A 144,179-nucleotide genomic window follows, 5' to 3' on the forward strand; every position below is an offset into this window, starting at 1 on the left:
ATGATATTTCTGCATTTCCAACAAAAATGATATGCTACTAAGTGTCTGGATTTCGAATCATGACGTTATCCGAAATCGCATACAAACTTTCAAATAATCGCACTTCGGATTATCGCAACTTTGTATAATCGATGCTTTGGATAATCGAGTCTGGACGTATTTTCAATTTTAATTTAGCGTCTCTGCAATATTAGAATGTTAAATTTGATAAATAATTGGATGTTTTAAGAAAAGACATTCTTTCGACCACACAGAAAAAATGATGGTTATACTCATCAGGAAATGGTGGCAGATTTTGTGTGATTTTTTTGTGTGTGAATATTCATCAGTTTTTGATGAATTTGTATCAGGTTCACAAGGTTTTTACACTTTTTTAAGTAAAATTAACCAAAAAAGAGATAATATTTAACCAACAAAAATCCCGACCTATCAAAATTAATCTTTTTTTTTCTGTGTATGTCTGCAGACGCGAGTGTGTTTTCGACACGAATTTGTTCTAGATTTGTCCGGCAGTCATTCACAAACGCCGAATCAAAAATATTTGCATTCGAGGTCCCACTTTTCAGCATCCATTTCAGTGCTGAAAAGCAGAAATTTTTAGCATTTGTTTTGAAAAGTGTTTCTATTTGATTCTGTTATTTTTGGTAAATAAAAGTAGGCTGTTTCGTCGTTCCAAATGACAGGAAAAGTAAGTAGTTTCACGACGGAATTGCAGAATAAATAACGTCATGATTCGTATTCCCGGACGCTTCGAAACCCGGACACTTCATCTTGTTTTATCAATTATTTGGATATATGTTCGCATTATCAATTTCAAATCTGTGTTATATGATGAATTCCAACATCAACATTCATTTAAAGTTTGTTTGAACGCTGTAGTTAATGCTAAAACATTTAAATACAATAAAATTTTAAGTTTACCAAAAATGCGAAACATTTCACATGAAATATTTCATAGGTTTTCGAAGCACCGGGAAGGCAAAGCAGAAATTTATGGTTTCGATTTCCTTAAATTCTAGCAAATTTTTATATAAACTATCGATTGTTTTGATGTTAATAGCTTATTTGAGACCTAAAGAATGCCATTCACTAACATTTCAGCACTAGCGTGCCCAGGTCCTCAAGGAAGGTGGGGCAAAAATATTAGAGTTTTGAAAATTTCGTCGTTTATGGACACCCCCTGCCCAATTTTAGAACAAATTTCCGAGGATGGTGGGGCAACTGCCCCATGTTGCCCCACCCTGGGCACGCTAGTGCATTTCAGTCCAAATTTGTGCGATTCATAAGTAAAATCGAGTGTCCGGAATTCGAAGAAAAAGTGTCCGGATTTCGAATCAGCTTTTATCAGTGTCCGGGATTCGAAGTACAACGAGGCATTTTAATTTTCAAATTCTGATGAAAAATTGTTAGAAAAGACATATTTTGCATGCATTTTCTTGAAACTGACTGTTTATACTACATCCTGATGATATTTCTACATTTCCAACTTATTACATGATTTTTTGCCAGCTATAACAAAAATGATATGCTACTAAGTGTCCGGATTTCGAATCATGACGTTATTTTTTTCGTTGTCTTCAGGCTTCACTGAACACCAAGATCTGGTGCGCCGTGGTGCGGTTTTCGTGTCACTCTAGGACCCAAACCGAGCTGTTTATTGTCACACCATAGGGGGATGACGTCGCTATTTTTAGACCACATTTTCCACTTTTTCTCATCGAAACCGACTACTTTATCGACTTCATTTTGCTGGGCGAGATAGGACGCCGTCTATTTTTAGACGATGACTCAGCACTTTTACACTCTTGCGCTTAAAAAAACCAGGTGGCAGCACGATGTAACGCCACGTCCCTATAGCAACTGTACCGAAAGCACCTTGGTACACCACCGGTGCACCCAACTGTATACCCGAGCATGGGTAAATAACAAGGGAAATGCGTAATAATACCTTTCTCTAGTATCAATACCAAATTTTGGTATTCCTGGACCCTTTAAAATTTGTCTTGAGGATTATGCAAGAGTAAAATGTGGTATCATACCAATTTAAGGTATTGTTTTGATATTGCAAATTGCAAAATTTGTCAATGGTCGAACACCACATTTTGGTATTCTTTTGGTATTACAGTGTTTTATCAAATTCCTCTGAAACTATGGGAAAATTTTGACCAATTTTGACAAAATAATTAATTTTGCACTAAAATGATGTCTCAAAGCGAATGCTTTCATTGAAAACCGGAAATTTCAAACTTGATTTTAAACATTTTTGATATACCCCCTAAAGAAATGACTTGAAATTGTGGAAAATTTTCTAAGTCAGGATGGCACATTTTGGTATTATTTTGGTATTAACGGTACACATCAACCATCGCTTTTGCACCCAGATTTCTGTTACAGACATTTTAGTATCTTCAAAAATACGGGAACTATCGATATAATTTTTTATTCATCCCCTAAATTACAGTCCTCAAAGTTATTTACAATAAAGTTTGACCATTTTGACAATCAGATTCTTTCAGGATTGGGTCCGTAAGTTTGACAAATTTGGAATAAGAAGACAACAACTTCTTCGGTTGCTGTGCACCCTTAAAGTGTTTTATCAAATTCCTCTGAAACTATGGGAAAATTTTGACCAATTTTGACAAAATAATTAATTTTGCACTAAAATGATGTCTCAAAGCGAATGCTTTCATTGAAAACCGGAAATTTCAAACTTGATTTTAAACATTTTTGATATACCCCCTACAGAAATGACTTGAAATTGTGGAAAATTTTCTAAGTCAGGATGGCACATTTTGGTATTATTTTGGTATTGAAAGGTTTCATCAATTTTCTCTGAAACTTTGGGATTTTTATTTACCAATTTGGACAAGATAATAAATTTTGCGCTAAAATGACTTGAAAAAAAAACCAAATACTTTGAAAAACGAGTCAATCGAAAGATTATTGAATTTTGGTGAATTTCAATCCAGTTTTATTTTAATAACACTTATTTTTCAATCTTGTTATTTTTCAGAATCTTCAAGAACTTCATGCACAGGCCGTTCATCAATGACAAATGCATTCGGTGTGGTGAAGAATATCACTAAGAACAACATGGAATCATCAGGTGAGTAGATTTGGCTGTTGCATATGGATCATTTCCGTTTTTTCACAAACTGCAACTGCTGCACTAAAAATGGTAAGAAAATACCAAATTTTGGTATTACTTGTGCAAATACCAGCGACCAAAATGTGCTCTTGGTTGCCCAGTAATAGATGGTAAAATACCATGAAATCATACCAAAATCATGTATGTGCAAGACTACAGGAATACCAAAATCTGATTTTCAAGGGCGCGGGAATACCTAAAAATAAAACCGTGGTAATACCATGTTCAGGTATTCGAGCAATGTTCAAAAATCCAGAAGACCTCAACTTGGTATTGAAATGGTTTTATGTTGTGGTATTATTTTACCTTTGGAATATCATGGTTTGGTATTGTTGTGCCCTTCCACATACTAGACTTTGGTATGATTTCATGGTATTTTACCATCTATTACTGGGCAACCAATGGCACATTTTGGTCGCTGTTATTTGCCCAAGTAATACCAAAATTTGGTATTCCCGTGTTATTTACCCCTGCTCGGGTACCAAGATGCAACTCAACAGAATGGTTGATCCAAGTAATCCGGAGGCGACATTGTTTTGATTGAGGTTTGTCAGCCATCATTCACATTTTCGGGGTGGCCTGGCGGTTGTCATCTCCGTCTTTTAATCACGAGGTTCCTGGTTCAATCCTGACTTAATTATTTTTGAGGCTTTTTTTCAGTTTTTATTATCAAAATTAGTGATTATATATATTAAAAAAAAACTTCTTCGAACCTGCGACGCTCTAGTCAAAGGGTTAAAAAATTGAGTGATTTTTTGTAGTGGAATAGAGAAAACGTTCTGTATTATGCAGACAGGTAAGGGACCATCCATAAACCACGTGGACACTTTAGGGGGTATGGCGATTGTCCACGCTCCATACAAAAAGATTTTTGTATGGACAATTGTCCACGAGGGGGTTCGAGATTTCCAAAAAAGTGTCCACGTGGTTTATGGATGGTCCCTAAATGAAAATGCCTATTTCAGGATTATATGCACTAGAATTTAGAGTTTATATTTCATGACACTACGAAATTCTATTCCTAAAGAATTATTCTGAACAAATAAAAAACATTCAAAAAAATAAAATAATAACTGTCGAGATTCGAACCAAGAAACTTTAAAATACTAATGCAGTGACTTTGACAACCACACCATTAAGAACTATTGGCTTCAGCTGGCTTGCTAGGCATCAAGAGTTCTAAACTTCTCCTGTGTGGTAGGCGCAGAAACCATGTCAGTTTTGTGTACCCGATCCACACCGCCGTCACACCAAACTTTGGTTTCGGTGCACCGATCAAGCTACCGAGCTGTGTCGGGTTTTTTTTCGTGACGAGAAATGGTGCGCATAGAAAAACCGGTATCATAGCAACCGTTGTCGCACTCGTCAAAAGGTAAGTCTGGTTGTCTTCTTTTGGATTGATGTGCTTTCAAGTATGACCTAAAAACTACTCTAAAGTGATTAAGAATTTTTAAATCCAAGATGGCGGCCAAAATCTCGGTAATGAATCATTGAGAAAATGCATTTGACCGATTCTTCGGCTCCTTTTAAAAAAAATCCAAGTTTTTTTCAGCGTTTTGGCTGTAGTGGCAAAGTAAAAGAAGAAACCCCCCAATGTTATTTCATATTTAGAAAGATAATTGATTTTCTTACAAAGAAAAATCATGCAGAATGAACCATATAGTACCTGTGCTTCCCCTGAAATAAAAATGTAGCGTGACGGGACAACATCGTAAAACTGGACTTTTAAAAGGCACACTACAAAAATCGCTACAGTTTTGCCAGTTTGATTTTTAGAAACTTTTGCTCTTCTACACATTATCACAAATTAAAAAACGAATCTTTTGCTCCTTGAACTGAACGAATTGGTTGAAATTTGAATTTTTGCCAGCCATTTCTTTTCGTGACGGGACAACGAAAGGAGCAGATTTATGAAAAAAACTCCTTTCCCGTTCAATGGCTTGCAGACCACATTTGGTCAATATTCATGGCTTTTAAGGTAAGAAAACGCATTTAAAGCACATCGCAATTATTGCATCATAATAAAAATGATTTTTTTTTTCATATTAAAAATCACATTGAAAATTGAAAAATGTGACATTTTGGTGTAGCTTCGCTAAGAATCGGTCATTTGGTAATTTTTAGGCAATCAACCATTTGACTAAAACTGGGTCGCTGAATTCAAATTAAAAGCAAGAAAATAAAAAAAATACGAAAAAACATTTTTTGTTAATGATTCGATTATCCGAACTCCCATACAAACCTTCGGATAATCAAACTTCGGATAATCGACACTTCGGATAATCGAGGCTTCGGTTGATCGAGTCTGGACAGTATGTTATATTCAAGAGCTTTCTACATACTATTTTATCTGAGCATATGTTTTTATGAAACATAAAACATGGATATGTTTGCTTGGAAAACCAATAAAATCCGAAACATCCTTCAAAGCTTCACCCCTGAAGCACCCCCAACACAGGCACACCCTCAATCCACCCTCCACAGCCCAACACAATCACGCGAGAACAAGCAAACACACAGGCAAAAAACGGAAAATCGAGAGAAAAACTCCCTCCCTTGCTCTCTCTGGTTATCGTTTCATAGTGCATGGCAAAGGGAAAACCATACTGCACACGCACACACCCGCACGCGTCGTCGTCGTCGTCGCCATCAGGAGGAAAATCCACTGCCTGCTACTGCTACTGACTGTGACGTTGAAAGTTTTATTTTCCATCAATTTCGGGGCGAAAAAAGAAAGAAACTCGAAGCGATCCTCGCAAAAGCAATAGCAGGCCACCGGAAGCCCCGGAACGAGTGAAGGACGGATTCGCGAATTCGGGAAAAAAAACTGTGAGCGTGTACAAAAGTGCGAACTTTAGAATGGCGTGAAAATCGCGAGCCCTGCAAAGGAATCCCTCTTTTCGGGGCAAGTTTTTCACCATCACCCCCTCCCCCACTGTGTTGGGATTCCGCAAAGGGATATGGGGTTTCTTTCTTCTTCGTGGTGAAGGGAATCTGTTCCGGAGTTCCAGACGGCCGGAAGCGGACATTGTGCTGGCGAGTGAGTTTACACGAGGTGCAGGATTCAGTGGAAAGTCCGATCTTTTTTCGGAGGGGGGCTTTTCCGAGTAATTGACACCATCACAAGGATAGGGGAGTAATGAGAAAATATTTTCACCTCGAAAGGATTGGGAAAATCCGCACCTCTTGAGAGGCCGTCATATGGTTGGGAAGACCCAGGAAGAATCTTTCGTGTAAGAAGCAATAGAGTGGTGTTTGGTTCCCGATGGAGCAAAGGATTGAAGCATATTGTGAACGGTGGCAGTGGCGGCCGTAACGGTGGGATATATCACGAAGGGTATGTGGAGTTAGCAGAAGTGGCAAGTCCTTTCTTTAGGCGCCTGAAAAAGGACGAGTGTGTTACAACAACGACAACAACTTCAAGAAAAAAAAGTGTGTGCGTGAGTGAAAATTGGCCAAGGGCAGTCGAAGGGGTCTAACCAATTTTTTTTAAATACACAATTTTTGTTCGCCTTTGATCGATTTTTTTCTAATCTTCGGAAGGGGCAAAGGCGACGACGCGCAGTGTTATTGTTGTTGTCGCCCTCTCAGTAGTGTCGGATTCCTGCTGGAGCACGGAGTCAGTGTGCCAGCAATGTGCTGTAACACATATTAAGGTGTTGTTGTGGCACATACCGTCACAGTCGCCAGCAGATATGTGGGCGTTGAAGGTGGTGGTGACACGGCGACTTTCGGTTCTCTAGACAATAAGGATATGTCTTCTATGGAGGATTGCTCCGACTACGGCAATCCCCATCACCATCCGCAGCAGCAGCAACAGCAGCCACAGCATCAGCAACACCACCGCCATGGACACCAGCAACAGCAATATCACCAACCCAAGCACTCATCAACCTCCGGCGGAACGCTAAGCCGCGGCAGTCGCCGCTCCTCGTACGGCCACAGTCACTACGCCCAGCAGCTAATTCCGCAGCCCATCAACTACCACGATGGTCTGTCTGCGGGGTTGGACAACATCTCCGTCGGAAGCGTCGGCAGCATCATCAGCAATCACTCCGGTCAACGGTACGTGCCGGACCTGCAGCAACCTCCGACAAACTATGGAACTCTCGGCCATCACCAGCAGCAGCAGCAGCAGCATCAGCGGATGTCGGTGCACAATGAGCGGTATGTCATCGAGGACAGCAGCTGTCTGCAGCCGCCGTCGCCGGCACCCAGCAATGACCACTACAACGTCATGGGGATGCCGTCGCCGGGGCCGACTTCGGCGTCGTCCTCGTCGGCCAGTGGCTACGGCACGATGGATCGTGGTCGCCACTACGGCACGCTGCAGCAGCGAACGATGAGTCCGTCGAACAGCAGGTACAGGTGAATAGATGTTTTGCTTTGTTAACTGTTTGCTTGAAATTAGCTTAGGGGCCATCTATAAACCACGTGAACACCTTAGAGAGGGGAGGGGGTCTGAGATTTCAAAAAAAAAAAGTCCACGTGGTTTATGGAGGTTTCCTTAAGTCTAGTGAGATAATTGAGATCAAACAACCGTGCGTCTCCATCACCGGAAGCCAGGATAACAGTGAAATTCCGATGATCGGAAAATACCCCGTACTCTCGACCAAATCTAACATCAAATCAGTGAGTGAAAATTAACGCTGGATGGTAATAATTAATGTTTGAACATTTAAAGTTTATTTTACGCGAACATAAGGTTACCTACGCATAGCTCTACAAAAAAGAAAAAAAAAATGATTAGGGCTTTTTTGCGATTTCACGGAAGCTGCGAAATCCGTGAAATTTGCTCTTGGCCGTGAAATCTGGTCAATACCGTGAAATACCGCGAAATTCGAAAAATCAATTGAAAAATTGTTCCTCAGTGTTTGAAAATTTGATTAAAGAATTCAAACAAACCACAAGACGAGCATTTTGGAAGCAGTTGTTGAAATAAATTAAAAAATATTCTATGGTTAATTTAGATCTCAAATTTGAAGATATTGATCATAAAATATCTCTATCGAAATGCTTATTTTCACCTGTAAATAACGTCAAGTTTCGAAATCCGGACTCTTGGTAGCGTATCATTGTTATAGCTGGTAAAAAAAAACCTGTAATAAGTTAGAAATGTGTAAATGTCATCAGGATGTATTATATACAGTCAATTTTAAAGCTAAATATGTTTTTTCTAACAATTTTGCATCTCAATTTTAAAATTAAAATGACTTGTTGAAATTCGTATCCCGGACAATGATAAAAGCTGATTCGTGATCGTAATTCGTGACACTTTTGCTAAATTTTACTAAAATGTTAGTGAATGGCATTCTTTAGGTCTCGAACATGCTGTTAACATAAAAACAATCGATATTTTGTATAAAAATTTGCCAGGATTCAAGGAAACCATAACCACAAATTTCTGCTTTGCATCCCCGTTGCTAAGGATGCCTATGAAATGTTTCAGTTAAATATTTCATATTTTTGGTAAACTCTTATTTTATTTTTATTAAATTGTTTTAGCATTGACTATACACCCTTCAAATTAATTTGAAATGAAATGTGACGTAGAAATTCATCAAATAATTCAGTTTGACTGTTATTATGCGAATTTACATTCGAATCTATATACAGTTAAACCTCGCATATGCAACTCATATGGGGGTTTCTTATGCGAAGCACGCATATGCGAGGTACAGGGCTTATGGGATTTTGGCTATATGGGAGACATGGCCTATATTTTTGTAAAAAATCATCTTAACTATACAAATTTATAGTGTTTTGGAATCGTTATGAAGTCAGCTATACAGCTACACCAAATTTACAAGGTTTACGATGTTCTAGGTCATCCGAAACTTCCTCAAGTTAAGGCCTATGTGTTAACCGCCGTACAAGTATGAGGTAGGCGATTGTGACTTTGGTTTTTGACCTCAGATCATATCCAGATAGCCTCAGGGAGGTTCAGGGACTAGTCTACCGATATGTGGTGATGTTCTAGGTCTTCTGTAGAGTCCCGGGAGTTACGGCTAGTGGATCTACCGCCGTAACAAGACAGAGGTCAGTGGTTTTTGACCTCAGATCTTATCCGGATAGCCTCAGGGAGGTCCGGGGACTAGTCTACCGATATGTGGTGATGTTCTAGGTCTTGTGTAGAGTCCCGGGAGTTACAGCCGGTGGGTCTACCGCCGTAACAAAATAGAGGTCAGAGGTTTTTGACCTCAGATCATATCCAGATAGCCTCAGGGAGGTCCGGGAACTAGTCTACCGATATGTGGTGATGTTCTAGGTCCTCTGTAATGTCCCGGGAGTTACGGCTGGTGAATCTACCGCTGTAACAAGATAGAGGTCGGAGGTTTTTGACCTCAGATCATGTCCAGATAGACTCAGGGAGGTTCAGAGGCTAGTTTACCGATGTGTGGTGATGTTCTGGGTCTTGTGTAGAGTCCCGGGAGTTACGGCCGATGGGTCTACCGCCGAAACAAGATAGAGGTCGATGGTTTTTGACCCCAGATCATATCCAGATAGTCTCAGGGAGGTTCAGGGACTAGTCTACCGATATGTGGTGATGTTCAAGGTCTTCTGTAGAGTCCCGGGAGTTACGGCTGGTGGGTCTACCACCGTAACAAGATTGAGGTCAGTGGTTTTTGATCACAGATCATATCCAGATAGCCTCAGGGAGGTTCAGGGACTAGTCTACCGATATGTGGTGATGTTCTAGGTCTTCTGTAGAGTCCCGGGAGTTACGGCTGGTGGATCTACCGCCGTAACAAGACAGAGGTCAGTGGTTTTTGACCTCAGATCATATCCGGATAGCCTCAGGGTGGTCCGGGGACTAGTCTACCGATATGTGGTGATGTTCTGGGTCTTTTATAAGATCCCGGGAGATACGTCCGATGGGTTTACCGCCGTAACAAGATAGAGGTCGGTGATTTTGACCTCGGATCATATCCGGATAGCCTCAGGGAGATCCGGGGACCCTACTCCCGGGACTCTACAGGTAGACTAGTTCCCGAACTTCCCTGAGGCTATCCGGATATGATCTGAGGTCAAAAACCTCCGACCTCACTTTTGACGGCGGTAGATCCATCGGCCTTAACTCCCGGGACTCTACAGAATACCCAGAACATCACCACACATCGGTAGACTAGCCCCTGAACCTCCCTGAGACTATCTGGATATGATCTGAGGTCAAAAACCATCGACCACTATCTTGTTACGGCGGTAGACCCATCGATCGTTACTCCCGGGACTCTACAGAATAGCCAGAACATCACCACATTGGTAGACTAGTCCCCGGACCTCCCTGAGGCTATCCGGATATGATCTGGGGTCAAAAACCACTGACCTCTATCTTGTTACGGCGGTAGATCCATCGGCCTTAACTACCGGGACTCTACAGAATACCCAGAACATCACCACACATCGGTAGACTAGCCCCTGAACCTCCCTGAGACTATCTGGATATGATCTGAGGTCAAAAACTATCTTGTTACGGCAGTAGATCCATCGGCCTTAACTCCCGGGACTCTACAGAATACCCAGAACATCACCACACATCGGTAGACTAGCCTCTGAACCTCCCTGAGACTATCTGGATATGATCTGGGGTCAAAAACCATCGACCTCTATCTTGTTACGGTGGTAGACCTACCGGCCGTAACTCCCGTGACTCTACAGAAGACCTAAAACATCACCACATATCGGTAGACTAGCCCCTGAACCTCCCTGAGGCTATCTGGATATGATCTGAGGTCAAAAATCACTGACCTCTATCTTGTTTCGGCGGTAGACCCATCGGTCGTAACTCCCGGGACTCTACAGAATACCCAGAACATCACCACATTGGTAGACTAGTCCCCGGACTTCCCTGAGGCTATCCGGATATGATCTGGGGTCAAAAACCTCCGACCTCTATCTTGTTACGGCAGTAGATCCATCGGCCTTAACTCCCGGGCTCTACAGAATACCCAGAACATCACCACACATCGGTAAACTAGCCCCTGAACCTCCCTGAGACTATCTGGATATGATCTGAGGTCAAAAACCACTGACCTCTATCTTGTTACGGCGGTAGACTCACCGGCCGTAACTCCCGGGACTCTACAGAAGACCTATAACATCACCACATAACGGTAAACTAGTCCCTGAACCTCCCTGAGGCTATCTGGATATGATCTGAGGTCAAAAACCACCGACCTCTGTCCTGTTACGGCGGTAGACCCATCGGCCGTAACTCCCGGGACTCTACAGAAGACCCAGAACATCACCACATATCGGTAGACTAGTCCCCGGACCTCCCTGAGGCTATCCGGATAAGATCTGAGGTCAAAAACCACTGACCTCTGTCTTGTTACGGCGGTAGATCCACCAGCCGTAACTCCCGGGACTCTACAGAAGACCTAGAACATCACCACATATCGGTAGACTTGTACCTGAACCTCCCTGAGGCTATCTGGATATGATCTGGGGTCAAAAACCACTGACCTCTATCTTGTTACGGCGGTAGACCCACCAGCCGTAACTCCCGGGACTCTACAGAAGACCTAGAACATCACCACATATCGGTAGGCTAGTCCCTGAACCTCCCTGAGGCTATCCGGATATGATCTGAGGTCAAAAACCAAAGTCACAATCGCCTACCTCATACTTGTACGGTGGTGAACACATAGGCCTTAACTTGAGGAAGTTTCGGATGATCTAGAACATCGTAAACTTTGTAAATTTGGTGTAGCTGTATAGCTGACTTCATAACGATTCCAAAACACTATAAATTTGTATAGTTAAGATGATTTTTTACAAAAATATAGGCCATGTATCCCATATAGCCAAAATCCCATAAGCCCTGTACCTCGCATATGCAACTCTTGCGACAAAACCGAATCAGGTGGAATGATTCGTATATGCAAAGTTGCATATGCGAGGCGCTCTTATGCGAGGTTTGACTGTATATAAAAAATTTCGACGGTTTTGTTCGAACGCGAATCAGTGCAATACGGAGCGTCGGATCGAGGTGCTCTTTGTTGCGTTGGGTTCATATAAGCCCAAGGAAGGTTTATACGCCAACTGATTGACACTTTGGCCACTCTGTAACCGATTCCGGAGCATCGGCAAATTGTATGGAGGAAGTTACGTAAAATCATATTTTGATCACAGGAGGCTGAATAAGCAAAAAATCAAAAAACGTCAACAAACGAAAAAAAGGCAGAACGAAGTTTGTCGGGTAAGGCTTGTAATTGATAAAACAAGATGAGGTGTCCGGGTTTCGAAGCGTCCGGGAATTCGAAGCATGACGTTATACAGCGAAATGGCATGGATAACACAATGTGAAATTCAGTGAAAGAAAACGCAAATCAATTTTATTTATTTTATTTTTAAATCTCTGTTAAATTTAGTAAAATAACAATAAACCAGCTGCATTGCATAACGTGAGGAAAAATGAAAATGATTTTGATATTTTAGGTAGAAATTAAGTTATATTCAACAAGCCTTACCCGAAAAACTTCGTCTTTTCCTTTTTTCGTTTGTTGACGTTTTTATTTTTTTTTCCTTATTCAGCCTCCTGTGATCGAAATTTGATTTTACGCAACTTTTCCCATACAATCTGCAGATTTTCCGGAATCGGTTCCAGAGTGGCCAAAATTGTCATTCTTTAGCGTAAGAACCTTCCTTGGGCTTATACGAACCCAACGCAGCAAAGAGCGCTCCGATCCGACTTTCCGTTATCAACTGATGCGCGTTCGAACAAAACCGTCGAAATATTTTATATATATAGATAGATTAGGATGTAACAAAAATGAATTTTTGGCGGGCATTCAGGGGTTTGTTCCGGTGGGCATACTGAGTCCAAATCCCAAATATGAGCTTGATTGGACGTAACTCGTAACAGGAGCTGGCGCTCCGCCCTTCAATTTTAAATGGGATTTAACCCGTACTATTTGTACGTTATTTTTTCTTTGAAGGTTGATCTTTTTCAAGAATTGTTGCGTTTACGGAGTCAATTCTGAAAAAAATAATGATTGTAATAATACTCCAACTTTGTTGTTAATTCTTCTGTGGACATAAGTCTCTAAAAGTATGAAAATGGTATTTATTATATCCATCATTTTGAAGATACTTTAAAATGCAATTTTTATCAACATGTATTATGTATATTTTAATATCTATATTAGAGTGTAACAAGAATGACTTTTTGGCGGGCATTCAGGTGTTTGTTCCGGTGGGCATACTGAGCCCAAATCCCAAATATGAGCTTGATTGGACGTAACAGGAGCTGGCGCTCCGCCCTTCAATTTTAAATGGGATTTAACCCGTAAAAAAAGATTTTTTCAAAAATGACAATTTTTGAGGCATTTTGGTCACTGAAGCGTTTACCAAAAACATCACTGGCGTGTAGGCCAGATCCTTGCGCATCTTTTAGTATATATAACATTGAAGTTTGGAGCACCCTGGAGCTCGGTACAGTCCTTCAAAGTTTGGCATTTTTTCGAAAAATTGGCCCCGGCAAAAAAGATATGCGTCGCACCTCGCGACGCCCGAGACGCCATTTGATTTTGCTGGGACCGATTTTTCGAAAAAATGCCAAACTTTGATGGTCTGTACCGAGCTCCAGGGTGCTCCAAACTTCAATGTTATATATACTAAAAGATGCGCAAGGATCTGGCTCAAAAATTGTAATTTTTGAAAAAATCTTTTTTTTACGGGTTAAATCCCATTTAAAATTGAAGGGCGGAGCGCCAGCTCCTGTTACGTCCAATCAAGCTCATATTTGGGATTTGGGCTCAGTATGCCCACCGGAACAAACACCTGAATGCCCGCCAAAAAGTCATTTTTGTTACACTCTAATATAGATATTAAAATAAACATAATACATGTGGATAAAAATTGCATTTTAAAGTATCTTCAAAATGATGGATATAATAAATACCATTTTCATACTTTTAGAGACTTATGTCCACAGAAGAATTAACAACAAAGTTGGAGTATTATTACAATCATTATTTTTTTCAGAATTGACTCCGTAAACGCAACAATTCTTGAAAAAGATCAACCTTCAAAGAAAAAATAACGCACGTTGACGCAATTGAGAATTTTTTGAGAAAAAAAACGCATGAAAAACAATCATCAGTTTATTCAAAGTTTGATACGACGGTTGTGTTTAGATAATTTTAGGTGGGATGAAAAATAGGTCGTCCTAAAATAAAGCTATGATGCTCAAATTGGTATAACAAACACGTAAATGGAAGTGATGCGGACAAAAATAAAAGTCCTTTCACGCAAACTTATCGCAAGACTATCAGTATTTCAATTAAGAAATTCGGTCGAAAATAAACACAGCAGGATAAATTGCAAAGGGAATTGACACGCTAGCTGTTGCAAGGAAGCCAAAGATAGACATAACGTATTCTGGCATATATGTTTCTAAGTATAACTATGGATTCACTCGTGGTGATAACACTAAATTTCGCTTTTTTTTTTGCGACTGTACAAGTAGGGGAACTGTACCCTTTCTCAGCCTATTTCTATTATCGGCCTATCAGCACTTTGATCATGAATTACAGCTTTCATAAAGTGTTTTTGACTGTTCCAAAGTAATAAATAGCTCAAATAAAAGTGAGCAAGCAACTCACCATTGTTGATACATCTGAAAATGTTGATTTAATAGCGGAAAACGGAAAAAGTGATGAGAATTGGTCGAACCGCTTAGTGTGATTAAAATGAATATATTTCCCCTATAGTTTAAAACTCCTGAAAAAAGAAAAAAAATCGTTGTAAACATACGGGAAAGTACACATTCAAGTTGAATGACATTTCCGACGAGACGATACGGATAAAAATAAATCATCCTTCATGCAACCTTATTCTAATTTCAAGAAAAAAGCCCCACAAATTTATCGTGCAAATAAATATTTCATTATCAGTTTAAAATTGAAACACATACACATATCCTTTGTGTGGGCCGACATAACAATAATAAATACACAGCTCAACACTTTGTAAGTAAATGTCAATAATTCGTCAGCTGTGTGCTATCTTGTGACAACGACCATTTAGTACTATTCGAGAAAATCGATTTTTAAAGTTTGATTATAAATGATTTCAAAACTATGAATGGTACAGCCAAACCTTTGGAAGCAATCGGTTCGTATACTGTCGCTTAACAAACGCTCCAAGTTTCAACTAATTTGGTTACACCAGTTAAAAGATACAGTAAATTATGTAAACAAAAATCTGAAAAGCACGTGTCACAAGTGTGTTTCGAAAGTTTTTTTTTTTTTTTTTTTTTTTTAATTTATATTTATTTTGATTTTCTCTTCCATGTACATTCATTCAGTTAAAATATTATTGAGTGTCCAATCACAATCGATGACTTTTCACCTCAATTTTAAATACTAGCAACTTTAATTTATTCATGAAATATTGTAGCTTTCGCTATTCAGTGATTTCAAATGTAGGAGGTCCTACATGTACAAGGGAAAAGGGATTTCTTAAAACTAACTTATAAACTATATAAAGAGCGGATCAATGCAGCTGAAGACTGCAATGATTTTTGTCGAAATGCATCAATTATCTTATTGGACATAACATCCAAAGTGTCAACTTCGGCTAATTGATGAAGTTCACTGGTGCTGAACCAGGGAGGAAGTTTCAGAATCATTTTCAGAATTTTGTTCTGAATCCTCTGAAGTTTTTTCTTCCTGGTTAAGCAACAGCTTGTCCAGATCGGCACAGCATAAAGCATGGCAGGTCTGAAAATTTGTTTATAAATTAACAGTTTATTCTTGAGACAAAGTCTAGAATTCCTGTTTATAAGTGGATACAAACATTTAATATATTTGTTACATTTAACCTGGATACTTTCAATGTGATCCTTGTAAGTAAGGTTTTTGTCAAAAGCAAGTCCAAGATATTTCACTTGATCCTCCCACTTTAAATTTACCTCATTCATCTTTATAATGTGATGACTTTTGGTTTAAGAAAATCAGCCCTTGGTTTGTGAGGGAAAATAATAAGTTGAGTTTTGCAGCATTTGGAGTAATTTTCCATTCTTTCAAATAAGAATTGAAAATATCCAAGCTTTTGTAATCTTCTTGTGATGACACGAAGGCTTCTACCTTTGGCAGAGATGCTTGTATCATCAGCAAAAGTGATTTCTGACATCCTGGGGCAAATCAGGCAAGTCAGAAGTAAAAATATTGTATAAAATTGGACCCAAAATGCTTCCTTGAGGGACGCCGGCACGTACAGGTAGTTGATCAGATTTGCTGTTCTGATAACATACCTGCAGAGTACGATCCGTCAAATAATTTTGAATAATTTTCACGATATAAATCGGAAAATTAAACCTTTTTAATTTCGCAATCAAACATTTATGCCAAACACTGTCAAATGCCTTTTCTATGTCTAGAAGAGCAGCGCCAGTAGAATAACCATCAGATTTGTTGCTTCGAATTAAATTTGAAACTCTCAACAACTGATGAGTAGTTGAATGCCCAAGGCGAAATCCAAACTGCTCATCAGCGAAAATTGAATTTTCATTAATGTGCGTCATCATTCTATTAAGAATTATTCTTTCGAATAATTTACTAATAGATGAAAGCAAACTAATGGGCCGATAGCTTGAGGCTTCAGCAGGATTTTTATCCGGTTTCAAAATCGGAACTACTTTGGCATTTTTCCAACTACTGGGAAAATATGCCAAATCAAAACATTTGTTGCAAATTTTGACCAAGCTACTTAAAGTTGCTTCAGGTAATTTTTTAATTAAAATGTAAAAAATGCCATCCTCACCAGGGGCTTTCATATTTTTAAACTTTTTGATAATAGATTTTATTTCATTCAGATCCGTATTAAAAACATCATCTGATGAAAACTGTTGTTCAACAATATTCTGAAATTCTATTGAAATTTGATTTTCAATAGGACTCAGAACATTTAAGTTGAAATTATGAGCACTCTCAAACTGCTGAGCAAGTTTTTGAGCTTTCTCCCATTAGTTAATAAAATATTATCACCATCTTTTAAAGGAGGGATTGGTTTTGAGGTTTCTTAAGAACCTTTGAAAGTTTCCAAAAGGTTTGGAATAAGGTTTAATTTGTTCGACATCTCTTGCGAACTTTTCATTTCGCAGGAGAGTGAATCTGTGGTCAATAACCTTTTGCAAATCTTTTGAATTCGCTTCAGTGCAGGATCACGAGAACGTTGATACTGTCTTCGGCGAACATTTTTCAGACGAATCAGAAGCTGAAGATCGTCATCAATAATGGGAGAATCAAATTTGACTTGGACTTTAGGAATAGCAATATTCCTAGCATCCAAAATTGCATTAGTTAAAGATTCCAAAGCTGAATCAATATCAGCTTTGGTTTCTAAAACAAAATCATGATTTAAATTATTCTCAATATGATGCTGATACCTGTCCCAATTAGCTTTGTGGTAATTAAACACAGAACTATTGGGTCTGGTAACTGCTTCATGAGAAAGTGAAAAAGTTACTGGAAGGTGATCAGAATCAAAATCAGCATGAGTCACTAAAGGACCACAATACTGACTTTGATTTGTCAAAACCAAATCAATTGTTGATGGATTTCTAACAGAAGAAAAGCAAGTTGGCCCATTCGGATATAAAACCGAATAAAGACCAGAAGTGCAATCTCTGAATAGAATTTTACCATTGGAATTTACTTTTGAATTATTCCAAGATTGGTGTTTGGCATTAAAATCACCGATGATCAAAAATCGAGATCTATGCCGAGTAAGTTTGTTCAAATCCCCTTTGAAATAATTTTTATTTTCCCCAGTGCATTGGAATGGCAAATATGCAGCTGCAATCATAATTTTCCCAAAAGAAGTTTCAAGTTCAATGCCCAAACTTTCAATAACTTTTAACTTAAAGTCACGTAACGTACTATAAGTCATACTACGGTGGATAACTATTGCAACTCCACCGCCATTTCGATTCATTCGGTTATTGGTTATAACTTTATAATCTGGATCACTTTTCAAATAAGTGCCAGTTTTTAAAAATGTTTCGGTTATAACAGCAACATGCACGTTATGAACTCGTAAAAAGTTGAAAAATTCATTTTCTTTCGCTTTTAAAGAGCGAGCATTAAAATTCATAATATTGATGGAATTACTTAGATCCATGATATTTCGAAAGTAAAATTGTACTACGTGTCACAAGTGTGCACAGAATTCCCATACAAACTAAAATAGACATAAATCAATAGTTGAACCGACTTAATCAGTATGTTTTCAAAAACAAAAGATTGCATTGCTTTTAAAAAGTGTTATCAACATAAATTTGTGAAAAACAAGACAAATTTTCCACATTTTCCAACAACATGTATGACGTGTCACAAGTGTGCCCGATCATTTTGTATGTATGTATGTATGTATAAGTACCCCCGTCTTGGCAGGACTTGGCCATGACCCCTTAGTACAAGTGTGCCCGATCATTTTGATGATAAATTGGTCTATGTCACAAGTGTGTATTGCGATATCCGGGAAACGGAAGCGAGTTTCCAAAATCGGGTTAACCCTCTAACGCCCATGGTTGCACCAGAGCACCACTAATTTTTCACTTCAAATTGACATTTCTCGAAAACTATTGAGTGAAATGAACTCATTCTTCTTGCACATTGTTTATTAGGATGTTTACTGCATCCAATGCAAATTTCATCCAATTTGGTCAAGGTCTGTATAAAATGGCCAGGAAAAAGGTAAAAAAAATCGATTTTGCTCTGGGCGAGAAGGGGTTAAAGCATCTTGTAGCGTTTGTTAAGTATAGCAAAACGTCATCATCAACTCATTTTCGACCAAAATGGTCTATGTCACAAGATAGCACACAGCTGACGAATTGATGATTTTTAGACATGCTCTGTAAAATTGGGCTCCCCGAAGCTGTCCCATGCAATTTAGTTTATTTATGGTCAAAAAATAGCTTAAATTTCTAGTACGATTGATACTGAACTGAACCGTTCTAAGACGTGACCAACTTTTCGGTCATAAAATCACCTTAACCCTCTACAACCCGACCCCGCCTTTAGACGGGCTTCGATTTAAAAAAAAATCGCCAAAAATCAATTTTCAACCAATTTTGATCTTTAAAAAGCATTGGAAAGGAGAACCCTTAAAACTTTAGGAAAATTTCAGGGTTGGAAGTTTACTTGTTTTAGATGACTTTGCCAATGTTTTTAAAAATGTAATTTTTTTAGGGGTCAACTTTGGCTGTGTTTTTTACTAACATCTTCTTCTATACATATAAAAAATTTCGACGGTTTTGTTCGAACGCGAATCAGTCCAATACGGAGCGTCGGATCGAGGTGCGCTTTGTTGCGTTGGATTCGTATAAACCCAAGGAAGGTTCTTACGCCAAAAAGTTACAACTTTGGCCACGCTGGGACCGATTCCGGAAAATCTGCAGATTGTACGGGAAAAGTTATGTAAAATCAAATTTTGATCAAAGGAGGCTGAATAAGCAAAAAATTTAAAAACGTCAACAAACGAAAAAAGGCAGAACGAAGTTTGTCGGGTAAGGCTTGTTTCCTATATTTTAAGTAAAAAGAAGTATGTAGTAATTTTTCTAGTGCCCCAGACTAGGCCTCTACGCATTTATTTACAATTTAAATGATAATGGTTCCATTTTATAGCAGAAAATGTGGAAAACATGCAAAAAATTTAAAAAGTTACTGTACAAACATGAAAAAATTAGATTGACAAAATGTAATGATAGGAGGTGGTAGAGTAGGCCAAATACTACCAAAAACAAACATTAAACTAAACAAGATAAATGCAAATTAAAATACTAAAAATGAAAAAATGAAAACATAAAACAAGAGAAGTAAAGGGAAAAATAAAAATTTTCGAAAAAAATATTTGGGCAGTAGAGGGTTAACCCTCTACAACCCGACCCCGCCTTTAGACGGGCTTCGATTTAAAAAAATCGCCAAATAGTAGTTTATGCAACAAGTTGCAAAAAGAGGATTTTTTCAGCACGAGTCGTACATTTATCCAACGAGGTTCACCGAGTTGGATAAATACGAAGAGTGCTGAAAAAATCAAGCTTTGCAACGAGTTCCATACAACATTTTTTGCAATTCCCAAAAACACCCATTGAGTGAAATTTTAAGTCAAATTATCATGTATTTTGTCAATTAATCGTTTAAATAAAAAAAATGTTGAAAAGTGTTACTTTTCGAAACAAGTGCTGAAAAGTTCAACTTTTCAGCACCCATTTCAGTGTTGAAAAGTAGAACTTTTCAGCATTTATTTTGAAAAGTGTTGCTATTCGATTCTGTTATTTTTGGTACAGAAAAGTAGGCTATTTCGTCGTTCAAGAATGGCAGGAAAAGTAAGTAGTTTCACGACGGAATTGCAAAAAATCAATTTTCAACCAATTTTGATCTTTAAAAAGCATTGGAAAAAAGAACTCTTAAAATTTTAGAAAACTTTAGGGTTGGAAGTTTCACTTGTTTTATGTGACTTTGCCAACGTTTTTACCACCATTACCTATATTTTAAGTAAAAAGTAGTATGAAGTAATTTTTCTAGTGTCCTAGACTATGCCTCTACGCATTTTTTTTACAATTTATATGAAAATGGTGCCATTTAATAGCAGAAAATGTTAAATACAAGCAAAAAGTTGAAAAAGTGACTTTAAAAACATTTTAAAAAATAGATAGGCAAAATGTAATGATAGGTGTTGGAAGAATTGGTAAAAAAAAATGGGCAGTAGAGGGTTAATCCGATAAACTCAAACAACATTCTAAGAAACCAAGCGTCTCCATTAATTTCCCTTTCGTAGAATGATTCCGTGGAGGCGCTTGGATTCTTAGAATTATTCCATAGAACTTTTATCTGAATTTTAGCAATAAGCAGACAAAGTTTAGTCAGGCTACAAAAAATATATTTGTGCATAGAATCTTAATATTTTATTCCATTAAATCGTTACAGATATCGACACAGCTTGACTGACAACTACCGCGACATCTCACCCCAATGCGACCGTTACATCCCTCCCCCGGCGCACTTCCTCAACACCACGAATCCCCTGGCCGCGACCGACAGCTACGGTTACTTGAACTCCAACGTGCACACCCCAGTCAAAAGGTATGTCCCCACGCCACCACCCCAAGAGCCGACCTACCAGCCGCAGACTCAGCTCATGACGGCACTGCTGACGCAATCGGCGGTCGCCGCGGCTTCCCAGCAAAGGAACAGTCACCTGACCAGCACCCTGCCGTACCGGTTCCGGGTCAAGTCCTGTCCGAACGAGCAAACCATTTCGCCGCCCCAGGGCTTCGATACTTCCGATCATTATGCCACACCGCCACGTGTTCGTCCTCCAAAATGTCCGTCTTCCCTTACCGCCAGCAATTCCGTGCCCAACTCGGCACTCTCCTCCCAGACCATGAGCTCGGGTCGACAGTCCCGCCAGAGTACGGAATATCTGATTGCACGAACTCCGAGCGCCGAATTCCTGGACCAGCCAACTTCATGTCGAGTGTCAACGCCGGTCAGCGTGATGAGCGAACCCAACGGCAGTGCCTCGTGCCTGCACTGTAGTACACTGCGCAGGACGACCGGCGTCCACCAGACGACTCAAACCAGTGGCCCGATAAGTCCACAGCCGCTATCGATCTCGTCGGCTACCGAGTCTACCGGACGGCAGTCCCCGATGAGTCCGGCGTCCATGTTGTCACCGATGACCACAGCACAATCATCCAATAGTTTGCAACATCCGCAAAACAATAGCCATCATCACCAGCAGCAGCAGCAGCAACAGCAATTACCACCGCAAGCTTCATCCAATATGTTGACCGCAGCACAATCACAGCCACAAATAGCACTAGAGAACTACGGTAGCATGGAGCCACGTGACATCTCCACGATTCCGAGAAATCACGCCAAACAGTCAACGCAACAGCTCCAGCAACCATCGGCGAACTCTTCCGAGCAGAGCATCCTCAGCACCAGCAATAGCCGCGCGATACTGTTCCAATATCAGCAGCAGAACATTCATCAGCAGCCACCACAAATCATGCCACCCCAACAAGCACAAGTACAACCACCTGTACCACCGCAGCAACAAGGACCTCAACTCCAGCAACCTCCCCAGCCACAGCAACAGCAACCCGTCGTAGCAGCACCAGGACCGTCTATGCAACAACAACCGCAGCAGCCGCAGCAACATTCACCACCCGTGAGCGATTCACCGGCGTCCACGCTGCAGCGGAATGCCCAACAGATTCTGCGTCCTTTTGGGCCGCACTTGTCCCGCAAGCAACGCATCAAAGAGTACATGAGGCACGAAACGGCCAAGTTCTTCGGGGTGGATAACCTGAACGAGGAGTACGAACGACACAAGTGGGACGATCGTCAGAAGCGGTTCGCCATTCGGCGGTTCGGTCAGCTCAAGGACGAGTATGACTTTTCATATCGCAACAACAACGCCGCGAGCAACGCTCCGGAGGAGAACGCACCACCGGTGGACCGGCCGGATGTGCTGCCGGCGCAGAGTCAGGACGAGCGGGACACCGAACAAAACCGGCGACAGCGAGCTAACCCGCACTACGCGTACGACAACGACACGGACAATTTTATGGTGAAGGTAGAGCGCAAACCGTCGGTGCCGACCGTCATTTGGAACGGAGTGTCGTTTGTTGTCCAGAGTATAACGAGAAAACGAATACGCAAACAGAAGCAGTGGTCTCGCAGCTTCGCTCCGGCACATGTCGAGCTGACCTCCGAAGACGGTGACCTGTGCGATGGTCTGGCACCCATCCAGGACGAGGAAACATTTTTCGACACGCCGGCAGCGGCTCCGCCGGTTCCACAACCAGCCAACCCCGGCCAAATAGTGGACAATTCGCGCCAACTGTTCGTGTCCGATGGTGATCGCGGTCTTGGCGGACCCGCCGGCAGTGGCATTATCAACGGCTGGCGCACCAAATCTTCCGAGCTGCAGCTGCAAGCCCGGGACGGCGCCGCCAGCGGATCCACGCTCGGACAGCGAATATCCTCGCACATCCTGGACGGTGTGCTGGACAACTCGATGCGACCCATTGGAAACAAAATAAAGCTGCTGAGGCCAAACCTGCTGGACGACCGGTACGACTACCGGCCATTCTTCACCTACTGGATCAACACGGTGCAGGTGCTGGTGCTCGTCATTTCGCTGATTTGCTACGGCGTTGCACCGATCGGGTTCGGCAGTGACTACCGGACGGCACAGGTGCTGGTCACCAGCTTGAACCTGCAACAGGTAGGTTCTTAACGTGGTTCTGTTGTTAAAACACATTAAATTTGATGTTTGCCCCGTGACAGGTTCACCACCAGGAGACGCGCAACATTTGGATCGGACTGAAAAACATCGACATCGTCCATTTGGGCGCCAAGTACGGCGCGTGCATGCGTCGCGACGCCCGCGTCAACGAGGTAATCATGAAAACGCGCAAACAGGAACGCGAAACGGCCTGCTGCATCCGGAACGACGACTCCGGCTGCGTGCAGAGCTCCCAGGCGGACTGCTCAATGCGCGGGCTTTGGCCAACGGTGAGTTCTGTTTTGAGCTGCGTGTAACATAGAACGTTAAATATCACCGCTTCATCTTACAGAAGACGATCGCCACGTGGAAGAAGTGGTCCCCGGGCGAGTCCGGGCCCGGTGGGCGCATCTCGGGCAGCGTGTGCGGCCTCGATCCCAAGTACTGTGACGCGCCGGCCTCGATAGCGCCGCACGAGTGGCCCGACGACATCACCAAGTGGCCAATCTGCCGCAAGAACAACCAGTTCTCGCAACGGTTCCGCTTCAAGGATCACACGGCCGAGCACATGGTGTGCGAGGTGATTGGCCACCCGTGCTGCATCGGCGTCTACGGCGAGTGTCGCATCACCACCCGGGAGTACTGTGACTTCGTCAACGGGTACTTCCACGAGGAGGCGTCGCTCTGTTCGCAGGTATGACGGTCGCTCTACCATATTGCACTGCTGCAGTTGCTAACGTACTTTCTTTTTGCTTCCAGGTTTCCTGCCTGAACGACGTGTGCGGAATGTTTCCGTTCATCGTCGCCGACTACCCGGATCAGTTTTATCGTCTCTTCACGTCGCTTTGTCTACACGCAGGCATCATACACTTAGCAATCACAGTTGCCTTTCAGCATGTGCTGATGTCGGATCTGGAGCGGCTGATCGGGCCCCTGCGCATGGCCATTCTCTACATTGGGTCCGGGATCGCTGGGAACCTCACCAGTGCGATCTTCGTGCCGTACAAGGCCGAGGTGCGGTGTAACAACCACAAACGCATGACCATCAACGGCATCATCTTTTTTTATTCTTTTTTGCAGATCGGTCCGCTGCCGTCGCTGGCTGGCGTTCTATCATCACTGATGATACAGCTCGTGCTGTGTCACTGGAAGAGCTTGAAGAAACCGCACGTAGCTATGATCAAATTACTAGTTATCGGGTGTACATTATTCGGGTTGGGCACGCTGCCCTGGCAGCAGAACTTTACCGGGCTGATAGCGGGCCTGCTGTTCGGCATGGCGCTCACGATGGCGTTCGTGCCGTTCGTGAACGTGACGGCGGAGCCCGGCAGGAAGAGCAAGGTAATGTTGTTCTTATATTGTCCAATGCACAGTGGTCCAAGAGCACTGGCGGCACCATGGGAGATCGTAGAGAGCACGGGTTCCTTACATTTGTTAGAATTTTTTTTCTAAATTCTCTTGTTTTTTTTATTTTTCTTGTTTTAGTTCTAGTATTTTTATTTGCATTTATCATGTTTAGTTATGTTTGTTTAAAGTTTTTGTTTTTGAAGGGCTATTTCTCGGCAATGGTTTAGTTTAGTTTGGGGGGACATGATGGTGATCAAATAAAATTAATATAAAATTGATAAAATTAAGGAATGGGTGAAAATCACGTTTTAAACCATAAACTGCACAGAAACAATATTGGAAGACATTTGAGGGTTGGTATTTTATGTTTAATGAATTTCTTGGACATTTCTGATAAAATGCAACCAGAAAAAAGTCTCTAATAATTGGTAAGTTACGAGTAAAAGAATAACAAGTTTTTTTTAGAAAAATCGTCAAAAAAGAGGGCGAAGCTAAAGAAAGAGAGATGGTCCAATCAGCACCAAACTTGGGATATTTGTGTACTATCGATAGATGAACGTTCCCTCCAAGTTTTATACAAATCGGTGAAGGTCGAGTACTTTTGAGCGGGTTGTCAAATTATCATTTTTGCAATTCCGTTGTTAAACAACTTACTTTTCCTGTCATTCTCGAATGATGAAAAGGCCTACTTTTCTCTACCAAAAATAACAGAATGGAAAATTAATACCTTTCAGCGCTAGCATCGAAAAAAAAACATTTTTCAATATTTTTTTGATTTGAACGGTGAGTTCACTTAACACATGGATGTTTGACATAAAATTCCATTCAAACAGCGTTTTTAGGGATTGCAAAAAATGTTGTAAGCAACTCGTTGCACTCGTCGTATTTATCAAACTCGGTGAACCTCATTGAATAAATGTACGACTCGTGCTGAAAAAATCTTCTGAGCAATTCTCTGAGATTTCGGTCATTCGATTTTTTTTTGTATTTTTTAAATCCGGCTGAAACTTTGTTGGTGCCTTCGGTATGCCCAAAGAAGCCATTTTGCATCATAAGTGATATATGAAATGATATATGAAAATTCAAAAATCTGTATCTTTTGAAGGATATTTTTGATCGATTTGGTGTCTTGGGCAAAGTTGTAGGTATGGATAAGGACTACACTGAAAAAAATGATACACGGTATAAAAACTTTGGTTATTTTTAATTTTACTTTTTGTCACTAAAACTTGATTTGCAAAAAATACTATTTTTATTTTTTTTAATTTTGTGATATGTTTTAGGGTAGTTACATCACATCTTCTCAGAAATTTACAGAACGGGCAAAAAATATTTGACCGAGTTATGAATTTTTGAATCAATACTGATTTAAAAAAAAATATATTTCGGTCGCAAATCGAAATTGCAATAAAAAAATACTTATGTGAAATTTTGATAAAAAGCACCGTTTACAAGTTATAGCCATTTTTAGGTAACTTTTTTTTAAATAGTCGCAGTTATTTTTTTTTTTTTAATTAGTGCCCATGTTTGCCCACTTTTGAAAAAATAGAAAATTCTCTATATTTTGCTTTTTTGAACTTTGTTGATACAAGCCTTAGTTGCTGAGATATTGCCATGCAAAGATTTAAAAACAGGAAAATTAATGTTTTCTAAGTCTCACCCAAACAACCCGCTATTTGCCTATGTCGATTCTCAGCAACTAATAGTCCGATTTTCAATGTTAATGTATGAAACATTCCTGAAATAAAGACTAATATTTCAAAAGAGCCCAATATTCAATATTTTTTTTTTTTTTTTACTGTGAACAGACACGGACCACTGCGACACTTGCGTATCTATTGTAGTATGATCTGTTCTCAGGTTTTCTGTTTTGCTGCTATACACAGCCTGCCGAACGATCGTCTTCCGTAGCGCTATTGTTTGAGCGAGACAGTATTTGACGAATTATTCGAGCAGTTGCCCCCTCTCATTCCCCAGACCAATTCCCCAAATGCCATGCCACACGAGCACGAGAGACCGATCCGAGGACGTGGAGATGAGCGAGATTGAGGGGAAATCTCGTTTATTTTTGACCCATCTAGAGATCGTTACCGATCATATAGCCCAATCTTCAGCTCGAATTTTGCCTGAGAGCATGTGACCGAGTCGAAAGTAGCATTTGAAGCTCTTCTCTGCGTATTGTTACAGAGTTCTTCAACGCTCAGACTCAGTCGCCAACAGATCGTCCGAGAGATTGGATGGGATGGGTTTTGGGGAGGCTTGGGACTTGACAAAGTCAATTCCCGCAGCAGCCGATATCCCCTCTCGACCGCCACCTACCCCTTTTGCCTCGCCAGATGGGTTTCAAGCCATCGACCTTCCGCTTACAAAGCGAAACCCGTACCACTACACCACGGGAGCTCGGCAATATTCAATATTACGCCCTTTTGAAATATTAGTCTTGATTTAAAAAAAATGAAAAAAATTGTTTCGAAAGGATCGAAAAATTTCACGAATGTTTCATAATTTAACAATAAAAACCGGACCATTAGTTGTTGAGATATCGACATTAGAAAATGGTGGGTTGTTTTGGTGAGATGTAGAAAACATCAATTTGAATAACAAATATTTAAGGGGTTAGATATAAGCTTTCCCTACCTCTATCCCCTTTCCTTTGCAATTTCTGTATGTTTTTTTAATATTTTTTCTTACTCTTGCTAGTGCCTTAGTTAAAGAAATAATTGTTCCAAAATGGATTATGATGCAACACACAGCTGAAAGGAACTCCAAAACTCTGTTATGCACTTCAAAATAACTCATTGTATCTTGATTATTCACCAATAAAACCGAATTGAAAATTGAATAATTAAGGGTTTAAGGCGTGGAATGTCATAAAATTTTATATTATTTATTAAATCCACTAAATTGATGATTTCAATAATTCCTGAAAGTTTAATGAAGATATATCATGATTAAACAAAGAAACCGACGATTTAAGCTCAACATTTTTGCCATGCGCCAAGCGAACTGTCAAACTTTGAGAGCATTTTTCTCTAAAGACCGAGTTGATTTACGAGTGGTGCCACGATGCCTCGATGGGATGAACCAATTTGGCTGAAATTTAGAGTGAAGACTCTCAAGATCCCGTGCGTATGACGACGCCCGATTTCGAAATTTTGCTTTTTCAAAAATACATAAATCTAAAAACTGACGATTTTTTATATGAACAACAAAACATATTTTTATCTTTTCATAAAATAAACCTATTTGAAAATCGATCTTTGTCATGCACACGGAACCAGTTTAACGAGTCTTCCCAAAAATTTTGAGCCGATTTGGCTAAAGCAGTGTATGTATACATGTAACACCTTAACCCCCAATCTTATTCCATAAGATTTGTTTTAAAGTTTTACGTCTGTGGTCCAAATTTCCATAAAAATTTAAAGCTTGATTTTTATGCCATGTCATTTTTAACGATAATATGTTTTTTTTATTACTTTACATTTTTCTTCATGATAAACACAACCAATCTAATAGGGTAGAGTAGTCATCAATGAGACACGGGGAACAATGATCTCTCACAAGACGTAGTTTCAACCAATCAGGCTCATATTTGGGGGAAAGTTGTGTCTACTAGATACACTTCTGCCATAATAGTGGCTTTGGTTATGGACGCTCCCTTGCAAAGTTATTCATAAATGTTAGATTCTGGGGTGTAAAAGTAAATTATGACTAAAAATTACATTTTCGCTCATAGGCTGCCATTAACACAAAAACTAATGTTTCTCCAAATTTCTTTCGTCATTTCACAGGGCCTGAGTTGGGCTACAATGTCCTTTTATTAGGTTTGACCAAAATTTAGAATATACCCAGAATCCAGGGCTGTCTCATTGTTCCCCACTCTTTTCAGCCCATGGGTAAAATGAGACACTTTGATTTTTCTTCATTAAACTTTTCAAAATCTAGGGAAATCCTTCAAACATGAATTGGAAGTGATTTTTTGCATATTCATTTAACCAGAAATATAAAGTAATTTGGTAAAATATATGGATTTTACAAAATTTAGATACTTTTAAGTATAACTTTTGTCAATTGAAGTTATAAGTTGACAAAATTGCTTGAAAATGTTCGAAGCAAGTCGCCTGAAATGAAACAATATAAAAACATGATGTTTTACTAGAAAAGAATTGATTTTCGTAGAGTGTCTCATTGTTCCCCAGCTGTCTCATTGTTCCTGCCAAGTGCCTCTACAATGAGACAGTTGAATAACTCTGGCTGTAGACGTCAGATCGATCTCATATTTTGGGCAATGTTAGAACACATTAAAAGAAATAAAATACAACAAAAAACTAATTAAAACATGCTGATGAAAAAAATACAAAAATCGTTGAAAGTTAAAAACCAAAAGTGTCTCATTGATGACTACCTTACCCTACTTTGTTTGGACACTTATTAAAACACCATCATATTGATTTGTCCTATCATCATATTTCTACGCATTATTATCCAATTTTATTTTAACGGTATCTTCACAGAAAAAATAATGTAAATTTGGAAGCTTTAATTTTGGAAGGTTGAATATTACCTCTTTTATGATGTAATTTTACCTCAATTTAGACTGAAAAAGTGGCATTACACCAGAAAAGTGGTAAAATTACACATTTCCAGAGGTAAAATTACACCTTTTTTCTGACATAAAAGATGTACCCCAGATGTAATATTACCATGATTTTTTTTTCTGTGTTCATTTCATACACGGTGTATTTTTCCGAGAACATTAAGATAAAAAATACCGCAAGTCTGATATTTGGCACCATGAAAGAAGGGCTCTTTCCCGACATTTTGCGGGGTCCGGCGAAATATTTTGTCGGGGGTCTAGAGCAACTTTTTTTAAGATTATTTTTCGATTCTAGAGGATTTTCATTCCGAAAAGTCGGTGATAATCGATGGGTTCATATTCATATTTATCAAATTTCTGAAGAATATGCCTTAAGAGACTGTCGATTCAATAATTCACCAATATTTGACCACCAAAAAATGTTTCTGGTACCAAATTTACCAGATTTCTAGTTTTCTTTCAAAAAACCCAAAAATCCAAGCTGGAAACGTCAATGCGACCGAATAAAAATCTTTTATTTATACAATTTGTCATGAAAATACAGCAACAGATTGCCCAGAGACAAGTTCGAGCATAAAACACTGCTAAAGTTACAGTATTTCATTTAAAAGCTATGTATTACCAAAAAGGTTCCCAACATTATTTTTTTTACCCCCTTGCCATATAAATTTATGAAAATTATTTTATTAAAATCATAAAAAAAATCTCAGTATGCGGTGTTGATCGATTGAGCAAGTACAAGAGAGCACCCTCCGATGGTGTCTTGATGAAAAATTCAATAAAATCACAATTTCAAGTCGAAATTTGGCAACAAATCTTTTATTTGGCATATTCAGCATCATTCAACACAATGTTGACTGACATTTACAGGGTGGTTAAAAATCTTCGTGAAAAAAAAAAGATTTTTTTAATTCTGTTTATATTAAAAATACGTCAACTCTCACTTCTATCTAACAGGTCAATCTGATATGGACGTGCATGGTGGTGCAGTTCGTCGTTTGCGCCGCCATGTTTATCATTTTCTACGTATTCCCGACGCTCTTTTCCTCGTTGAGCTTCATCGACGGGAACCAGCTGGACCAGAACACGGTCCACAACTACCATGACCACTACAACCTGTACGAGGGGGGCGGCGGCGGCGGTGGATACCAAAACTTCAACCCGGGCCACAACCACGGCGGCGGGGGTATCATCAACGGGGGAAACCACATCGTAACGACGTACAACGTAAACAACAACTACAAATCTCCGACGAGCGGCCACGGCGGCGGGATTCTGCACAATCATCACGAGTACGGCGGGGGTGGAGGTGGCGGCGGCATCAGCATGTCGGGCGGTATCAATAGAATTAGTAGTAGTAGCAACAATAATAAGAATAATAATCTGATAAAAGGTATGAGCATGTGTGAGAAGGGTCAATGTGTCCAGCGTCAGCCGCGCAGTGCCGACACGAATGCATGACGTCGATGTTTCCTGCTGTTCACCTCGTTGGAGTTACTTTACGTCTTGTTTGTCCTTTTGGCCCTGTACGATGTCGATGATTTCCAAGTCATTTATCAGTTCATCATGTGATACAACAAACCAACCAAAAAGTAAACAAACAAACCGAAACAAAACAACGTAGTACCAAAGTAAACACAATTTTTTATAACGCTATTTCCATCGAAAATGTGATTTTGAGTCGTATCTTAGTTAATGTCACCTAGTTTAATCATGGCGTGTAATACAAAAACATGTTTATATACATACAAACAGCCGTCAAAAATCAAAAAACGAATTATGAAAACGATATGATATTTAGCCCTATTAACAAGCAAAACACACAACCCACACAAAATCCGTTACGTTTACGTTTCCTTACTCTTTAAGTCACCCTTTGTCCCCTAACTTTACTCGAGTTAAATGAAATACATAGCATAATTAAGCATAACAAAAAAATGACACGCTAAAAAAACAAGAAAAAAAACCAGCGTAAATGAAGAATGTGAGTAAACAACAAGGCAAAAAAAAAACAAAAAACACAACAATTCTTAGAATTGCCCTCAGTTAGTTCGAAATAGCTATCCTTCTATGAGATTGATTGAAAAGAAAAGAATATCTAGTATGAGAGAAAAAAAAAAACCCTTTCACGAAACAAACAAAGCAAACAAAAGAAAAAGAAAAGAGAAGGCAAATATTGAAAACATTTAAAAAAAAATCTTATTTGTAAAATGATAACAAACACACTCACACACACACACAACAATTAATAACAACAGCAGATCGAGTCACACGGAGAAAGTGTAAGCAAATTCTAATAAAAACCTCTATTTCAATTTATTGGTGTGCGTTTTATTAGCCAATTTGAAGAAAAAAATAATTGAAGCAAAACAAAATACCCACGCAATTTTCAGCCATTTAAAACAAACTTTTTTTTTCAGTTTGATTTGAATCATTTGTTTCTTCGCTTGAATATAATCTTCAAAACAGCATCGAAAAGTAAAACTTTTCAGCACTACATTTTTGCTAAACCTGGATTTCGCTACGGTTAAGAGTTCCAATCACGACGAAGCGGTTAATGTTTGTCGTGTACCTATTCCAAACACAGAAAGTAATCACAACGTGTTTGCTATACCTTTCTACGATCAGCTACAAAACACATCATCGCAAAGTTCATCCGACACGAAGTGCTGATAAGTGCGACTTACTCGCAATGTCTCAAACAGTTTAGTTGATTTTCGGCAGCAGCCAGGATGAAGTGCAGAACAGTTGTCGTAGTTCTACTCGCGACGGCCGCAATGGTCCAGGCCGACTTTATAACCGGAATGTCCGGAATGTACCAAACGGCCAAAGATGTCGTCAAGGCCAAGGCGCGCATCGGAGAGCGGCTCATCTCGAACGTGCCACTGCTGCTGCCAAGCTTCGAAGAAATTGGCGAATTTGGCAAGCAAACCCTGCTGGGTTATCCGCTGGAAGCGATTGCCGCCGGGATTCACAGCTTCTGCTCGGCCGCCGTCGCCACCAACGGAACGGAGCCGTTTTTCGAGCCCGATCTTACGCGCATGAACTACGTGCTCATGACGGACCTCGGCAACTATTCGTACCCGCTGGCCCAAGCCGGTCTGCTGTGGAGCAGTCCACTGTTCTACAAGCATCTGGACACGGTGATCCTGGTGACCGGATGGTTGACCACCATCGAGGAACCAAACGAGGCGGCAGGTGCCCTGTATCGAGCGTACCGCGCCCGTGGCGAGTTCAACTTTGTGGTGATCGACACCGTTTCTCTGCTCAACACCCTGTACACGTGGTCATCGTTCAACACGAACAATCTCGGATCGGCCCTGGGCGATGGGTTGGTTGAACTGGTCGAGTACGTCCCGGTGTAGTCGATTCACCTGATTGGCCACAGCTTGGGAGCGCACATCAGTGGAGCCGCAGGGCGACGATTCCAGGAGGTGAAGGGATTCAATTTGCCACGAATCACCGGCTTGGATCCGGCCAATCCGTGCTTCAACGAGGGCGAAAACCTGTCTGGGTTGAGTCGAGGAGACGCAGATTTGGTGGATGTGATCCATAGCAACGTGCGCGTCCTGGGGAAGCGGGACCCGATCGGGGACATTGACTTTTATCCCAATGGGTAAGCAAAAGGGTGACAAATATCCATTAACAGTATTATGAGATTTTAAAATATCGGATTTCGGTTTATCAATTGAACTAAAAGTACCATGCTTCCCCACAGAAATGAGTTCCCAGTACATTTTGCATGATGCTTTTGTATTGACGAAAACTAATTTGAAAAAAAAAAAACAAAAATCGACGTCGTCGTGCTATCTTGTCGCACCCGCCATTTCGACGTTCCGAGAAAAACGCGTAGGGGCAGGGGGGGCAGAATGGACCAGGGGGGCAGAATGGGCCACCCTTGGTTTTGGGCTTTAGAATGGATTTAGACCAACTGTAAGGCAAGGGTCTTATAAAGGACGTCAAATAACATCACCATACCGAAAACGACGTTTGAATTCATTGTATTTTTCGAATTATGAGCAAAAATGTAAATAATTGACAAAACCACGCAAATGTTGTTTATTTCGAGGTTTCTAAATAAGCTTTCTGAAAAGTATGATTGTTTGTAAAAGTTTGTTCAATTCTTATAATGTTACTAGAGGTTACTACCAAGGTAAACAAACAACAACGGAACCTTCAAATCATTTAGAGGCTTGGTGGTGGAAGTGTTAAATTAAATTCCACTTGGGGGCAGAATGGACCACCCTTTTCCTGCCTTATAAAAACAATCAAAAGTCACGAAATTTGAGCTAAATGGATTGTTTCACTGCTTGTAGCTTCACAAATCACGTTTAATGCAACATTAGTTGATTTTTTACTTGTTTTGATGCTTATTTGTAAAAATAGTGTCTTATTTCAACATTTTAACACTATTTTCAAAAATGTTTGTTTTGTTAAGTGACTATTATTATAAAAGTTGTCTAACTTCATGGAAACTATGTTAGAAAGGTCCCTTAAGTCATTTCTTATCTCCCTATAACGTTGTATTAGACGAAATGGCTTGTTTTCTAAGGTGGCCCATTCTGCCCCACAGGCTGGTCCATTCTGCCCCGCACCCTGGAAAAGTAGTCGAAAAAACTTTTTTTTAAAGTGGCTCAAAAATAGTTCTAAGCTCAAATTTTTCATCAACCAAGTAAACAACATTGAAGGGAACATCCCAAAGCATAAGCCTACTACACTGAATTCATATTTTTTATGTTTTTCTATGGTTTTTTGCGCATTTTACTTAGGCGGACCATTCTGCCCCCCCTGCCCCTATTAATGTTTGACCTTGAATAAACAAAAACTAGAGCACGCAATGTAAACAATAGAGCAATTCCAGCTCAAATCAGGAATTTTTCTGGTACTTTTGTACTCGACCCTCTCCAATTTCAATGAAATTTTTTAGACATGTTATCCTAGGCCTATATAAGCCATTTTTGTGTATATGGAGCCAATAGTACTCGAAAATAACATTTGAGAAGGGCGTAATGTATTTAAATATTTTTGTATTTTACAATTTAAAAATTACTGTGTCTCGAAGCCTTTGCGTCGTATCAAAAAATGGTCAAAGACAAACTTGTAGGAAATTGGACGGGCTTTCTGAAAAAAATACACTGAAACAAAAAGAAACACGCCACTTCTATGAGATTGTTTGATTTTTAAGCCTAAAACTTAAATTTAAAGGTGTTGTCACGATTTTTTTTCGTTCAAAATTTTTGAGGAAATAGCCTAAGATGTTACCAAAATACTGACGAAAAATGCAGGATGGTATGTCTCTCCTAAAAAATACAAAAATGTTATTTTCGAGTACTATTGGCTCCATATACACAAAAATGGCTTATATAGGCCTAGGATAACATGTCTAAAAAGTTTCATTGAAATTGGAGAGGGTCGGGTACAAAAGTACCAGAAAAATTCCTGATTTGAGCTGGAATTGCTCAATAACAAACACGTTTTGTTAGGCTGACCATTCTGTGCTTTGTCCCGAAGTTTGGTTGAAGTTGGTTGCTGGAGTCCCGTGTTATAATTACAAATGTTTACGGAAGACTAACTTGTACGTGCAACAAACGCGTTCTGACCTGAAATCCCTTTGGCCAATTGTCGCACTTACAGTATGTAAAAAAAGTATTTACACCCCTTGGGCACTATGCACATATTGTGATGAAACATATAAACAATTTAATGTTGACAGAAACCTACGTACTACGTTTTGTTCAGAAACTCATGCCAGACATTTTGCTACAAAAAGCTCATGAAAAGATGATTTCTATAAAAAGTTATATAACAAATACTATTACGAAAATAAAAAAGGTGCAAAAAAAGTTTGTACACCTTTCGAAAAATTAACATAAATAATGTTATTTGTCGACAAATCACCATAAATCCAGTCTCCCAACTCCAAATAGGCATCCTTGACTGATTAAAAAAATAATTTGGATTGAATATAAAGTTTACTAACTACTTAGTATAAAAGTTTATATAACTCTGGAAATTCTATATAAAACTTATCTAAACTTAATTTTGCAAACTTTTAATTCAACTGAATGACAATATATTACCATAGAATTGCTAAATAAACATTTTGGAGTGGGTATAACACCGTTTTGGGGGTATTTGTATCGATAGAATAGATTTTTCGTTGGAATTTCGTACCAACCCGGAATTACGTCGTCGGAAAATCCGCCGGCATCTGAACCGAATTTCCGATCTTTTGATGCCCATACATCCAGGTTTTCTATGAAACCCACGTTTTTAAATTCCTAGGCAAAAACGTTGTTATGGTTTCGTTTGAGCAATCTGCCAAAAATGCATGGAATTTCTTAATTTTTGTTCTCGTGGATCAAACTTACTTTTTGCCCAGGTATTTAAAAACGTGGGTTTTAAAGAAAACCTAGATGTATGGGTATCAAAAGATCGGAAATGTTATGCCCTTTCCGATGCCACATAGGTTGACTTATTAATTGTGGACCGGTTCGGATGCCGGCGGATTTTCCGACGACGTAATTCCGGGTTGGTACGAAATTCCAACGAAAAATCTATTCTAGCGATACAAAGACCCCTAAAACGGTGTTATACCCACTCCAGAATGTATATTTAGCAATTCTATGGTAATATATTGACATTTAGTTAAATTGAAAGTTTGCAAAATAAAGTTTAGATATGTTTTATATAGAATTTCCAGAGTTATATAAACTTTTATACTAAGTAGTTAGTAAACTTTATATTCAATCCAAATTATTTTTTTAATCAGTCAAGGATGCCTATTTGGAGTTGGGAGACTGGATTTATGGTGATTTGTCAACAAATAACTTTATTTATGTTAATTTTTCAAAAGGTGTACAAACTTTTTTTGCACCTTTTTTATTTTTGTAATAGTATTTGTTTTATAACTTTTTATAGAAAACATCTTTTCATGAACTTTTTGCAGCAAAATGTTCGGCATGAGTTTCTGAACAAAACGTAGTACTAGGTTTATGTCAACATTAAATTGTTTATATGTTTCATCACAAAATGTGCATAGTGTCCAAGGGGTGTAAATACTTTTTTTACATACTGTACATCAATTTTCAGGGATTGACAAGATAGCACGACATGATTGAAACTACTTCCATATGAAAAGTGACAAAAAATTTCGAAGCTTTTTTGGTTTTCATTGAATATCTCAGGATTGAAATCGAATTTTGGGGATCTGTAAAGGTCAAAAGATGAGGCATTGTGAGTTGCACAAAATGGCGTTCTTAAGAACGAGTTTTTCACCAATGTGTAACAGGTTGTATCGAGGTGCTCCGATTTGGATGAAACTTTCAGCGTTTGTTTGTCTATACATAAGATGAACTCACGCCAAATATGAGCCCTCTACGACGAAGGGAAGTGGGGTAAAACGGGCTTTGAAGTTTGAGGTCGAAAAAACATTATTTTTTTTATTGCTCGCATTGCCGTAAAACTGCATCAATTCCAACTCTCTTTGATGCATTCGAAAGGTCTTTTGAAGCCCTTCAAAATGTGCTCCAACACCCATACTCCCATAGGTCAAAAGATAGGTAATTTCATGGACTATACTGCCGTTCTACGCATAATTGTCCCATGTCATTTTTTGACGATTCTGACTTTTTAGCATTTTTAAGTTTAGTTTGACGTATACTTTCCGAAAAACCCATAGAATTTAGTACTTTGTTCGTAAACTCTTCAAAAACAACACCAAGTCTGTTTGTCCCATCGTTGAACTTCTACGCATAATTGTCCCACCAAGTATTTTCTATCACGAAATCATGAGTTTTACGAAGTATTTCTTCGTTTTTATCTGTTAACCTGCAAGAAGATTACGAATAAGGGTGATAAAATGTTAACCGGGGTGATTAGGGACATATAGGGCGAATAGGGACCCACGGGACAATTATGCGTAGAAACACGGAAATCGATCGAAAAATTTCAATCGCGTTTTTCTCAGTTGCACTTTTTTGAACATGGGACAATTATGCGTAGAACGGCAGTATAAGCCTACGGTATTAACTTTTTGGTCAATCGCAGTTTTTCTCATAGTTTTTCGATTTTTCTATAACAAACATTTTACAACGTTAGTTTTTGCCTTATAGGCCGTCATAGCGGCACTTTTTGGTCTCAATTTTGTCAATTCCATTTGGCATGAGTTCATCTCATGTATAGACAAACAAACGCTGAAAATTTCATCCAAATCGGAGAACCTCGATACGAACTCTAGAACAAACCGAGCAATATTTACAAATACCGCCTCTTAACTCAATTTGGCCCAAAATGCACGTGCGACAAGTTAGCACGACGGCGACGAAATGTTGAATGTTCATGAATATAACAAAATTTAATAATTTCTTTGAAAACAGGATTTTTTTTTGTAAATCTCAAATCGCGAGCACTAAACGATTTTTTGGAATTGTCGATGTATGAAATCTTTCATTATGTCCAGTTTGGAGTCCTATAAATCCCTATCGAACATTATTTTGTTTGTAAAATTGTCAGTTGGAAACCCGAGGTGTGTAAAGTTTTATGTCGTGTTTTTCCCGATCTGTGATGTCAAAGTTCAAAATTTCCAATAAGCCGAAAAGAGTACTGTTCGATTAAAAATACAAAAATAAACGTTTTTTTCGGAATATACTTTCAACTCTATTTTGAAACATGCCAGAAAAAAGTTTGCAATCAATTTTACTAGGATTATCAATGCAAATTTAAATTTTCAGTAATATTTTATTTTGCCCCCGATCTTTTGGATGATTTTTGAAGTTGAAGATGTTGGCTACAAATGTACATAAGAATATTAAATTTAAATTTTTAAAGGTATTTGCTGCATTTACTTGAAAAAAGAAGTGAATGATTTTTAAGGAATATCTATAAAGCTTATATTTTTAAGGAACTAGTATTAATGGTTGCCATAAAAAAGTTCCAGGAATAAATATGACTGGAAAAAAATGATTTCAAATGTCGGTTTGTTGTTTGAAAGTGCCCGACGTTTCGGTTCGGAGTTTGAGCCTTTTTCAAGTGGACTATAATTTATTGGAAAGAAACATACATTAAAAATGCACATCAAAACAAATCAAAAATAGACATACTTAAACTTATAGTCTAATCGTTTTTGTTAAAAACTTTTGTTGGAAACGGAACGACGTGGAAATACGTTTGAACATCATTGCCGAGATATATCAATTTGAAGTTAACAGTTTCAAAAAACGGGTGCCACGATATCTCAACACTGCTCTGACCATATCGGCTCAGAATATTGGTGAATAATCGTTAAACTGGTTCCGTGTGCATGACGAAAATCGATTTTCAAAAAGCTTATTTTTAAAAAAAGATAAAAATATTGTTTTTCTTTTCTTATAAAAATAGTCAGTTTTTGATTTTTGTATTTTTTCAAATAGAAATAAAAATTCCGGCTACGTCATGCAGACGGGATATGTCTTGAGAGTGTCCACCTTAAATTTCAGCCAATTTGGTCCATTACTTTTATGAGATTTTTTGTTTTTTAAGTTTAAAAATCAAACTTGAAGGTGAGCCCAAATAGCCTAAGATGTTACAAAAAGACTCACGAAAAATGCCGCATAGGTGGATTAAGTTAGTTTTTTGTTAATATTTTCTTTACATTATTCAAATTAATTTGATAGTTTTGCATTTTTTTAAATATCGAATTAGTTTGAACATATTAAACAGAATACCTGTACCCCCCCCCCCCCCCCTTTCCCGCAGCCTAAACTCGATCCAGCCGGGCTGCTACACCATCACCTGCTCGCACAGCCGCGCCTGGGAGTACTACGCGGAAAGTGTCTTGCCCGGCAACGAGCGCAACTTTGTCGCCGTCAAGTGCAACGGGCTGGGGGCGCTCATCAGCGGTCTGTGCCGCAAGCGGACCGCCGTGATGGGCTTCGCGGTCGGCACAAACTCCAGCAGCAGCATCACCAAGGGCAACTTTTTCCTGCGCGTCAACTCGGCACCGCCGTACGGCCGGGGAGAAAATTACTAGAATTTGAGGGCTTTCTTTTTGTTCCGGTTCTGGAGGTAGCGAGCGCGGACTTGGTTGATTGCGCAATTTAAAGAATTTGTTTTATTTTCGATTTTAGGGTAAACTTAGTATTTAAGAACGTGATCTAAAGTGTGCAGTTTCTCAACTATAAATCTTCACATCTAAACTGCAAATCGATGATGGGATTTCATTAATAACCTTTGTTACGCTTCATTGCGATCACGTCAAAATTGAAACAGAAAAAAAACACATAAACCGCTAAACGCTAATAAAATTCATAACAATTTTGGATCAACTTACAATAAAATACAAAAGAAAACTCCTTCAACCATACTGTACAATGCCACCCGATCAATGACCATCTTAATACGCGAGAAAGAAAACAAAACCCCGAACGAAGAGCTGCAAGAGTGTGGCGCGTCCATTACCTACCTGCTACTACATACTACTTACGCATAGTACGAGGGCGGAATCGTCAGGTCGCTCAGCACCGCCAGCTGATCCTCGGTGAACTTGAGCTGGTGCACCTCCCAGTTGTCGTGGTGGGTGCGCTTAAAGTCTCCCATCGTCTTGCGGATCGTTGCCTGAAAGGGGAATTTGAGGTTTCATCTCAACAAGAACAACCAATTTTAAGGCTTACCGGAATCGGCTGCGGATCGTTGAGGTGAGCGCCCAGGTGTTCAAACACGTTCGGGACAAACTCAGGCACTTCGTACGGGTACGCGGAAATAAAGGCACATAGTCCTAGGACGCCCGAGTGGCGGGCGCGAACGGCGTTGCCCTCAACACTGCAAAGAAAAACTCATTCAACGACAAAGTCAAACCAGACTCCTCCCACGACATACCCTTCGCTTCGCTGGACCTCGCTGGAACAGTTGGACGTGGCCGCCACCTGCAGCCGTCTGTTGGCCTTGATCATCTTGGTGCGGCACTTTTTCTTAAACAGCTCCAGCAGCTCGTCGGTGGCCGTCAGGAACGAGCAGTGCAGCAGTCCGCACAGCACCTCGGCGGCCTTCTCGCGCACCTCGACGACACTGTCCTCGAGCAGCCGCAGCACGATCTCCAGCACGCGCGCCTTCCAGCGCTCGTTGCTCAAGATTATGGTCATGTTGTAGAACACCAGCACCTGCAGGACGTCGATGACGGAGCGGCGGGCGGACCAGGACGCCATTTTGGAAATGTCGTCAATTTTGGCTAGTGCGGCGTCCATGCAGGGCACCAGCGTCAGCGCTTGCGAAATCATCGCCAGCAGCGAGGTGCAGATTTCCGCCAGCTCCTGGTCCTGCTCGGAACGCTCCAGCCGGCACGCGATCGGCAGCAGCTCAAAGTACTCGATCTCGTTGCCGTTCGAGCAGCGGTTGATGGCGCAGGTCAACCATTGGGCCACTACAAAAAAAACAGATTAACAAAACTTCGCCACACAAAACACTTCCCAGCCAAACTCACCCGTCTTGAACAACCGCACCGCGATCTCGTACTCGCTCTCCTCCTTCTTGGACGACCCCTCCGCCTCCACAACTTCCATCTTCTCCGCCGCTGCCACCGGTTGGTCCTCCCGGAGCAGTACCGCCAGCTTGGGCGTCACGTACGCCACCATCTCGCTTATCTTGGGCGAGAGATCGTGGCCGCGGTACCCGACAAAGCGCAGGTCCGCTTCGAAGATGTTGATGAGCGTACTGCCGAGCCGTTCGCGCACGTTCTGGAACGAATGGTTCAGGTACGGTCGCAGGTACTCGAGCAGTCGCTTCGCTACGCTGGTCATTCGCCAGACGTGCTGGTTGAAGGCCCCTTGCAGGCAGTACAGCCGGTTGCAATCGATAAAGCTGGTCGTTTCCTGCAGTGGATCTTCGAGCAGGGCTTCGTGGAGCCAGTATTGTTTGAACGGGTCCATGTACTCGGCGGCAGTGGCGAAACAGGTGCCCCAGTACACGTCGGTGTCCACCGTGACGTTGTTCAGGGCAAGCCGAATGAGCGGCACCAGATCGGCGTACATTTTATCCGTCTTGTCGTACGGCCAGTGCTTGGCCCCGCGCATGATCCCGGCCATCAATTCAGCCGCACAGCGATGGTTACTCTCGGATGTTTTGTCGTCGATCAACGGTCGCAAATGGCGCACCAACTTGTCCAGGAACAGATCCCCGAACGTGTTCATCAGCCCCTTGATCAGGCAGAACCGACTCCGGTTAAACTTGTCCCGACCCTTCTTTTCCTCCAGCGACCAGTACTTGATCAGCTTGTCCACGTTTTCCTGCTGCGTGAAAAACACGTACATAATCCTCTCACACTCGTTCATCTCCTCCGCGGTCCGGTCCAGCTTGGGTTGATCGCTGCTTGGCGCGTACACGGCAAAGTCGCTGCTCCACCCGAAGAACCCGTCCGTTTTGTACATGTACCGCGGCTCGTCCCAGTCCTGCTGACTTTTCGGCACCTTTTCCACATCGTACTGCAGCCAGAGGTTGTCTTCCCGATAGCCCGGCTGCACAACGGAACCGTGCGCCGGTGTCTTCCCGGCGATCCCCGCAATCTCGTACGGATTGATCGCGATCTTGACGTGTTCGCGCTTTTGCTGCCGCAGGATATGGTTCAGCAGGTTGATGGCCATCTTGCGCTCGTCTAGCGAATCGTGGATCAAGTTGTTCACCGCAAACTGCGTCACCGACGCGGGGAACTTGCTCAACGGGTGGACCAGATTGAACAGCATCGTCGAGGCCATATAGTGGTACCGCCAGTGCAGCTTGTCGTTCTCCACCGTGGACAGGATTTGCGCAATCAGGTCGTAGTACAGCTCTACGTTACGTTTGTTCTTCGCTAGTCGCGCCTGCAGACCGGCTTCCAAATCGAGCGCGTCTTCCCGAGTGCGCAGCGCCAACCCGCAGCTCACACACGCCTCGTGGATCTCGATTTCGGTCGTGGTCGTGGGAAACTCGTTGTTAATCACGTCCGTCACCGCGTCGAGCAGTTTCACAACCGATGGCTTTTCCGAGAGTTTGGACTGCAGCAGCGTCACCCAGATGCGGTTGAGAAAATCCCAGTCGTGCTTGATGATCAGCCGGGAGCGCCGGTTCGACACCAGGATGTACAGGATGCCCTTGAACTGCTCGTGATGCTCGTTCGAGTCCAGCCGGAGGTTTTCGATGATCTTGTCCGCGAGGAATTTGTAGCTGTACGAAAAGGTAGCCAGCATGGTGAAAAGTTTGGCCTGAGCCGTGGCTCGAACGCTGCTGTAGTGGGAGGTGGACAGCTCCAGCAGGTTCATCATCACCTCCAGATGGGTGGCAGAGAACAACGGCTGATCGATCTCGTCCCGACAGTCCTGCTGCATGATGACGCGCGTCGCAACCACAGCCCGTACGTCGCGCTTGTACCGCGTCAGCTTGTACGTCTGGAACTTTTTCGTGTTGTTAAAGTTCTTCGCCTGATTGTCGAACGCGCTGTTCGAGTGCTTCCGGAAGAAGATCTTCTCGTACAGCATCAGGATCGACTTGAGCGATTTGATGTCGTCTTCGCACTTTGCCAGAATCGCTCGCTGCAGCCCGCTGATGCTGCGGATGATCGCCTTGCGGACGTTTCCGCCGTCGGGCATTTTGATCTCCATGCCGTCGAAGCCTCGCGTCACGTTCCACTTCATCTCGGCCCGAACCAGGCACGAATCGAACAACTTCAGCGGCTCTTCGTCGTCCCAGTTGGGCAGAAAGTTTGAGCATCGAATCAGCGACTGCACGACCGTCACGTCCCGGTTGATGTCATCCCGGCTGAGTTCCAACTCTCCGGCGCTAAACTTGTCAAAGTTGGTCAGTATCGGCACCAGGTAGCGATGCATCAGCTTCTCGCACACCTGGAGCGAGCGCTCGCCCGGGAAGCACCAGTCAATCTTCCCGTCTGGGCCCATTTTTTCACCCCAGCTTCGGACGGGGAGAAACTCCGACAGCGGTTTGTCGAAGCTGTCGGGACTGTTTTTCACGTCCAGCGTTTGCATCGTGGAAAGATTGCTCATCAGGTTCGCCACCAGGGTGGAGCCAAATTTGTTCGTTTGTTTGCACTTGAATTTGAGCATCTTGTCCACAATGGGCAGCACATCGTCGACGTATTTCACGACCTCCGCGGGTTCGCCTCGCATGAGGTTGGTCAGCAGCAGGAAATAGTAGAGCATTTCGTCGCTTTGCTTCTCCAGCTCGGCCGTATCGTCGTGATCTTCCATGTAGCGTTCGATGGTCTGCACTACGTACGGGAGCAACGCCCTCATGACCTCCTTGCCGTGGATTCTGGAAAAGACTCGCACCAAACATCCGACCAGCTGGCCGGCGACCTTCGGCTCGAGCAATCGCGTTTTGACAAAGTCAACCAGCTTTTTGGACGCCGCGTTGAGAATGTCCTTCGAGCACTGGCCGAGAATGCCATGCGTACACGCCTGGACCAACGCTTCCGAAATCGACTCCAGCTTGGACCGCATCGAGTCGGAATCGGACTGTTCCATGCGTACGTTATCCACCGAACTGCTCTCAATCAGCAGGAATATCCGGTCCATGTACTGCACCACGAAGCTCTCAAAGTCCGCCGTCTGCTCGCACAGCAACCGCTCGTCCTCGGTCAGCTCGTGAAACTGGCCGGCCTTCGAGCAGTCGATGATCGGAATGAGGAACGAAATCGACGTCAGAAAGTGGAATGTAATCGAAGTCTTTTTAAAGTCGTTCGGATCGATTCCGGGCAGTGTCGCAAAGAAGATCGGTATCACGTGGTTCCGACCCTCGGTGTACCCGTTGTGGCCGGATACGAGCGCCCGCGACACGCTGATCAAGCTCTGCAGCGCGGCGGTCATTTTGTGCGGCTCCGTGAGCGAATCCAAACTCGCGTACACTCGATCGATGATGGTTGGAATGATCAGTTCCGGTCGCAGGTCCGCCAGATGCTGGAATATCTTGCCCACGTCCTGCGGGTTGATGCGCGAGTACATCGCCTGGAACGCGACCGGCTTCATGCTCTCCACGAACGCCGTTACGCACTCATCCGTCAGCTTATACGCCTCCGGGATCGGCTTCCGGTACGGATGCTTCCGGTAGCGCTCCAACACCAACCGGTCGAAGAAGTACTTCGGCAGCTGGATCAATATCTCCCCGATCATCGACACCCACTTGCCCATGTTGGCTGGATGCAGGTACGACTCAACCGTCGCCATGAACTTGTTCAAGTACTGCTGGGCGGAACTCTTCGGTCCGAGCACCGCCACGATCCAAATCGCGATCGCTTGCGGCGTCAAACTCTGCAACTTGGAGCTCTTCGTGCTCTTGTAACTCACAGGGAAATCGATCGAACGCAAAATCCGCGCAAACATCGTCGGTATGTGCTCCTCCCAATCGATGTACCCGATGTTCTTGAACCCGACCGTCGCGTACAACGTCATCATGTCGATGCTCCACGGCGGGTTGTGGTACGCGTTCCAGATTGACATGAACTTGTCGAACCACAGCTCGTAGTCGTGCTCACAGCTCAGAAACGTGCACAGCATGCCGAACGTATCGAAACTCTTGCCCGTGTCCAGCGGCTGCAGCTTCGGCAGCAACTCATCCAGAATCTCCTGCGTCGAGCATCGCGGAAAGTATCTGCGCCAGAGAGGACAAATTCATTACATTCTCCCAACCAACAGTCGATTGAAATTACTCACGGAGCGCAGTATTGGATCACAAACTGTAGATTCGTCTCCAGGGAGCTGCAAAACATTAAGCCTTCATTAAAATCAACACCCCCTGAATCAAATGTTTCCCAGCGATGGCCACACCACACAGTCATGAGAGTCCCAAACAAAAAAAAAACAACCCTCAACCGTTTCTAAACACTCTAGCATACGGTATCTCCGGGTCCATCGTCGTGCCGGCCAGAAACGAGGACACATCGTAACCCAGTTCACGCGCCTGGTCCAGCAGTTTGACCAGCGGAGACTGCTGCCCGGGACCGGTAGCACTGCTCTTCCTACTATGAAGAGTGTGGGGAATAATCGTTGCGGTGTCGCCGAAAAGGAGGAAGATACTCACGCGAAATATCGGTACAGATCGCCCTTGCTGCTGTTTTTGTTCAGAATCAAGTTGCACAGCTTGTACAGCGGGCGCCACTCGATCTGGATGTCGTCCGGGCTAAGCCATTCGGGTTTTCTGAAAAATGTGATAATGTTTTTAACATTTCATTCAATTAAATAAAGATTTTCAAACCATGGTACCAACCTCAACAACGTAGTGATCGCGTAACAAAACTTGTTCACCTTGTCCGGTTCCAGGTTGGGAATGTTGATCAGCTCCAGCAGTAGCTTGACGAACTTGATGTGGTCCTCCTTGGAGAACTTCATCCCGTACAGTTTGATGTATCTGATGGGAAGAGGAAGGGGGAACAATTTTCATGTCAGCGGACTTTATAACTGCAATGATAGACAAAGCACGGCGTGTTTTCTGGGCATCCTTTAGAAGAACCAATAGTCATCGCTACTTTTAAATGTGTCTAGGAAATTTTCTCAGCTTTCCGAATTTTTTGGATATCTGTTTTAAAAGTTTTTTTTTTGTTTTAGATTCCTTAATCATTTATTGGAAACCTTTTAATAACAGTTCAGCAAATTTGTCAAATGGTGTGTTTTATGTGTGTTTTACTGATCAAAGTGTACAAAATAAGACAAGAAACAACTTTGTAAAAAGATCCAAATTGCTAAACATTTTGGAAATTTAGTTTTAACTGAGTTTTTGATTATTTGGTATTTATTGCGAAATTACAACCATAAAACCTGATTAAAACATAATTTTAACAAGAATAATTTGTACATGTTTTGTGTACAAATAACACTTTTGTGCTATGATTTAGCTGATTAAATCGAAATTTTAGCAGGTTTGAGATTGTTAAGGGCATTGTTGGATTTCCATATTTTTTTTTTCTTAACCAAACATTTAACAGTTTCATGGATACAAAACATATTTTCATATCGAAATCGAAATTTGAAAACGATCGATCAATTAAAAAAATCGTTTCCAAAAACAAACAGTTTGGTTAAGGAATTATGAACTGCGAAAATTTCGATTGTATCAGCTAAATCAGAGCAAAAAGACGATATTTGTGAACAAAACATATGTAGAATATTAGTTATTCTTGTAAAAATCATGTTTTGAAAAGGTTTTCTTACAAAAAACCACCCTTTTTACAATGTTACGGAATTAAGCCAAAATCTTTTTTTAAGCATAACTTTTGAAGTAGCTAACTAAGCTTGTTGATTTTGAATAGAGACCAAAGGGAACCCAATATCAAAACGGACCAAATCCGTCCAGGAAGGCCAGAGATAACTGAGTGACATTTGTTTAATTGCCATCCCCTCCCTATTCAATTGAGAATTACTCATTTACATGGGCTCTTAAACCGAGTCGAATGCGACCGGTTTGGTTTAAATCGGTACAGCCAGTGCTGAGAAAACTGAGTGACTTTATTGGTAATCACAAATAAATACACACAGACAGACAGATATTTGTTCAATTTTCAATTCTGAGTCGAGATAAACGTGAATGTGGGTCTACGATCATTCTGTGCAAAGTGCATTTTAGGAGCAGGTTTATAGCCTAACACCTAAGTAAGGAAGGCAAAATGGTACCGTCAGTGGGGGTGACATTGGGTCTGGGGGTGAGATTGGGTCAAAGTGATTTTTTACGGATTTTACCATTTCTCAGGTTCTTCTCAATGGAACTGAATTCTGTTTAAAGGGTTGTGTAGGGGACATCTTAAGATGACTTCGCTGAAAAAATCTTGTTCCTAGAACTAATCCTGTTATTTTTTAGCTGTCTAAAGTTGGATGTACGTATTTGGCCAAAAATGACCTCTCGAAAAATCATTTTTCTAATATTTTTGTTGGAATTGCTCGAAAACTACCCAAATGTTTGAAAATCTCCACTTTAAACATTGTAGCATGTCAATACGATTCCTTCGAACAAGAAACACTGTTGGATGACTTGTTTTAACCATATCGTTGTATTTGAACATCATTTTAGTTTCATTTGACCCATTGTTACCCCCTCTAAGGGGTGAGATTGGGTCAATTTTCAAACTATTGGTATTTAAGGTAGTCATCAAAATCCACCATATTTTGGGAAAATGTTAGTAAACTATCTAAGAACAAATCTAAGTTGAAAGATTGTCGATGTTATTTAAATTGTTTTTGTTATTAAGAAATTATGGTGTACCCCCACTGACGGTACGTAAATTTTCGAAAAACTGTATCTTTTGAATGAATTTTCGATCGATTTGGTGTCTTCGACAAAGTTGTGGGTATTGATGAGGACTATTCAGTAAAAAAAAGTTACTTAATCCACCTTTGGGTGTTTGGTGCCTTCCTCACATTTATATAGTGAATATCTTCATTCAGAATTGCATCATTCCCCCTTAACACGTTTAACAAATCAAGCTGCATTACTCATTTCTTTCGATAGGGTTTTCAGATCTTCAATCTTTTTGGCTCATCGGTAAGGTATTTTGGTAACCTATCCAACGATTGTTCGCATGATAGATCCGGACAAAATATCTGAGATCCAGCCTCTGATAAGTGTTAAATGTACACTTAAGTGCTTATAACTTTTGCTATGTTTGTCAGATCTTCAATTTTTAGGACGCATTGGAAAGGTCTTTTGGTTACCCATCTATCGATGGGTCGCAAGATAGATCCGGACAACGTTTTTATCAAAATATCTGAGATCCGGCCTCTAAAAGGTGCATAAATAACGATTAAGTGCTTATAACTCTTGCTATGTTTGTCAGATCTTCAATTTTTAGGACTCGTTAGAAAGGTCTTTCAAATGCCTTTCTAAAAATGTATAACAGACGGGTTTTCTTTCAAAAACCATCCTTTTTACAATCTTCTGAAGTTTAGCCAAAACCGTTATTTTAGCATAACTTTTGAAGTGCTTTTCTAAACTTCATAATATTACCTAGGGTCTTATGGGACCCCAAAACCGATCGAATGAGAACAAAACGGTCCAAATCGGTTCAGCCAGACCGGTGATAATCGTGTGCATATTTTTCGGTGTACGGACTTACAGACATACGCACGCACAGACATTTGTTCAGAATTTGATTCTGAGTCGATGGGTATACGTAAGGCTACCAACTGTACGGATTTTTTCCTTATCATACGGATTTTCGACTCTCTTCGCAGATTTTTAACGGGCCGGAATTTTTGTAGGGATTTTTTAGCATTATACGGATTTATACGGAATTTTAACAACTTTTTAAACATTGAATTGCATTTTTTTTATTTGATCAAAGCTTTTGTTAACTAGACATTTTTATTTTTATTTAACTGTGAGTTTGATTTAAAAAGGGAGTTTTCCGGGTTTTCCTCAATTCAAACTTGATTATCAATAAGGCTAGAGTTTTTTTTAAAAGGTCCTATAAACTATTGATTTTCATATCAACATATATAACCTTTTAAAAAAATCTCGAATTGTTCTTTTAGAAATTCCTTACTAAATATATTTATCCATTAAAAGATCCAAAGGCCATCTAAAACTTGTGAAAACCTTTGAACATTTGAATTAACAAATCTAGAGTATTTTTTAAAGGTCCTATAAACTGTTGTGTATTACATGTTGTAGGACCTTTTCAATATTTTTTTTTTGGAAATGTGTTCGTGAAAACACTGAGAATGTTTTTATTCGTTAAAGCAAACTAGACATTTCGTAATCTTTTAAACTTTTAACAAAAAAATTAAGAACATAATGTTTTGATTCAAATCACGGTTTATTTTATGAATACTTTCAAACGTGCAAGTCATAAGCACTCTGATAGCATTTTGTGAAATTTGATAGCTATAAAAATGACACAGTTTTATATTTTTAATTCTCAAATTTACTTAAGTTCATTTATATAAATAATTTCTTGACAGTTTTTGTTATACCATGCTGTCATTTCGGCAAAGTGTACGGATTTTTGCTCAGCAAGAGTTGGTAGCCTTAGGTATACGTGAAAGTGGGTCTACGAGGACGAATAAAGAAGTTTATTTTTCGAGTGATTTTATAGCCTTTCCTCAGTAAGGTGAAGAAGGCAAAAAGGTACAGAGAGATTTTTAATTTTTAATTCAATTAGTGTTTATTAAATTTAACAGTTCTGCTCCATGATGGTACATTTGCAATTCAGAGATTAGGAGAACTTTTCAACTGAGATCAATTTAAAAGCCTTTACAGGGAGGGTACATGTTTCTAAGTTCAGATTTTGCTGGCTGAGTGCTCTTTTAGGGAAAATAAATTTTGAGAAAAAACCCTAGATCTATGGAGATATTTTTAAATTTACTCTTTTACACAAAAAAATCAATTCTAAACAAGAAACCTTAATACAAAACAATAAAAAAAATACGACGGTTTATAATGTACAATTATTGTTGTTTTAAGTTGATTTTTTTTTTAAATTTAATTATTGAATTAGAAATTTTAAAAATACATAACAGAAATGTTGGCAAAGTGCACTGGTTTTGAGATATGACAACTAAAAGATTGATTTATCAAAAAAAACTGCTCATTTATAAAAGAACTCAGGCAAGAACCAATTCAATTTATTCGCAATTCGCAATTCGCAATTTTCAGTGTAAGAACGGGCCTTAACCGATCTTATGCACCAGGTTCCCGACGAACACGCACTGCCCTTACACCTACATCTCACCCTTGCTCTGAGTCAGTACGAGCAGCACGCTAGAACACGCTTTGAGTGTTCGTGCCAGGCATGCACACCTTCTTTTCCGGTTACGCATTTTAACTCGGCCGGGGGTGGTACATTACGTAGGGTTTGATGTAAGTATAAGCGCCTAACCATTTATAGTGTGCCTATCAATTTTCATTAAAGCAAGTACTGTTTTATTTTTAGTTTGAATTCAAAAACTAGTTGTTATTTTACTGGGTGTTGTTTATCTCCTGAAATCTTTCCTATTGTTGAGTCGTGTTGCTATTTCTTTTGTCGCGGTGTTTTGTTACAATTTTTGGTCCTAAGCATTTTAGAAAAGTTTTTCAAAAGTACAATAGTAATATTTGTGTTAATCCTTTAATCATTCCATAAATTGAGTAAGGGCTCGAACCTCACTTGCTTAAGAAAAAGGTGAAGTTTCAAAACAATGGACAGTGAAGGAAATATACTATGTAAAGAATCAATAGTAAAAGAAAGATAGTAATTTATGAAGTAGATAAAGAAATTTACAATAGTTAATAAATAGAGGTAACAAACAAGCTTAGATTGTATTGAGGGCAATTGACAGGGAAGATGAGAAATTATAGATATATAAAGAAAAGGCATATGATAAACAAAATTGACATCGCTGCCAAATTAAGGGAAAGCAGACAGTTTGTTACAGCAGCATCAATTGGTAAAATAGAGTGGAAAAGCGTTGAGAAATAAGAGAATAAAATAAGTAAAATCGAAATCAAATGGAGGATAGTAAACAGAAGCCGTTTTAGAAAATCAGTGAAACAAAATAAACAGAAGATAGCTGTTAGCTGAAATGGAAAGAAGAGAAACCCCGTTCTGCGATGCTCAGGTACATCCACAGCAGTTGACTCAACATACTGCGAATCAAAACAATACCGTCTACAATCACAAATTACTTCCCTTTCCCACATTGACGCGCCCCTTTCTTCTAGCCGTCTCGACTCTGACCCTCGCTGGTCAAAGGTTTACGAGTCGTTTCCACAGGCCACCAGCTAGGTCATCATGAAAACCAAGCCAACGTGGAGGTAAGAAAATAGGACACTTGCAAGGAACCAGAGCTATACTGTCCTGATCAAGAAAGATCTAACAGGACTACGGACGTAGTCAGTGACGCTCCTTCCAGGATGTTCCTCGCCTAAGCGTCAACTGAAGAGGTATTATCAGTATCATTCGCCCTTGGCCTGCAAAGAACCAATTCAATTTATTACAAAGAAAACCTAAATATATGACACAGATTTTTTGAAAATTCGTGGATTGTATCTGTTTTAAAGTCATTTACACAGTTGTGGTCAATTATGTGTAGGTTGGTCCTAAAACTGAGTCAAAAAAATCCCTAATAATTGACTCAAATTAAAGTAATGTTCATCTCCATACGATCGTACTCGATTTCACAACATAAAACCTGGCAACTCTGTCGCTTAAGAGGGGGTTGATTAGGAGCAAAATAAAAATCGTCTAACGAGGAAGGAAAAATACAACCCGAAAGAAAGTGAGAGTGAAGCAGCAATTACATCAGGGGGAGGGGAAACCGTAAGTAATCTACAAGAAAAAAAACGTTCCGCAAACTTACTTCATCAACCGCGACACGTAGATGGACACTCCGGGCGTGATCTCCCGCATGGCCACCGCCTTGCCGAGGTTGTTCTTGATGTTCTCGAGCATGGCCTGCGACTCATCGTCCAGCCGGTCCGCGTACGGCAGGAACTTGTTACAGAACAGCTCCTTCTGGGGCCGGAAGCCCAGCTTTTCGATGCGCTCGTTCCGTTTGGCCCGGCTCAACTCCAGACTGTCGCTGCTTTCGTCATCCATCTTCTGTCCTCTCGCTTTCTGTCTGTCTCTTCCGGATTAACGGTTCTTCACTGTCGTCTTCCCCTCTTTCACAACCCGATCAAACTCTTAAGCTTCCTGGTTGAACAGGTTCCCCTTCCTCTCCTCAAAAGTGTTTTTCAACAACGGTGGGAAAATCGCCCTTTCCACCACCCGCAAACTCCCAGCACGGGCAGCAACACCACGGTTCGATCCGTCCACGAAGCTCCAAAACACAATGAACCCTCCTACTGCTGGCTAGCAACTTTCTTCCTCCACAACCTCCCAGGCCCCAGCTCCTGCCACACACTTGGAAATCCCCCACTTGAGCCCGGGTCGACCCCGATTTGCATCCGCGCGCGCCTTTTCCGCTGCGTGTTCCGTTGCACTTGGTGCTGCTCCTAATTTGCAAATCGCACAATGGAGCATTTCCATTCGAGCAGTTTTTGCTTTTTTCTACAATGCATTTCTTATGGAGCGAACTGTCAAAAACTGCTCGACTGCGGGTGCTCCATTGGTTCGCGAATTAAAAAAACCGAATTAAAATTCGCTCAAAAACTTTCTGCTGCTGCTGGCTGCTGACACTGCTGATTTTAGAATGAAAAGTCATCGCTGTCACTTTGCGGAGCAGTGGGGTGGGGTGACGTCTTTTTGCCCTTGTCCGACACAAAACAGACGTCCGACCACTCCGACAACGTTCAGGGTTTCTAATCGACACAGGGGATTCTGATCAAGATTCTGATGTTAAAATTTTAATTTAGGAAAGTCTTTTTTTTTTAAGAAAGGTAATTTTTTATTTTATTTTTGGTTTTTCTGGGTTTTTTGAAACCGCTTTAAGAGCGAGTCCACGAACAGGGCATACCCCTTTGTATGGGACGTCGTTTGGACCTCATCAATCTGCCTGAAATTTTCAGGGGTTGTTTGTACATATAAAAACTAGCATCTGGCCAAAATATGAGCACTCTAGGTCAACGGGAAGTGGGGCAAATCGGGACACAAAGTTTCAAGGTTCAAAAACGTCAAAAATCTTAAAAAGGCTATAACTTAGGCAAAATTCAATTTAATTTCAAAATTCAAAATGCATCTGAAAGGGCTTAAAAAATGCAACAAAATGCAGGGTAGAGCATCCCAATTGGTTAAATCTAAAGGGAGTTATTGGCATTTTAGTGAAGAAATAGCATAATTTTCAAACTCAAATAAAAAAGTGTTCCATCCAGATATCAACTCGGATCGACCTGCAGCTTGTAGGGGACATCTGGGACTACCATCCGAGACTGAGAACGCTTTGAGTAAGGCAGTTTAACATATTGAATAGACACTTTTACTTTTAGTGAATTTTTTGGTTGTAAAGTTTTGCTCGGGGGACCCCTTAGATCCCATTTTATGGTGATAATTTTATCATATTCTTGTTCCTGAGACAATTTCACAATAGGAACATGCATAAAAATGTTTGTTTCATCCATTTTAACCCTTTAAAAAATGAAAGATAAAAAAAATTAAGAAGCTGCTTTTTTCTTGGTGTATCCTTGGAAACGAACTTGATTTTCAATAAATGTGAATCGAAGATTTTTTTTAACTTTAATTTTTTAAAGGGTTAAAATGGATGAAAACGAACATTTTTATGCATGTTTCTAACGTGAAATTGTCTCAGGAACACACGCAGAAAAATGTTTTGTAGAATCAGCCTGTACGAGGTTTGAATCAACAAAATTTTTGTTGAATATAATCAACGCCGATTTTGCGTTGGAACAAACCTTGATTTTCTCAATTTAACAAAAGTCTTTTGTTGTTTCGAAAAAGCTGCTTTGACGTTTAGCGTTGATTCAACAAAAATAATGATTTTCAAATCAACAAAACGTTTTGTTGATTCAAACATGCCTTATTTTTCTGCGTGCACGAATATGATAAAATTATCACCATAAAATGGGATCTAAGAGGTCCCCCGAGCAAAACTTTACAACCAAAAAATTCACTAAAAGTAAAAGTGTCTATTCAATATGCTAAACTGCCTTACCCAAAGCGTTCTCAGTCCCAGATGGTAGTTCCAGATGTCCCCTACAAGCTGCAGGTCGATCCGAGTTGATATCTGGATGGAAACTTTTATTTGAGTTTGAAAATTATGCTATTTTTCACTAAAATGCCAATAACTCCCTTTAGATGACCAATGGGATGCTCTACATTTTGTTGCATTTTAAGCCCTTTAAGATGAATTTTGAAATTAAATTGAATTTTGCGTAGTTATAGCCTTTAAGATTTTTGACGTTTTTGAACCTTGAAACTTTGTGTCCCGATTTGCCCCACTTCCCGTGGACCTAGAGTGCTCATATTTTGACCAGATGCTAGTTTAATATGTACAAACAACCCCTGAAAATTTCAGGCAGATTGGTGAGGTCGATGCGAGATGGGTATGCTTTGCTCGTGGACTCGCTCAAAGCTGCGTAGTGCGTATGCAGATCGGAAGGAACGCGGTCAAGAAATGTTGCGCATTCTTTTCGTGCCCCTCCCCCACAAGAAAAGTTCGACGGTAACATTTCAAAAGGCATCATGTACATTTTGACACTTTCTGGGTTATTGCATATTCTGAAAGTACACTGAAAATACGCCACCCTTTTTTTCCAAGTGCCCAAACACTTGAATGATTCAATTAAGCCGCATCTTAGATCTAATTTGTTTGTGTTTCAATTTCAATCCAATCCATTATTAAATTCAAGTGTTTTGGCGATTGACTTTTTGGTATTTTTTGACACCTTATTTTCATTCGGGTGGCTCAAACATTACAAGTGTTTTGCTCATGAATTTGCCCCACTGTGTTGAACTATTCAAAGTGATGAGGAAAACACTTGAAATTGATCTTGTTTTGATTTGAAATGTAGGTTCGCGACAGCTTCATGAGACTTTGCTTTGTTTCCTCATTTGAAAGTTTTGGCCGTCCGGTGTGTTCGTTTTTCGCAGACCGCGTGAGTTCGCTGCCGCCATGTTCCAGTCCAGTAAATTGCCTGCCCGGATTGTGACCGTGAAGATGAGCATCGCCACAAGACTGCGTCCTCGGGCTCGGGCTCCGTATGGCCAGCGGAAGGGCTTGGTCTCCCGGATTCCCGGATAGAAGCCAACTTTTGTGATAAAGTTCCTTTCCGGACTGTTTGGTGAGTGGAGAGAGAATTTTTGTTGTGGGGTTTTGTTTTGATTTTTGGATTTATTTTGTATGATTCACAGGAAGGATGCGAAAGAGCTGCAGATGCCGTACCAGGAAGCGGTGCCAGTGAGAAGCAAGATTCGGATGCAGGGGCCAAGCTATGCGTCATTCGGATGGTCAAGGCACAGTTTGGGTCGATGGAACCACCGCGGTTCTACCAAAGAGAATTCCGCATCAACAAGAAGATTCTCCAGTGGCCTCCATCTCCGCCGGCACCGGTGCTTCACTCGCCGACGCTGAGGAACCTCCCAGGAAGCAGTGGTGGTGTCGGGACAACCGGATGAAAAAAAATACAAACTTTTTACACACCAAGTTGTTCTTGAAGTTAGAAAATAAAAGCAGCCAAAAAATTTAATTGCGCAACATCTTCTTTATTTAAAAAAAAAATCGAAATCCATTTCTTTTACATACAAACATGCATTGATTATAGAAAGAAAAGCTATTTAAAACCAATAAATATAATATTGTATTTCATGTGACGCAACACGTCAAATTCAAGTGTTTTGCTATTGAATTGACAGTATATTTTGGTGCCCAAAATTCAAGTGTTTTGCGATTGATATTTGAGTGCTCTGTACAGCAGGGTCAGATCATGTGTAGAACACTTCGATAAACCGTGGGATTTTTGCTCAGTGATACTCCTAATAAGCTACCTCTCCACCAAAAATGAGCAAAAGTTACTTCAGTAAAGCGAGGGGGATGACACTCCGCGATTTCGTTGAAATCGCACCAAATCGCGTTAAATTCTTCCATCTTTGCTCATCGTACCTACATCGCGGTCGTTTTTCGCTCATCGCGCCAAATCGCGCCAGATCGCGCTCATCGTGCTCATCGTGTTCAGATCGTGCTCGAATGAAAATTTACATTCATGCAGTCAGAGTTGCCATACAAAATTCGTTCTAGCAGTTTTCCATGAAACTGGCCACACTGTTGAAATGTTTATTTTCATTGTTTCGAGCACTCCAAAAAGGTAAATAAACCGAAATTTTTCGGTGTTTCGGGACGGAAACTGGATAGTGAGAGCCTCCCGCCGGCCAATTAAGGCAATAATCCGGACCTGTTTTGCCTGCGATGTTCTGGAGCGTGTTTCGGTATATATTAATTGTTTAATTGTTTCTTCAGCAGAGGATCGTTGGCGAGGACGGCGGATCTGGATCAAAAGCAGTCTGCACACGACCCAGGCAAGCACGTCTAAGTTGCTGGTTAATGCCTTTACACGTCAGCACGAAATGTCCACAAGCGCATGCCGCCGCGGCCGTCGGTCCGTACTTTGCCAGTAGTACATTACCTTGCACAATCCTCGTACAGCACTAGTGATATAACCGGCACTGCATCCGATCCCGCTTTGCGCTTTCCGCCTTCTGAGGGCATGGGGCCCTTCTGGGGCAGTTGCCCTGTTCCTCGCGAAACCGAAAGGGCGGACCAACGAGAAGTGGAAATCTTAAAGTGGCTATATGGCCAGCAGGAAGAAACCAACAAGCACGTACGACAGGATCTCTTGCTCCTGTAGAAGTTTTCAGCGTTTCTGCTGGCTGATCTTTCCGGATACTACGAACGGTGTAATTATTTTTTTTATGGCCACGGTCTGCTTGCATAAGGAGCGCGCCGGAGATTTGCTTTTGTCCAGCAACATCCGGTTCAATTTCGTCAATGAACGCCGTCACCTGGCTTACGACGAGCTTTGTGTTTTTCGGCTGGCAGTGACCGCGGCTAGTCAGCTGATGACAGTTGACCCGAACCATCAGCAGCGTTGCCAGGTCTACGGAATCTTCCGTAGATCTACGGATTTCGCAAATTTCTACGGATCTACGGAATGAAGATCAAAATCTACGGATTTTTTTTCTTCTTTATTTAAATAATTACTTGTATTGATTTAATAATTGTATTATATAATAGAGAACACGTTGCAAATATTTCTCTGTTTCAGAATGATAATTTTCATCTAATCTAATCTAACCCTAGCGCAGCCATCTTTTTGAAAGCATTCTTGAGAATGTTGGGTGATTACTTCCTACAAACTGTTTCAAAATGTTGATTTTCATAGCATTTAGGAGAAATACTTAGTACCGTAACCTGGGGTGACTTTGATAGCCCGGGGTAACTTTGATAGATTTTTCAAATGCCCGTCAAATAAATATCTAAACATTTTTGAGAATTTTGAGTATGTAATCATTTATTATCAAACATATATGCAAAAATGTTACTGGTACATTGGATGTATCAAAATTAGTGGCCAAATCAAATTTCTATCATTGTCACCCCGGGCTATCAAAGTCACCCAGTTTACGGTACTCGATTTCAGTTGAAGAGGCTTTTTATCAGCTTCACTTGCGGCACAATAGAGTTATCTACGTTCCAAACGCAACATCCGATTCCGTGTACGTATCGGTAGTTGCGTTTGAAACGGAATACGTGAACGTTTCGAATTGAATTCCGTTTCAGAAAATCCTGCTAGGGCGGTGAAACATTTCTGCTAGAATGCTGTGAGAACATCATGCTGTAGGAGAACATGTGTTTATATTACGTCCCATATTCTTTCTTATCAACAAAAAATGATTTTAATACATTCGAGCATACCGAACTGTATTACACTTATGAAAGCGGGCACGCCTGCTTCTTTGCATAAAACGCAGAACAGAACCTATAGGGGAAGAAGGTTGCGTGGACATATCGTACCAAACCAACATAAATTAGGGGAAATTCTCGTATGTTTGGCAGGTTAAGCTCTCGCTCCTAACTCCATCCAATTTGCTGATTTTCACTATTCAAACAACTAATTTTGCAAAACTTTTTATAGAAACTTGCTTGCTCACTTCTTATTGAGCTGTTTATCATTCGATTTCAGTTGAAAACGCTTTAAATTAGCTATAATTGAATGTCAAAGTTCTGACCTGCCAACATTAGAGGCACGCTGGAATTAGATGCTGTTCCCCTATATGTCCCAAAAGTAAAAATTCTAAAGCTCTAAAATTCTAAAATTCTAAAACTCTAAAATTCTAAAATTCTAAAATTCTAAAATTCTAAAATTCTAAAATTCTAAAATTCTAAAATTCTAAAATTCTAAAATTCTAAAATTCTAAAATTCTAAAATTCTAAAATTCTAAAATTCTAAAATTCTAAAATTCTAAAATTCTAAAATTCTAAAATTCTAAAATTCTAAAATTCTAAAATTCTAAAATTCTAAAATTCTAAATTCTAAAATTCTAAAGTTCTAAAATTCTAAAATTCTAAAATTCTAAAATTCTAAAATTCTAAAATTCTAAAATTCTAAAATTCTAAAATTCTAAAATTCTAAAATTCTAAAATTCTAAAGTTCTAAAATTCTAAAATTCTAAAATTCTAAATTCTAAAATTCTAAAATTCTAAAATTCTAAAATTCTAAATTAAAATTCTAAAATTCTAAATTCTAAAATTCTAAAATTCTAAAATTCTAAAATTCTAAAATTCTAAATTCTAAAATTCTAAAATTCTAAAATTCTAAAATTCTAAGATTCAAATTAAAATTCAAAATTCAAGATTCTAAGTTCTAAAATTCTAGGTTCTAAATTCTAAGTTCTAAGATTCTAAAGATTCTAAAATTCTAAAGTTCTAAAATTCTAAAATTCTAAAATTCTAAAATTCTAAAATTCTAAAAAATTCTAAATTCTAAAATTCTAAAATTCTAAAATTCTAAATTCTAAAATTCTAAAATTCTAAAATTCTAAAATTCTAAAATTCTAAAATTCTAAAATTCTAAAATTCTAAAATTCTAAAATTCTAAAATTCTAAATTCTAAAATTCTAAAATTCTAAAATTCTAAATTCTAAAATTCTAAAATTCTAAAATTCTAAAATTCTAAAATTCTAAAATTCTAAAATTCTAAAATTCTAAAATTCTAAAATTCTAAAATTAAAATTCTAAAATTCTAAAATTCTAAAATTCTAAAATTCTAAAATTCTAAAATTCTAAAATTTAAAATTATAAAATTATAAAATTATAAAATTATAAAATTATAAAATTATAAAATTATAAAATTATAAAATTATAAAATTATAAAATTATAAAATTATAAAATTATAAAATTATAAAATTATAAAATTATAAAATTATAAAATTATAAAATTATAAAATTATAAAATTATAAAATTATAAAATTATAAAATTATAAAATTATAAAATTATAAAATTATAAAATTATAAAATTATAAAATTATAAAATTATAAAATTATAAAATTATAAAATTATAAAATTATAAAATTATAAAATTATAAAATTATAAAATTATAAAATTATAAAATTATAAAATTATAAAATTATAAAATTATAAAATTATAAAATTATAAAATTATAAAATTATAAAATTATAAAATTATAAAATTATAAAATTATAAAATTATAAAATTATAAAATTATAAAATTATAAAATTATAAAATTATAAAATTATAAAATTATAAAATTATAAAATTATAAAATTATAAAATTATAAAATTATAAAATTATAAAATTATAAAATTATAAAATTATAAAATTATAAAATTATAAAATTATAAAATTATAAAATTATAAAATTATAAAATTATAAAATTATAAAATTATATAAAATTATAAAATTATAAAATTATAAAATTATAAAATTATAAAATTATAAAATTATAAAATTATAAAATTATAAAATTATAAAATTATAAAATTATAAAATTATAAAATTATAAATTATAAAATTATAAAATTATAAAATTATAAAATTATAAAATTATAAAATTATAAAATTATAAAATTATAAAATTATAAAATTATAAAATTATAAAATTATAAAATTATAAAATTATAAAATTATAAAATTATAAAATTATAAAATTATAAAATTATAAAATTATAAAATTATAAAATTATAAAATTATAAAATTATAAAATTATAAAATTATAAAATTATAAAATTATAAAATTATAAAATTATAAAATTATAAAATTATAAAATTATAAAATTATAAAATTATAAAATTATAAAATTATAAAATTATAAAATTATAAAATTATAAAATTATAAAATTATAAAATTATAAAATTATAAAATTATAAAATTATAAAATTATAAAATTATAAAATTATAAAATTATAAAATTATAAAATTATAAAATTATAAAATTATAAAATTATAAAATTATAAAATTATAAAATTATAAAATTATAAAATTATAAAATTATAAAATTATAAAATTATAAAATTATAAAATTATAAAATTATAAAATTATAAAATTATAAAATTATAAAATTATAAAATTATAAAATTATAAAATTATAAAATTATAAAATTATAAAATTATAAAATTATAAAATTATAAAATTATAAAATTATAAAATTATAAAATTATAAAATTATAAAATTATAAAATTATAAAATTATAAAATTATAAAATTATAAAATTATAAAATTATAAAATTATAAAATTATAAAATTATAAAATTATAAAATTATAAAATTATAAAATTATAAAATTATAAAATTATAAAATTATAAAATTATAAAATTATAAAATTATAAAATTATAAAATTATAAAATTATAAAATTATAAAATTATAAAATTATAAAATTATAAAATTATAAAATTATAAAATTATAAAATTATAAAATTATAAAATTATAAAATTATAAAATTATAAAATTATAAAATTATAAAATTATAAAATTATAAAATTATAAAATTATAAAATTATAAAATTATAAAATTATAAAATTATAAAATTATAAAATTATAAAATTATAAAATTATAAAATTATAAAATTATAAAATTATAAAATTATAAAATTATAAAATTATAAAATTATAAAATTATAAAATTATAAAATTATAAAATTATAAAATTATAAAATTATAAAATTATAAAATTATAAAATTATAAAATTATAAAATTATAAAATTTTAAAATTTTAAAATTATAAAATTATAAAATTTTAAAATTATAAAATTATAAAATTATAAAATTATAAAATTATAAAATTATAAAATTTTAAAATTATAAAATTATAAAATTTTAAAATTATAAAATTATAAAATTATAAAATTATAAAATTATAAAATTATTAATTAATTAATTAATTCGGTTTTATTGGTGAATAATCAAGATACAATCAGTTCTTTTGCAATTCATAACAGAGTTTTGGAGTTCCTTTCAGCTGTGTGTTGCATCATAATCCATTTTGGAACAATTATTTCTATAACTAAGGAACTAACAAGAGCAAGAAAAATTTAAAAAAAAACTTGCTAAAATTGCAAAGGAAAGGGAAAGAAAGAGAAAAAGCTTATAACTAAATCACAGTATTTAATCATTTGTAGATGTGCTTGATCATCAGCTCCCCAAGGGCCAGGAATTGCTCCGCCTTGTTACGGCAAGTCCGGAACCGCGTCATCATCTCCCCCGCGAGAGCAAAGAACTCCGGCAGGGTGAAGAGATCTTCCCCGGTGACTTCTTGCTGGGCCGCATTGCCGCTACCGGCAGCAACCACGCTGGCAAACGATCGCCCCCAGCCAGGAGGGAATGCTGAGTTGTCCGCGGGAACCGTACGCTGCCCAGCAGCCGGCACGGTTACGCTCGTACTTCGCTGAGGAGGGTGGGACGCTGCTGCTTTCTTCTTCCTCTTTTCCTGCTCCTCGAGGTAGGTTTTCCGTGCGCTGCATCCACGGTAGTTGCTGGTATGGTTACCTCCACAGTTGGCGCACTTGATGCGCGCCTTGGTTTGTGCTGCCTCGTCCCCCAATTCCGCCTTGCGCGGCAGTGCACACGCCTCCGAGAGGTGTGTTTCACCGCACTTCACGCAGCGGGGCGGGAGGTTGCAGTTCCGCGAGCCGTGGCCAAATTTCTGGCAACGGTGGCATTGCGCTGCGTCCGTCGGGTTTTTTGAGTAAAACCGCCAGTTTACCCAAAAACCGTCCAACGCCTTAGTCCGCCGCAGGTCTTGTATTTTGACGGTGCCGCGGTCGAAGTACAACAGGTACAGTGTGTGTGTACCTGTGACCGTTGTCTTCCGCGAGAGGACTTTTATGTCACGCGGCGTTATTCCAGCACCCGAGAGGTCCTTCTTGAGGTCGGAGATCGGGCGGTCTTGGTACCCCTGCAAGACGACCTTAACGGCTGTCTTCTGCACGGGGTCGAATGTGTAGAACTTGAAGTTTTTACCCTTCAATTTCTCCACAACCAGGTCGAAGTTCTTGTTGTCAAATGTGTAGACTTGCACTGACGACTTACCGACTTTCAGACAATATCCGAGGCCTTCCAGCAACTCGTCAATATCGTCCGCCAACGTGTCCAAAACATAGATTGGAGGTTGTCTACGTTCCTTTGGAGAATTGTTCGTTTTTGACGTCGACACTTTCTTCCGTGCACGTCCATCGTATTCGTCGTCGTCGGTGGAACTGCTACCGTCGCCCAAGTAACCATCCAGCACTTAAACATAGCCACACTTCAGCATTTAATGCGCTTTTACAGCTATGAGTAAAAGCTGAACAGTTTTTACGTCAGCACTAACAGCTACTATAGTGCTGAATAATGACCGCATTTGGACTTTACTCGGCTGGTTTAGTGCTGGCCTCGACTGTTTCTGTCCACCCCTGCGGAAAATGTCAAAACAAAAAACAGAGAGCAAAACAAAAGTTGCTCTCGCTCTCCCTCTCCCCTTGCCTTCACGATTTCTATTCTATTTTTAGTTTGCTTATAACTGCATTATCGACTGAGCTGATTGTGATGTTGTTTTGTTGATGATGTTCTGCAGAGGGGTATGGAAGTTGACATCGCTGTTGTGGTGATGGTCCTTAGCCCGTGTCCGCACGGCTAAGTGAGAAGTAATTTCCCAGTGCAACTTCAATGCATCTTGTGTTTACTGTTTCAGACTATAGACTAAAATACATTAATTTTGTTCTTGATCACATTTGAAAAGTTTTTTTTGGAGATTCATCAAAATCAATTGACAGCCTTTATTAATTAAACATATTTATATTTATGCACAACACACAAAATAAACCACTTTCAACACAAATCCTTCCTACAAACATGTCTTGAATGCGAACAACAAAAATCTCTGCCTCCCGGCAAATCAAATAAAATTAACCGCTTTGCTCTCCATGTCGTCATTGCCGTGCATCCGACGTTGTGGGTAGCTTCGAGCACTTCCTTGCAGGCTCCGGACATCCTACGGGACTACGGTCCATCGTACTCTGTAGATCATCCGGACGGTGCTTGCCCAGAACAGTTGACAAGTTGATCTTCCACATGGTGACAGTGCAGAGTTTGGAAAGTACTGGAAAAATTAATTAAGCAACTCTGTAAAAATTTTAATCCATCAAATTATTCCACATACTTACATGAAAAACCGAGTTCAAACTTAGCTGAAAAGAAAAACTCTTTGCTAATTTCAGCTAATTTCCAAATTTCGGACAAGACGACGAGTGCGAGAGAAGTTTGTTTTCCTTTGTTCACTCTCTCTTTCACTCTTCACTCAAAATCTGAATCGTGTTGCCAGTTTGATGAATAATCTTGGAAGTGTTGCTAGGCGTAGCTCTAAATCAGCATTATAACAGCTATTGACTGTGCAGTTGAACTAGTGCTGATTTGCATTAACAAATGCTGTTGTGTGACTAATTAGCAATTGAAGTGCCAGTATCCTGCTGATTAATGACTTTAATTAGTGCTGGATGGTTACTTGGGCGGTGTTGTTGTTGTTTTCTTCGTCGTCACTCAGCATCTGGAACTCGTTCCTGATGGGAATGTTGGCGGATGTTGACGTGTTGGTCGTGGCACCGGAAGTACCGGAACGGGTTCGAACTGGTGATCTTGGAACATATCCGGGATGTAGTAACTTTTTGTCGATGCCTTCTGCGCTCACGCTCCCCTGCGCGATGGCGGTCGACACGGCGTTGGTTTGTTTACCTTTTTGCACACGGCCGGTAGACGAACTTCGCGGGTTTTTCGAGGCCGCACTCGAACTGCCACGGCCACGGCCGGCCTTTGGCATGCTGCAGGAGCAAACTCGCGGGTAATTGCGGTAGATTACGGCGGAAAATTTCGAAAAAACGATAGAGCACTGAGCACTTGACTGCTGCTTGCTCTCGTGCGTACACGGAGGTGATAAAATTATAAAATTATAAAATTATAAAATTATAAAATTATAAAATTATAAAATTATAAAATTATAAAATTATAAAATTATAAAATTATAAAATTATAAAATTATAAAATTATAAAATTATAAAATTATAAAATTATAAAATTATAAAATTATAAAATTATAAAATTATAAAATTATAAAATTATAAAATTATAAAATTATAAAATTATAAAATTATAAAATTATAAAATTATAAAATTATAAAATTATAAAATTATAAAATTATAAAATTATAAAATTATAAAATTATAAAATTATAAAATTATAAAATTATAAAATTATAAAATTATAAAATTATAAAATTATAAAATTATAAAATTATAAAATTATAAAATTATAAAATTATAAAATTATAAAATTATAAAATTATAAAATTATAAAATTATAAAATTATAAAATTATAAAATTATAAAATTATAAAATTATAAAATTATAAAATTATAAAATTATAAAATTATAAAATTATAAAATTATAAAATTATAAAATTATAAAATTATAAAATTATAAAATTATAAAATTATAAAATTATAAAATTATAAAATTATAAAATTATAAAATTATAAAATTATAAAATTATAAAATTATAAAATTATAAAATTATAAAATTATAAAATTATAAAATTATAAAATTATAAAATTATAAAATTATAAAATTATAAAATTATAAAATTATAAAATTATAAAATTATAAAATTATAAAATTATAAAATTATAAAATTATAAAATTATAAAATTCTAAAATTACAAAATTACAAAATTACAAAATTATAAAATTATAAAGTTATAAAACTATAAAATTCTGAAAATCTATTTTTTTTTAATTCTTATATTATTATATTATAAAAAAATCAAAAGAGTTCGGTATTTCTAAATAAGTCTATTAGACCTGTTGGTTGCTTGATACATTACAAAATAAAATGTTTCACAGTATTCCAATGCCACCATCTATGATTACAAAAATTCAGATCGCATTAGAGTTTTTTTAAGTAACAGCACAGTCTGTGTCTGTGGTAATAGTTTTAGTTGAAGTTATAGAAAAAAAATTGTGAATTTTCGGCGAGGACTTTAATGATTCATTCAATTTGAATATTAAATCCTTTTTTATAATTTTTATGTTGTCTTTTTTCGTTGTTGAATTTTTGAATTTTTAGATTTTGTGATGTTTAGAATTTTTTATTTTTGTAATAATTTGGAATTTTTTAAGACATGAAACTTTTGTTGGCAAAACATTAAATGACCCTTCTCCTTGCCTTTCTGTCCGGTTTACTTTATTCCGACCAAAAAATAACCATTATATTTTTGCCTTTCAAGATTTTTTCACTAATCTAACTTTTTTTGGGTACTAAAAGTTGCGTATTTCAATTTCGATTTTTAATACAAAATAATAAAAACGTTTTTATGTTCAGTTGCATATAAAATAAAAAAATAAAAGTATGAAAACCGAAATTACGAATCTTAGCCTAAACATTTTAAATAAAAAGGTGTTTTAAAATGCATTATACACCTATCCAGTTGTTCAGCAATCATTAGTTTCCAAAATATCTAAGTATTAGTGATTTTTTAGGATTTCGCGGTGCAGACTGGGGTTCTATAGAGATATCTAAGCCCGATCTCACACACACTAGCACACCATTTGTTTTGCTGGCCGGTACAAAATTTAACCTCACTTTTTTCGTGTACGTACACGCAATACATGCGCACATAGTTAACTCTATTTTGAAAATGCCTTTAAATATTTCATTCAATATGCAAAGGCAGACTGGCAAAACAATGGTCTAGAAAATTCTAAAAAAAAGTTTCTTCTCAAATTTACCGACATGGCATGAAAATCGTTACTTAATCACCTTTTGGATGTTGGTCTTTTGATTATCTATTCAACAAAGTTTTATCAAAATCCGGCATAAAAAATGTGTAAATAAAACTTAGGTGCATATAATATTTGATATCGTGGTCAGATCTTTTGGACTCGTTGGAAAGGTCTTTTGATTTGATAGATCTGGACATTTCATTTATCAAAATATTTTAGATCTGGCCTCAAAAAAGTGTATAAATAACACTTAAGTGCTTATAACTATTAGTAGGGTGGCCTAATCTTCAATATTTTGGGCTCGTTAGAAAGGTCTATAAAATACCTTTTTTTTAAATGTATGTATAACATGAAATGTTCCCTTACGAAAACCACCCTTTTTACAGTCTTCTGGACTATATTTGAAATCGTTTTTTAGCATAACTTTTGAAGTACCTAAACTTCATAATTTTTAATAGCGACCCAAGACGGATCGAATGAGTCCAAAACGGACAAAATCGGTTCAGCCAGTGCCGAGATAATCGAGTGATAATTTTTTGATCAACATAGCGGGACAAACACAGGCATTTATGATATGTAAACGTGAAGGTGGGCCTGCGAGGTTAAATTACGAAGTTCAATTTTCTAGTGATTTGAGGTGAGGAAGGCAAAAACCGATGAAACGATTCAACATAATTTAGTAATTCGGCTCAGGTATTTTTTGATGATTTAAATTTTATTGTTATGTTAATATGACATTAAAACAAAATCAATGTCAAAAAACCGTTCTTTCAAATGGCATAATGCAATATTTCAAATAATAGGTATAAGCAAAAAAGATAAAAAATCCATAAAAAATTCAAAAAAATTAAATGTCATGCATGAAGTATCGAAAATCAAACATAGGTGGCATTTGGCGCGAGTATCAGTACTATATTTCAAATATAGGTGGCGTTGCAAAATAAAAGTCTACGGAATGATCTCCGGCAAAACCTGGCAACGCTGCATCAGATCTCGCAAAACAAGCTTCAGGTGCAGAGTCTCGCTGCAGCTATTATGAACATTTTTGATACTCCTGCAACAATCAAAACAACTCGAGTGATCAACCACCGCAAAGTAGCGAGAACAGTCGGCGAATATGAAGAAGTAGGATTAGGATTAAACGGCCAGCAGTCTGCGGAATGAATCACTGCTAGAGCTAGGATGAGCGACTTCCTTCGGCTTCCCAAAAGCATTTTTCGCCTTTCACATCCCACCCGCGCTGATGGATTTACACCACTACTGTAGATAAGGTACACTTCCAGGACGAGGATAATCTGCCGGAAGAAGGCGCTTCGGTGAAATAGATGTATAGTGCTGGTGTGCAAAATCAGCATAAATAAAAGTGCGCATGGACAAAATAAAGTGATTATGTTGAGATTATAAGTTACATTTATTTCCCATGGAAATTTTGTGATTTTTTTTTTTATATTTGGAAAGAACAAGCACGCGTGTTCAATAAGAATGTATTTTTTTCTGCTACGCCTCGTTCACTTCCAACTGATTAAACAACGCCGCTACATTCCTAGTCCCGATCCAGTTGCAAATGATCCTCATAAGCTCAGGAAAGCGCAGCGCATAAGTTTTATAGGTAGTTCAACCGGGGATGACATCATTTCTTCATTCACAACGTTGGTAGGTACGAATGATTGAGTTTAGGATATGTGCTGTCGCGTCAGAAATCTTGGGTTAGTTTTAAATAGGACGTAAGAGCCCCGTGACCTCCGACTTTAGTTTTTCTCTAAATTAATTAGAACAAAATTTAATGTATTTTCAGTTTCCCCGTGTGGACGGGGCGGGCTAGATTGATGAAGATTGAGAGCGTAGGGAATTGAGTCTGTGATGCCAGTCGTCCGAAATATCTTCCGAGCCGACCGTACCGTGGCACTAAAAATGTAATGAACTTTATTTGGTAACGTATTAAATCAGATTCACTTTATATTCTTAAGAATTACATTAGAGAAGCAGAATTTTCTTATAGTGTAGTGTTAAGCGAATTGCTAGTAGTAAATTCCGTTTGAGTTCTTCGGGTTGCGCGCAATCCGGTCCGGTTGCGGCGTTTTCAATCGGCGGCTTCGTCTCGTGCTCGGGAATCTCCTCGTCTCCAATAACATTTTCGTTCAGCATCGTAGCCCACGTCTCACCCACACAACTTCCGCTGAATCGGCCATCACTGCCAGTTCATTGCGTCTTGCGAGTTCATGCCAATTAGGTTGGCGTGTGCGTCAAAGTCCTGGCAGCTGAGATTGGCCGCCATTCACTGCCCAGCGGAGAAACGTAAAGCTCGTCGTCGGCCAGGTCATCGTCGATCGTTACGGATTTCAGCTGGTCCTGGACCTACTCGTAGTTGTGACTGCTAGCGCGAAAACACGGAGCTCTTCGTCGGCCAGGTCGTCGTCGATCGTTACGGACGTCAGCTTGGTCCTGGTGCCCGGCCCATCTCGTCTTGCAGAATAAGTTCATTCCAATTAGGTTGGCGTGTGCGTCAAAGTCCTGACAGCTGAGATTGGCCGCCATTCCCTGAGGATTTTGAAAAAATCGTTATTAGATTAGGCCAGATTCTTACAATGATGGATTCTTTACCTGTGGGCAACCGGGACATCGGTGCACCACATGATCGCGTGGATTAGCTCGACCCACTTTTAGTTGTCACTGCCCAGCGGAGAAACGTAAAGCTCGTCGTCGGCCAGGTCATCGTCGATCGTTACGGACGTCAGCTGGTCCTGGACCTACTCGTAGTTGTGACTGCCAGCGCGAAAACACGAAGCTCTTCGTCGGCCAGGTTGTCGATCGTTACGGACGTCAGCTGGTATGCAGCTAGGATTTGATATGTTACCAGGTCATCCTCCTCTCGCTCGGGTACGGAATCCGCGTCGATCCGAACACGGTCGAAGACACGATTAAGGAAAAAGAACAAGTTCTACTGCCCGCAAATCTCCGACCGGTGTTCACCCTAACCTGCCAGGATTGCTATCACGTTTCGGCGCGGCACGAGCCAACTGCATTTGTAACTCCAGATCAACTCGGAAAAAGCCGCAACCCCCGATCCGACGAGAAGCCAGCCTTGAACCGGACTACATCCACTTCCGGCGGGCCCCGCCACCCCAAAACCACTGATAAGCCGTTTGCCACCGCAGCAGGTGACGACAAAGGCGCTACCTAACCGGACGAGGACGACGATGGCATATTGAACGCGGACGTCAAGGAAAATCTGACCATCGATGAAAGATCGTGGACCAAAACGATAACCAGTCGTCGGGCGGTCCGGAAAATCGTGACGATGCGCTGGAGAGTCCGTACAAAGAGGAATGTGGTGTACGAGTTGAGTGTCGATGGCTCGGACAACATGATAGGATCCTGTCCTGCCTGAACGCGTTTACCGGGGTTGAGTTGATAGCCGGGAACACAAATGTGTGGTGCGACGCGTGTACCGTGCGAATCAACAGCATGCCGTTTGCGACCCAGGCAAGCTCGTCCGGGTGGTGCTGGTTGAAAGCGCGAGTAGTTTCACGAAGGTGGAGTGCGGACCAGCGCAACGCGGAGATCTTGAAGTAGCTGTTTTTTGACGTTGTAGATGGCCATCAGAAAGAAGCTGACTAGCACGTACAAGAGGAGGTAGTGGAGAAGGTTGCAGGAGAAGCTCTGGAAGGCGGCCTCCGTGTAGACGGTGTTGACGCGCTGCGTGAGCTTCAGGAAATTGTTGTCCAGATCGTCGAGTTGGTCAACGGCGAACGATCCGCGGTTTGCTTCGGCGTACTGCTGAAAATTTCCAGCTTTCCAGTTCCGTCTATCCTCTTGAGTGACTCCGACATGGTTTCGTTCTCCGAGTTGCCAATGTTGGTCATATGCAGATGCACGCCCGAACCGTCCTTCATGTACTGATGGTGATGCTATGGACAAAAAAAGTACTTAGGACTAATTTGAAGAATTGTGTGGAAATATTTTACTAGACTATGTTTTTTCATAATATAGCATTTCTTAGGGACAAATTCTTGTTGAACTGCTTTATTTACTTTTGAAGAAGTTTAAACAGTTTCTTTACTACTTTCTAGATTGTGAGTCAATTGTCATGGAAGTCTGGGTAGGGCTGATCACAACGAAAAACTTACATAGTTGCCAGTTTGGAGCTGAATGACGTTGAACACGCTGCCGCACCTGGCCAAACTCGGACGTGGGTAGTAGGTCCGACTGGAGGCCGTGCATGGCATCGCAGAAGATTCGCGCCAGGTCGGCCAGTTTAGCGTCTGAAAAGTGTGCAAACAAGAGAGCCAGAATGTTAGTTACGGCTTTGAAGTGGACACACAGCACGTATGAGTCCTTACTATTACCGGAAATAGAGGTGGGCAAAATAAGAGCGAGCCGCTCAAAGAGCCGGTTCACTGAAAAGAGCGAACGAACCGTGGCTCACAAAAAAAAGAACTGCGGATCTTTTTTAAACTCCGGTCTTTTGAAAGAACCGTTTCAAGATGGAATGATTGATGTTATAAATATTATCATTGGATTTAAAAAAATGTAGTATTAAATTTGTTTTTGAGAATTAAAAATGAAAATGCAAATAATTTAATGCTTATGAAAATTAATTCTAAAGGTAAATGGTTTTCTAAACAAACAGAAGAAAACTTTTCATTGTACAACTGATTGTACATTAAAGTATTACCGGAATACATATTTGAGCATTTCAAATTGCATAATTTGTAAAATATTACCAAAAATCTACTGAATAGTTTAGAGATTTTAGATTTAAAATATAGCCTTTTGTCCAATTAAACTGTAGCTAAATAAAATATCAAATTAGTTTAATTCTTGAAGAAATAAACACAATTTTAGAATTAATAGCAATTTTTCCAGCATCCTAGATTTAAGTTCGGATGCCACTCAATTAATCGAATGTTTAGGTTCGAGTAGAAATCTTGACATAGAGACCACCATGATCTATGGTTTTCAATTGCATTTTCTTGTTTTCAGTTTAAATTTTTTTATCTAATCTATTAATTTATAAAAGTCTAAAGTGAAATAACATATTAAATCACACGATTCTTTGAAAAAAAAACCTTTTCATCCAAATTTTGAAAAAGAGCGAAAGAGCCGTTCAAAAGAGCGGCTCTTTTTCAAGAGCGAACGAAAATGAGCGGCTCCTAAGAAAGAGCGGTTTTGCCCACCTCTAACCGGAAACACTGCTACTCGTAGCTGCCGGTGATTTCACCAGCCTGCCACGGTGGGTGCACGACCGATCAGCTTATTGATCAGGTTGTTTGTAGTCTGGATGACATTCGTTGGCACGGACGTGATGACCGTCGGCGGGACGGACACCATATTGTTAGCCGCTGGCGCTAATATCGATTTGTTCGACGTGACGTGACGTCACTAGTGGTGTTGTTTGAGGTGTTTCCACTCGATTCACGAACACCACGCTCGGATTTGAGATCTGAGCGACCGCCTACTCGGAAGTTCGATACAGGGAACCGAATGTCACGACGGAGGACATTCGGCGAACACCCCAAGAATCATCAAGCCGGGCAACTTCCAAACTCGTACTGGCAGATAAGACAGCGCGTGAACGCCGGCAGGTGAGGACTGTTTTCAGTTCGACCTTGTTCAATTTGAGGACCACCACTACGCAGTCAATCCGTTGCTAGCAGCGCTGAGATCTGGCGCAACCATTGGCCGCAAGGATACGTCTTCTATTTGTCAAGATCCTGCTACCGCGCGAGTTCCAGCACACCTTGAAGATACCACCGGTACCCCTGCTGTGCACCAAATGGCTTGGACCGTCGAGTCGGACGAAGCGGAAGTCAAGATTTAGTTCAGAAACGGTGCCGGTGCCGGTCAAGGACCACTTCATCCAGTAAATCTTCTTCGAGTGGGTCTGGACAAATTGTTGGCTTATTCAAAAATCACAACAAAGTTTAATTTTAACAAAACTCAACAGCAATTCGAGGTGTCCTGCCGATGACTTCGCCAGCTGCTGCTCCTGCAGACCCCACTTGCCGCCCTTCTGGAAAACAGGTGGTTTGGCTATTACCGTAACCTCCAAATCCGTGCTTGCATTCCACTCACCGCCGTCGTGCCGTCGAAATATTTTCGGTTGAAACCGGTCACCACCACTACTTTCGCAGGATCCTCCACTGCTGGACGCCCCAGTTTGCCGGTTGAAGATGGTTCCGTTCACTTCCACTTGAAGGGATTCCGAAAATCGGCCATCCACCCGTCGACCACGTTGAAATTTGTTTACTTAATTTCTACTACTCGAATAGAATGACTGTCATTTGGTTGCTGTCAAACTCATTCGAGCAGTTGACATCTCTCATCGTGAGATTTTTGTTACATCGCGACCTCATCGTAATCAAATCGCGGCGAATCGCGCCAAATCGCGCTAATCGCGTGGCAAATGAGAAATTCGAGGTAAATCGTGGTCATCGAGGCTTAATCGTGAGCTCATCGCGGGAGTGTCATCCCCCTCGCAGTAAAGTCTGTTTTAAAGTTTAATCTGATCAATTCAACACGGAACGTCGGATCGAGGTACTTTTTGTTGCGTTGGGTTCGAATATGTTCAAGGAAGGTTCTTACGCCAAAAAGTTACAGCTTTGGCCACTCTGGAAACGATTCCGGAAAATCTGCAGATTTTATGGGAAATGTTACGTAAAATAAAATTTTGATCACAGGAGGCTAAATAAGCAAAAAAGTAAAAAACCTAAACAAACGAAAAAAGGCAGAACGAAGTTTGTCGGGTAAGGCTTGTTTTAACTGAAAATTCCAGTTTTTCGATTTTTTTTTTTTGATTCATGAAAATATATTTTTTGAAAAGTTGAGAAAATTTCCAATAAAAATGTCCAAGAGACATTCAAAATAGGATACAGAGTTGGATCTCTGGTTTCATAAAAACAACGAGTAAAAGGAAAAAACAAGAAAAATTCAGTTTTTTAAGTCTCATCCTAGATGTCAAAGAAAAAACCAGAATCCCGATGGTTTGACAACAATCAGTGTCAAACGTCGCCGGCCAATAAACCATCGCGATTGTAGTATATCCAGAAAAATCAATCGGCACTGTATTATTTACAATTGGGTACTAAAGCCCTATGTCCATTTTTTAGTACAACGATAAAAAACACGATTAAAAATCATTTCTGATCACTTTTTTTCATTTTATCGCAAAAAAAAAAAATTGACAAGACAACATTTTTTCGATGGATCAACTATGGTCCCCTTGGAACGAGCTGTCAAGTAGAACCTTTTCTGTCAAGAAGGGCCGTGAAGTTAATTTTTAAAAATTGATTTAAAAATCCATTTTAAATCCATTGAGGTCGTTCAAAAGTTTATTGTACTCAGAAAAATAAGCTTTATCGTTGTGAACAATAATATCACAATTTTAAGCTTAATTTTAGGACCCAATTTGTTCAAAAAAGAAAACTGGCAACACTGAGATCTTCATGTTTTTGTTTTGCTTTTGCGTCTCAACATGTGGCGAGGAATAACATCAAAAATACGCGAGAAGTCATTTAGCGCATACTGCACTAGTAATTTAATTAATTTAAATTAAATTATTAATTAATTTAGATTAAATTAATTTAATCACAAAGAATTACATAAATTAATCGCAATCGTCTACAAAATCAAGCAATTTGATAAAAAGAGGGTAAGTTTGCATACCTAATAGCGTGATGCTACTATGTAATCATGTTGAATAACAGCTCGTCACCAGATTCAAGATGCTGCGCGGTCTCCTGTCCCAAGCAGCGAAGTTTTACTCTAGAACGACGACGACCTCCCAAATTCGATTCACGGGCAGCAACGTCCCGTCGAGCTTCGACCTGCACCCATCAAATGCCGCCACTCCGACCGAAGTGTACCTGAACGCGTTGAAGTGCGCCACCGACACGAAGCAGGTGCTGGAGCTGATGCCCGCGCTGGACAAGCGAAAGTCGGACCGCCAAACGTTGACGCTGGCCGCCCTCAAGGGTCTGTTTGAGCTGCACAAGCAGAACCGTACGACGCTGCAGAGGCAGGACGTGCTGCACCATCCGAGGTTTGCCGAGCTTTGCAAGGCGCTCAAGTACGAGTCACGGGGGTTGGTCATGAACGACATTACGGAGAGCTTGAAGATCCTGACTTACTTTGGGGTGCGGTCGAACAGCGAGATTATGACGGTGCTGCTGCAGCTGTTGAGGCATCAGATTAACGACGTGACGCTGGACCATGTGGTGTTTCTGGACTTTATTCTGAAGAAGATGGACCAGAGTCCGTTGGTGGAGGCGTTGCAGTTGGCGCTGCCGATGCTGCTGCAGATTCAGATCTCGTACAAGATGGACCACGAGAATGTGCAGCAGTTGGTGGAGTTGTTTGGGTTTATTTCGCAGCATCGCGTGTCGGACCGGTGCGTGACGAACGTGGTCAGTGCGTTGATTCTGCACGGGTCGAACTTGAGTGGGCACCAGGCGGCGGACGTGCTGAAGGTGCTGGTTGACTTTAACTCGTTTGAGCCGCTTCACTTGAAGCTGTTGGAGAACGTGTTTGGGGCGTTGAACGGGAAGATTGAGGAGATCGGGTTCAAAATGATGAACTATATCATGAAGAAGATCGTTTCGAAGAACCTGGACAAATACCCGATGCTGTACAACGAGGAGTTCTTCCAGCGATGCGCGCAGTTTGTGGTGGAAAGTGACGTTGGACTGCTGAACGCACTTTACTTCCAGAAGAAGCTCAACAAGGTCGCGTACATTCACGTCCCGTTGCTGGACTACATCAGCTCGATGGCCACGAATTTGTCGATCGTCCCCACTACGAGCATTCTCGCAATCGTCGGGGCCTTCTCGAACGCCAACTATCGCCCTGCCAACTGGGACCAGGTCAAGGTGGAAATTGCGAAGCACTCGTCAATCTCGAACCCGGCCATCCCGTGGATTCGCTACAACCTGGAGCTGCTCTCGATGGACATCTTCAACGACACGATTCTGAAGCAACATCTGGAGCCGGCCGCGCTCGATAAAAGCATGGCCCGGAACACGGTCGTAGACTACCTGCAGCTGCTGGAGCTAACGCAAACGCTGCAGCTGCTGCACCCCGGCTACGATGGTCCGTTGCCCGATCGGCGATATCTGGAGAAAGGCACGGTGCTGCTCTTTCAGGACAACGATCTGCCGCTGCAGAAACCGCTGGAGTTTGCGTTCGGCGGCGAGGGTAGCGTCCTAACGCAGGTCACCTCCAGCCATGGCCACGTGCTGGACCACGTGATCGTGTTTGGGGCCGATGGACAGGTCGTGCGACAGCCGATCCAAAGCGATGACGATGACCAGCGGGTGCAGGCTCGGCTCGAGGATCTGCAGCGAGAGGGGAACAAAATGTGAGTTGCGAAACTTGGTGATTTTTAAACCCGTAACATCGATCTTCCCATTTTTCCAGCGTGGTCGTCCTCTGCCTGTCCCGAAGCTACTACGCGCTGAACGTGAACCGACTGCGGGGCCGATTCGCCATGTACGTCCGCACCATTGAAGCCCTCGGCGTTCGGGTGGTGCCCGTTTCGTACCAGTTTTGGTCCAACCTGCCCGAGCACGAGCGGATTCCGTATCTGGAGCGGGAGGTGCGAATTAAGCTGGAATCGTAGTGGCATAGTTCGGATTAGAGCAATAAACGAGTCAGAAAGGTTACATTTTATTGGATTTTCTTTATTTCGATATCAGTGCTCGTGGCGCAGCTTGTTAGATAGGTGCCCTGGAGAAAGAAAGCCTTGCGGCCAAAAACCTACACACATGGAAAACCGCACTCGAGAGCGGCTGGCTCGATCGAGTTGGTGGCTTTTTCTACACAAACATACACGAGGAATTTGGAGGAGGGGGCGGAGTGTTGGAATTTGGATTAGCTGGTGGATTTATTCAACATCTACTGTGAAAGGGGGAAGAGAAAACACGACACCGATTGTGGTTTGAATACTAAGATTTGAAGCTGCTTGGCGGAACGAGACTAAGCGGCTCGTCCCGGTCGTAGATGTGTGTTGATTCAGTTTCCACCGCGAAGACGAAGGACCAAGTGAAGGGTCGACTCCTTCTGGATGTTGTAGTCGGACAGGGTACGACCGTCCTCGAGCTGCTTGCCGGCGAAGATCAGACGCTGCTGGTCTGGCGGGATTCCCTCCTTGTCTTGGATCTTAGCCTTGACATTCTCGATGGTGTCCGAGGGCTCGACCTCTAGAGTGATGGTCTTGCCGGTCAGCGTCTTGACGAAGATCTGCATTCCTCCGCGGAGACGCAGGACCAGATGGAGCGTAGACTCCTTCTGGATGTTGTAATCCGAAAGGGTGCGGCCATCCTCCAACTGCTTGCCGGCGAAGATCAGACGCTGCTGGTCTGGGGGAATTCCCTCCTTGTCCTGGATCTTAGCCTTCACGTTCTCAATGGTGTCCGAGGGCTCGACCTCTAAGGTGATGGTCTTACCGGTCAGCGTCTTCACGAAGATCTGCATGCCACCACGCAGACGCAACACCAAGTGAAGGGTAGACTCCTTCTGGATGTTGTAATCCGAGAGGGTGCGGCCATCTTCAAGCTGCTTTCCGGCAAAGATCAGACGCTGCTGGTCTGGGGGAATTCCCTCCTTGTCCTGGATCTTAGCCTTGACGTTCTCGATGGTGTCCGAGGGCTCGACCTCTAGAGTGATGGTCTTGCCGGTCAGCGTCTTGACGAAGATCTGCATTCCTCCGCGGAGACGCAGGACCAGATGGAGCGTAGACTCCTTCTGGATGTTGTAGTCGGACAGAGTACGACCATCCTCGAGCTGCTTTCCAGCAAAGATCAGACGCTGCTGGTCTGGCGGGATTCCCTCCTTGTCCTGGATCTTAGCCTTCACGTTCTCGATCGTGTCCGAGGGCTCGACCTCAAGGGTGATGGTTTTGCCAGTCAGCGTCTTGACGAAGATCTGCATTCCTCCGCGGAGACGCAGGACCAGATGGAGCGTAGACTCCTTCTGGATGTTGTAGTCGGACAGAGTACGACCATCCTCGAGCTGCTTTCCAGCAAAGATCAGACGCTGCTGGTCTGGCGGGATTCCCTCCTTGTCCTGGATCTTGGCCTTCACGTTCTCGATGGTGTCCGACGGCTCGACCTCCAAGGTGATGGTCTTACCGGTCAGGGTCTTCACGAAGATCTGCATTCCTCCGCGGAGACGCAGAACCAGATGAAGGGTCGACTCCTTCTGGATGTTGTAATCCGACAAGGTACGACCGTCTTCGAGCTGCTTTCCGGCGAAGATCAGACGCTGTTGATCTGGCGGGATTCCCTCCTTGTCCTGGATCTTGGCCTTCACGTTCTCGATCGTGTCCGAGGGCTCGACCTCCAAGGTGATGGTCTTGCCGGTCAGGGTCTTCACGAAGATCTGCATACCACCACGCAGACGCAGAACCAGATGGAGCGTAGACTCCTTCTGGATGTTGTAGTCGGACAGAGTACGACCGTCCTCGAGCTGCTTTCCAGCAAAGATCAGACGCTGCTGGTCTGGCGGGATTCCCTCCTTGTCCTGGATCTTAGCCTTCACGTTCTCGATCGTGTCCGAGGGCTCGACCTCCAGAGTAATGGTCTTACCGGTCAAAGTCTTGACGAAGATTTGCATCCTGCAAAACAAAGAAAAAAGTTTCAATTTCTGCTCAAAAATCAACTTTCATCGCAAATCCAAATCGAACATGTTTCTCGGACGTGGCTCGAGTGAGTCATTTTGCCGTACAATCAACCATGACTAATCAGATTTCCCCGTTAGACAACCTTCACTGCAGCAACAGTGGCAATCGGAGCTTTCGCCGCGCAGTTTACACGCGCACCCACCTCTGCTGCGGTAATAAAAGTATTTTTAAAACGGAAATCGCATCAAAATGCTGCCAATCACAGCCAGTCAAGCCAAACATTCCAATAAACCTTGGCGAAAATCGAAATCAGCTGATTGCCTTGGCGTGAGCGCAAATAAAAACAAAACGAAAACTTTTGAGGTCAGCTGAAATTGACAGCAAATCAAGAAGTCGTTTTCATCGGGACGCAATTAAAATAAATCAATAATTTTATGTTTCGATAAACTCATCCAAACTCGCCAAAGTTAAAAAGATAATCATCAACTTTTGAAATTGCCCCCTTATCAAACGTTACGCCCAACATTTTCAAAACTTTCCAAATCAAAATAAAAACAATCATGCAATCGCAGCAGACGCTGATCTCATTCATTACATCAGGCAGGGAGGGGGCAATCAATCGATTCGTGCTCTGGTTGCTTTGATCACAACAAAAATGGAATCGCGCAGCTGACTCCATTTTTTTTCCTTGCACCCGACAGCCACGGCCATCTTGACCCCGTTCGGCTCTTTGTTCGAGCCTGTTCGAACTGGAACAAAGGAAAAACGGTCGACGCCATCTTGGAAACTTTTGGTAAATTGTGAAAAATTGCAGTTTTTCAAGGAAATACCAATGAAAATTTGGATTTTTTAGCTAATTTATCCTTTTAAACAAATAATGAGATGAATTCCAACGATAAAATCAAAGAAAAAATTGATCAACAAGCAAAATAAAACTTTCTCTTCCACGAACGAAATCTTGGAATTTTCCAGAAAAACCCAACCACCAAAACTCACCTCAAAAGTTGGCGATTTTACGCGCAAACGATTTAAAGGAAAAACTGCTGCTTCTTGCACCTGAACACACAAGAAAAGAATTCACACAAAATGGACTGCCTTTTTTTTTGTTCTTCTCTTTATTGCAGAAAATACCGTGCACTTTCCGAGAGCTTCGATTTTTCACTACTGTTCTTCTCGCTGGCTGAAAACTGAATGCGGACGAAGCCACGGTCGGCTCGGGGGTTCGGCGACGTCGAGCAGCGGCAGCGCAGCATAAATCCGTTTAACGGCAGCATAGCTTTTTGCAGACTTTTGTTCGAGTCAAGATGACGGAGGTGAAAACGAAAATTATTGCAATTGGGTACTAAAGCCCTATGTGAATTTTTATGTACAACGGTAAAAAACACGATTAAAAACCATTTCTGATCACTTTTTTTCATTTTAATGCAAAAAATTTTTTTTACAAGACAACATTTTTTCGATGGATCAACTATGGTCTCCTTGGAACGAGCTGTCAAGTAGGAGCTTTTCTGTCAAGAAGGACCGCGAGGTTAATTTTTCAAAATTGATTTAAAAATCCATTTTAAACTCTATGTGGTCGTACAAAGGGTCATTGTACTCAAAAAATAAGCTTTATCGCTGTAAACAATAATATCAGCAATCTAAGCTTCATTTTAGGACCCAATTACTTTAACACGGAAAACAAACGTCATCATTTCTGGAGTTTTTTTTTTTTTTTTGAAAAGGTCCAATAAACCAAATTTTCAGTTTGTGCTTTTTGGGTGTTTTTTAATACCCCTGACTCAAGGCGGTAAAATCCAACACCCGTCTAAAAAGAACCGGATTTGTTACGGAGATTGGAAGGAACGCAAAACACCATATAAAAAATCCAAGAAACGGTCAAGTTAAGGGTCACAAAAATATATCTCTTAAGCGGTAGTCAGCTGAAAAGAAACAAAAAGAGGCATTTGAGAAACCTCCACGTGGTTTATTTTGAAAAAATCAACATAAGAAAACAGGACCCAGAAATCAAATCTTGAAAAAATTGGAGTAAAAAATTTTGGAATTCAAGAATTCAAGCATTGGAAAAATTCAAAAATTCAAACATTCAAAAATTATAAAAGTCAGATACTCAAAAAAAATGTGGAAATCATCAGTTATTATTCTAATCTAATCTAATCTAATCTAATCGAACACAAGCGCAGCCAGTCCGAAGAAAGCATCCGGGAAGAACTTATGGTTAGATTACGCATCAAGTTCCTTCTTGTCATTATTAATGATTGCAGTACGTTCGAGAACCCCCGAATTGTATTACACAGATGGACTTACAGATATAAGTTTAATTACATTGCTCATTACTGAAAATAGAATATTTTTTTCAGTGTGGAAGAAACCTGGATAGTAAATAAGCTTACGTAAGTATTAAAACGAATCAAATTGAAAAGCTGTCAAAGGCAAACTTATGGGAAATTGGACGAGCTTTCCGGTAAAAATATTTACGAGACTGAAAAATCAAGTCTGTCATATATAAATTGCAAAAACCACAAAAAAAACTATTTTTTCAACATTTTTATTTTTAAAACCGCTGTATCTTTACAAGGAATGGACATAGGACAACGGTCAATATGGAGACTTTTATGTAAAATTGTCTCGGGAATCGATTAGCGCTATCGGTTTTTAAAAATTTTGACATTTAGACCACTTTTCAAAAAAACAGTTTCAGTAAATGATTTTTGTATTTTTTAAGGAGAGACATACCATCCTGCATTTTTCGTCAGTCTTTTTGTAACATCTTTGGCTATTTCCTCAAAAAATTTGAACGAAAAAAAATCGTGACATCACCTTGAAAATTAATTTTTAAACTTAAAAATCAAAAAATCTCATAGAAGTGGCGTGTATTTTTGTTTCTGACGGGACGCGGTTTCGGGGTAGAAAAATAAAACACTACTTGTCGCGTTGGTAGTCTAATTGAGAGTGAGCATATATTTCTGTGGAATGTACAATTTAGGTTGGTTCAGACGAGAGCACTCATGAGAGTGCTAAGAGAGTGAGTGGCGCTGGACATCACAACTCCTTTTCCCTTAAAAAACTTCATACATAAATCGAATACACTAAAATGTGTTTAAAATCTTCTTATTTCTTGAAAGAAAATGAATTCCAACAAACTAAATTCAGTATGCTAATAATTAATTCCTAGCGCAAATTCACTTGACTAATTAAAAATATTTGAAATCCACTTTTTGTTTCTTCTTAATCTGCCTCGTAGACCTCCGGATCGGCCGTGTTTCTCGTACCGGCTGCCGCTGATCAACTTCTTCCGACAGTGACGATTCACCCATCGGATCATCTTCGAAAATCGAGGACTCTGCTGCGAATCCATAAAAATCCGAATCATTGTCGGAATCTTCAAACTCATGCTCTCTGCGCCGCTTGCTGGTTGGTGGTGGTTGCGATTTGGAAAACTCTCTGCGGAAAACAATGTTGGGTTGTTTCCGGCGAGTATTCTGCGGAATTTTGATTTGGCGTTTATGCGCCGAAAGTACTCTGCCGCCAAAGAGATCTGTAAAATATTTGCAGATATATGCATTAGAAATTTGGCTGGTAACCATCTTCTTGTGTCAGTTGGGTTAATGTTTTTGTAATAAATCAGATCTCCATTCTTCAGACTAGTGAATTGTTCTGTTAGACTATCATCATTAGTGTTTACAGTGTTATCATCTTGCGATTTCGTCAAATTGTGTTTAAAATTGTGTTTAGGGTTAATCAAATCCAATAAGGTTTTTGGTTTGTAGGAGAGCATTCTTTCAGAAGGAAAATTGTGATCTTTGGCTAAGCATGTGTTCCTGTAATTAAATAGAAAATTGCTAATTTGCTCATCGATATCCAACCTCCTTATGTCAGGATCCAGGAGAAACTTTTTGAGAACCTCTTTCACCAAACGAACTGATCGCTCTGCCTGTCCGTTGCTCTCGGGATGATATGGTGGACTTTTCATGACCTTTACACCTTGTTTTTCAAAAAAACTAACAAAAGCTTCAGCATTAAACGGTGGTCCACCATCTGTCACCAAAACGTCCGGCAGCCCGAACCTGGCAAAAATCCCAAGAAACACTTTGATAACCTTTCTGTGATTAGTACCGTTCCTCATGTACTCCAACTCGATCCACTTGGTGAAACTGTCAATTACAACCAAAAAAACCTTCTTCTCAAAATAAAAAAAATCTGCATGGATCCTGCTAAATGGTTTCGTTGTTGGTATCCAATTTGAGTAAGGTGCTTTCCTGGTAACAGCTGTTGTTTCATGACAAACTTTACAAGATTTGACAAAATCTTCAATATCTCCATTCATGCCGTACCAGTAAACAGTCCTTCTCGCGAGCTGTTTGATTTTGTTTATGCCAGAATGATTTTTGTGCAAAAGTTTCAAAATTTGTTCCCTCATGACCTCGGGAACGATGACACGATCCTGAAACAGCACACATCCATCGACTTCTTCAAGATCTCTGTGCAAGGAGTAGATATCTCTAAAACGTTTCTCCATACGATCAGGCCATCCTTCACGCATGTACTTTAAAATCAACAAAATAAACTCATCCTTGCTAGATTCTTTAGCAATAATCTTATAGTCGACTGGAAACTCATGGCTAAAATTTAAGTTCTTCACAAAATCAAAACACAACTCCCTTGGAACCTCCTGAGATAAAGGAAATCGAGAGCAAAAATCAGCATTTCCCATTTTAGCTGCAGGTCGATACAAAATTTCATATTCATAAATTGCCATTTCATGAACATATCTCTGCAAGCGTGTAACATAAATCGAATTTCGTCCTTCTTTACCAAAAATGGCAATCAAAGGCTTATGGTCAGTATAAATCTTAAATTCTTTCCCGTACAAAAATTTGTGAAACTTTTTACAGTGCTTACCACCGCTAGAGCTTCGAGGTGTAAAATTGGATAGTTTTTCTCTGCGTTGTTCAGAGTAAAAGAAGTAAAACTGATGGGTTTTTCTTCACCGTTCACCTCATGTGCAATTACACCCCCAATTCCGTACGAGCAAGCATCAGTGACCACTACAACGGGCTTGTCAGGGTCAAAATATTCCAAAACATTGGGCTTCAACAAAATTGTTTACAATCATTGAAGACTTGATTGCATTCCTGGGACCACTCAAATCTGACGTTCTTCTTCAAAAGATTGTACAGGGTGTGAAGACGAGGAGATAAATTGGGAATGAACTTAGAATAAAAAGTAATCAAACCCAAAAAGCCTTAAGTTCTGAAACATTTCGTGGAGCTTTGCTTCATGAATAGTTTCGACTTTATCTGGACAAGGAGCAGACCTTGGTCTGTCAAAATGTGTCCCAAATATGGCAAACGTTTTACAAAAAATTGCATTTCTTTAGATTAACTTTTATGTTAGCCTTAGCTAATCTCTCCAAGACTAAATAAAGTTTCCTCTGCAGTCTTCAAAATTATCTCCTGCAATCAGTACGTCATCCAGGTAGCAAAAAACACCGGAAATTCCGTGCAAAATTTTATCCATAATCTTTTGGAAAATAGATGCGCTCGACGAAGCTCCTTGTGGCAGCCTGTTGTAAATGTAAAGACCTTTAATTGTGTTTATGACCATAATTTCCCTCGATTTGTCAGAAAGTAAAAGTTGCGTGTATGCGCCAGCTAAATCAAGCGCACAGAAAATTTTGAACCAGAAAGTGCGGCAAAAAGATCTTGTGCCAGTGGAAGCGGGTATGTATTCGGTACAATCACCTTGTTGATCGACACTTTGCAGTCAATGACCAAACGTATACTCTGATCTTTCTTTATAATAACTACAACAGGTGAAGCCCATTCCGACGCCTCCACAGGTGTAATAATGCCGTATTTCTCCAAACAATCAAGATAATCAATAACTTTCTGTCTCAAACGCAAAGGAACATTGTATGCTTTTTTAAAAATGGGTGTATTATGCTTTAAAACCAAATCTCCTACAAAACCCTTAATTGGACTTGAAAATCCTTGTCAAATACTGTAGAGAACTTACTCTTCAAATCAACAACAACACTATCATTCTCGACAGCATGCACACCTTGTGCAGGTAAAGATGGTCGTGAAAAGCTGATCTCCAGTTGCTGTAGAAGACGTCCAGCCATGTCCTTCCCATGAGCGGGATGAAATCCATCTCGCAACGCAAGATGACAAGATCCAATTGTTGTTGCACACCATCTAAACGAGCATTTACCGTCACTTTTCCCAACACAGTCAGCCTCTTGCCGTCTATCACTACTAACCGCTTGTTACAAGGCTTAACGACAAGATTACGAAAGTTTCTGTTAAACAAATCCTCAGAGATAACACTCTCGGCTGATCCACAATCAATCTCCATGGTCATACGTCTGTTTTCCAGGAGAGGTTCAACATAACACGGTTCGTTGATCTTGTTGACAGACGAAATCATCATGCAGGCCATATCGTCGTCGTCACTGTGCAAGTCCTTCTTCAAACGCTTAAAAAGACCGTTGCCACTTGAAGAAGGTTTAGGAGAATCAACAAATTTAACACTTTGTTTAGGTTTACGCGGACTACGATTAGTAAGACGATAGCAAAATTTCCTAGTGTGTCCGTTCTTCTTACAAAACGTACAGAAAAAGGTTGGCTTCCCAGAATCACTCTTGTTCTTGTTCCTATCGCTCGAAAAAGAACGAGTTCTGTTGTTACTTCTGCTCCTGTTCCGGTAACCTCCCTTGTTCGGTGTACGATCCGGTCTTCTTCCCAAACGATTCACCAAGCTACTTCTACCATCATCTCCATTGTTCAGAATCCTCGTGCGGTTCGACGACAACTCCTGATTGAGTATCATCTTCTCCGCCTTGTCCGCCGTCAAGTTGTCCTCGTCGAACAACCTTTTGTAAACCTCTATCAAACACTCCCATGACAAGCACATCTCTAATGGCTCTGTCCCTAAAATCACCGAAACAGCACCGTTCGGCTAAAACCTTGACCGACAACACATAATCTTCGGCCTTCTCGTGTTGACCTTGCTTCCTGGACCAAAACTTGAAACTATGAATCACTTCTGAATCACTTTTATCGTAATGCTTTTTCAGTTTGTCTGTTATTGTGTCATAGCTCAAATCTTTAAATTTTCACCAGGGAAAAGTTTTTCAACATTGTATACACCTCCTGGCCGCAGATGGCCAAAACGATGTTTTATAATCAGTCTTATTCAATTTATTGTGGAGAAAATCCACTCCAGTTGTTCCAAGTATTGACTAAATGGAATTGAACCGGGCAAATAAGGTTCGGTGGTAGCCGTCAAAGACATCCTTGAATAAATAAGTTAAACACAAAATAAAAAAAAATCAATCGCAAAATAGCACCAACAAAAAAAAATACACAAAAAAAACAGAAACAATATCACGTACCTTTGATCTCGTTGGCCAGCAGTACAAAAAATCCTCGTCTTTGCACAGACGGATCAAACAAAACTCCACCAAAAAAATCGCAACCAACACACCGTGCAAGCTTCGCCGCCGCCTCTGATGTCACCACACCACCACAGCAACCACAGCGACTCTGCTCCAATGTCCGTATATTAAGAGGTCTGGCTGAGAACGGGTTGGTTTAGTGTTAGTAAGCGAAAAAGTGTCAACATTCGCGATGCCTCTACTGATGACGTCATACCGTTCTTGCTTGCACAGGGCGATATAGGAATTTAATGGAAATTGCTATTTTAATCATAAATAATGCGTTTTTAGTATACATTTAACAAGGCACAGACCATAAGAAGACATTTTTACGGAAATGACCATAATTCAGAATTACCGGAAGCCCTCAGGGAAGTCCCGACAGGGAAACAATCATAAGAATTTGATTAATATAAATTCCGATACTGCGTAGGATTGTTTTTTACGGTGGTCATAATCCGGAATGAACGGGAGCCCTCAGGGATGATCCTACGAGGTTCCGATGAGAGGAGAACTCTACGAAACAATGTGAAATTTGTCGAAATTCACGATTATCGTTTGAAATCAACATTTCAACAGAATCAACCACGGTTCAGTTCAGATTATACAGAGTATTTTTGAAAATATTTTTTATTCGAGGTTCTCTGTCATATTTTAGTGAAAGATTAGATTCAGAAATTTCATTTATTTTCGAATTGGGCTATTTTGAAGAAGTTTTGCGTATTCCCCATTGGTTTACCAAGATTGGTACTTCAATTCAAGGGGCTGCAGATCCTGCTGATCGCCTAGCTGGTTTCTGTTGCTGCTGATGTTGTGGCTTCCAGTTTTAAGTCTAGTCCAAACTTGCGTATGTTGTCCATGTCACGCTGGAAAACGACCTGGTGTTGTGTTGCGAACTTTTGGCGGTGGAAATACAACGTGGCACGTTGATGTGACGACTTGCTGGGCAAAGCGATGGCCAAGGCCCAGTTAATGCGAAACTATTCTGCACCTGAACCGCGCAAGCCATCGCCAGAGGCAGTCTCCGATACCAACCGTCAACAAAACCCGTCAAAGTCGGGATGAAGTTTGATGCAGAACATTTTCTGGCCGCCGTAACCGTTCATCTTGTTCATGGGCCAGGCGCCGCCGTATTGCGACTGCTCCAAGTGTATCGCGTGCAGAGGTACACCACCACCGGCCGTGATGGTGCTGCTGATTGCATAGCAGAACCTGCTGCTGCTTTTGGGGTGGCATCGAAATGTTCTGGAAGAAGTAGCTCATATCGGTTTCGCCACCATTTCCTCCATCAATGGCTCAATAACTACTGCCACAAACGTTTGCCAACTTGTTGCCTCACGGCTACGGCCATCTACTTTAACTACAGATCAACTATCTTCTTGCTCTTCCGGTCCAAACGCTTTTCTCCAAGCTGACTCGACCGCATTCCGAAATTCTGCAACAGCTAAAATAAATTGTATGAATTTAGTTTATTTTTCCTACTACGAATACCATATTTTGTTTACCTTCATTGCCAAATTCTTGGTAAGCTTGTCATCCAAGGCCAAACGTTCAAGCAGGTTCTACGCCGTACAGGTTCCTTGGAATCGACGCAAAACTGCTGGTGTATTGACGTTTACTGTCGCTGCCGCAGGGGAGGGGCCAGCTTGGAGTTTTGGCCAAACTTGCGGATGTGTTTCATATCACGCCTTGCAACGACCTGGCGCTGCGGTTTTTGCGAAAGAGGTTTTTGCTGCTGGGGAGCTTAATTGATTGCGGCGGCAGTCCAATGTTGTGCCGATGCATACCGTGCGTCAACATGATGACCTGCCGGGATTGAAGCTGCTTTTGCAGCTGATCGTTGTCCACAGCCAGCAGTCTCACGATGGTGCGGGTTTGGTAGAGTTTGACACTGAGCTTTGGAGATTGCCGATCGGTACTGCTGTTGGCCATCCCGGGATTGATTGCAGCTGATAATCGGTGCTGAATTGGTCGCCACCAAAGTGTGGGGATTGGTCTAAGTGCAGCGCTTACTTGAACGCATCACTGCCGCGCTGCTCCTGCCGAATGCTTGACGAAAAGTGCTGCTGCTAGTACTCCGATTCCATCACTGTTCTGTCGCGCTACAGTTCAATCACCAGTTCCGCTCCTGTTTCTCCCATCGGTCCGCAGAAGAGCTGGCCGTTTCTTCTCTGCCAGAAATTGAGCAACAAGCGGGTTGCGATTCTGGTTCCGTAACTTGACTGTGCGATTTGACTCGCCCGCTAATACCGCTGAAATAAACCAAATTAGTAAAAATAAAACTATTCTCAACACATTGTTTACCTTTTTCGTGAAGTTTTCTGCCGGCAGAAGGACATTTGCGCAGCACAGGTTCGTTGAAATCCTCGCAAAACCTCAAAAACATTAAAATTCCTTCATATCCGCTATCAAAACAAACGGTATGACGTCATAATTTTTCTAGTCTGACAGTGCACGGAGAGAAATGTTACATAAAATTGAATTTCGTAGCTAAACTTGACAATTTTTTTTTCTCTTGGTCCCTACACCAATACAACTGTAGAAACATAGCCGTACCTTTATAGGATGGATTACATTGACTCTGCTCAAGCCGCCGCCGCCGCCGCCGCCGAATTGTTCACCACTACAGCCACACCAGCAGCTCTGCTCCAGCCGCCGCCGCCGTTGGGATGTTCACCACTACAGCCACACGACAAACGCTTAAATTGCCGCTGCCGCCGCCGTTTGATTTGTTCACCAACACCCAAGCAGTGTAATCGTGTAACAAAAGAGAACTTTCACCCTCTCTCTCTCCACACTGCAATGGAGGTTCAAACAAAAGAGAAGAAACAAAAATCAGCGCTCGGAATAAAATGGTGGACTTTGGCGTCCCCACGAGCTTTAAACAAAGAAAAATTGAATTTCCTTTGAAAAAATAGCACTAGTCACTAATTAGCGCTAATTTCTACTGGGGCAACTCAGATAAAAAAAAAACGCACACGCGAGAAAAAAAAAATCTGGATGAAAACGTAAAACTTTGCACCCAGCGAAGATTTTCTTCTTTTCTTGTAGCACCGAAACCACTTACGGTAAAAAATCAGCAAAATTATCGCCGACACGCGCTTAATAAGTTCAATAATCAAAAATATACTTTTATCCTAATCGTCGCCAGTTGACGGGACGCGGTTTCGGGGTAGAAAAATAAAACACTACTTGTCGCGTTGGTAGTCTAATTGAGAGTGAGCATATATTTCTGTGGAATGTACAATTTAGGTTGGTTCAGACGAGAGCACTCATGAGAGTGCTAAGAGAGTGAGTGGCGCTGGACATCACAGTTTCAGTGTATTTTTTTCAGAAAGCCCGTCTAATTTTCTACAAGTTTGTCTTGGACCACTTTTTGATACGATGCAACGGCTTCGAGATACAGTGATTTTTAAATTGCAAAATACAAAAATATTTAAATACCTTACACCTTTCTTCAAATGTTATTTTCGAGTACTATTAGCTCCATATACACAAAAATGGCTTATATAGGCCTAGGATAACATGTCTACAAAGTTTCATTGAAATCGGAGAAGGTCGGGTACAAAAATACCAGAAAAATTCCTGATTTGAGCTGGAATTGCTCTATAGTAAATGACCTTGTGACATTATTTCACCACTACGGATTAATTCACTCAGGGAGTATTAATCCCTTGGTGGCCGAATGGCTAGAGCATCCGACTTCCAATCCAAAGGTGTGAGTTCGAATCCCACCTTATTCTATGCGTTTTTTGTTCATATTCAAAGTTCAATTAAAGTCGAAAAATTTCAAGGAGACCGGTCGAGAATCGAACCCTGAACCTTCCGCTTATGAGGCGGGAGCCGTAGCCATTAAGCCACGGGCCGGTCTAGAAATCATCAAGTTATTATTTTTTAATAAACTGGAATAAAATATTCGAAGAAATTATAATTAAAAATAACATTTGAGTATCACAATAAAATTTAGCAAACAAAAAAAAATAAATAAATAAAATATTACTTCAAAAATGCTCAAAATTTATCTAATTTTCGTCAATTTTGATGGAGCCAAAATGCCAAAAACCTAAGAATTTAAGAATTTAAGAATTTAAGAATTTAAGAATTTAAGAATTTAAGAATTTAAGAATTTAAGAATTTAAGAATTTAAGAATTTAAGAATTTAAGAATTTAAGAATTTAAGAATTTAAGAATTTAAGAATTTAAGAATTTAAGAATTTAAGAATTTAAGAATTTAAGAATTTAAGAATTTAAGAATTTAAGAATTTAAGAATTTAAGAATTTAAGAATTTAAGAATTTAAGAATTTAAGAATTTAAGAATTTAAGAATTTAAGAATTTAAGAATTTAAGAATTTAAGAATTTAAGAATTTAAGAATTTAAAATTTAAGAATTTAAGAATTTAAGAATTTAAGAATTTAAGAATTTAAGAATTTAAGAATTTAAGAATTTAAGAATTTAAGAATTTAAGAATTTAAGAATTTAAGAATTTAAGAATTTAATAATTTAAGAATTTAAGAATTTAAGAATTTAAGAATTTAAGAATTTAAGAATTTAAGAATTTAAGAATTTAAGAATTTAAGAATTTAAGAATTTAAGAATTTAAGAATTTAAGAATTTAAGAATTTAAGAATTTAAGAATTTAAGAATTTAAGAATTTAAGAATTTAAGAATTTAAGAATTTAAGAATTTAAGAATTTAAGAATTTAAGAATTTAAGAATTTAAGAATTTAAGAATTTAAGAATTTAAGAATTTAAGAATTTAAGAATTTAAGAATTTAAGAATTTAAGAATTTAAGAATTTAAGAATTTAAGAATTTAAGAATTTAAGAATTTAAGAATTTAAGAATTTAAGAATTTAAGAATTTAAGAATTTAAGAATTTAAGAATTTAAGAATTTAAGAATTTAAGAATTTAAGAATTTAAGAATTTAAGAATTTAAGAATTTAAGAATTTAAGAATTTAAGAATTTAAGAATTTAAGAATTTAAGAATTTAAGAATTAAACAATTTAAGAATTTAAGAATTTAAGAATTTAGGAATTCTTCTGAAAAAAAAATTCTTTCCATTTTTTCGTTTCCACCTTTCTCTCTTGGCCTTGGCCGTTGCCAGCTGGTTTTGACAGTTGGCGAGCATAAATTTATGCTGCCGCAATCCGTTATAAACACAGCAAAGCAGGCGCACACGTTATGTTTTGCCGTCGATTTCCAGTTCGGTTGCTTCTCTCTCCGGTTGGCCAAACACGATCCAAGGTAAGTTTTTGAACCAAGAATTTTTTAAAGTTTTATTGTACAATTTCGACATTCAGCGCCACTTTGCCTACGCCCGCTGGTCGGAGTTTATCGCGAAGCGCAGGATGGAAGCTGTGGCGATTGCGCGGCTCGATCCGGTCGTGATGAAAATCGACTCGCCCGAGTTCCGGTCCATCTTCACCAAGGAGCTGGAGGACCTGATAGAGCTGTTCCGGCGGTACGACCACGAGATACGGGTTGCCGGCGGTGCTGTCAGGTACGGTTGGATGGATTGTTTGGTTTAATGGCTTTATAACTGGAGATTTATTGTTTAGGGACATTTTAATGGGTCTTTGTCCCAAGGACATTGACATAGCGACAACGGCCACCCCGACGGAGATGAAGGAGATCTTCACCAAGGAAAACATCCGGATGGTGAACATGAACGGGGAAAAGCACGGAACCATAACGCCGCGGATCAATGACCGGGAGAACTTTGAAATCACCACTCTCCGGATAGATGCCGTGACGGATGGGCGGCACGCCGAGGTCATTCACACCAAGGACTGGCTGCTGGACGCGAATCGGCGCGACTTGACCATCAACTCGATGTTTCTGGGCTTCGATGGCAGCGTGTACGATTACTTTTACGGGTACGACGACCTGCAGAAGCGCCGGGTGGCGTTCGTCGGTGACCCGGACCTGCGTATCAAGGAAGATTACCTGCGTATTTTGAGGTACTTCCGGTTCTACGGTCGAATAGCTGAGCGAATCGATAATCACGACGAAGAAACGTTACGAATTATCGCTAAAAACGCTTCCGGATTGGCGAAAATTAGCGGGGAACGAATCTGGCAGGAGTGGAAAAAGATTATGGCGGGGAAGTTTGGGTGTGACCTCACCGTGAAGATGATCAACAGCGGTTTGTCGGCGTCGATTGGTTAGATTCTCATTAAATTCTTCAACACCTCAATCTAATTCCATCCCAATTTGCAGGTCTACCTGAGAAACCAAACGTCGAAGAGTTCGTTCGGGTGTTCAAGAACATCGAATCCGTTCAGGGTGGCGACATTCAACCGATCACGCCCCTGTCCGCCCTGCTCCACACGCCGGAAGATGCCATAACGCTCAATTTGCGTTTAAAGTTCACCGTTTTCGAGCGTGAGTTGGCTTACTTCCTGACGCAAAATCGGGACGAATTCGAGTCGGTCAATGAACTCCTGTAAGGCTTCGAATCAACCATCCCGCCAAACCCAATCTAACCCCATTCTACTTGCAGACCCTTCCAGCAGCTGTCGCTGCATACGCTGGGCAGTGCCAAGCTCAAGAAAGAGTACGTCCTGGAGCTGTTGCGCTACCACGGCAAGCGCGAGCTGTACGGTCAGCTTAAGGAGTGGCAAATTCCGGCCTTTCCCATCAAGGGCAACGTGCTGATTGAACACGGAGCCCCCAAGGGACCAAAGTTGGGTCTCGTGATGAACGAGCTTAAGATGGTTTGGGCCGCGAACCGGTTCGACATGAGCGAGCCCGACTTGCTCGGACATTTACCGACGGTGCTCGAAAAGTTGGATTTGGCGCGAAAGAGTTGAAGCGGGAGTTTCTTTGAATGTTATTGTGTTTGCGAATAAAGTTGAGCAATGAACTTAGAAAATAATGATTTTAATTTATTTTTCGACTTAATAGGGGAACAGAATCTAGTCTAAAAGAAACTTGATCATCACTTCAAAACGCTCTGTATTTACCTAAGCAAAATAAATATTGTCTAACGAAAATATATTAACCCTCTAACGCCCAGAGCTGTTTGCTTAGCGTAAAATAGTAAATGGTTAAATTTCAGTACAATAATGCAGGAAACACTTTACTTTGACCACGGGTATGAATCTTCAAGCAATTTCAATATGGCAACTTGTATCAGATGAAAGTGAGGCATTTTCGCTAGTTCTCACTGTTCTGTGTTCTGCGTGCACGTCCGCAAATATCGACCAAGCACATACTAACACAAAGCGCCACCAAGAGGCAAAAGGTAGTTACGAATATTTTTGGCACTTTTGTTAAAAAATATGCGGTTTTGCAAAAACAAATAACAAAACCAACTTTTAAGTGTAGTTCGACTATCAAACTTGTAATTCGTTGCTGATTTGTTGGGAATTTTTTTGAAAATAAAAAGTTTTTTTGCAGCACCCCTTTTGGGCGGACATTTCTGCTGTCACCTTTTGGTTCCTTGGATTTTCCATGGATAATTTCACAGTGTAATAAACAGGGCAGCTACCACCACGCGGCGCCACCGTTTTGATTAAGAAAATGATACAGGTTTTTCAGACGAGTTTCAATCCCGTGCTTTGACCCAAGTGGGGCACCAGAGCACCACCAGGAAGATGAGCAACATTTTTTGAAAACACAAACACTCGTTTTCTTCAAATCTATTGGTTCAGTTGTTTGAAAATGCTTCAAAACGTGTTCAAAACTACTAATTCTTTGCTTTAATGCTATTTTTCTGAAGTATAAAATACAAAATCTAAAAATCTCGACATTTTCAGATTTCTTTGATTGGCTTATTCAAAACTCACAAACACCAATTTTTCTTAAAAAATATGAAAATAATTAAACCATCAGGCCAATAACAATATTTTGCCTGGTTTTTGAATAGTCATAACGTTTATATATTTTTGTTTAAGTTAAAATAATATTTATTTGCTCATATGCCCCGGTGGTGCTCTGGTGCACCAAATTAAAAAGGTCGAAAAACATTCAAAATCTGTTTAAACTTACAATGTTATTCACAGGGCCTCTTGTCCAAGGTTCAAACCTAGGGGCAGGACACATGCCCTAATCAACTAAAATATTTGACTAATTGATTACAAATTATCAGTTAGTTGATTAGCGCAACACTAATCAACTAGCGCGTTCCCACCCTCTCGAATTATCTTGGTGTGATGAAAAATCTGTCAAGAATGTCAAAACAACAAACAAAATTTTGTGGTTGCTGCGACAAATTTATTTTTGCTTTCCCGGAACGGCCGCGAATCTTAATGATCTTAATAAACCACTTTTTCAGATGGCGGAAGAGGAAACTGTACCTGTCCGGTCTACGCAGGATAACCTCCACGCTACACAGTGTCTATTTCCATCCAGAATACGATGGTGCTGCTGCTAAAAAAAAACAGACGAACTTAAAAGGCTCGCCCGAAAAACAACGCTCAAGAATGTCGACATCGAAGAAGCATCCGAAGGTTTCCCTGGTGACCTGTCCTGACCACGGGCAGTTGCGGTTTAACAACTCCCGGAAATCAACATGGCACGCAAAGAAACGCCAACCAACAGTACCGCAGAACCTTCTCCAGCCAAAACCTTTTCCGAAAAGGCCACTCCAGAATCGCCTTCATCCGGAGCGTTGACAACCGTGTTAACTGCCCCGAGGTCGTGTGCAAGTTTATCGACGATATTCTGACCGAATGCCTCATGGAAATGCCTGTCCTGTAACCGATCTTGGACGATTTCTCCCAGTCTAAAAAAAGACCCAGCAGGCATCGTAAACACACTCCGGAACATACGCCGGAGGTTAGGTCAACAGGCGTATGTTTGGGGACAGCCATCAGCTTTGCTTCAACAACATCAACGTGCGGTTAACCATGGTAAAAAGTCATCAATCATGAAGCAAGTCGCCGAAGACCAAGCACGGCTAGTAGCGAGTCACTGGCGGAGACAACGCTGTTGTAGAATGGGCGGTCAGTACTGAGGCAACGTCGCCGGTGTCGGAATTCACGCTCGTCGACCTCTCCGTTAGCGATTGGCCATTGCTTAAGAATCTCCTTCGCGGACCATGGTCAATACTAGCTAAAACTCAAGCGAACGACTTCGTCAAATATAACTTCATCAGCTGCGAAAATGAACGAATTCGGATAGTTAAAACACAAGTACGCGTAGTGCAAGGAATCGTAAAACACGGGGACGGTTGAACGGAAGATTCCCTGATGTGGCCGCTCCCCCCTCGTTGAGATTCTATATTTAAACTTGGACGGGCCTGCAAAAGATATCCGCCGTGGAAGTCACGACCTGAACAGAGATCGGTGGTTTGGAGAATGCCAAACGAGGGTTGCAGAAGCTAGTCTAAAAACTGATGGAAGATTGCCAGATTGCTTTGCCGTGTGATAAAATAAACTCAAAAATAGTAAATTTAAACAAAATTAATCCTAAAGCAGTCCGATCTTCTTGCCGATGTACCCTTGGATGTACCCGTCTACTGAGTGCGGTCGAGGTTAAAATCGTTGGTCGTGTGGTGCGTCCGGGTTTTCGTTTTGGTCGCCGAACTGATGATGATGATGGCATTCTTTGTTGAATACTTCTTCTTGATTTTGAGGATTTCCAGTAGGAGATCTGCGGCGAACATGTTGTCGAGTTTGGCTGTTCTCAGGATGATATTCTCTTTGCTTTTAGATCGCTTAAGCTTGAGGACGATAGCCATCTGGGGGCCTCACCGTTCGGCCATCACTTCCGCCAGCTGATAGATTCGGGTACTGCTGGTTGAGCACCGCCGTACTGAGCTTCACCTGATGACCATGGGTCCGGTTGGTTACTGCGAGGCGTTGTTCCTTCCTGAAAGGAAAGCGTTCAAATGAGTATAATTCAGCTTGAACTGCACGTTACGCATTTTGCTTATTAGCCTTGGCGTGTGCGACGTGGTGCTGCAGAATCCTGCTAGGCATTACGGTCGCGACTGGCAGGACCGTGAATACTTCACCATGAAAGGCCGCATGCTTTGCCGAAGCTTTCGCCGCATAGATCGCCTGGTGCAGGTAGGACTCGTAACAGCACAGGCTTTAATGACCACATTGACTACACAATACGGAAAGCAGCCCGAAAATTTGGAGTACTCTGCAGAATTAACCGTTACCTGACGACTGAAGCCAAAATAGACGTGTACAAATCCCTGATTGCTCCTCACTTCGACTACTGTGCCTCTATCCTGTTTTTAGCAACTCGTCAACAACTGAAAAGAATGCAGGTCTTGCAGAGCAAAGTGATGCGACTAATTTTGAAATGTGATCGTTTAACACCAAGACAAAACATGCTGGATTGTTTACAATGGATGTCTGTTCGTCAAAGGATCGAGTACAATACGTTAATTTTTGTGTTTCGCGTAACTAAAGGGATGGCGCCGAAATACTTGACAGGTACGGTGGTATACGGGAGGGATATCCATCAGTACGACACCAGAGGAGCTGACAATCTCAGATTGCAGATGTGCAGGAAGGCGTGTACGCAGAATTCACTGTTCTACAAAGGATACAGCATGTACAACCAGCTACCAGAAGCAGCAAAGAACACAAGGAACATCAACGAGTTCAAAAACTTGTGTAAGAATTTCGTGCGTCAACGACCGATGGAGTAAAAGTGAACCACGACGGTACTGTGAGGAAGAGCATGTTATGACGGCCGGCCATCTTCATTATCGGTACATGTCGCATGGGATCACTTTGGGCCTCATATGATGTAAGCTTGATCAAAAGTAACGCGAATCTGGGCGCGGTTCTAACCCTATGTGCTCATATGTGTGTGGGATAGCAAATGATCTCAATACCCTAAAAGGAAGCTGCAATCTGAGTGATAAACAAAAGGACTCTACATAGGTTTTTGTAAGAGCGCCTTGAGATGAATTAAGAGAGGAACGGATGGGCATACACGGAAGTAGAGTTAGATCAAAGGACACTCTCAATAATAGACGATAGAATTATCGAAAGATATCTGCTCGTAATCCTTCCATGCTACAAAAACTGTGTATGGGTAAGAGGTGGGCCATCCAAGGAAAAAAAAAAAAAAAAAAAAAAGTCCCTTGGTGGGCGGCAACCACCAGCTTTTGGTCAGCACCGATCATGGTGCACTGCTGCTGTTGATCTCCGCTGACGCAGGCCTATATCGTGTGCGACCGGTGGCGATGCTTTGGTGAATTTTCCAGGGGTTGCCTAAATTTGGGGAGAAGCGAGAGTTTGAGTAACTTAAGGAGGGGTTTCACGGGGTCTTAACAACTACCAGAGACTGTTCTTCACCATGCTATCCCGGATGATCTCGATCAGCTCCCAGCGGCAGAGTGAACTCTTGCAGCACCACTCCTTGTCCACGACCAAGTTCTCGTAGCAGTTCTTGTTACCAACTGACAACCTGCGCACCCGTGGCCGGCTGAGATCTTCAACCAGCTTGGTGGCCTTCCGCGAGGATCATGACTTGCGAACTACGTACCTTGCGGCTACCGCAGCCGAGGTTGCCGTCGGAATGACCAACGTCGCCCCCAGTGGAAGCGTCTCGTCCATCACGCAAAGTTCCAGCATGCAGATCGAGGTGGCAGAGTTGTTCTGCGCAGTCGTCATGGCTGCTACCTGCAGGTTGTAGCACCTCAGATTGCTGATGCTCTCGTAGATGTGTTCGGTCTTCACATTTTTGCTCTTTCCGCTGAGATTGTTGTGAAACAAAATGTCCCCACGGCGCCCTCGTCCTCGAGAACGTCAACTCTGAGTCGAAGACCTTATTGAAGGGCGGGGCTTCTTGAACTGGGCACCGCTTGTGGAAGAGGCAGGCGCTTGCGCAGGACATCCGGTGGAAATTGACGGCATAAGTCCGAGCAGAACGTTTCCATTATCGCTTTCACCAACCGAACGGACATAACGACCGGTTCATCCTACATCCGGCCATCTGACCGCTTTCCCGGGTCCTTGAATTGACTCGTCGTACTCGATAACCATTAAGCTTGAAGATACGGCGACCGCAGCCGCTGCTGATCGATCCTTCACCCGTCGCATGTGCTCATTTAATTTGGCCGCCAGCTGGTAGAGGTGGAGTCCCGATGGCGCGCTTGGCTTATCGTTGCTGCTTCCGCAAGGATAATTATCTCGTTCAACCGGATTCCGTCGTCATGGATTTCAATCAGGTCCAAATTCGAAGCCTTCAGGAAACTAGGCCAAATTCAAGCCTTCTCCACCTTCTCCGGTACAAATTTTACCAAAACAATTCGAAACAAAACACGTTTGCTGCTGTCAAAATAACTTCTCTCAACATGACAAGATTATTTAATTCATGGTGGGAATGATCTGCCAAATCAGCGCTAATCAATTAGCTAATTGACCAAAATCAACGCTAGTTGATTAGCGTTACAATAATTGATTAGGAGTGTCTCACCCCTAGGTTCAAACGATAGCAAAATATGTTTTGTTTCATAAAATTTTGTGTTTGCTAATTTTTACGGGCTTACGAAAACAGCTCTTATTTATTTATCGAAAATTGCCCCATTTTTGTTTGCTTATCGCACTGTAACTTTGCTTGTGCTTAACCTAATTTGATGAAATTTGGAGAGATGTTAGTATACACTCAAAATCAGAAGTACCCTTCAAAAAGGGTTTTATCTACCCTTTATCTGTCATCCCAAAGAAAAAAAACCCTTTTTGAGGGTAACTTCCACCCTTTTTTTCAAGTTCACCCGTCGTCACCCTTTTGAAAAGGGTTACTACCGGTAAACTTGAAAAAAGGGTGGAAGTAACCCTCAAAAAGGGTTTTTTTTTCTATGGGATGACAGATAAAGGGTAGATAAAACCCTTTTTGAAGGGTACTTCTGATTTTGAGTGTACGTGTTGCATGAACACCTGTATCTTACAGCACCTAGAAAAATTGAGACAGTTCCGAGATATTTGAGTTCAAATTTTTGGTGCTCTGGAGTAACCATGGGAGTGAGAGGGTTAAAAACACGTGATTTTAAAAAGCGTTGCGCTAATCAAAGTGTGCTTTATATTTGCAGCCAACCTACAGTTCAGAACAGCCGCCGCACTTTGCGCAGTAGCCAGGCTGACGCTTTCTAGAATAACAGAATGTTAACTTATCTTGCCAGGCATATAATAAATCAATTTATAAAAAATCGCGGCCTTTCTTGATAGAAAAGGTTCTACTTGACAGCTCGTTCCAAGGGGACCATAGTTGATCCATTGAAAAAATGTTGTCTTGTCAATAATTTTTTAGCATATTTTTTTATGTTTTTCGATTTTTGATGAAGCATAAAAAAGAAATGTTTCTAGTTGAATGTTAGGTAAATAAAATGCGAAATTTCAATGTTATAATTTTTTTTTTGGGCTCACAATTTATTTATTCAACATTTCATGAACGGTCTTTAACAATTACCAAAAGCCTGTGGGCTGGAGATTGGGCACACCTAAATAAGAGCATTTTTAAGGATTTTTACAATTTTATAATTTTGAGACCACACTTCAAAAATAGACACAACACTTTGAGAAAAACAATATTTTCAAAATTAATTGATAATATATTGAGAAATTTTTTGGCTTTTGAAAGTAAAATGCATTTTGTGATACATTCTGATTTTGACTTTTTGTCATTTTTGAATTTAGTTTGACGTATACTTTCAGAAAAACACATAAAATTTCGTACTTTGTTTGGAAACTCTAAAAAAAACAACACCAAGTCTGTTTGTCCTATCGTTGCACTTCTACGCATAATTGTCCCACCGAAAATACTTGGTCACGGAATCAATAGTTTTACGAATCATTATGTCATGTTTACCAGTTGTTTAGCAAGAGAATTACAAATGAGGGTGATAATCTGCTAACTTTGGCGATTATTGACAATATCTAAATATCTTTTTTGAACATTTTGAAACATTCATAAAAAAATTAAACAGCCCGGCGCGGTGGTTAGTGGCTTCGGCTGCCGATTTCTAAGTTGCTATGGGGCGTATTGTATTAATCGCTTGGTAGCCTAACGAAACTTGGAAACCAGTACGAAATTCAAGATGATTTTTTTCTTTTCACTATTTATAAAAAACAGCTAATTGTTGCCTTTTGTGAGACTTGGTTCCAACATTTTCAGTCGCTAGAATCACCCGGAATTTTGATAAATTTATTTAGTTTTTCATAAATGATTTCAAATCGTGCAAAAGGTTCAAAGTTTTAAGGTGAATTTAGAAAAATCTTCGGGATGCAAAAGAGGATCCAGTTTTCACCAAGGTTTTCACAGTCCACAAAGGAGCATTTGCATTCGAACTGTTTTTGCTTTTTTTTACAATGTATTCCTTATGGGAGAACTGTCATTTCTACCACTCGAATCGGGTGCTCAATTGTAAAAAATCAAACAAAATCAAAAAGGAAAAACAACATTGTAGTTAAAGTGGGCGAAAAAAAAACCATTTTGTCAGAATAGTGATAATCTGCAATTAACATTTCAAAAATTTCATATGATACGATTTGACGGTTTATATAGTTAATGGATTTTTAGGGACAAGACTTTGCAAGTTTTTTTAATTCGACGCTTCTTTGAACAAACATTGGAAAAATCCACACACAAAAAGCATACTAACCATATGCTGAATCTAGTAAAGATCACTCCTCCACATAACTTGAGCGTATCAAACTGATTCTTCACCGATCGAGAAAAAAAAACCTTCCAAAATCGCCCTTCTTGGTCTATAAAGAAAATTCATTCAAACGTACCAAAAATGAAATTGAAACATGTTGGTTTACCATTTCACGCGTGAAAGAAAGCCACTTCAGAGCGTTTGGAAATGGTTCCAAAAGGAGACCACATGGCCCCGTTCGCGGCGCTCCGTTAAAAGGTGTAAAAACGCATAAACGGCGAAACGCCGACACGTGGCCAATACGTGTGGATACGGTCCCGATGGGATGGAGAACAATTGATTTTGACTGACTCATTCGTGGCACACACCACAGGGTAATTTTTCATTCTTCAATTTGTGGATGGAATCGGCTCAATTTGACATGCATTTTGCACCTTTTGGGTTTTATTTGCTCAAATTGGACAAAAACCATACTGCCAAGTGGTGCTCAACAGTCCAGAAGGGTTTGCTTTCAATTGATCGTGATCGATGAAATTCAACCAAACTCTAATTCCATCGGTTTTGTCAGCAAATGTGACCATATGCATCGCGCTGCAAAGAGGTCCCCTGTTTTCCAAAAGTCATCCCTCGGAGTGTGTAAAAGGTGTAAAAACGATCGTAAATCTTGTGGCCCTGTGTTCTATCGATGATGTTTTCCCTTCATATTTAGCGGATGAAAGCTGGCGCGCGCGTGTACGATTCCAAATAAATACCGAATGCCTCCTCTTTCTTTTTTTGGCACCTTTCACCAGGTAGAAGCTTTTCTCTCTGTTTTAAGGGTCAAATCACCCCGCTGATGAGGATGGGTTTCCGGATCAAGCAACGTTGGGATAAACAACGATACCGGTTTTTGGGAAATGTGATGCTTTATCTGATGGCATTTGAGCAATGGAACACGATAAATAACAGAGGAATCTTGACCTAGCAGCTGTTGCGCAGTGGGTTCATTGAACTAATGAAATGCATTTTCAACCAACAACAGATATTTAATTCAATTTTTGGATACTAAAAATAGGTTTTTGACTGTTATTTTTTTTAAGTAATTGAAATATGCATTTGAATCGGGACCCATGGGGCAAATTAGGACAGCCATTTTTTCACATTTTTGTACAATATTTTGAATGTTTGAGTGGTTTCGGACAGAAAAGTATAGAACAACAAAATGACTGCATCGATTTCTTTAATTTAAAGCATTTAAGTTCCCTACAAACAGCTCTCCCAATTTAGACTGTAGTCCCAATTCGCTGCAGTTGACGGTACCGATAATTTGCCAAACTCAAACTCAAAGTTTGTACACAAATTTTGATTAAAATGTGTTCTGCATAATTGAGTTAGACATTAAACTGTAATATTCAAATAACGCATTAATTTATTAATTATTTCAAATGGTATAGTGACGCGGGACGATATTGTTAGGATTTCAAATTTGATTCAACATGTACTTCAAGATTTTTATTTTTTTAAATGTTCTAGGACAGGCCACACACACTGAATTCATTGTAACATCGAAAGTTAACATGTTTAAAATAAGTTAAGAATTAAAGCGTACGTATTGAAACGATTATGTCACACAAAACATTGGTAAACTTGTTTTTAATTTGACATTCGAAAAGAGTATCAATCATGTTTTTTTTTACTAAGTTTCAATACTTAAAAAGTCCATTTGAATTAAAGGTAAAGGCTAAAGGCTGAGTCAATGAAACAATAATTAAAGGAGACGACTTCTATCATTGTCATAATTCGTTTACAATATTTTCATAAAATTCATTCTACAAGTACACAGTAAAAAATAGTTTAAATTTGGCAGGTATAATTTTGGAAGGTTGAATATTACCTCTTTGATGTTCTAATTTTACCTCAATTTAGGCTGAAAAAGTGGCATTACAACCAGAAAAGTGGGAAAATTACACATTTACAAGGCAAAAATTATACATTTTTTCTGACACAAAATACCCTACCCAGATGTAATATTACCATGATTATTTTACTGTGTAGTTTAGAATAGTAGCCTGCCCGTGTTGATACTTTTTGGTAACGATTGCCCTCTTCCTTGTAAAGTTATGAAAATTATCATTAATCAATTATTGGCAACACACATTAAATTTAGATCAAAAATTCCTGATTCATTTCAGTGCAAAAATTCGTAAAATTGAGTTAGATACAGAGCATTTTAGAGTGATGATTTTGGTGGAAACTCAAAATAACAAATCCAAAATACAGTCTTAATGTAAATCGTTTCGTTTTATAGTTTATAAACTTTTGAAAAATTGTTGCAAACTACTTCTTGAGGTACCGTGAACACTCCTCTCCCAAGCAAAAAAATCGTCCCATCAATGTCACCCCGATTCATTACACGTTAAAAGGCGCCATGCAAAAGCCAACAAAAAAATCTACGTGGTTGGCTGAACGTGAGGGGCTGAAATAAAACTATTTAATATTTTGAATCTTAAACAAATTTAAATCTATATAATTCATTATTGACAACATTTGTCTTCTCCCGCAGTAAATTAATTACTAGCTGTGCGGCCAGAATCTCAACAGATGCACACGTGGACCCGTTTTTCATCTGCTTTACACCCTATACCCGTGCCTCGAGGATATCAACACGCTCTTTAAACGTTAAGCTCTCCGTGTGTGCTGTGTGTTGTGCTATTTCCTCTCCTCTGGACTCTGCAGTTGACGACTGTCACACTTTTCCTAAATCACATTATGGTATTTTAGTTACACCCTACTCGGATTGATAGGGTATGACCCAGTCACGACGTTCTAGCAGGATTCTAGCAGAGTTCTTACAGAGCTGGATATTTTTATAGAATTCTAGCAGAAATGTTCTACCGTTCTAGCAGGATTCTGACAGAACCAGCTCTGCTAGAATATTTCGTGACTGGGGACGGGCATTGTTGGTTCTAACACAAGTAAGTTTATTATTTTTTGGCGATTTTTGTTTGTTGCTAACAATAATTTGTTGGTATCTTCTACCAAATTTATTGAAAACATAATTTTATTCATATTCATGATAAAAATAAGTTTCTTAAAAGATACCTTATAAGGTTTTTTTTTTTTGAATAAAATTTCTGATGAAGAACTGTCAAACCATGGAAATTTCACCCTACAGTTCCTCGTCACCGAACGGAACAAAGCTGTGCGATTTGGCGTGCGATATGCTTCAATCCGTTGGATTTTTTTTCTCTCTTCCTTCTCCTTCTCCTTCGATTCAAGCCAGTGCATCAAACGAAAATCAACCCTCCCCACCCTAAATCAAATCATTCTTCCACCCTGGTTCTATAGTAGTGGTGGAACTTACGATGCACAGATGGGTAAACAAAGAAGGCAAAAATGGAAGCGGTATTAAATGTGAGCAGTTGTTTGCAGGGTATTTTTCAACTGTTTGATATTAGGTTGTCGGTTTTTTTTTAAATATCTTAACTAGAAATTGATCATAAATGTGATCAAATATGATATGATATGAAATATGATAGTTTTCGCAAAGATAAACCAAGAATATGTTTTAATATGAAATGAATAATATCCGCTTTCAATCTTTTTTGCAATTTTATCTATTTTGCTTCGGTATTTTGAAGGTGAAATAAGTAATTGATAAACTACAAATAAATTTATAGCTCTATCGTTTTTTCTCAACTAAAAATATTTTTTTTATAATTTTAAGAGCGAGTCCACGAACAGGGCATACCCCTTTGTATGGGACGTCGTTTGGACCTCACCAATCTGCCTGAAATTTTCAGGGGTTGTTTGTACATATAAAACTAGCATCTGGACAAAATATGAGCACTCTAGGTCAACGGGAAGTGGGGCAAATCGGGACACAAAGTTTGAAGGTTCAAAAACGTCAAAAATCTTAAAAAGGCTATAACTTAGGCAAAATTCAATTTATTTTCAAAATTCAAAATGCATCTGAAAGGGCTTAAAAAATGCAACAAAATGCAGGATAGAGCGTCCCAATTGGTTAAATTGAAAGGGAGTTATTGGCATTTTAGTGAAAAAATAGCATAATTTTCAAACTCAAATAAAAAAGTGTTCCATCCAGATATCAACTCGGTTCGACCTGCAGCTTGTAGGGGACATTTGGGACTACCATCTGAGACTGAGAACGCTTTGGGTAAGGCAGTTTAACATATTAAAAAGACACTTTTACTTTTAGTAAATTTTTTGATAGTAAATTTTTGCTCGGGGGACCCCTTAGATCCCATTTTCTGGTGATAATTTTATCATATTCGTGTTTCTGAGACAATTTCACAATAGAAACATGCATAGAAATGTTTATTTTGATCCATTTTAACCTTTAAAAAAATGAAAGTAAAAAAAAATTAAGAAACTGCTTTTTTCTGGTGTCATCTAGTATCCTTGGAAACGAGCTTGATTTTCAATAAATGTGAATCGAAGATTTTTTTTAAGTTTTATTTTTTAAAGGGTTAAAATGGATCAAAATAAACATTTTTAAGCATGTTTCTATTGAGAAATTGTCTCAGGAACACGAATATGATAAAATTATCACCAGAAAATGGAATCTAAAATTCACAAAAAGTAAAAGTGTAAATTTATTATGTTTAACTGCCTTACCCAAAGCGTTCTCAGTCTCAAATGATAGTCCCAGATGTCCCCTACAAGCTGCAGGTCGAACCGAGTTGATATCTGGATGGAACACTTTTTTATTTGAGTTTGAAAATTATGCTATTTTTTCACTAAAATGCCAATAACTCCCTTTAGATTTAACCAATTGGGACGCTCTACCCTGCATTTTGTTGCATTTTTCAAGCCCTTTCAGATGCATTTTGAATTTTGAAATTATATTGAATTTTGTCTAAGTTATAGCCTTTTTAAGATTTTTGACTATTTTAAGCCTTCAAACATTGTGTCCCGATTTGCCCCACTTCCCGTTGACCTTGAGTGCTCATATTTTGCCCAGATGCTAGTTTTGTATGTTCAAACAACCCCTGAAAATTTCAGGCAGATTGGTGAGGTCGATGCGATATGGGTATGCTTTGCTCGTGGACTCGCTCTTAATTGTAATTTTATTTGTAGCCTCGTAATTGTTTTTTTACAACAACAAATCGATGCCGCTGTGCTCTCTTATGCTAACTAGATCGGAAAACCAGCAAGCAAGTGAGCACAAAGGCATCGAAATATTAAAATAAAAACACAATTTTCTGTAAAAATTTATCTTCGAATAATCCAGCGGTTCTCAACCTTTTTCGACCAATTCCCACGTTTGATTATTTTCAAGACCTTCATTCACCCCTTCAATTGGGTACTAAAGCCCTATGTCAATTTTTATGTACAACGGTAAAAAACACAATCAAAAACCATTTCTGATCACTTTTTTTCATTTTAATGCAAAAAAAAATAATGACAAGACAACATTTTTTCGATGGATCAATTATGGTCCCCTTGGAACGAGCTGTCAAGTAGGAGCCTTTCTGTCAAGAAAGATCGCGAGGATAATTTTTCAAAATTGATTTAAAAATCCATTTTTAACTCTTTGTGGTCGTACAAAGGGTCATTGTACTCAGAAAAATAAGCTTTATCGCTGTAAACAATAATATCAGCAATCTAAGCTTCTTTTTGGGACCCAATTATAAATTTAGTATCAATTCACAAAAATCATATTTTTTCATGGCTTTAATTTATGTAGAGCATGAGCATGAGCATGAGAGATCACCCATGGTTGCCCCTCCGTTGCTGAACAGAACCGTAATATCCTTTCAGCACTACTGATTATAGGCTTCGACGATCTAGTGGTGTTTCTCTTATCATGATGAATGCGCTGAAAAGATAAAACACCATGATTGCTAAAGCTAGATCAGTTGCGAATAGGTAACAGTCATTGGCCACCAACGGCGCCCGCCATGTCAGTTTGTAGACCTCGATTTTAAGGGACGGGAATGTTAGTTAGCGCAGGTTGCTACTAGGGCAGCTGATTTACTCTGTGCTTACACCCCACGAGCGCCAGGAACCTGAAAACTTGTTAGTAGGATAGGGTGTTTGGTCAGGATTCATCATAGAAGATGATGATGCGACCCAAAATCATAGTGTTTGTTGAAAGGTATTATATTTTATTCTCAAGGCAAACAATCGGATGCTGCGGATGAGACATTTCCCGTTTAACTGTTGTTAAATTTTAAATGAAATGGTTTCATCTTAGACAGCCGGCTGTGGAAAGATAAAGCCAAATAATGTTTATTTAAAGAATGAGGTGTTAAACGCAATGCTGCAATGATAGCGTAGTCTGATTTTTAATTATATAACCATTTAATTCATAAATTTGTTACGGAAACGACGCTACGAACTCAACCATCAAATGCCTTCCGATCTTCTTTCTGTTACGATGCTATGGAGAGGGCTTAACACATAAACAACCGACGTCGAGCCCTCCGAGCTGCGGAGCTATGGGAAGGTCTTTTCAACACAAAAAAAAGACTCGCACACCACGCAACGTTCTTGATGAATCAAAATATTATTTTACGCTGTAAAACTAACGAACTCAACCGTCAAATTGCCTTCCAACCAGCGATGATGAAGAAAGGGCACTTTGCACACAAACACAACCATCCGCTTGCACTGACGGAACATTACGCACAAACAGCCACACAAAAGAGACGAAAATTATCGCGAAAAAATAGGACTGCGCGTCCCCAGAAGCACTGCACATATGACGGCATTATTCAATTATACTGACCAATCACCCCATGCACACAAACAACCACACACGGAAAGAAGGTTTATCGTGAATCTTACTAAAAATCAGTTAAAAATCCTAAAAAAATTGGTTGTTTTTTCAACCACCATTTTTTTTAGTTAGAAATCCTAAAAAAAAATCCTGGATTTGATAGCTGGAACCAGGTCCAAAAAATAGTAAATCTAGCTAAAATATTAGCAAATTTTACTAATTTGTAAGCTGGAAAAATGCTGTCAGTCTCAAAAGCTGTATGTTTTCAGAAAGTCTGTTAGCTATTTTAGCTGGATTTTAAGGTATTCTAGTAAGCTTTATGGTTAGCCCAGCGAGTTTTTAGGCTATTTCAACGGGTTTTTTAGGAATAATTTTCAAAATTTTCCATTGATGGCTGCGAAGCCCTATTTTTTCATGGCTTTAATTTATGTAGAAAGATAAAAAAAAGTCATTACTAAATATTTTTCTACTCTTGCAATAAAAGAATAAATTCTCAGCGATTTGCTTTAACAATTTTTCATATCCTGCTCATGGTCAATGGAATGCAATTGTCTAAAGAAAAATTTAAACAGCCAACAAATCTTGAATAAAAATCTCTTACAAAAAACATTAAGATGCTAACCGAACATAACCGAAAAAACTAGAACTCGAGGAAATTATTAAAACATTATTGCACTGAACATGTTTGAAAGAATGTCAATGAATTCTATATAAAATACATTTAGTAAAACAAAAAAAAAATCAAGAACCCTTCATGTTTCAAACAATATGAAAATTATGAGAAATTGATTTATTCGAAACAACATTCATAATTTGTAAGTTTTTGCCCGTTATATTTTAGACATTTGCAAAAAAAAAAACGAAAAAAATGGCATGGAAATTCACATATTTCACAAGAAGTTTTAAAATAATTATAAGCATTAAACTTTGATAAAAGTGCCCTAGATTTTTGTTAAGTTTTTAAGCAAAAACGTTCAAAACAAATAATTCCTACACAGAAAAAAAACATGGTAATATTACATCTGGGAAGGGGTACATCTTTTATGTCAGAAAAAAGGTGTAATTTTACCTATGGAAATGTGTAATTTTACCACTTTTCTGGTGTAATGTCACTTTTTCAGTCTAAATTGAGGTAAAATTACATCATAAAAGAGGTAATATTCAACGTTACAAAATTACAGCTTCCAAATTTACATTATTTTTTACTGTGTTTTGCATCCTCATTCCCCCAAGAATGGCCAAACCTGCCAATTTTACACTTTCTAAATTGACTTATTTTATTACTGTGAACTAAATTATAGTTTTCCCTTGTATTAGATTGTATTAATGTTACTGTAATTGTATGCACCTTACTTTGGAATCTGTTGTTTTAATAAACGTGTTCGCTTAAAAATATTTTTCAAGATAAGAAATAGTAATAAAAATGTCAAAACACAGTTAAAAAAGCCAAATCCCGCGCATTCCTTCACACGTGGTGGCACGTGCCCTCGCACTAAATCTTCCTAGGCTACCTTGCTCACCATGGCATTCAAGTCTTCCAGGTGTCTTGTGACGTAAGAGAACATAAAACGGAGCCAGAAGAAAACACCAAATTTAAAGGGACAAAATCACAGCTGACGAGCCCGGAGTTCTTTTGCTGAAAAGACGAATCCACAAAGCAAAAAAAATAAGGAAGGAAAATGACTTGCTGCGTTTGTGTTGGTGAGTGTGTTTTGCTTCCCCTTGAGGAATTGAAGAAAGTTTTCTTTAGGGGAATATATTAATTCAACCGTGTAGACATTTGAGTTTGGGAGGGAAAAAAAGTATAAAGGAGCACCTTGCTCCTTAAGATGTAATATAAAAAGGGGGAAATCAGAAGTCTTAGGAGTGGTGCGTAACAAGTGAGGCTTTGTATGTTTTATGGTAACCTTGACATTAGATAATTCCAGACAGTTTAAGGTGCTCCAATTGAGGGTAATTTTTTAATTGAATCAGGATAACGTGCCTTTTTTACAAACGATTTATTGGATTTGTAGAAATTTGGAAATCTCAAACCAAACTCAAAATAAAAATAATAATAATAAAACCCAAAAAATCCGTTAGTCTGGCTCGTGCCAATTTCATTCTACCCGAAGGCTTAAAAAGGCGCTTCAGCAAACTCAAACAACAATACATAGAGGCAACATAGGCGTCAACCGGCAGCGAACCAGATTTCCATCGGTTCCATCTGCCACTTTTAGGCTGGCCCCGGACCCTGACCAGGTGCGCTCGATCTCATTCACCAACGACCGGCGATGACGATTCGTACGTGGTGCTGGCACGGGGACGGTCTGTTTCTCCCTTTCTTTTTATTCTGGTGTAGTTTTATTTGCCTCGAGTTCTATGTGAGCTTCAGAATGGGAGTTGTGCTGAAGTACAGTGACGGTCGTGTGTTTTGACAGATTTTGTAAAAGAACAGTAAATTTTCACGAGAATTATGAAATTCTTATAGAGAATTCTCTTCGTGTTTATACTATTTTAATATTAAATGGTTTCAAGATTTGACGATATTAAAAAGAAGAGTATTTTTTTTCGTGAATTATGAAATTAACAAAGATTTACCTTTTTATAAGATTAAAAGATTTTAAAATATCATGGAAAAAAGGTAAGTTTTCACGAGAATTAAGCATTATAAACATAAAGTTGAGGAAATGTTGCTAGTAACTTTCAACACTCTCGAAGCTGTGCTCGAAGTGTTATGATTTTCTTCAAGAAAATTCATTCTAATTGGTCAGGAAAATCTTTCTGCTGATTCTTTGAATTCTTGAATTCTTGTCTACTTTATAATTGTCATCCATGTCCCATACAATTTAGGAAATTTGGTGTGGTCAAAATCCGGGCTTTCTGCTTTCTTTCGATGTAGGACATTCATTAAATTTAGAACAACTTTTTCGAAGATACCATATTTTAGGAATTTTTGCTGAAAAGTTATTAGCTTCCGAAAAGGACCATTTTGTGCGGCATTCTAAAAAAAATGCATCAAAAAATTCATACAAAAAAATAAATGCAAAAAGTTTTTTTTTGTTTGTTTGAAAATTTGCTTAAAACTAGTTTCAAAGACATTAAAATAAAAGCATGAAAATACCGTAAACCGGGATGACTTTGATAGGATTTAAATTTATTTTTGAAATATTTCCCAACTGGACAGGTTTTTCTCAAGATTTTTATTTTTAAAACATGTACTGGGGTAGGCCACACAAAGTTCATGCACTATTTCTGTAAAAGTTATTTTTCTATAATGTTCAGAAAAATAGTTACGTTAAAAATTCTCATTTTAAATTCCGGGGTGACTTTGATAGTCATAGTTTTTCTTGTTAAAATCAAATTATAGGTGTTCAAACATCATTTTTACGTTAAATGAACCATCACTAAGGTTGATGATATAGTTTTCAAGAAAAAAAATCAATGTTTATATAAGTTAACTAAGTTCTAAGGCTTTTTAACAAAATACTTAAAAATTTTAGGTAAAGTTGTTAAAAAGTCGGAATTTTGCCTGAAATTCGTTGAATCTAGTATTTCTCATAAAATTATCGATATATATTATATTTTGAACTGAATTCGATGCACGAATAACATGTTTTCACATTTCATATGAAATTTGTTTAACTGAAATTGCCTATAAATTTGGCAATTTTTTTAATTGTGTTTCAAAAACACATATTATTTCATAATTATAAAATTAGTTTACCTTCTTCTAGTGGAAAATTGTGCAAAGAATCCGAAAATGTATTCCATTTTCCGATTCAAAATCATGTTCATTGAGAAAATCATGACACTTTGAGAAGTTTGAAATAATGCCTTTCAACAACATTTTCTTAATAATAGTTAACTAACTTTTTAAACCTTTCAAAATGTCATGAAAAGTTCTTCTTGAGGTACTTTGAGTACTTCTCTACCATGGTCAGTATGGTTCCAAACCATTCCGTACGTATTTAATTTGTACTCTTCATTTTGCGGAAAAATCTCAAACCTATCAAAGCCACCCCGGCTATCAAAGTCACCCCGTTTTACGGTATAAACATTGAAATATTTAACAAGCCATAATTAAAACATTTTAATGCTTAACCCTCTACAACCCAACCTCGCTTCTAGACGGGTTTCGATCTAAAAAATTGCCAAAAATCTATTTTTTACCAATTTTTGATCATTAAAAAGCATTGTAAAGAAGAACTCTTATAACTTTAGAGTCTTTTAAGGTTGATATTTTTTTTGCGACTTTACCAATGTTTTTAAAAATGTCATTTTTTAAGAGTCAACATTGGCTGTGTTTTTCACTAACATTTCCTATGTTTTAAGTAAAAAGAAGTATGCAGTAATTTTTGTAGTGTCCCAGACTATGCCTCTACGCATTGTTTTACAATTTAAACTATAATGCCATTCTAGAGCAGAAAATGTGAAAAACAAGCAAATTGAAAAAGTTTCGGTCACTTGAAAAACATGAAAAAGTTAGAAAGGCAAAATGTAATAATAGGAGGTGGTACAATAGGCCAAATACTAACAAACAGCAATTCCCCACGAAAACAGCATGATTCGAAAAAAAAGTTCTCTGATCGAGCTCAAAATTTTTCTGGGGGATCCTTGGCCGAAATAATTAGACCCGTATTTTTTTGTTTGGCCATTAGGGTGACCTACGCCGTGTTAGGGTGGTTCGAAAATGGCAATTTTCGTCGATTTTCACAAAAACCACTTTTTTAAAAAAAATCATATCTCCGCGTCATTTTATCCGATTTTAGTTGTCCTAGACGCAAAAGAAAGATGATTAGTTTGGCTATTTGCTGTTTTGAAGGTCTCGGGACCAAAGAGCCTATTTCTAAAAATAATTTTATCGGATTCCTCGGAAAATTTCACATAACAAATCAAAAAATGGTGAAGTTATGTTTTCGATACTCTGAGATACGATTTTTTGAAAATAAAAACTGGGTTTTTCGACGCGCCACGCGCAAAAATGGGAAAATGACGAAAACGGGAAAAAATCGACTTTTTTCACTAAAATTGCGATAACTTTAAAATTTGGTACCCTAACATGTACAGGTCATCGCGGAAATTTTAATGTTATCACAGTTTTAGTGAAAAAAGACGATTTTTTCCCGCGTCGAAAAACCCAGTTTTTATCTTCAAAAAATCGTATCTCAGAGTATCGAAAACATAACTTCACCATTTTTTGATATGTTATGTGAAATTTTCCGAGGAATCCGATAAAAATATTTTCAGACATAGGCTCTTTGGTCCCGAGACCTTCAAAGCAGCATTCCAAGTTTTCATACGATATTTTCAAATGTTAAGCTATATTTTTGAAGCTTCTTGCTATTTTTCCTAAATAGCCAAACTAATCACCTTTCATTTGCGTCTAGGACAGCTAAAATCGGATAAAATGGCGCGGAGATATGATTTTTTGAAAAAGTGGATTTTGCAAAATTCGACGAAAATTGCCATTTTTCGAACCACCCTAACACGGCGTAGGTCACCTTAATGGCCAAACAAAAAAAAAATACGGGTCTAATTATTTCGGCCAAGGATCCCCCAGAAAAATTTTGAGCCCGATCGGAGCACATTTTTTTCGAATCATGCTGTTTTCGTGGGGAATTGCTGCAAAACAAAGATAAACTAAACAAGATAAATTCAAATTAAAATACTAAAAATAAAACTAGAAAAACATAAAACAAGAGAAGTAAAGTTTTTCGTAAAACAAAAGTGGCCAAAATGACCTCGTAACACGCGAAAAATGAAAATCTTCGAAAAAAAATTTAGACAGTAGAGGGCTAGAGGCATGGAAAATGCATTTTACAGCAGTACAGTCGATTTGTTATTATTTGTTTTTTTTTAAATTATAAGTTTTGAAAAATATAGTACAACTAAAATGCACAAAAACTCAACATGTTTTTGAAATAACTCAAATATGTTAAAAATGATTATAAACGCTGATTATTATTACTATGTTGCTGCTTGTAACAAAAAAAATCAGCGGAATATTTGCTTCTGTAGCTTCTCATAAATACACACACGTTCCTCAAATTTTACCCCACACTGTATCAGGACTGAAGCCGGCTGATAGTTGTACACATCATCAGATGAAAAGCTGAAGATCGCCTCTCTGGAACCTCTCTATACCGTTTGAGCAGGGTGCAAGTTTTGCCAGGATTTGGGGTGCACCCCTGTCGTCGTTTGTTCGGCATCGGATTGTTGTTGAAAACGTTAGATCTGGCGCTGCGGATAAAAAGGGCGCTGCTCGATCCCGTTCGACACAGGTCCGGAACTTTACCGCCCCGGAGAAGGGCCATTAAAGTTTACTTTTTCCTCGCGCGTTTTTATTTTCTTTCTTTTTTTCTTCGTGGTGAGGCTCTTTTTGCGTTCGTTTTTCCACGATTCGTTGCTGTGTGGAGAATGGGATTGAGTTTGGTGGGGTGGTGGATTTCAAGAACCGGTTTGTACTGTACAGTGGGGCAAATTTGAGCCATAAATTAGAATACAATCTACCGTCTGTGTGTCAATTATCATAAGTATGCAGGCAAATTCTCTCCGTGTTTCAAAACGTAAAGTAAAGTTAGGGGAAGGTGGGGCAAGACGACCATATGGGGCAAGAGGAACAATCGCTCCTACGGCCGTAATTTTTACAATTTTGATTATTTCCAGTATGAGGAATTGTTGCTAGCAATGCAATTAGCTGATTCTACTACCACATAACCGCCAAAATGACGTAAACGCCACGGGGCATAAGATTTAATGAAGTTTTTTTCAAAACCTTTGTTTTCTTATAATATTTGGAAAGTACAAAATAAGGCTTAGGGTTCGTTTTAAGGCTCATTTTATCAAAATGCTATTTTTCCTAGATCAGTAGTGTCCCTACAAATGACATGCCACTATTACAAAGTATGATTTAACTTTTGGTTATTTTTGTTGAGAGCTTTTAAAAAATCTTGTTCATGTGGGGCAAGTGTACCATATGGATTTTTAGTATGGAAAAATTACGAATTGCTGCAAGAACATATTTTATTGGGAAATAAATACATGAAAGTACTTAAGAACTGATAAACAATCGTTAAAAAAAATGTTCATACAAAGTATAGTGATATTACTAAAATTTACTATTTATCGAAGTAGTATTTTTTTTCGTAAAAACGATAAAACTTTTAGTAAAATATTATTATTTAATCTAAAAATGAAGAAACCATTCAAATACATTCTAATCTGATGTATCTAATTGATAACAGTTCAATTGTTAGCAAATTAACATGTTTTTTAATGCATTGTTCCTCTTGCCCCAACGGGTTGTTCGTCTTGCCCCACTAGTTGAGTAGAACGTACGGAAAATCAAAATTTTAAAATCAATTTTTCACATTAAAAAACAGGATTTTTTAAAAACTTTTTTTAACAAAGTCTTAGTCAAGACCTAGAATAAGATGATTATAATAAAATCCGACAGATTTTTTAACTTTTTAATGGGTTATAACGAGCATTTCCTTAGCTTGTTACACTTGCCCCACTTTCCCCTATACAAGAAATGCATTTAAATCATTTCTAGATGAAGGATTCTATTTCCATATGAAAAAAGTAATTTTAATCGAAAACGGTAAAAAAGCTTTTCCCCCTCCATCGATCCCTTGCAACACACTCCAACCGAAGCATTATATCACTTATAATTGGACGCAATCACTCAGGCAATTGCACTTCCTTAGTAACAGAATTTCCTCAACGACTAAATCAAAACACTTCGCTTCTCACTGTTCTATAGCTTCCACACAAGTTCAGGATGGCAGGGGTAGAACAGAACGACGCTGTACCGCGACATCGCGTCTCCCTTCAGTTTCACCAGTCAACGTGAACCCATCACCCTAAACCACCCAACTCCCCCTCCCACCTTCCACACCACAGTGTCACATACCCTTACATTATCCTCGGACACCCTCGATTCATTTATTGTTGTGTTGCTTTCGCAAGTTCCTGCTGAATCATAAAATTGTATAGTGCCCTCTAATAGCGTTACTACTACAACCACTACTACTAGCAGCCATTCACAACCACACCAGCTTGGTAGAAGAAGAAGCAAAGAAAAAATCGAAAAACGCACACACCACCACCCTAAATCCACCCGCGACGCCGATTTCCACGCGAGGTTCGTCGTTTCACCATACAGACATGCAGCACACGTAAAGAGACTACTTCGGACGATTTTCCCTTTTGTAATGTTGGATTCGAACCCACACCCTTAGTCAGTCGGCACAGAGTGTGGTTTGTGCTGCGTTGCATCATGATGGAAGATTGGGAATTCTGGCGCTGGCCAGGCCAGATTCGACGCTTTTTTGAATGTGCAGCAACCGTGGCCTGCGGAGAATTTATTCAATAAAAATATCCAGCTTTTCTCATTATGATTTTGAACAGATCTTAAATTTAATGAAATAATATAAAACTCACTATCTTATTTTATTATCCATACACAATTTTCTTAATAAAATCTACGAAATAATTGCTGAGATTTAGAAGATTGATCAAGTCTAACTAACATCCAAAAAACATATATTGATAAGAATCTACCTAACCGATTTGGAATTATTATCTTTTACAACATTTTTATTAATATTTTAGAAAAAAATTAACTTATAAGAAGTGCAATTCTCTAGCTGTGACATCTTTCAAACTATAGTGTTTTGAGGAAATCTCGAAAGAAATTGCCAAACATCATTTTTGAGTGTAAAATTGAATTGTTTATCTAAAAATACTTTGGTTACATTTTGATAAAGTGTATCCCATTTTCGATTTGTAACAACTTTCGCTCTTTTTTTTTTTAATAAACATTCAATATTACGCCCATTTGAAATGTTCGTCTTGATTTTAAATTTTATAAAATATTTTTTTCGAAAAGATCGGAAAATTTCACGAATGTTTCATGTTTTAACATTGTAAATCGGACCTATAGTTGCTGAGATATCGACATTAGAAAATGGTGGGTTATTTGGGTGAGACTTAGAAAACATCAATTTTCCTGTTTTTTAACCTTTGCATGGCAATATCTCAGCAACTAAAGGTCGTATCGACAAAGTTCAATAAAGCAAAATATAGAGAATTTTCTCAGCTTTTCAAAAATATTTTTTTCAAAGATGGGCAAACATGGGCACTAATTTAAAAAAATGAAAAACTGCGACTATTTTCAAAAAAGTTACCTAAAATTGGTTATAACTTGAAAACGGTGAACTTTATCAAAAAATCACTAGAGTACTTTTTGATTGCAAATTCGATTTTACATCGAAAAATGAAGTTGAAAAATTTTTGCGACTAATATTTCGATTTTTTGAAAAATCTGTATTGATTCAAAAAATCATAACTCGGTCAAAGATTTTTTGCCCATTCTGGAAATTTCTGAAAAGTTGGCATTTTATGTTCTCTAAAACATATCAAAAAATAAAAAAAATTAAAAATAGTGTTTTTTTGCAAATCAAGTTTTAGTGACAAAAAGTTAAATTAAAAATCACCAAATTTTTTTTTACCGTGTATCATTTTTTTTCAGTGTAGTCCATATCCATACCTACAGCTTTGCCGAAGACACCAAATCGATCAAAAAATTCCTTCAAAAGATACAGATTTTTGAATTTTCACATATCATTTTTGTATGGACAGCTGCCAAATTTGTATGGAAAATTATATGGACAAACTAATGATGCAAAATGGCTTCTTTGGGCATACCAAAGGCACCAAAAAAGTTTCAGTCCGATTAAAAAATACAAAAATTAAAATTAAAGAAAAAAGACCGATTCCGTAGAGAACTGCTCAGTTAACTAGTTTTGAGTTTCGAAAATCCTTTCCTTTCTTCTATCGCTTTATTCAATGTGATGAGACATAACAATTTTTTTTTATTTTATTGGAGATAGAAGTCAAATCAACTTAATTGTGTAAAATACATTTTCCTATGTTGGTAGTCACATTTGCATATTAGGGCTCGATATTTTTTTAATGTTTGTAAATTTCCAATGTACAGTTCCGAAAAAAAATTGTTTGGGCAAAAAAAAACATTCGCCGATATTTAGATATCTTGAAAAACAAATGATTGTAAAACAACTGGACTGGTTTTAAAGCACATTTTTCATTCAATTGACACAATAATCATCAAAAAATATTTGCTACGGCTTTATTAGTTACACTACGAAAAATTTGACTATCAACACTTACAATAATTTACAATTACATGAAAAGGGATTGTTCTGAAACTTGATCGCTGATCCTTTTTTTTAAGGAAACTTTGCTCATAAATTTCTTAAGCCGAGAATGAAATTTTCAGTTTCCTATTTTTGTTAAATTGGATGAAACTTTGTCACTCGATTACATATTTCCAAATAAGCCATTTTGCATTATTGGTGTCTCCATACAAGCCTGAGTACAAATTTGTTTCAGTGGACCAATACTAACGACTTTCAAGATATAGTGCTTCAAAAACAACAATCCCAAAAAATCATTGTTGTACGTCAAAACTTATTGATCATCGAATGGTATTTTTAATAAAATGTTGATTTTTTGACAAAAATTGTTTGTTATTTTAACACCTTTCATTCAACCTATGTTGTTCAGATAAAGCCTTCAAAAGAATACAAATTATGGGAAAATATTCCTAAGTGGTCACCATTTCAGTCAACGCACGGTGCTTAAAATACCATTATTATGAAAAAAAAAATGCAATCCGAGATTTTGGGGTCTATCGATTCCTTACACCATAGGGAACCTCTGTTCAAAAAATAAAAAAACATTGTGCTGATGTAGTTTTTGAGATACAACCCTTTAAAGATGTTACATCCGATTATCAATATGAAAATCAAAACAATCTATACAATTTTAGCATTTCAAACAATATGCAATTCGAGATAATGATGTTTTTTGCTTCATATGACTGTCCAGTATCTCTGGGCAAAGTTTCAAAAAGTTTGCTGATGTAGTTCTTGAGATACAGCCATTTTTGAATGTTATTTCCAACTTGGCAGTCATATGAAGCAAAATTCATCATTATCTCGAAATGCATATTCTTTAAAGTGCTGAAATTGTATTGATTATATAGATTTTCTTTGAAAAAGTCGGAAATAACATTTTAAAATGGCTGACCCCAAAATCTCGGATTGCATTTTTTTCATAATAGCGGTATTTTGAGCACCGTGTCAACGATACAGTCCAGACTCGATTATCCGAAGCATCGATTATCCCAATTTTCGCTTATCCTAAGTTCGATTATCCGAAGGTTTGTACCTCTTTAAAAGGTATATTTTAATGTAAATTTCAACCGGTTTGAATTAAAAATTTTAAGAAATGAAATAAAAACTTGCTGAGATACTACAATCTCAAGGTAAAAAAAGCTGCCTCGATATCTCATCACGTTGACCAAATCGGCTCATATTTTAAGTAAAGCTCTTTCAGTGATTCCAGTGTGCACAATGAAGGCTGAGATATCGAGATATTTTGAGAGTTTTTATCCCAAATGAACTACGTTTATTTAAGTTGATTTGTTTGACTTTCGATCCATCAATTGATTAGCGCTAAAATAAAGAATAAGAATTTGGTTTATTCACAAAATTGTGTGTATATGTCAGCTTATTGTATAACAATTTAGATTTTTAATTGAAATAATAAGAAAATTGATAATTTTTTTTAAACTATCTTCTTGATTTCCATTAAACGCTTCCAAATGCAATATTTTATACATTGAAAAATTCTCGACCGTTCCAAACAATCTGGCGAAACTAGTGCCGAACCCCTTCTTTTTAATTACAAACAATCTACAGCCGAGGTGGTTCTCCCTCGTTCGCGGTGCCACCCATATCGGTCGCCACACGCGTGCCGCCGGCAGGTGTTCCATTCCGTATTCCATTTGCCAAACTATACTGATACCACGTGTGATACACCCTCACCAGAAAAAAAGAGTGAAAGAAAAAAAGACAAGTTGGGGTTGTAGTAAAAGTAACACGAAAAAAAACCTGGGGGTGACGAATATAGGCAAATTTCGCGTTTTCCAACTCAGAATTGCTTCGCTCGATTAATTTTACGGCGCATTGCATGTAAATGTACACTTTCCACTGCATAATGAAGCACCCTGGGCTCGGACTCACGGTGGCACGCGTACTTGTTTAGTGACAGTAAACAAGTAGATTTACGGCGAGGTAAAAAGGGGCATTATTTTAAGATAATGTTTAAAAGTGTATTTGGAGTTTTGAACAGTGTAACGAAACAGTTAAACATAACATGAAATTCATCAAAAAATCCGGTTATAAAAATCACTTCACCTTCAATTACCCGCCAACTGTTGCCACCAAAACCTAACCTGGTTTGCACCTTTCGTCAGCTGATGAGCATCAAACCATCCCCTTTTTTCGGCTGAATCCAACCAAAACGTACACACATCTCGAAAATGTGCAAACAATTGGCACATGCCATCAGTCTCAACAGAGAAAACTGAATCAAGCAAGACATGAAGGAAAAAAAGCGGTGGCAATTCAATACCTTTGCCAGCTGTTTCCATTCACCGGGGGGAGGAAGATCACCTAATTTACGACAAGCACACATAACGATACATGCGTCTCAGACAGGATGATGCTGCAGCATAAGTGGAATCTAGGAGAAGAAAGAGCTGCAAAAGGAGCCACGAGCCAAAACGGGTGTGATACGAAAAAAGGATATTTTTAGAGATGTTCAAATAATATTTGCTTGAAAATACAAAAATGTATCCTTGTAATCAAAATAAGCATAACAACATCGCATTCTAATAGAAACAAAACATTTTTAAATGAGCATCCCTAACCAACTGAAGCCTTATGGTCGATTGCTCCGAATCGTTCAAAAGTAAGTATCGATAAATTATTGGTTTTTATTATACTCTCTATCAATCGCTGCAACATCAGTTGGGTTCTCCATATGTCAAAGATTTCTTTTCACGTTTTCTGTAACAATTTTTCAATCAACCCATCGGAAGCTAGCAGACAATGTGTGGCACGATTCTTCAAAGATCAATTGATTTCGCAGACCCTCAAAAACCTCTTCATTCCACCAAGTTCTGAAGATCTGCTTATGCATCGGCACACACTTCTCTTGAACCAAATTTTGATAAGATACCATTCATCAGCATTTTTTCGCACACTCATATCAAATTCCCCCATTTTTCCGTTCATAATCACCCCCTCGCTCGCTGCTGGCTGCACTGTGCGAACCAATTTCCTCCCACAATTCCGATAGGTTTGGGAAAAATTTTCCTGAACAGGCGGAGATGAGCACTTCGGAAAAGGGGGAAGAATCTGCACCGAAAGTATGGGAACCGGAGCTGGGAAGCCTTATCACGCGCGTCGCTTCTCGCTCACACACATCAAGTGTGAGGAATAATAGTGAGGAAATTACTTATTTGTCCTCCGGCTTCTGTTTTTTGAGTGACAAGGAATGGATTAGAAGCGAAAGAATCAATCACTATTTTTCTCTGAGTGGAGTGATTTGGAATGCCTATATTGAAGGTTCTCGAAATGCGAACATATTGGGTGGAAGAATTTTAGTGGATCAGGAGCGACATTAAACTGCTTAAGATTGATGGCGCAAACTTTAATCGACATCGCGAAAAGAATCGTTTCTTACCATGACATTTTTATAGATAAACTCGAAATTGATAATCTTTGAAACAATAAAAATCAAAACAAGAAAAACATTCAATATTACGCCCTTTTGAAATGTTAGTCTTGATTTTTTTTTGAAAATAATGTTTTCGAAAAGATCGGAAAATTTCAGCAATGTTGGTATTGTTGAGGACTTTTGAGAAAAAAAATAGGTACACGGAATTTTTTTTTGCAGATTTCTTACCATGACATTTTTATAGATAAACTCGAAATTGATAATCTTTGAAACAATAAAAATCAAAACAAGAAAAACATTCAATATTACGCCCTTTTGAAATGTTAGTCTTGATTTTTTTTTGAAAATAATGTTTTCGAAAAGATCGGAAAATTTCAGCAATGTTTCATATTTTAACATTGTAAATCGGACCATTATAGTTGCTGAGATATCGACACTAGAAAATTGTGGGTTGTTTGGGTGAGTCTTAGAAAATATCAATTTTCCTTTTTTTATCTTTGCATGGCAATATCTCAGCAACTAAGGGTCGTATGAATATAAATCAAAAAAGCAAAATATAGAGAATTGTATCAAACATGGGCAAACATGTGCATTAATTTAAAAAAAATGAATAACTGCGACACTATTTTCAAAAAAGTTACATAAAATGGCTATAACTTGAAATTTCACTAATGAGCAATTCTCTACCAAAACCGGAAATGAATTTTATTCGTATTTTTTGATTTGGCTCAAACTTTGTAGGTGCCTTCCCTATGACCAAATAAGCTATTTTGTGTCATTGGTTCACCCATACAAGTCTCCATACAATTTTGGCAGCTGTCCGTAAAAAAATGGTATGTAAATATTCAAACAGCTGTAACTTTTGAGTGAATTTTCTGATCAATTTGGTGTCTTCGGCAAAGTTGTAGGTATTGTTGAGGACTTTTGAGAAAAAAAATAGGTACACGGAAAAATTTGCAGATTTTTAATCAACTTTTTTCACAGAAACTCAATTTCAAAATACGTATTTTTGATTTTCGATATTTTTTGATATGTTTAGGGAAATCCGCAACTTTTGCCATAGAAACATGGTCAAAATCTGCTGCCGAGTTATGAATTTTGAAAAATAGTGATTTTGGAAAAATCGAAGTTTCATGCAAAAACAAGTTTGACATTATTTTTTAATGCAAAATTGAATTTGCAATCGAAAAGTACTCTACAGTTTTTTTGATAAAGGGCTCCGTTTTCAAGATATAGCCACCGAAAGTTTGATTTTAGCGAAATATTTGCAGTTTTTAAATTTTTAAAAATAGTGCACTTGAAAGGCCATTTCTTAAAATATTTTTTTTGAAAAGTTCAGAAAATTTGCTATAAAATTGTCTAAGAGACATTGAAGATTGGACCTCGGGTTGCTGAGATAGAGCCGCTTTAAGAAAAAGAAACACGAAAATTGAGGTTTTCTAAATCTCACCAAAACAACCCACCATTTTCCAATGACGATATCTAAGCAACTAATGGTCCGATTTTCAATGTTAATACATGAAACATTCGTGAAATTTTTCGATCTTTTCGAAAAAAATATAATATTTCCCCAAATCATTTTTTTAAATCAAGACTAGCATTTTAAATGGGCGTAATATTCAATGTTTGGCCCTTTTAAAAAGTTAGTCTTGAATTAAAAAATTTCAAAAGATTTTTTTCGAAAAGATCGGAAAATTTCGCGAATGTTTCATGTATTAACATTGAAAATAGGACCATTAGTTGCTGAGATATCGTCATTAGAAAATAATGGGTTGTTTTGGTAAGATTTAGAAAACTTCAATTTTCGTGTTTCTTTTTCTTAAAGCAGCTCTATCTCAGCAACCCGAGGTCCAATCTTCAATGTTTCTTAGACAATTTTATAGCAAATTTTCTGAACTTTTCAAAAAAAATATTTTTAGAAATGGTCTTTCATGGTCACCATTTTTAAAAATTTAAAAACTGCAAATATTTCGCTAAAATCAAACTTTCGGTGGCTATATCTTGAAAACGGAGCCCTTTATCAAAAAAAACTGTAGAGTACTTTTCGATTGCAAATTCAATTTTGCATTAAAAAAAAATGTCAAACTTGTTTTTGCATGAAACTTCAATTTTTTCCAAAAATCACTATTTTTTTCAAAAATGCATAACTCGGCGGCAGATTTTTTGACCATGTTTCTCTATGGCTCAAAAGTTGCGGATTTTTTTCCCCTAAAACATATCAAAAAATCTTGAAAATAAAAAAATACGTATTTTGGGAAATTGAGTTTTAGTGAAAAAAAAAGTTGATTAAAAAATCAGCAAATTTTTTTTTCCTTGTACCTATTTTTTCGCAAAGGTCCTCAACAATACCTACAACTTTGCCCAAGACACCAAATTGATCAGAAAATTCACTCAAAAGTTACAGCTGTTTGAATATTTACATACCGTTTTTGTATGGACAGCTGCCAAAATTGTATGGAGACTTGTATGGGTGAACCAATGACGCAAAATAGCTTATTTGGTCATAGGGAAGGCTTCCACAAAGTTTGAGCCTAATAAAAAAATACAAAAAATAAAAATGGTCGAAATCGGCCGATTTCGTAGAGAGTTGCTCTAATGTACTTTTTGATTGCAAATTCGATTTTTTGAAAAAATCAGTATTCATTAAAAAATTCATAACTCGGTCAAAGATTTTTTGCCCGTTCTGAAAATTTCTGAAAAGTTGGCATTTGATGTCTCCTAAAACATATCAGAAAATGAAATGAAAATAAAAATTGTGTTTTTTTGCAAATAAAGTTGTAGTGACAAAAAATAAATTAAAAATCAATTTTGTTTACCGTGTATCATGTTTTTTCAGTGTAGTGCTTAGACATCAAATCGATCAAAAAATTCCAACAAAAGATACAGATTTTTGAATTTTTATATATCATTTTTGTATGGACAGCTGCCAAATTTGTATGGAAAATTATATGGACAAACTAATGATGCAAAATGGCTTCTTTGGGCATACCAAAGGCACCAAACAAGTTTCAGCTGGATTAAAAAATACAAAAATTAAAATAAAAAAGACCGCTTTCGTAGAGAAATGCTCATATAAAAATTATCAAAAGATAAACATTTTGAGAAGCAACTTTTAAAGCTTAAAAGTAAATAAAAAAACAGAAAATTAGTTTTTCCGTATACCTCCTTCTTAGTCTTTATCATAAGCGTATTACTTTAATGTATCTTCACGATCAGTTGTGTAATAAAATGTTTTATTTTTTTTTGTTTAGAAAATCGTTCAGTTTTGGAGTAATTTTATAGAAAATTAGGAATCTGAAAATATGGGTTGAAAAACTTTTAAGTAGTGTTCATTTTGGCATAAAGGTTCTTTTAATGTAAATTGAAGAGAAAGTTTCAATAGTCCTCCCAACAAAATAACTCAAATTTTGGGAAAAAAGCTCCTCTTTAACCTGCCATTTTTTGTCTTAAGGCACTTGAAACAGTACACCGTGGGATAATTTTGACAAATTTGGCATTATTTTACAAGCATTGACATATTTTAAATTACATTTTCATTTCTCAAAAACGAATTTAATACTAAAACTTTTTGGAAATTCCATAAACAAATATAATTATTTATAAACTAAAAAATAGACACAAGTTCAAAAATCATTCTTTCTTGGAACGGATCTTTAAAAAGACCGGAGTTACAAAAAAAACGCGGTTCTTTTTTTGTGAAGCTCTTTTTAGTGAACTTGTATTAAAAACTAAAAATTATGCAGTAAAATAATTCAAAAAGCCTGCGATAAAACATTGAACATCACAGTTAGCCTGTCTATCGACGTGATTTCAAACTCCTCACCCCCGATTTGGCCAAATTTAAAGCGACGGATGTGAGCATCGAAATGAGTTTTCGTTAATACAATTTAGGGTTGCTCTGCGAGACATCTCTGCGTGTTGCCAGCTAAGCCGCTCTGTCGTTGCTTTTGACGATGATGTATATTCTCTCAGTATGTAATTATTTTTCCTCATTGTTTAGTTAACCCTCTACAACCCAACCCCGCCTTTAGACGGGCTTCGATTTGAAAAATCGCCAAAAATCCATTTTTCAACCAATTTTTGATCTTTAAAATGCATTGGAAAGAAGAACTCTTAAAATTTCAGAAAATTTATGGGTTGGAAGTTTTACTTGTTTTATGTCACTTTGCCAATGTTTTTAAAAATGTAATTTTTTTAGGGGTCAACTTTGTCTGTGTTTTTTACTAACATTTCTTATATTTTAAGTAAAAAGAAGTATGCAGTAATTTTTCTAGTGTCCTTGGCTATGCCTCTACGCATTTTTTTACAATTTAAATGATAATGGTGTCATTCAATAGCAGAAAATGTAAAAAACAAGCAAAAAATTGGAAAAGTGACTGTAAAAACATGAAAAAATTAGATAGGTAAAATGTAATGATAGGAGGTGGTAGAATAGGCCAAATACTACCAAAAACAAACATGAACTAAACAAGACAAATTGAAATACTAAAAATAAAACAAGAAAAACATAAAACAAGAGAAGTAAAGTTTTTCGTAGAACAAAAGTTCCTCAAAATGAGCTCCTAAACATGGGAAAAATAAAAATTTTCGAAAAAAAAATTTGGGCAGTAGAGGGTTAACAATTCCCCTCCCGTTTTTTTTGGCGTGCCCTGCGTGATTCTGCCGGGCGACGTGCATTAATTCCGTTCGAATCTGGCCGAACGGAAAAATTCTGAAACTGTTTACCGAACCGAACGCCAGTTAAAAAACTGCACCAAGTCCCGAGGAAATCATGGACCTTTTTTGGGGTGGGAGATTTTATTCCTTCCACCCTCTTCCAAACACACACACAGAACAGACAATGAACTTGGTGCTTATTTGGCCTGGTCGACGTTTGGGAGGAAAATTACGGAGGGTGGTGGAAAACGTTCACATTCCGTCGAGGGAACTTAGGGAACTCAGCTCGTCACATTTACTTTAACTTGGGTTGTGTTTTCTTATTTTTCATTGTTTGGTTCGAACGGTAAAGGTTACTTTCCAAACGATGTATTTTTTTGAAAGTAATCATATCTACAATTCAATTTTATGTTTATTGCAGCTGCTATTGAAAAAAAATATTTATTATTAAAATAAAGACAACAGTTTACATTTTACCCTACAATCAACATCCTGTGGGGAAAATTACAGCCCAACTCAATTCCTGTTCACTCCACCAGTTCAATGTGAAAAATATATTTTTCCTCGTTATAAATATCGGAACTTGCCGCATGCATTTCAGTCCTTCCCGACCATCCACATATCGACCAAAACACCCTCGAAAAAACACCACCCCCTCTGAACGGAAGCCAGGAGGGTCACGGTTGAGTGAAATCATTTTCAGATTTCCCCGGCGCTGACGGACGACCTCCGAGAGTATCCTTTTCCAAAGTGCATTTCCTCAATTTATGATTACAGTAAAAGCATCTCCATCGCAACGTCACGTCACGTCGTTGTCGTCGCTCACAATTAAATGGATTTCCGCTAATCAAACGTGGAGGGGTTGGCGATGTTCGGCCGAGGGTTGCCCGTGATGTCCTGTGAATACTCTGGGTCTGTTCTGCTCTTCAAATTTTTGATTACGCCCATTTCCTGTTATTGCCAGCAAAACAACGTAATTACTGGTGGTGAGAAGGTGGAATTAATATTCAATTCATGGGAAAATTACTTTGGAACTGCTTCGAGGTGTTTGTTTGCTACCGTTTTGTAATGCATGATACACAATTTGTATTTCATAACGAATCTGAAAACTTTTGTAGCTTACCCGAAAATTATTTTTAAAAAAATCTGCGTTTTCGCAAAGCGATTTATCAGTGCAATATAAATTTAATGAAACATTGTCTAATTAATTTATTTGTATAAAGAAACAATTTTGCAGATAGATTGATTGATTGATTTTATGTGGGCAATTCTCTACCAACTCACACGAAATCGGGAAAAGTTGCCCCGACCCGTCTTCGATTTGCGTGAAACTTTGTCCTAAGGGTTAACTTTTGTTCCTGAACACGAATCCGAGGTCCGTTTTTTGATATCTCGTGACGGAGGGGCTGTACGACCCCTTTCATTTTTGAGCATTCGAGGTGTTTTTCAATAATGTGCAGCCGGAAACGATGATGAGTTAGAAATTTGGTGTCAAAGGGACTTTTATGTAAAATTAAATGCTCGATTTAATGGCGTACTCAAAATTTCGAAAAAACGTATTATTCATCGAAAAAAAACACTGAAAAAGTTTTAAAAACTATCCCATTTTCCATTACTTGACTGTAAATTTTTTTTGAACATGACATTTTAAGGGAATTTTAATTTACTTTTCAATTCTACATTGACCCAGAAGGGTCATTTTTTCATCTAAAACAAAAAAACATTTTTAAATTTCGTGTTTTTTCTAACTTTGCAGGGTTATTTTTTAGAGTGCAACAATGTTCTACAAAGTTGTAATGCAGACAATTACAAAAATTTTGAACAGCTCCATTAAGAAAATGGCTTGATTAATCAAATTTTATCACAAAAATTCGATTTTGTCCAACTTTACTGCCCATTTTAAAAAAATGTCCCGCATTCATTGCCAGAAAGTTTAAACAACGAGCTTAAAGCTGGAGTTTTTTTTTTTTTTTTTTTTTTTTGAAAAGGTCCGAATAACCAAATTTCCAATTTTGTTTTTTGGGTGTTTTTGAACCGCCTTGAGTCAGGGGTATTAAAAAACACCTAAAAAGCAAAAGTAAAAATTTGGTTTATTAGATTTTTCAAAAAAGAAAAAAAAACTCCAGAAAGTTTGAAACTACCCTCGACTTTTATTCTTTAAGACAGTGTTGCCAGGTGTCTGTCCAACGATAATTCCGGTGAATGATCCGGATATAGTTATCATACAAATAGATGAGATCCTGCTTCATAAATTACATAAAAATAATTTAAGGGTTGAGACAGGGTGGCTAGATATTCACAATTTAATACTAATTCGGAAGATTTTTTTTCGATATTATGTTCGATATTATGTGATTTTTCGTCAGAAAAGTTGATTAAAATCAATGAATTCATAGACATATCCATCAATTTTCTTATGAATATGACTCTGAATAACATATGGGTAATTCTCTACCAACTCACACGAAATCGGGAAAAGTTGCCCCGACCCCTCTTCGATTTGCGTGAAACTTTGTCCTAAGGGGTAACTTTTGTTCCTGATCACGAATCCGAGGTCCGTTTTTGATATCGTCGTACGACCCTTCCATTTTGAACATGCGAAAAAAGACGTGTTTTTCAATAATTTGCAGCCTGAAACGGTGATGAGATAGAAATTTGGTGTCAAAGGGACTTTTATGTAAAATTAGACGCACGATTTGATGGCGTTCTCAGAATTCCGAAAAAACGTATTTTTCATCGAAAAAAACACTAAAAAAGTTTTAAAAATTCTCCCATTTTCCGTTACTTGACTGTAAAATTTTTTGGAACATGTCATTTTATGGGAAATTTAATGTACTTTTCGAATCTACATTGACCCAGAAGGGTCATTTTTTCATTTAGAACATTTTTTTTCATTTTAAAATTTCGTGTTTTTTCTAACTTTGCAGGGTTATTTTTTAGAGTGTAACAATGTTTTACAAAATTGTAAAGCAGACAATTACAAAAATTTTGATATATAGACATCAGGGGTTTGCTTATAAACATCACGAGTTATCGCGATTTTACGAAAAAAAGTTTTGAAAAACTTACTTTTTGCGTTTTTTTTTTGTTTCGTCGTCCGTGTCTGTTGCGGGTGACCATGAACGGCCATGATCGATGACGACCAACTTTTTCAAAACTTTTTTTTCGTAAAATCGCGATAACTCGTGATGTTTATAAGCAAACCCCTTATGTCTATATATCAAAATTTTTGTATTTGTCTGTTCTACAATTTTGTAGAATATTGATACACTCTAAAAAATAACCCTTCAAAGTTAGAAAAAACACGAAATTTTAAAATGAAAAATTTTGTTCTAAATGAAAAAATGACCCTTCTGGGTCAATGTAGATTCGAAAAGAACATTAAATTTCCCATAAAATGACATGTTCCAAATTTTTTTACAGTCAAGTAACGGAAAATGGGAGAATTTTTAAAACTTTTTTAGTGTTTTTTTCGATGAAAAATACGTTTATTCGGAATTCTGAGTACGCCATCAAATCGGGCGTCTAATTTTACATAAAAGTCCCTTTGACACCAAATTTCTATCTCATCCCCGTTTCAGGATGCAAATTATTGAAAAACACCTCTATTTTCGCATGTTCAAAAATGGAAGGGGTCGTACCGCCCCTCCGTCACGAGATATCAAAAAACGGACCTCGGATTCGTGATCAGGGACAAAAGTTACCCCTTAGGACAAAGTTTCACGCAAATCGAAGAGGGGTCGGGGCAACTGCTGTGTGAGTTGGCGGAGAATTACCCATATCTGATCTCCGAACCAAATTTACCAGATTTCTAGCATTCTTTGCAATAACCCCAAAATCTAAACTAGAACCTCCGATACAACAGAATACAAATCTATTGTTTGCAGAAAACATGTATTGGCTAAAATTTAAATTTTCATATAAAATACTCGTGAAATGGATTCTAACTATACACAGTGGATTGTATAACGCTTATTTATGCATTTTCCATGAAAAAAACTTATTTAAAATTTTAACAAAATTTGAATTTCGGAATCGGTAAAAGACGTAAAAGTTACATTTTTTATAAATTCATTGATATTTTGCAAAAATGTTACTTTGCGATACGTTTTGTTTCGAAATTTTGAAAAATCTGATTACATTGACCTACAAAATGACAAAAATGACTGCGCAGGCTTTACTCGAGGCGAAGCATGAAGTTTTTGGTCTCCAGAATCACGTACACCTAGAATTTTTCAAAAAAATATTTAGACAGGACCGAATGGTTTTTTCTAAAGTTTGTATGGAAAATTAGGACGGTTTATCGCTGTTGCATACAAGCAAAAATTGCATGAAACATGTGGAAGAAGTTTTCGAAAACATTTTTTTATAAATCAAGACTAACATTTGAAAAGGGACAAACATTGAATATAACGCCCTTTTGAAATGTTAGTCTTGATTTAAAAAAAATAAAACATTGTTTTCGAAATGATCGGACAATTTCACGAATGTTTCATATTTTAACATTGAAAATCGGACCATTAGTTGCCGAGATATTGACACTAGAAAATGGTGGGTTGACTTAGAAAACATCAATTTTCCTGTTTTTAAATCTTTGCATGGCAATATCTCAGCATCTAATGGTCCTATCAACAAAGTTCAACAAATATAGAGAATTTTCTCAGCTTTTCAAAAATATTTGTTTCAAAAGCGGGCAAACATGTGCACTAATTTAAAAAAATGAATAACTGCGACTATTTTCAAAAAAGTTACCTAAAAATGGCTATAACTTGAAAACGGTGCACTTTATCAAAATTTAACTAAAGTACTTTTTGATTGCAAATTCGATTTTACCTCTAAAAATGAAGTTAATTTTTTTTGCGACCGATATTTCGAATTTTTGAAAAATCAGTATTGATTAAAAAATTTATAACTCGTTCAAAAAGTTTTTGCACATTCTAGAAATTTCTGAAAAGTTGCCATTTGATGTCCCCTAAAACATATCAGAAAATAGAAAAATAGTGTTTTTTGCTATTCAAGTTTTAGGGACAAAAAGTAAAATTAAAAATCACCAAAAAATATTTTACTGTGTATCGTTTTTTTCAGTGTAGTCCTTATCCATAGCTACAACTTTGTCAAAGACACCAAATTGATCAAAAAATTCCTTCAAAAGATCTAGATTTTTGAATTTTCATATATCATTTTTGTATTGACAGCTGCCAAATTTTTATGGAAAATTATATGGACAAACTAATGATGCAAAATTGCTTCTTTGGGCATACCGAAGGCACCCAAAAAGTCTTAGCCGGATTAAAAAAAAAAACAAAAAAAAATCGAATGACCGAAGAGAAATGCTCATTTGCTGATATTTGTTTTTCGGTTATTCTTTAATATATTATCAGTTGTACAATAAAAAGTTTTTCACTTTGTTCAGAAATTCACATTTAAAATTACAAAAAAAAACTAGGTTACTAAAAATATAAGTTTGAAAAATTTAAGTGGTGTTGTAATGATACGAAATATGACGAATAAGCTCTTAAACTGTCGGGAAATAGCCCCTCTTTAGCTTGCCGTTTTTTATCCTAAATTACTTGAAAAAGTACAATTTTGGTATATATTTTTATAACCATTGAAGTATTAAAAAAAATATACTGCTATTTATTGGAAATTCAATTATTTATGTTTATAAACTTACAAAAGTTAAAAAATCATTCCATATTTCAATGGTTATTTCAAAACACCGGAGTTTTAAAAAGAACTGCGGCTCTTTATTTTGTGAGCCACGGTTCGTTCGCTCTTTTTAGTGAACCGGCGGTTTTAAAAACACCCAAAAATCAAAAAACTGGAAATTTGGTTTATTGGACCTTTTAAAAAAACTCCAGAATTGATGATTGATGAAGTTATTACTATGACTGGTCTGAAGAATTAAAAAAAATATTTAAACATAAGAAAAAGAATGATAAGTAAAAAAATCTTAAACCACAAAAATACAAATAAAAACATCCAATTCAAATCAAAAAGACAAACAATCGCTCTTATGTTTACTTTCCAACGGCCAGTTACCACACGCTATCAAATTCCACCGTTATGATGCCACAATACCGTTGAACTCTGCATCATAGAACCAGCCAGCATCAGCTTCATCCCCCCCAGGATGTCCTGTGTTTTTGTGTACAATGATGACGACGCCTTCTCGTGAAAGTCAGCATGAGATCCCATATAGCTTAACAATCCTTTTTGTCCTCCCCACTTCCACAGTGCATCCTAATATGCCTTGAAACAAAGCTGCTGCAGATAGGAATACGCGGAGGGTGGACCGTTACGGCAGATGAACGGAACGGCAAGCCTCTAGCAAGCAATGCGTGGAAGGAACCGTTTATACGGCTGTGTTTGAAGAGCAATATTGAATTACATCAAATTAATTTGGTTCAACGTACGCGAAACAATTCCAAAGCGACCGACGACACCACAGACTTTTTGGGAAGGATGAACCCCGGGGTTGGCCCCGTCAATGGGCCACTATATCAATCCACCGAAAGAATCAAGCTTGCAGCTGCCCGTCCTGAAATTGCTGTCCGGTAGCTGCGCTGGTCGCCCCATGTTCCACTGAAAATTATGGGAGAGAGCGAAAAAAAAAACAGCTGAAGAAAAAATATAAATCGATTATTAAACGCCCCGTCGGGATGGCTCACGCGGGGGTGTTTTAGGCAATGCTCGTGGTATACCAGAAGATTCGAAAGCAACGTATATCGGAACGCTTACAGGACTGAAGAACCCATTAGGAGTGAATCGATTCGTTGAAGGGGATCAATAAGGTGGCTCTCGAAATATCCAAAAACTTCCAGTATCATACCAATACCAAGTTAGCATTGAATTTCAGAACCACCCTAATCCCCTTCAACAAGCGAGAAAACGTGAACCCAAATGTGGTAAAACGCAATCCCACAGCGCACTGCACGGACGATCCGTATCGGATGGCATCGGGCATCGTTTGTCTATAACGGGCCCATCGGATATTGAACCCCCGGATGAAGGATCGATCGTTGAAAGTGGCTGACCTAAGGTTGAGTTGATGGCCCCTTTCGGAGTTCAGCATTTGATGAGCAGCCGCAAAACCGAAATTTAAATTGCTCTCACCTTTTTTCCGGTGTGTTACGCGGGTGTGGGATTCCCCTAGTTTTTTTGTTTGGTGCATCTGCCTCTCAGGGATGTTTTACGGGTTTTTTGTCTTTTTTTTTTACAGAGAGCTGGTTGCAGTAATGAGCTCGAAAGGAAATGTTTTGCCGTTTCATTGGAGTTGTCTATTCTTACGACTTTTACTTCAGTGTTCAATGCTCTACTTGTTCCGATATTCTTCCTAGCTCGATGAATCACTTTCTCGAAGGTCCCTAGGATGCCATTCACTCCAAAAATATTTTCCGGTTCACAGCAAAAAATCCGATGGTAAAATCGCATGCAAAAGCATGCACAACACCTTCGTCAAAATAAACACTTAATATTACACACTGCATGTACAATTTTTGCAAACACAAAAAAAAAGTTGCAACCGACGGGATTCAAACCCAGCACCAACAAAATAACACGGGTAAATAACACGGGAATACCATATTTTGGTATTACTTGGCATAATAACAAATACCAAAATGTGCCCTTGGTTGCCCAGTAATAGATGGTATAATACCATGAAATCATACCAAAAAACTGTATGGGGAAGACCAAAGCAATACCAAAACGTGCCATTCCAAGGGCAAAGGAATACCAGACCAAAAACAACTTTACGGGTAAATAAATATCTCATTGGACAAAAAAACAATGAGAATTCTTTATAGGATTACAGCTGGAATTCAATTTGGCTAATGGGATTGCAATGAGAAATGGGTAGAATTTTGATGCTATATTTAAATCCTTCAAAAACAGGCAGGAAAACGAAGTCTTGCTTGGAGAGCCAAAAAATATCAGGTAAAGAAAACTAGAGGACTACTGGAATCGAACTCATGACAGGTAAGGTGCAGACACCATTTTAGCTACCCGTTTACCAACTGAGCTATCAACGCTTGTTGAAAACGAGCTGCATCAACATGTTTTAGCTGCAGGCAAAAATATCAGGCAATTCAATGAAAGAGAAACAAACTAAACCAGAACGAGAAAGGCTATAGCCCAGGCAGCGTGGCATTTTTCGTGGGATATTCGAGGATGCATGATTCCAACCAAATAAGGATTCAACACAAATCCAATATTAAAAGGATTTTAGAACGAAGTTCGAATACCACATGCATACCAACATTTTGGTATTGAAAGAGTTATTTTATCAAATTAACAAAGATTGACATTATTTTTTTGAGTTTATCGATTATGACGAAAAAGGCAAACAATGTTAGGTAAAATCCATTCTAAAATTTTAAATTTTTCACGTTTAACCTATTGTTGTCGTAAAGTTAATCGTTTGAATATATAAATGTTTTACTTATTATTTTCAAATGTATCAGCATACTTTTAGGAATGTTAAACATCAATAAAATAATGCAATATTTATTTTACACCCAGGCCTTTTACACGCAGCTGGATTACTACTTTTTTAGCTGTATTCAGCAGCGTCGGTTGCAACTTTTTTTTGTGTTTGCAAAAATTGTACATGCAGTGTGTAATATTATATGTTTATTTTGACGAAGGTGATGTGCATGCTTTTGCATGCGATTTTTCCATCGGATTTTTTGCTGTGTTCTCAATATTTCCTCTTTCTCATGGCTTGCATAGACATTTTTTTGCGAAACGAAACTTTGAAGGAAGTTTGACATGCATTTTGTTTTTGTTTGCTGGACGATACCACGATTCTTTCCCATCCCTGTCGAAAAAACACCCTACTGTTCCTAAAATATAATCGGGTTTAGTCGGATGCATCGGCGGACGAAATAACCGACTAATCGGCCGATGTTGCAACATACGCTTATGGAAATTTAACCCAGACGTAAGCCGACGAATCGGTATTCGCAATCAGCCAACTCGACCATACGAAGTTGGCCGATTAGTAGGTTGATTAAAATCACTGTCCCCGGAGAAATCCGGGAACCTGCGTCTTAATGGAACCGGCGTATGAATTAGCTGCCAAAAAGTAATGGGTTACATACCTACAACGTTTCGGCTGCTAGTTCAATCACCTAAAAATAAATTTACGAATTAGAAATCATTTTTTAGAACTTCCGGACAAAGTTCCAAATCTAGAGTTTTTTTTTATTAGGTCCTATAAACATATGAAAGACAATAGCTTATAGGTCCTTTTAAAAAAAAAAACTCTGGAAATGTTCTGTGATTAAAATTTATTAGATATTTCATAATAAAAACTTACCCCAAAAGATTTAAGTAAATACACCGATGGTCAATTGAAGCGCCGGGCCTTTTGCTGGGACCGCTACCTCAAAACTATGTTTTGATTCATCACCTTGAAAACATTTAAAAACAAACAAACACTTGAAACAATAAACTTGCCTATTTTTCTTAAAAATGATTATTGAAACACTTAGAAAATACTTACCAAACTTTGTATAAGCTACTTTTTGCTACAACATTGAAAATTGCAGGAATTTCGGTTCAAATTAACGCAGACAATAATTTACCTAAGTCCATTTAGTAAACAACACTAAAACGTATTTCATTGACCGATTCTTTGACCAACTTAGTGTGTTTCCGTGCATGCCCGACTAAAGCCAATCTAATTTGCCGATTAATAGATCGACTGAAACGTTGGCATCGACGCATGCCAACATAGTAGGTTTACTGGTCGGTCGTTTTAAAAGACACCCGATTTCGTTGGCTGATTGCTCAGATTGAGAACTGTCAAACTTTTTACAGGGTACTTTTCATCGCCAAAAAATGACAGTATTGAACTTTTCAGCACTTGCTTGTATGGGAAAAATCGTCAAAGTGTATGGAGAAAAGTTGTGCGTCCATCCCGGGAATTCCTCGGACAAAATTCCCGGGATTTTTTCAAAACCGGGATTTTCCGAATCTTGGGATTTTTTGTAAGTTGTGCCGGGAATTCCCGGAATTGAAGGAAAATAATCAAATTTTGGTCTGGAAATTCAGATTTGGTTGTGGAATTAGATGAACAGTTGAATACTTAGTAATCGATAAGAAAAAGCGAAATGTTATAATTTTAGTTTACAGATTCGCATACATACTTTTTGCTAAGAAGTTATTAGCATCCGAACTGGAACATAAAAATATGCTCTAATAAGATTTTCTAAATATTTTTTGATTTCTTGACTTTTTTTTTGATAAGGTCCTATAAACAAATGTAAACATTGAGTGTATCCCGCTTACTCCGATGGACTTTGACATAAGGTGTGAAAGGGATACACTCAATGTTTACATTTGTTCATAGGACCTTATCAAAAAAAAAAAGTCAAGATTTGTTCTTGTTTTATTAGGACAAATTCAATCCAAGTCCAAACCAATCCAAAGAATTGATGAATTAAAATTAATGAATTATTAAACACCATAAACCAGGGTGACATTGATAGGATTTCAAATCATTTTTGGAATATTTTCCAACTGTTAAGGTTTGTATCAAGCTTGTTATTTTTAAAATATTTACTGGGGTAGGCCACGCAAGGTCCATGTACTATTTTTGGAAAAAAAAGTTGTTTCAACAGTGTTTAAAAAATAGTGGCGTTGAAAATTCATTTTTTGAATTCTATGACTATTAAATAGATTGTGTAGCTAAAATCAGATTTGAAGTGTTCAAATTTTATTTTTACGTCAAATATACCATCACTAAGGTTGCTGATATAGCTATCAAGAAAAAAAATCAACCTTGATATTTAGTTAACAATGTTTATAAACTTGTCAATAAAATACTTATAAATTACAGGTAAAATTGTTAAAAAGGCAGAATTTTGCCTAAAATTTGTCAAAACCGGGTTTGTTTTTAAAATTTTTGAATCTTATTGCAGTTTAAACTGAATTCATGAATCAAAAGTTTTCACAATTTAGATGAAATTTGTTCAACTAAAATGCCATTACATTTGAAGATTGCAATCGATCGATTGTTTTGATTTATGTTTCAAAAACCCATAATATTTGTTATTTACAAACTAATTTTAGCTTCTCTTTGCGGAAAATTATCTGATGAATCCGATAATCCATTCCGTTTTCCGATTTAAAATCATGTTATTTAAACAAATTATGACACTTTGAGATTATTAAAACAATGCTATTCGTCAACATTTTCTTAACTAAAGTTAACTTTTAAAACTTTTATTAAAACTTTTTCTTGAAGTACTATGAACACTTATCTTACACGATCAGTATGATTCCGTACGTATAAAATTTGTACTCATCATTTTGCGGAAACATCTCAAACCTATCAAAGTCACCCCGTTTTATGGTACCGTAAACTGGGGTGACTTTAATAGCCCGGGGTGACTTTGATAGGTTTTTTAAATGCCCGTCAAAGTAATATCTCAACATTTTTGAGAATTTTGAGAATGTAAGCATTAAGGGATAGCTTATTATCGAACATATATGCAAAAATGTGACTGTTACATTGGATGTATCAAAATTAGTGGCCAAATCAAATTTCTATCAATGTCACCCCGGGCTATCAAAGTCACCCCAGTTTACGGTATACAAGATTAAAAAATGGCACATACTGCATAAAAGTAATTGTGATTTTAATTTATTTAAGTTGCAAATTCTTTGAAGAAAGAATCGTTTCCAAAATTTGAATCGACTTTTCCATCATCCTAAATCCACTAAGATTGATTTTACTGGTAGGCATTACTCGTACGTTTAGCATATATTGTAGAGTGTATTGAACAAGAGAATAAAATTACATTGTTGGAAGCCGATAAAATCCTGTTCAAACAACGAAATCCACCAACGGACAAAATAAGCCACAGAGTAAATCTGTGCCCAGAACTGTTGTTGTACCTAATTTGCATTAACATTGAACTGCCAGCATTATATTAGATACGTGACACCTCCGCCAAAAAAGGGGGTTCGTTGTTTGTTCAGAGGGACTTAATTAAAAAGCAGCACAGCTGGACCGTTTTGCACCCTCAAAATTACGAAAAAGATCAGTATTGAAATCGTTTTTGAAAATCGCTCACCTGGATGCACCAACCGTGACGTGCACAACAAATGACCACTTCTCACGCGATGCTCTCCGAGGACCACAATTTGAAGTGTTACGCTTCGGCGTAGCCACGGTACATCAATTACCTCTAATAGTTTGGAAAAATAGACACATTTGTCGTAATTGATGAGTTTTTTTTTTCGGGATGGGAATAAAATCGAGGGTGGAACAATTTTTGAGGAGAATTCCACCGCCCCCGCACGAATTGCGATGGTACTCGCCCCCTCTAAACGGGGAAGAAAATGATCATCAGACGCATCCAGACGGTACATTACGATAATGTGCTCAACCCCCTGGTCCAGTCTGGCCTTAGGGGTTTCGTACACACAGGAAATGAAAAAGGCCTTCTGTTTTGGTTCTCCAATGGTTCCATACGTTTGTCGGCAGTTTTCATTGCCATCAGTACTGGTGATGGGGTGGTTGTTTTGGACCTTCGGAAGCGTTGTTGCTGTCGTTATTTACGGGGGGTGAGAAAGCAGAACCCACAACGCATCTCACGATGAGTTTACTGATGTGTGGCCGTTACTGGAAGAATTGCACTTGAGAGCTCAAAAAGGATAAAACTAAAAAAAAATCAACATAAATGCTTGAATTTAAATAATAAGAACACTTTGAGTCTTAATTAGTACACATAATCTGCCTGTCACTATTTTTTTGACAACCAGCTTTACAGTTTGATAAACATTCATTAACATGATAACATCACAGAATTATTTAAAGCTGATGCAAAAACAAATGAATGATACCGGATTGTCTTCAGGTTTCGGGAAATAAAATATAACACTTGAGATTTGGAAAGTTTGACAAAATTTTGAAATCAAAACTAACATTTGAAAAGGGCAAAACATTCAATATTATGCCTATTGGAAATGTTAGTCTTGATTCCAAAATTTAGTCAAACTTTCACAAATGTTTCATTTTTCAACAATGAGAATTAATCCCTTAGTTGCTGATATATTGGTATTAAAAAAAAGTGGGAATGTTGAATGAGACTTAAAAAACTAAAATTTTCTTCTTTCTTTTTCTTTTATTCGCTGTATTTCAGCAACCAAAGGTCCAATCTTAAATGTCTCGCAGGCAATTTTCTTGGTAATTTTATGAACATTTCGAAAAAAATATTTTCAGGAATGGACAATTATGGACACTGTTTAAACAAATTGAAAACGGGATTTTTTCAGTAAAAATTAAACTTCAAGTGGCTCTTTTTTTTTCAGCGTTCTTTTGTGTCTACCCAGTGCTGACATTTAAAGAAAAAAAAAGTTGTATTTATAGAAAAAGTGTCCTGGCATCACTAGCTCATTCTTCTACGCGCTGCTGGTGGTGTTGGTGGAAGGCCTTTGTTCTTTGTTTGCCTTCGCTTTCTGATCGGGGTTCGCCAACCTTTGGTTAGAATAGGTAAACGTCAAATGACTCAGTGTGTTTTTTATTTATTTAAGGCTTGCTAATTAATAACATGTTTCCGGATTTTTCCAAGTGTATGGCTAAACAATATTAAAAAGAACATGTTGTTGGTAGTTGGCAGAAATTTCATATCTTAAACGCTATGAAAAAAAAGCTCCCATCTTGCGTGTGGATGTGTGTGCCACCAAAATGATGAGAAATGATGCCTCCTCAAAATAGTAATTTTGATCAAAAGTGCATTAAATTGTATCTTGTTGGCCAGTAAATGGCATAAATTTGAGTACTTACTGGAGGTGGAACTGTTGCTGGCAAGTTTATGGCCTAAACAATTATTTTGGAGCAACAAACTCTTCATATGCTGAAGATAGATGTTTGATTGGAATAGGTATATTTCCCCATCAAACAAAAATTTTGTTGACTAAAATTTGTACTTTAAAAAAAAAAATCTTGGCTTGGCACCAATTTTTTCTTCAAACTTCTTTAAGGCTCAGAAGTTGCGGTTTTTGTCCCCTAAAACATATAAAAAATATATTTTTTGTTAAAAAAGTAGTATAAAAATCGGACAGTTTTTTTCTTTGTGCATTTTTTCTGAATAGTCTTCATCAATACCTACAACTTTGCCGAAGACACCAAATCGATTAGGAAATGCCTTCAAAAGTTACAAATTTTCGAAAATTGACGTACTATTTTTGTATGGACAGCTGCCAAAAATGTATGAAGTCTCGTAGGGGTCCAAAATGGCTTCTTCGAACATAGGATAGGTCCTCACAAAGTTTGAGCCAAATTAAGAAAAATAAAGAGATAAAAAATAAATTGATTTGATTATAATGCTGAATCTCCATTAGGGTGACAATACAAAAAAAATGACATCAGGGATAACCCTTGACTCGATTTCTTAGGCAAAATTAGTAACTGTGCCAATTTTGAGCGAAATCGGTCAAGGTTGATATAGATCGTTAAAGCTGATTAAAAAAAAAATCATACAAAAACGTCTTCTTTCAATCGCTAATAACTCGTCAGGGTTAACTCGGATCGTTTTGCGGTCTTCGACAAAGTTGTTTGTCATAAAATCTTACACACGAATCTCACACTCCAACATATTTAACACTGCCTTTTGGTAGAATTTTTGCCTTCCCCCATACATTTTCCCACACAAATTTCAATGATAAAAAGCGACCCTTAAACCTTAACCGATTTGGCTAAAATTGACCCAGTTACTTAATTCTACATTTTTTTTTCTTGTCACCCTAATATCCATCAACCGAGTTCCGAGATAAGATTACAGTGCATTCTCTCGTTGTCGAAATTGAAGGGACCGTCGAGGTTTCAAATTATAGAACGAAAAATTAAAGCATGCTTATTGAAGGGACTGAAAAATTTATTGTCAGCTGGAGCAATATTGATATCGAGAAGGTCGACAAGGTCGGGGTGACAGTATTTGAAAATAGTTTATTGGATTTGAGTATATCGATCGAACTTAAAGTACCATGCTACTCCATTAAAAATATGATGAGATTTTTGATAATAAGTGAAATTATAATTCAAAACATTTGCAATGGAATAGAGTAACTTCACACACCTCAATCGTTCTCATTCCCATTTTTCCAGCAATCCATTTCATTCAACTCAAAGAGGGGGCAAATACCACCCGTCAGCATACATTTAATTGCAATAAATTGATGGAAAATTGAATTGTACATTGAGCGAAAAGCTGCACGCAACATTGCAAGCGGGGTAGCTGAATTGGTTCGCCTCTCGAGGGTGGTGGTGGCAATTATTTGCTTCCACTGGGGTAGGGTTGGAGGGGGGGCAGGCTTCAAACATAAATGCCTCGAACCTCATGAGACTGGGCCGGGACACTGGGTGTGGAGTTGTTTTCCAAGAGCCCAAGTGAGTTTGCATGCCAATTATGTTGCCCCTTTTCCGGGGAATCCATTTCGGAGAGGGGTTTGGGGCCTTGCAAACATGTGTGGGGAAACTCGATGAGTAATTCTTTGGCCTCAAGAACTTGACCGCCGCCGCGTTGCCTGGCACGGCCAAGTAATTTTGAAGTTCAAGAAAAAAGGGGTGGATTTGAATTGAATTGTGGCACACTCACGCTATACCCATTTCCTACCACAAAACTTTACTGCTATGAAACTGATAGGATAGAATTTATTGAATATTTTAGTAAACTTTGTTCTAAAGAAAAATGTAACGTGGACACATTTTCAACTGATTTAACTTTTAAATGTATTCTTTACTGTAAGTTTGCATTTTTTCAGTAAACACACCCGCTGCGGCAATCAGAATTTTTAAAACAAAAGTTCAATCTACCACCCCTTTTTTATGGAAAAGGGAGTACGATGGGAATTACAGCAGAAATATAAAAAATAAAAACAACCCCGCACAAAACCATAATTACACCCTTTTGCCGGACCCGCTTGGACCCACCGCGACAGGTATCGTATGAATACGTGAACAGCTAATGTCTAGTCCGATTGTCGCCACAGTTTTACAGGAATTAGTGGTGCTGGTGGTGGTAGTGGCGGCGATGGCCTCTTGTGGCATAATACCTTGATGTTTGTCTCTGATACCAAATGGCACTACATTTGAAGGCAATGCCGCTGATCGCCAACAATGTTGCCCTTTTCCGCGATGTATGTGCGTTAGGGTGATACGTTTTGTTATACTTAAGTCGAAAAACGAAACTATTGGCACTACGCCCCCCGGGGCATGGCCTTTCTCTAACGTGGGATTTCTGCTCCAGCGCCTCTGACGAGACAGGAGAAACCGGGACCGACGTTTTACTTCACCATCCGATAGAAGCTCAGTGGATAAGGCGGGAATCGAACCCGCGTCTCATAGCATCATCGGGATCGGCAGCCGAAGCCGCTACCCCTGCGCCACGAGACCCACTTATACTTAAGTCAGCTAAGGTGAATATATCATCGCTTGTGTGCTGTCTTGTGAAAAGGACAATTTTGGTCGAAAATGAGTTAATGATGACGTTTGATTTAACTTTAAAAGATTATAGTACGAAACGCTTTAACATTATTTTGGAAATTCGCTTCAGTTTCTCGGATTTTGCAATACACACTTCTGGAGCAACATCAAGAGTAATGTCGTACCGCCCCTTTCAAATGCGCGAAATTCTCTACGGAATCGGTCTTTTTTAGAATTTTAACTTTTATATTTTTTAATCCAGCTGAAACTTTAATGGTGCTTTCGATATGCCCAAAGAAGCCATTTTGCATCATTAGTTTGTTCATATAATTTTCCATACAAATTTGGCAGCTGTCCATACAAAAATGATGTATGAAAATTCAAAAATCTGTACCTTTTGAAGGAATTTTTTGATCGATTTGGTGTCTTCGGCAAAGTTGATAAGGACTACACTAAAAAAAATGATAGGGTAGGGTTAGAGCGTCCAATTTCCCAATTCCCAGGATTTACCGAAAAAAATCTCGTTTCTCGGGAAATTTGTAATTTTCCCGGGAATTCCCGAAATTCTAGCGGAAGTAAAATTTTCTTAAATTTTTGGAACAATTTTTTAAAATTGCGCTGAAAAAATAATAAATTAACAAACTCAACATGATTTTGTTCAATTAAATGTATTGTTTGGTTTATATATAATTAATCATATTATCAGAAATTTTGATATCAGAATTATTTCTGATACTATTAATTTTTGAAGCAACTTGGAATAGATCTTGCTTAATGAGTATTCAATTATTATAATTAGGTTAGCTTTTAACAGATTGATGTTATTTCATCAAAACAATATTAACTCCTTACCTCCAAATTAAAATTGAGATTTTTTTACGTTTTTTTTTACCATGATCAAATGAGATGAAAATCGAATTTGTGCAAAAAGAATTAATTCAATTGGTTGAATACCTAGTACTAAAGAAATTACAATTTGAAGTAAAAGAATTATGGAGCATTGGTGCAATTACAGGTGTTAGAGGGTTAAATGTGAAAAAAATAAAAGACTTATTCTGGAATGATGTTAATATATCGTATAATTTAAATCATGTTGCATAATAATACAAAAAAATCATTGAAAATTACTTTCTAATGTTTGTTCTCAAAAAATGCAAAAATATATTCAAAGCTTGCTTCAAATATTTGTCACAGAGGCAAGTTTAAAATTTCTCATCAAAAAATACCAAAATACATTTTCTTGTAGTTGAATGATGTTTTACATGTAGTCAAGCTGTTAATTGATCTTCACACTTATTTAAACCATTAATGTTGATGTTCTATACAATTTTGTTGCATAATATTAATAAAAACCAAGATCATAACAATTTTCAATAAATTTAAAATTTCCCGGGAATTCCCGGGATTTCCCGGGAAATTGGCTGAAAATTTCCCGTTTCCCGGGAAATTTGTAACCCCGGGAAATTGGACGCTCTAGGTAGGGTAGTCATGAATGAGACACTTTTGGTTTTTAACTTTCAACGATTTTTCTAATTTAGCATCAGCGTGTTTTAATGAGCTTTTTGTTGCATTTTCTTTCTTTTAATGTGTTTAAACATTGACAAAAATATGAGATCGATCCGACATCTACAGCCAGAGTTATTCAACTGTCTCATTTTAGACGCACCTGGCAGGAACAATGAGACAGCTGGGGAACAATGAGACACTCAACGGAAATCAATAATTTTCCAGTAAAACATCATGTTTTTGTATTGTTACATTGCAGGTGACTTGCCTTCAGTGTTGCGATCCTCACGCGCTCACGTGCTCGTGAGCGCTCATTTTTCACTCATTCGTGAGGAGGAGCGCTGCGCGAGCTAGCTCACGTTTGCCCACGCTCGCGCTCGCGCTTATTTTTCGCTCACGGAGCGCTCACTTTGGAAGTATCGCGAATCGAATCGTTTTTTCGGTTTTGAGCAAGTTTTTGTTTTTCAATCCTAGTTAGATTTTTTGCTTAAGGCGCAGTGGAAGCATCACTTAGGAACATTTTTTAATATTTTAATTGGAATAGTTTATTTGCATAAACTATGTTTTTGAATAATAAATTGGATTCGCAAGGGTCAAATCATATTGAAAACCTACAGTCAGAATTGAAAATATAAATATTTTTGAATTAATCGGCCTTACCTTAATAATAGTTAAGATAAGCAGAGACAATTGCTGGGAGAAGGGTATGAGCGCGTAAACAAAAATGAATGAAAACCTTATAAAAACTTACAAAACAATGAATTAATTCAAGAAGATTTATGCTGTGGTAAGTTCGATTCAATGTTATGTGCTTGGTTGATTAAAATATAACATTAAACTGTTTTATGTACCTGTTTGTTGACTACCTTTCTAGCGTGCGGGTCAGAATGAGCAACCATTAAAAAAAAAAGTAATTCCTTTTAATAAATCTTTCAGTGCTTGGAAACGGCTGACCATTTTTTTTAAAGTTAATCTTTCTCTTTCTCATTCTAGAAAATAGGGTAAATTGTTGAAACAGTTTTTTTTTTTACAAAAAAAAACTCCAAATTGCTAGTGTTTGAAATAACCCATTTGAATTAAATAATATAAATTGTCATTGTTTTGTTTTACCACAGAAAGGGTGGCTCCTCTTCCCCCAAGTAAATTATATTTAACACTTCCGCTACCAAGTCTCAGAAAATATTCAATTTCAGATTCAATAAATGATTTTTTGAATATGGACATTCTCTAAAATGTTCCGAATATGAGGGATGATTATAACTTTAATAAGGCTTACTGCTGGTTTGTTTTAAGGTCCATTAACATAAATTTTATTTTTTTGCTTTTTAATTTGAGTTATTAAAACTGCTTTGAGTCCGGACTCTAAAAACTTGAAATAAACATAATTTGTCAATTAATTCATTTTTTTTGTACATATCAGTGCATCTCTTCACGTCAGTGAATTTTTACATTAAGAATGAGTTAGCTCTTTGTTAGCTCACTTAAGAGTGAATCATTCTGCTCCTTGAATTTAAACAGAACGTATAATTCGATTCGCCGAATAAATCCATTTCATTGCTTACTTTAGTTTGTTTGACCACTTTCTTGTTTGTTTTTGCTGCCTGTGCTGAGATAGTTCTAGAAACTTCGT

General features: G+C 38.2%; 7 protein-coding genes and 1 long non-coding RNA gene across 12 annotated transcripts; 5 read left to right on the forward strand and 3 right to left on the reverse strand.

Moving 5' to 3' along the window:
• Positions 1-5,777: 5,777 nt before the first annotated feature.
• Positions 5,778-31,426, forward strand: LOC6046271 (inactive rhomboid protein 1). 2 transcript variants are annotated; one of them, XM_038263208.1, is made up of 7 exons: positions 5,778-7,516; positions 21,085-23,395; positions 23,458-23,685; positions 23,748-24,089; positions 24,155-24,409; positions 24,476-24,736; positions 30,297-31,426. In XM_038263208.1, exons 1-7 carry the CDS (start codon positions 6,903-6,905, stop codon positions 30,798-30,800), a joined length of 4,515 nt encoding a protein of 1,504 aa, XP_038119136.1. In that variant the 5' UTR covers positions 5,778-6,902; the 3' UTR covers positions 30,801-31,426. The 2 variants fall into 2 exon arrangements, with proteins under 2 accessions (XP_038119136.1, XP_038119137.1); XM_038263209.1 differs by having other exon boundaries at positions 5,778-7,510.
• Positions 31,427-32,043: 617 nt separating this feature from the next.
• Positions 32,044-39,390, forward strand: LOC6046275. The gene is made up of 2 exons (XM_001863467.2): positions 32,044-32,955; positions 39,075-39,390. The coding sequence occupies exon 1, from the start codon at positions 32,072-32,074 to the stop codon at positions 32,702-32,704; it is 633 nt and encodes a 210-aa protein (XP_001863502.2). The 5' UTR covers positions 32,044-32,071; the 3' UTR covers positions 32,705-32,955; positions 39,075-39,390.
• A 12-nt stretch (positions 39,391-39,402) lies between these two features.
• LOC6046276 (proteasome activator complex subunit 4B) lies at positions 39,403-52,275 on the reverse strand. Its single transcript, XM_038260210.1, has 8 exons — positions 51,620-52,275; positions 45,561-45,701; positions 45,375-45,491; positions 45,008-45,052; positions 40,795-44,945; positions 40,194-40,734; positions 39,989-40,136; positions 39,403-39,932 (listed from the first exon to the last, which is right to left on the reverse strand). Exons 1-8 carry the CDS (start codon positions 51,856-51,858, stop codon positions 39,798-39,800), a joined length of 5,517 nt encoding a protein of 1,838 aa, XP_038116138.1. The 5' UTR covers positions 51,859-52,275; the 3' UTR covers positions 39,403-39,797.
• A 2,173-nt stretch (positions 52,276-54,448) lies between these two features.
• LOC119768569 lies at positions 54,449-55,424 on the forward strand. Its single transcript, XR_005278072.1, has 2 exons — positions 54,449-54,588; positions 54,729-55,424. It is a non-coding gene; the product is annotated as an uncharacterized LOC119768569 (long non-coding RNA).
• An 18,048-nt stretch (positions 55,425-73,472) lies between these two features.
• On the forward strand, positions 73,473-75,814 carry LOC6046277. 2 transcript variants are annotated; one of them, XM_038260524.1, is made up of 3 exons: positions 73,473-73,650; positions 73,706-75,354; positions 75,414-75,814. In XM_038260524.1, the coding sequence occupies exons 2-3, from the start codon at positions 73,724-73,726 to the stop codon at positions 75,613-75,615; spliced, it is 1,833 nt and encodes a 610-aa protein (XP_038116452.1). In that variant the 5' UTR covers positions 73,473-73,650; positions 73,706-73,723; the 3' UTR covers positions 75,616-75,814. The 2 variants fall into 2 exon arrangements, with proteins under 2 accessions (XP_038116452.1, XP_038116453.1); XM_038260525.1 differs by having other exon boundaries at positions 73,717-75,354.
• On the reverse strand, positions 75,656-78,835 carry LOC6046278 (polyubiquitin-C). Of its 3 annotated transcripts, none has more exons than XM_038260527.1 (3): positions 78,748-78,835; positions 78,613-78,672; positions 75,656-77,610 (listed from the first exon to the last, which is right to left on the reverse strand). In XM_038260527.1, the coding sequence occupies exon 3, from the start codon at positions 77,607-77,609 to the stop codon at positions 76,008-76,010; it is 1,602 nt and encodes a 533-aa protein (XP_038116455.1). In that variant the 5' UTR covers position 77,610; positions 78,613-78,672; positions 78,748-78,835; the 3' UTR covers positions 75,656-76,007. The 3 variants fall into 3 exon arrangements, with proteins under 3 accessions (XP_038116455.1, XP_038116456.1, XP_038116454.1); XM_038260528.1 differs by having other exon boundaries at positions 75,656-76,259; positions 76,488-77,610; positions 78,613-78,811; XM_038260526.1 differs by having other exon boundaries at positions 78,613-78,812.
• An 11,347-nt stretch (positions 78,836-90,182) lies between these two features.
• Positions 90,183-91,934, forward strand: LOC6046279 (CCA tRNA nucleotidyltransferase 1, mitochondrial). The gene is made up of 5 exons (XM_001863471.2): positions 90,183-90,304; positions 90,361-90,560; positions 90,619-91,223; positions 91,280-91,505; positions 91,563-91,934. The coding sequence occupies exons 1-5, from the start codon at positions 90,242-90,244 to the stop codon at positions 91,870-91,872; spliced, it is 1,404 nt and encodes a 467-aa protein (XP_001863506.2). The 5' UTR covers positions 90,183-90,241; the 3' UTR covers positions 91,873-91,934.
• A 2,699-nt stretch (positions 91,935-94,633) lies between these two features.
• On the reverse strand, positions 94,634-95,018 carry LOC6047314 (protein naked cuticle homolog). Its single transcript, XM_001864355.2, has 2 exons — positions 94,937-95,018; positions 94,634-94,876 (listed from the first exon to the last, which is right to left on the reverse strand). The coding sequence occupies exons 1-2, from the start codon at positions 94,984-94,986 to the stop codon at positions 94,723-94,725; spliced, it is 204 nt and encodes a 67-aa protein (XP_001864390.2). The 5' UTR covers positions 94,987-95,018; the 3' UTR covers positions 94,634-94,722.
• Positions 95,019-144,179: the final 49,161 nt, after the last annotated feature.

Source organism: Culex quinquefasciatus, chromosome 3 (genome assembly GCF_015732765.1).
Source record: "Culex quinquefasciatus strain JHB chromosome 3, VPISU_Cqui_1.0_pri_paternal, whole genome shotgun sequence".
Lineage (NCBI taxonomy): Eukaryota > Metazoa > Arthropoda > Insecta > Diptera > Culicidae > Culex > Culex quinquefasciatus.

What these genes read in the sequence shown, in the direction of transcription:
- LOC6046278 (XM_038260527.1), bottom strand. Translation starts at nt 77,609, where the DNA reads ATGCAAATCTTCGTCAAGACTTTGACCGGTAAGACCATTACTCTGGAG.
- LOC6046275 (XM_001863467.2), top strand. Translation starts at nt 32,072, where the DNA reads ATGAAGTGCAGAACAGTTGTCGTAGTTCTACTCGCGACGGCCGCAATG.
- LOC6046279 (XM_001863471.2), top strand. Translation starts at nt 90,242, where the DNA reads ATGTTTTGCCGTCGATTTCCAGTTCGGTTGCTTCTCTCTCCGGTTGGC. An exon ending in TTGGCCAAACACGATCCAAG is followed by an intron (nt 90,305 to 90,360) that starts GTAAGTTTTTGA and finishes TTCGACATTCAG; the next exon opens with CGCCACTTTGCCTACGCCCG. An exon ending in GTTGCCGGCGGTGCTGTCAG is followed by an intron (nt 90,561 to 90,618) that starts GTACGGTTGGAT and finishes TTTATTGTTTAG; the next exon opens with GGACATTTTAATGGGTCTTT.
- LOC6046271 (XM_038263208.1), top strand. Translation starts at nt 6,903, where the DNA reads ATGTCTTCTATGGAGGATTGCTCCGACTACGGCAATCCCCATCACCAT. An exon ending in TGCGCGGGCTTTGGCCAACG is followed by an intron (nt 23,686 to 23,747) that starts GTGAGTTCTGTT and finishes TTCATCTTACAG; the next exon opens with AAGACGATCGCCACGTGGAA. An exon ending in AGGCGTCGCTCTGTTCGCAG is followed by an intron (nt 24,090 to 24,154) that starts GTATGACGGTCG and finishes TTTTGCTTCCAG; the next exon opens with GTTTCCTGCCTGAACGACGT.
- LOC6046277 (XM_038260524.1), top strand. Translation starts at nt 73,724, where the DNA reads ATGCTGCGCGGTCTCCTGTCCCAAGCAGCGAAGTTTTACTCTAGAACG. An exon ending in CAGCGAGAGGGGAACAAAAT is followed by an intron (nt 75,355 to 75,413) that starts GTGAGTTGCGAA and finishes CCATTTTTCCAG; the next exon opens with CGTGGTCGTCCTCTGCCTGT.
- LOC6046276 (XM_038260210.1), bottom strand. Translation starts at nt 51,858, where the DNA reads ATGGATGACGAAAGCAGCGACAGTCTGGAGTTGAGCCGGGCCAAACGG. An exon ending in GCGATCACTACGTTGTTGAG is followed by an intron (nt 45,492 to 45,560) that starts GTTGGTACCATG and finishes CACATTTTTCAG; the next exon opens with AAAACCCGAATGGCTTAGCC. An exon ending in ACGATCCGCAGCCGATTCCG is followed by an intron (nt 39,933 to 39,988) that starts GTAAGCCTTAAA and finishes TTCCCCTTTCAG; the next exon opens with GCAACGATCCGCAAGACGAT.
- LOC6047314 (XM_001864355.2), bottom strand. Translation starts at nt 94,986, where the DNA reads ATGCCTAGCAGGATTCTGCAGCACCACGTCGCACACGCCAAGGCTAAT. An exon ending in GCACACGCCAAGGCTAATAA is followed by an intron (nt 94,877 to 94,936) that starts GCAAAATGCGTA and finishes CTTTCCTTTCAG; the next exon opens with GAAGGAACAACGCCTCGCAG.